This window comes from Notolepis coatsorum (genome assembly GCF_963971535.1).
Source record: "Notolepis coatsorum genome assembly, chromosome: 11".
Lineage (NCBI taxonomy): Eukaryota > Metazoa > Chordata > Actinopteri > Aulopiformes > Paralepididae > Notolepis > Notolepis coatsorum.
This window is the reverse complement of record NC_140175.1, coordinates 11,529,333-11,673,511: the sequence shown is the minus strand read 5'-3', so window position 1 is coordinate 11,673,511 and position 144,179 is coordinate 11,529,333. Positions and strand designations below refer to the sequence as shown.

The window sequence follows — 144,179 nt, the reverse complement described above, 5'->3', positions numbered from 1 at the left end:
AGGAGTGAGATAGCAGCGGGGTTTGAATCCATTTTTGTTTGGCCTACTATTAATAAGAACGTAGCCTGGATTAATCTAATATTTTTTAATCAACAGCGGTACCTGAATTTGACTCACTCTGCAATTGAGGGGGTGGCCGAGCAACTCAGTGCGGTTTCTCTAATGACGTGGCAAAATCGTATGGCATTGGACATGCTGCTGGCTGAAAGGGGAGGGGTCTGCGTGATGATAGGGGTCACCTGCTGCACCTGGATTCCTTCAAACACAAGTCCGAATGGTTCTGTGCACAGGGCTTTGGAGGGGCTACGCTCGCTCAAACAGGAACTGGCTGAGAGTTCGGGTGTTAGTGATCCTTTTTCAGGATATTTTGAGAATCTATTCGGTAAATGGAAGAGGCTGGCTGCCACAATAACCACTGCGGTTTTGGTCGTTGTGATTTTATTTGTGTTTGTTGGCTGTTGTGTGATACCTTGTTTCAAGGGCCTTATCAGACGAGTGATAGACAGGTCAGTGGCAAATACCATGGTTAGAGCTCAAATTTCTCTTTCCCCTTCTGCTCGTTGTGACACAGAAGGGGGGGAGATTTCGGATTCATCTGAGGATGAAGACAGTGTGTGATGTCTATTTTCTTTTATGTGACAGCTTTAGGCAAGGCACTCTGCAAGATTTGAGGTTGAGCCACACACACTGCCAGACACACTGCCAGACACATAGCAGACACATTCTGGTACATTATTTCTTAAATATTTGGCATGTTGAATCGTTTGATGCTGGAATTAGTGTGTGATGTATTTTCTCTTTTTGTTTTCCGAGGGAGAGATGGGGCGTGTCCTGCTGTTCCATTCCCACCGGTGATTGGCTTACGCGGGGAGCAGACCGGGCCGGCTGTGGACGCTTTCCCAGCCCATGACTGTTGGACCACGAACAATAGGATGGTGGGTGGGGGGGTGATAGGTCGCGTCCGTGGGTAGAGACAGGCTTTTCTAAAAGCCCTCTCGGGAGCATGATTTTTTGGCACGGCGGGACACCTGTATAACAGGGATCTTTTGCTGCCCATTGAAGTTCCAGTGCATAAGAACCCCCCACTGCGACAAGAAGACGAGGGGTAGCTAGTATAGTGTTGTTCGTGGTTGTCAAGCTCTGGTTTGTCTACCTCTGAGATGTCCCATCGCCGCGGGGTTTTTTTTTTGGAATGGTGTGGACGTGCCCTGTTTCATCTCCGGATTCTGCACTGTCAAGAGGCAAGTTGTGGTTAATATTACGCATTAGAGGCTGTGTTGTCCTTAGAGTTCCAAGAAAGTTTTTGTGTCTGTCAGTTTTGTTGTTTTTTAATTCCTTTTCTTATTATTATTATTCTTATTTTTATTATTATTATTATTATTCTTATTTTTATTATTCTTATTATTATTATTCTTATTTTTATTATTATTATTATTATTCTTATTTTTATTATTATTATTATTATTCTTATTTTTATTATTATTATTATTATTCTTATTTTAGTATTATTATGGCTATTGTTGTTGTTATTATGATATGTTCTGGGGTTTTCGGTGGATGGTTATTTTTCTGCAAAATACTTTTCCTGGGATTTTGTGTTTCTTTCCAGCTTGAGAGGAGAGATGTTTCCATCTGGACCTGTGTTGTGTTGTGACCAGCGCCGGGATGCTGTGCTGGGTTCACGACTTGGACATTCCATCACCTCACTGGGATGGAGATCCTGTGTTCACCGTCCCTCAGCCTGATGCTGTGCTGGGTTCACGACTTGGACATTCCATCACCTCACTGGGATGGAGATCCTGTGTTCACCGTCCCTCAGCCTGACCGCCTTTATATGTAGGCCGCTGTCTCCCTCTAGGGGCTGGTGGTAGTAGTTGTTTGAGTGGGATAATTATTTCTGTTTTGTTTTATATGGTGATAATAATGTTGATTACATCATCAAAAGGAGGGAACTGTCGTGGAAATATATTATCATACCATTGTGGTATTGTATGAGAGGGCGCTGTCATCAGATATCAACGTAGGATGTGCGTTTCTCTTTAAGAGAAGCACACATTAGCCAGTCAAAACAATTTGGTTATGATCTATGTTGATCCTTGCTATAAGGCCATAAGTGACATTGTTATGGGATCCGCTCTGTTTTCCTTGTAAAGCAGCCATAATAGTCATTTCAGCCAATCCTCAGAGTGATGTTCCAGTTCCTTCCACGTCATATGTATATATTAATTTTGTATTAACGGTCTTGGGGAACGAGAGATCGTTCTCACTTGGTGATCGGACATTTGTTTACATGGTCTGATCTTCAACTGTGCATTCCTTATCAATTGATCTATGTGAGGAATTAAATCTATTTTCTATTTCCTTATTTCAGCTTTTGGACTCAGAACAAGTTATTGCTCATTATTATATTATTAATCTCCCACAACAAGAGAGAAAACCTCCTCAATATTTCCAGAGTAAATCTTATCCACAAAGGGAAAGAAAACCTCCTCAATATTTGAAGGATTATGAGTGTAAAGTCGAATCTGATGACCAAGAAGAACTAACCCTTGATTACTGTTATAGAGTTATTTGTGATGTGCCCCAAACATTGGAGGAGGCTATGTCATCACCAAATTCTCAATTATGGACTAAAGCTATGGAAGAGGAAATGGATTCACTGAGGGAAAATTACACATTTACCCTGACCACACTGCCAGTAGGTAAACATGCAGTGGGGGGCAGATGGGTTTACACAGTGAAAGAGAACCCAGTTGAAACATGTAAAGCCAGGTATGTAGCAAAAGGCTATAGTCAAGTGTCTGGTATTGATTATAAGGAAACCTTTTCTCCAACCGCAAATATGACCTCTATATGTAGTCTAATGCAAATTGCAGTAGAACATAATTTGGAGTTGCATCAAATGGATGTTAAAACGGCATATTTACATGCTCCTATAGACTGTGAGTTGTTTATGGAGCAACCTGAAGGATTTGAGGTTAAGTCAGAGAAGGGGGAGAAACTGGTCTGTAAACTTAACAAATCACTGTATGGTCTGAAACAATCAGGACGGAATTGGAATAAAATGCTCCATGATTATCTAAGTGAAAATGGTTTTATCCAAAACCCGGCTGACCATTGTGTTTACAATAAACTAACATCTAAAGGTGAAAGGATTATTTTGATAATCTGGGTTGACGATCTTATCATTGCAGGAAGCAACAGTCAAACAATCCAAAATGTAAAAGACATTTTGGGAGCCAAATTTAAGATGAAAGATCTTGGCAAACTTAAGAACTTTCTAGGCATTGATTTCACACAGACAGATGGTGAAATAAAGATGAACCAGAAAAGGTACATCATGAAAATATTGCAAAGGTTTGACATGTCTGACTGCAAGGCAAGATCGACTCCATGTGAGTATAAACAACAATTTGACAATGAAGGTGAATCTGTTGATCAAAAGAGGTATCGTGAAGTGGTAGGCAGCTTGATTTATGTAATGACATGTACTAGACCTGATCTAAGTTTTATTGTCAGTAAGTTGTCTCAACACTTATCCGAACCAAAAGAACAGCATATGGTAACAGCAAAACATGTGTTGAGATACTTGAAGGGAACTGTAGACCAGGAGTTGTGTTACAAGAGAAGTGATTCAAAACTAAAACTTGTTGCATATTGTGATGCTGATTGGGCAGCAGATCAAAATGACAGACGGAGCACAACTGGGTACTGTTTTAGTCTATGTCAGACAGGACCTGTTATTTCCTGGAAATCTAAGAAACAGCCTACAGTTGCTTTATCCACATGTGAAGCAGAATATATGGCTTTGGCAGCTGCTACACAGGAACGTTTTTATCTTGTGCAGTTATTAAAAGGAATGGATAGTGAAAATGATTATGCACCAGTGACAATCTTTGAGGATAACCAAGGGGCAATTGCACTTTCAAAGAATCCTGTGTGTCGCCAAAGGTGTAAACATGTTGACATTAAATATCATTTTGTTCGATCTGCAGTAAATGATGGAAACATTATTATTGAATACTGTCCAACAACAGAAATGGTAGCTGATATGTTAACCAAACCTGCAACAAAGGTCATGCTTGAAAAGTTTGTGTATTTTATTTTTGGTGTTGAAGGTTAAAAATGAAAGAAAAGAAAATGTAAATGTATGTCAAAGGTTTTATCAGAATAAGATCAAGTGGGGGTGTTGAACAGTCGTGAACGATGCATCTCTTTAATGCTCTTATGCTGACGTCATACTTGTCAGCTTGACAATTACGCAGCTGGTTCCAATAAAGGGATCATTGCCGGCTCACTTGTGAGATTCGGTCAGTGGTGTGTGAAACTGCAATGAAGTGTGTGGCGTCTTTTATTCCTCCGTAGTAGCCCAAGGCTGTCTAGACCTTTGCTGAAAATGGCTGCTGCGCCAACAACAAGCATTATTAACGTGGCTATGATTCAAGTGGTTTGTAAAAAAAAACATCTTTAAAAAAAAATATATATATATATAAGTATGCAGTATCATAACTACATATTTGATGTTTATAGCAAACCAACCCGTTTGTAAATCCGTCAATATTTCAGCGAGTTATGAGTATTTTTGTCTGTGCAGCTCACTCACTCTCACTCAAGGCTAACTGGAGCAAGATGGCGGCGGTTCAGTGACGCTGGTGACTCCGCCTTAAGCTATCTAGTGTTCTATAGATATCTATGCATAATTCACCCACGGACCTATTGTTAGGAACATTCTAGAACATTAGTTCCGCCCGAACATTCTGGAATGTTTGTGATGATGTCATAGTAGACCATTCTAGAACATTGAACATTCTTATTTGGGCAGTCATTCTAGCTTTCCAGTAACCCTGTATCGTGTAGGTGTACTCAATAAATACTATTCACTCTGCCTCGAGCCACCGTCTCCGACTCCCATCTCTCGGCACTACAAGCATGTGTTATTGGATTGATTGATTGATTGATTGATTGATTGATTGATTGATTGATTGAACATTGTATTAATGTCTGCCTTGTTTCGAACTGTTATCGAACTCAGAGTCATATAATAGATAGACCACCGCAACACTTCCGGGATTCTGAAATCGGGGAGGAGATAGCGGGGGGGGGGGGGGGGGGGGGGGGGGGAGCATATGAATGAATGTGGATGAGAGCCGTGATGTAAGTGGTTGGTGCTGGAGACATGATCGAATAGACTTGTATGCGCCTGAATCTCCTGAACACGGCGCGACCCATTCCTAATCGATCAGAACTAAATCGGCAGAGATGATAGATCAAGTCCCTTTTCCAGCACCTACTCCCCATACACATGCGCAGATTGTCAACGGAGTCTGGACGACGCGAGATGAAGCACGAATGAATGTGGACTGTTCCATCAGAGGGGGGGGGAGCATATCTATGTTCCCCGGGTCCTATGTTCCCCGATTGATTGATTGAACATTTTAGACCGCCAGCCCTGATTCCAAACTCTAACCTTAACCAACTTCGAAAGAGGGCCTAAGCTTAACCAGTTCGAAACAAGGCGGACATTAATAATTAATAAAATAATAAAAATTTATAAAATCAATCAATCAGGGAACATATAGGACCCGGGGAACATAGGTATGATCCCAGAGGGGGGAGCTTCGGTGGGGTGGTAGTGTGAGTGGCTACAGACCACTGCACTTAAATATAAACATTAGTCTACCTGGAGACTTAATGAGGTAATTGTAGATGTCGCCATAAGCCGCGTCTGGCCATTTAGTGGGATCATTGTTTCATTATCGTGTTCGGCTGAAAGGACACTGGCCACCGAAGCTCCCCCCTCTGATGGAACAGTCCACATTCATTCGTGCGTCATCTTGCGTCGTCCAGACTCCGTAGACAATCTGCGCATGTGTATGGGGAGTAGGTGCTGGAAAAGGGACTTGACATCGGCCGATTTAGTTCTGATCGATTAGGAATGGGTCGCGCCATGTCTCCAGCACCCCCACAGCCGTAGCTGCAACCACTTACATTACGGCTCTCATCCACATTCATTCATTTCCTCCCCCCCCCCCTCCCCGCTATCTCCTCACGAGCTCAATGTAACGCGGAAGTGCAGTGGTCTATGGCTCTGGTTATGCTTAGGTCTTTCCGCCAATCAGCGCGCTCTCTGTGGCTGCCACAGGCTTGCCCCTTGAGAGGATTCTCCGGCGCTGCAGCCGGACCCACTCCGTGTGGGTGGGAGTTGCTTCCTGGTTACAGTTGTTCAGGGGAGGAGTCGCTTTAAAGAGACAGTGTCTAGTTTACTGTGATTCATAGATGTTTTCTTTTTTACATAGTTCAGGACTTTCTCTCGTCATCAACTACCTCTAATTTGTTTACATTGTCAAGGAAAACCCACTAAAACTCATAAGCACAAAGAGAAAATGGTAAACATACAGTACTCAATAAAACACTTTCTTTCTCTCTCAAACACACACTCTCAACATCAGGAACAGTGTATTGCACTACTAAAGCTACCTAGCATGTCCTATATGCTCTGTTGTGAAGGATCAGATTAAACCGAATATGTATATTTATTTATATATATATATTTAATTGTATTTGTATATCGTTTGATATCCCCTGTATATTCCTTGTACAATATGCATTGAATATCCCCGTTTCTACTAAACAGCCCATAATAGTTTCATTCTACCATTGGACGAGAACCTGGCGCCAGGTTGCCATACCCCTAGGTCCAAGTTCAATCGTGCCGCCTAACATGTCGAGGCAACCCCCGGTTCCGCGCAGTAATATGCCGGGCGAAATACGAATGGTACTATTTGTTCATAGCGCATATATATATGGCGCTCGTAAAGTAGAACTTTCTTTTAGTCCAGTTCTTTACCCTCCAACAGAGTGACAGACGCAAAAGCCTCCCCACGACGCACGTGCGGTGTAGTAAGGCCTACTTGGCCCAGAATAGGCATTGAGATATCGTGTAGATTAATAGTTGAATGGTCATAGTTTGGCACCATACCGTCGAGTTGGACGTATTCTATTAAGCTAATAATAGTCTATTTATGTATGGTGCATCGTTCGGTTAGAGTTCTACAGTTATCAGTACCCCCCATCGTTCCTGACGTTATCTGGACGCTTAACCAGGCTGGTCAGACCCCTAGTGGTGATTGCATCCGAGGAGCTCCGGGCCAAGAGCGACTGGACCTGTATATTGGATTACTCTACCCAGACGACGGCGAGCCTTCCACGGCTTGGATTATGCTTTGTGTGCTTTGATTATTCCATGGATAAAGGCCAACACTGCCGAGTGTTGGAATTACCCCCCGGAGAGGACTCCAGGTGAGGCGGCGCTCTACACGTGAGGTCGCACCACGTCTCTCCGTTGTGGACCGGCAGATACCGTTCCACAGAGGGTCCAGCTGTATTCGTCTGCGGCCCGAGGTTCTGTGGGCACCGTGTCCAAGACTTTGGATTCTCCCAAGACACCGTCGGCCAGATGGGATACCGCCAGCGGCTTCTCTAACCCCCCCCTCCTACTGTCTTACAACCAGCGGGACCCCCCCCCCCCCTTAGTGTATCCAGCTATAATCATTTAAGTACCATCGCTATCGTTTCCTAAATATTCCAGGTTGTATACTTACTCCCTGCGCAACCAAAGATTGGACATTCAATGTTGATTTACCTACGAATACTCATTTGCCATAAAAGTGCATATTCCATATTTCAAATCATAAATGTAATTAAGTGATCGTTGTATACACCCTTTGCTGTATTAAACTTTCGATTTGGTACATTTGTGTTGGTTCGTTTCATCAGGTGGGAAAGTGTTCATCATACTTATATCTTGTACTGGGTGGCCAGAAGCTAAAGTACATGAGGTAGTGGTATTAAATATCATATCTAACAATACAGTCAGGGAATTGTACCCCTCAGTTACAATTGGTCCTTCGAGCCGGAGGGTAACTAGTGTAATATTAATATAGTGTTATTAATATCGAAATGGCCTATGATGAACACTCCACGAAACGATCCTCCTAACCTAGAACGCCCGCGGCGCAGACGACAGACACCTCAGTACTTAGAGGCTTACACTGTCAGTCAACTACCTAGCCTTCGACAAACGGTAAACGTGGTAAAAGTAGAAAGTAAAATTATGTCTGACCTTAACGACCAGGTTTCCCCGACCACAGAGGCCCTAGTAGGTCCTAATGTAACTGACCAAGCCCACGGTGGGGACCAGGAGGGAATTGACATGCCTTTACCCCCCGCCACTACTAAAGAAGTAGTCCCCGACAAGCCCCGGGAGGAAGACAACCCTACAGAGAGAGAACTCTGCACGGAGGAAGAGGAGGAGAGCGCAGAGGAACTAGAGCTCCAGGACTCCCCAACGAGTACCCCCAGGAGCGGCTCACGCAGGAGCGGCTCACCTCCACTACCGCCTTCCCCCAACGAAGCGGAGAGGACACTACAACAGGCGTTCCTCGTCAGCCTGACAGCCTCCGCCGAGCGCGATCGGCTCCAAGCACAGATGCTTGGCGAGCGCGAACACCTCCAAGCGCAGCAACGGAGCGAAGAACAGCGCACATGTCTGGAGATGAGACGCTTCCAGATGGAAGAGAATATGGCAAGAGACCGGACCGACGCCCAGCGCGCCGCTGCCGGTGCCCAAAGAGACGCAGAGCGCGACAGACTACAAGCGCAACTAATAGAGCATCTGATCAAAAGGACAACTCCCTCTCCCTCCGCCAGGGGCTCAAGGAACTCGTCGAGACAACAGTCAAGAGCAGCGTCACCGCAACGAGCAAGCGACCCTGAACTTGACCAACAGACCGAGTCTAGACCCCCCGCAGATCCCCTTCCCATACCGGTCCAAGCGAGACCCAGCTACAAGGAAGGAGCGGCCTACACTGCGGAGAAGCTAAATAAACGATTACAGGATCTGGAAGATTTGATAGAAGAAGAAGAGGGAGAAGAGGAGAACCAAGCCCGACGACAGCACAGTACTCCACCGGACCAGGAGGTCCCATACAGTCCAGGCTATACCCCCGCGGCGCTGCGCTACAGACCCCCGACTCTATTCACGGGTGAGCACGACGCACGACCAGCCCCGAGGAACAGTACCTGGACCAGCGGGCCATGGTACCCTGCCAGTACCAGCCCACAGCGAGGCGCAAGAGGGGACTCGCCCAGGAGGTCTCTCCCCCAACGCTCGCCGATGTATCAGCCATCCACGGCGTCATACAACGCCACGCCGTCATTCCCAGACTTCGCCTATGAGAGTCGAGCACAGTACACGGAGCTCCGGATGTGCTTAGAGACAATGATGGTGGATGTCGCTGATGAACGCCACAAGTATGCAATATTATTGAAGCACCTGAAAGTACCGCGAGCGCACAATATAGCGCTAGCCTATGCTACCTCCTCGACCCCATACACAGCGGCCCTTGCAGCGCTGGATCAAAGATATGGACGTATATGGGATTACGTAATCCAGGAGATAAGGCATATTGACCGCCTACCCCCAGCCACAGACAATCGCTCACTAGACGACCTGTCAATCAAAGTGTAGTCCCTGGTGGGGATGCTGGGAGCTCAACGGGAGAAGGGCATGCATGAGCTGTACGCCAACTCTAACGTTGAGAGGATTTTGGAGAAGCTGCCACCCGCAAGACAGGAGCGCTTTCGGCGGCAGAGGGACTACCGAGATCCCGACGGCCCCGAGCCATCCCTCCTTGATCTGGCCGACTTCCTGGCGAGAGAGGTCAGCAGCTTACGACTGGACACCTTCGGGCGGAGCACGCCAAGCTCCAGAGAGGGACCCAGGAGAATAAGTGATGGAAGAAGATCGGTGACTGTCATGCACCAATCAGAGTCAGTACCGAGCAGTAAGAGTCACAGCACCCCCTCGAGAAAGGAGAAGTGGAAGATAGCGTGTCCCTACTGTGAGAAAGAACACTGGCTGTCACAATGTGACTCATTCACAAAGATGAATGCAGAAGAAGTGAGCCAATGGATAAAGTCCAACCGGCGCTGTTATCGATGTGCGCGGCCCCACATGGCAGCCGAATGCCGCCTAAAGAAAAGGTGCAGCCGGTGCGATGGAGCCCATCTAGATATACTACACGATAGTAACGGAAGACGGCCTATACCTGCACCACGGAGCGGCACCAAGGCAAGTGTCATGTACATTGACCCCGCCAGCAGCAACGGAGCTCAAGTGCTCTTAAAGGTAGTCCGTGTGACATTGAGCTACCAGGATAAAGTCATGGACACTTACGCCGTCCTTGATGACGGGTCAGAGAAGACCCTTCTGCTCGCCTCCGCTGCGACTCAGCTGGGACTGCGGGGGAGCAAGAACGAAATGACGATTCGGACAATAAGAAGAGATTTAAAGACGATAAAGGGCGAGAATGTCTCCTTCACTATCGCAGCCAACGGGCAGCCAGAGCGACGGTACAAGATCACAAATGCTTTCACCAGCCAAGAAATAGGACTATCGCAGTACACCTACCCTGTCACCAAGTTGATGGATAAATATGTGCACCTGCGTCAATTACCTATCCCGCTCATAGACGGCGCTACCCCGACCCTGTTGATAGGCTCCGACCATGCAGAACTCATAGTCCCGATTGACCGGGTCCATACAGGCCCCCGAGGCTGTCCTGCAGCAGTCGAGACCCGCCTAGGATGGACATTACAAGGCCCCCTCGCTAAATCTCTCAACCGAACAGCAGCCACTAGCTGCTTCCACTCCAGAACGACAGAAGAAGACACCACTCTCCTGCAGCATGTCGAGAGGCTATGGACCCTAGAGACAATGCCCTTTAAGAACGAAAAGAAAGACATTCGCTCTAAAGAAGACATTTACGCCATCAACCTACTCGAGCAGGGGACAAAGAGAGTCACAGTCGGTGGAGTGATGAGATACGCAACTCCACTCCTGAGGCGAGAGGGAACGCCCACCTTTCACGCAAAGAAAGACGCCACGGAGCGCTATCTACTGAACACAGAGCGGCGCCTAGCAAAAGACCCCGTTCAAGAGAGTGTGTACCGAGCTGAGATTGAGAAGCTAATCACAGCGGGACACGTAACAAAGATTGACATTAAAGAGGCCGATCAGACGACCGAATCATGGTACGTGCCGCATCACAAGGTCCATCACAATGGCAAGGATCGCATTGTGTTTAACTGCAGCTACCAGATCGGATCCCAAAATCTGAATAAAGAGCTCTTGCCCGGCCCCACACTCGGCCCCTCCCTACTAGGCGTGCTACTGCGCTTCCGCCAGGACAAGGTGGCTATAAGCGGGGATATCAAAGGGATGTTCTTGCAGGTGAGACTAGTAGAGGAGGACAAGCCTCTGCTACGGTTCCTATGGAGAGAGAAGATCGGAGATGAGAACCCATCCATCTACCAGTGGGAAGTACTCCCCTTCGGAACCACATGCAGCCCGTGCTGTCCTACCTTTGCACTACAGAAACACGTCACAGAGGACCCAGCAGCAGATGAAGAGGTCCAACACAGTGTGAAGAACAGTTTCTACGTGGACAACTGTCTACAAAGCGTCTCGACTCAAGAAGAAGCCGAGGCTCTCCTAATCAAGTTACGCGCCTCCCTAATCAAAGGAGGCTTTGATCTCAGGCAGTGGGCCAGCAGTGACCTGCACGTATTGCGCAGCCTCTCCTCCGCAGACAAGGCTGCCAGCAGCGAGACCTGGATGGCGACAATCCCAGGAGAAGCCCAAGAAATGACACTAGGATTAGTCTGGCGCTTCAAAACAGACTCGCTCCACTATAGACACAAACCCTTGGCTCCAGAGCAAGGAAGGTCGGCGGCGATACCGACCACCAGACGGAGTGTGTACAGAACACTCGCCAGACAATATGACCCGTTGGGATGTATTCTACCTTACACCACCAGGGCAAAGATGATTGTACGAGCACTATGGGACAAGGACCAGGGCTGGGACGACCCAATACCCGCACACCTTGCCTCAACATGGAGAGAGTGGGAGACGGAACTCCGCTCACTCCCAGGTGTCAATATACGCCGCAGCTACTTCCCATCCACAGTGAGGCCAGAGACATGCGAGATTGAGCTACACGTCTTCAGCGACGCCTCCGAAGTAGCCTACGGATCGGTTGCCTATTTGCGTGCCCAAGAGATGGGAGGAGAGATACACACTGCTTTCATACTGGCCCGCTCAAGAATAGCCCCACGTAAGCAACAATCTATCCCACGTCTAGAGCTCTGCGCAGCCCTCGCAGGAGCGCATCTAGCCACGTTAATCCAACGTGAACTCACCATTCCGGTGCATAGAACAATCTTGTGGTCAGATTCCATGACAGTACTCACATGGATTAAGTCTGATTCATGCAGATACAAAGTCTTCGTGGGAGTCAGAGTCACCGAGATTCAAGAATTAACAGAAGAAGCAAGCTGGAGGTATGTGGATACCAAACACAACCCAGCTGACGTCATCACCCGGGGAATGTCCCTGGATGACCTAACCCGTCGCAACATCTACAGTGACGGACCAGCATTCCTCCAGCTCCCGGAAGGAGATTGGCCTACGCCCACCCCGAGGGAAGCAAGTAACGAGGAGGCTGAGAACAAGAAGCCTATGTTCTGTGAACTGAGCACTGTCGCCTCCACAGACCCCAACATAGACGACTGCATTACCCTAGAGAGTGCGCAACAAAGAACATTCCTGCGGCACCACCCAGAGATTCAGTCCACCACTGACATGTCAGCAGCTGACTACGAAGAAGCAGAACTTCTTCTACTACAACGAGCACAGAGAGACTCGTTCCCCGATGAGCTAGACTGTCTACAGGGAGGAAACCCCGTCCCATCAGACAGCAGACTGATTCACCTGGCACCAGAGAGTGACGCACATAATCTCATCAGAGTGGGTGGTCGCCTGCGGAGAGCCCCCGATCTACCAGATGACATTAAGCACCCGATCGTCTTGAACAGCCGACACAAGGTCACAGAGCTGATCATAAAGAAATACGACGAGGATGTACACCACGCAGGAGCAGAGAGAGTCTTCGCGGAGATCAGACGTCGTTATTGGATATTGCAAGGGAGAGAAGCAGTACGGCGCTTCCAGCGAACCTGTCTAGACTGCCGTAAGTGGCGCGCGCAGCCCAGCATACCACGGATGGCTGACCTACCCCCCGGTCGCCTCCGAATCGGCGACAAGCCATTCCACTCCACAGGCATGGACTGTTTTGGCCCGTTGTATATAAAGAGAGGAAGAGGCACCGAGAAGCGGTGGGGTATTGTATTCAAATGCATGACCACCAGAGCGATACATATCGAGCTCCTTCCGACCATGAGCACAGACTCATTCCTTATGGCCTTCCGGAGATTCACATCACGGAAAGGAAAACCGTCTACATTGTTGTCTGATCACGGGACCAACTTCAAAGGCGGAGAAAGAGAGCTGAGAGAGAGCTTCCAAGCTATGGGCCCAGAACTTAAGACCCACGTCGCTCCAGCCCAGATTGACTTCCAGTTTAATTCCCCGAACGCACCCCACTTCGGTGGAACCTGGGAACGAGAAGTACGTTCTATAAAGACAGCCCTGTATGCCGTACTCGGAGCCCAGACTGTGGCAGAGGAAGTCCTAATGACAGTCCTCACGGAGATCGAGGGAGTATTGAACTCAAAGCCCCTCGGTTACGTCTCCAGCGATGTAGCAGATGTCGACCCAGTCACCCCCAACACACTCCTAATGGGGCGGCTGGACCCCGCGCTACCCCAGACAATGTACAGGCCCGAAGAAGCGAACGGCCGAAGAATGTGGAGGTACAGCCAAGTACTAGCTGACAAGTTTTGGAGCAGCTTCCTACTTCACTACCTACCGTCTCTACAGACCCGCCAGAAGTGGGTAAAAGAGAGAGACAATTTGACAGAAGGAACAGTCGTCATGATTATTGACCAGTCACTCCCCAGAGCTATGTGGCCGGCTGGCCGCGTAAGCAAAGTGATCACCGGTGCCGATGGCAAGGTCCGAGCAGCTGAAGTACTCGTCCAAGGGCGCACCTACACACGTCCCGTGGCGAGGCTCATAGAACTGCCCCGACTCCCAGATACTATCGATGATGACCATGACCCTATGACTTTGTGAGTTGACTGACCCTTACAGCGGACCTTGAGTGGAAGACAGTGCGGTTAATCTGTCTCTGCTTAGCTAATTAGGTGGGACTAATTAGGGGGCGGCTGTTGTGAAGGATCAGATTAAACCGAATATGTATATTTATTTATATATATTTAATTGTATTTGTATATCGTTTGATATCCCCTGTATATTCCTTGTACAATATGCATTGAATATCCCCGTTTCTACTAAACAGCCCATAATAGTTTCATTCTACCATTGGACGAGAACCTGGCGCCAGGTTGCCATACCCCTAGGTCCAAGTTCAATCGTGCCGCCTAACATGTCGAGGCAACCCCCGGTTCCGCGCAGTAATATGCCGGGCGAAATACGAATGGTACTATTTGTTCATAGCGCATATATATATGGCGCTCGTAAAGTAGAACTTTCTTTTAGTCCAGTTCTTTACCCTCCAACAGAGTGACAGACGCAAAAGCCTCCCCACGACGCACGTGCGGTGTAGTAAGGCCTACTTGGCCCAGAATAGGCATTGAGATATCGTGTAGATTAATAGTTGAATGGTCATAGTTTGGCACCATACCGTCGAGTTGGACGTATTCTATTAAGCTAATAATAGTCTATTTATGTATGGTGCATCGTTCGGTTAGAGTTCTACAGTTATCAGTACCCCCCATCATTCCTGACGTTATCTGGACGCTTAACCAGGCTGGTCAGACCCCTAGTGGTGATTGCATCCGAGGAGCTCCGGGCCAAGAGCGACTGGACCTGTATATTGGATTACTCTACCCAGACGACGGCGAGCCTTCCACGGCTTGGATTATGCTTTGTGTGCTTTGATTATTCCATGGATAAAGGCCAACACTGCCGAGTGTTGGAATTACCCCCCGGAGAGGACTCCAGGTGAGGCGGCGCTCTACACGTGAGGTCGCACCACGTCTCTCCGTTGTGGACCGGCAGATACCGTTCCACAGAGGGTCCAGCTGTATTCGTCTGCGGCCCGAGGTTCTGTGGGCACCGTGTCCAAGACTTTGGATTCTCCCAAGACACCGTCGGCCAGATGGGATACCGCCAGCGGCTTCTCTAACCCCCCCCTCCTACTGTCTTACAACCAGCGGGACCCCCCCCCCCCCCTTAGTGTATCCAGCTATAATCATTTAAGTACCATCGCTATCGTTTCCTAAATATTCCAGGTTGTATACTTACTCCCTGCGCAACCAGAGATTGGACATTCAATGTTGATTTACCTACGAATACTCATTTGCCATAAAAGTGCATATTCCATATTTCAAATCATAAATGTAATTAAGTGATCGTTGTATACACCCTTTGCTGTATTAAACTTTCGATTTGGTACATTTGTGTTGGTTCGTTTCATCAGGTGGGAAAGTGTTCATCATACTTATATCTTGTACTGGGTGGCCAGAAGCTAAAGTACATGAGGTAGTGGTATTAAATATCATATCTAACAATACAGTCAGGGAATTGTACCCCTCAGTTACATGCTCTGTAAATACTATGTACAGATACCGAGATGGCACGTGTACCTGTTTATTGCACTGTTGTTTTTTACTGGATTCTATTAATATGTTGTACCACTGTATTTTATTGGATTCTATTATATGTTGTACCACTGTATTGCACATCGTCGCGGGCAAGACCAGCCGCATTTCATTGTATACCTGTATGCCGTGACAATTAAAACTCTTGACTTGACTTGACTCTCTCTCATTCTCTCTCACTCACTCTTTCTCCGCTCTTGTTGTGTTCAAAGTTCTATATTGAGGTTCAGTCGTCGGTGAAACGGCATGTTTCAAGCTAATATCCACACGGGTCCTTCTGGGTTTAGACGCCCATGTTTATTTAGTAAGAAGAATAAAAGAACAAAAAGACTAAATGCACAATATTCAATGAATGGCCATTCTTCCTGAGCCAGCAGCTCCTATCTAGGTCTGTCTCCCTCAAAGTCTGCCACCAGAAGAACAACTCTCTCTCTCTCTCCTCCAGCTTCCTATAACACAGGTGGGTCTGTTCTGAACAACATTGTACTACATGTACTACATCTGGTGGTATGTCATAAATGTATAGATGTAGCAGTACTGTCTATCTGTATGTCATGTATGTCATATTTTGTCCTGATGAATTGAAAATGGGGGACCCTGATGTAAACAAGACAAACGTCTTTCTCTGGTCTGCAACCCCTTAACAATTGTGTGTATTGAGCCGTACTGTATTGTACCCATTCTGCAATCTGTTAATAAAGTTTTCAATCAATCAATCAATCAATCACATGCCCTACATACGGGTCAGTGGCTCAGGAGGTAGAGGAGGTGCGTTATTTTTTTTCATAGCCGCAGTTTGCAGAGACGCTCTCTGATTGGCCACTGACGTTTCTGGTCATGTGACATGTGCGCCCAATCGCGTGACGAGCTGTGTCTTTGCCCATTTCCGCCTCGAACAGCCTGCAAACTACCTAACGCCTAGAAGTTGGTTAAGGTTAGAGTTTGGAATCAGGGCTGGTGTTCTATTGCCCTGCTCTAAGACAAACTCTAACCTTAACCAACTTCGAAAGAGTGCCTAAGCTTAACCGGTGAAACAAACAGGCGTCACACGATTGGGCGCACATGTCACATGACCATAAACGTCAGTGGCCAATCAGAGAGCGTCTCCGCAAACTGCGGTTACGAAAAAAAATAACGCAGAGGAGGTAGAGCAGCCGTCAGCAGAAGGCCCATGTTCAGGGGTGTAAAGTACTTGAGTAATTGTACTCTGTTACAATACTTTGTACTGTTTTGGGGGATTTGTACTTTACTCGAGTATTATTAGGTTTGTATACTTTTACTCAATTACATTTCAGAGAAAGAAAACATACTACCTAGCTGGAAGGAGCATCTTTTTTTTATTTATTTTTTTAAACTTTTTTTAGAGATGTAAGAGACACCTAGAATGTCTTTGGACTTTGGATCTTTACCAGGGATGTCCTGATCTTTCTGTATTTACATTTGGCTACTTGCTGTATAGTACCGATATATGAGTGAGTACTTTTAATAATATCATTACAGTTTCAAACAATGACTTTGAAAACATGTTTTATTTTCACCACATGTTCCTCATTTTCTGAATCTCTGTCACAAATTAAATATACAACATTACACTGTTGCTGACATTTTAAGTAAAAAATTATTGAGCCTGCGTAGCCCAAGACTGGGTGCTACCAGTGGTGGTGAAGGAGGCAATTTCCACCCTAGATTGTGGGGAGCGCTTTGAGTCTGAGAAAAGCGCTATATAAAATGTAATGAATTATTATGATCTTTTCACCAGCCTCTCAGGATCGCTCTCTGAGGCCGGCCACGTGGAGCGCGTTGCGTAGCTACAGGTGCAGCAGGGCCTACATCGACCTGCAGCCGGAGTTCATCTCCAAGCCCCCCTCGGCCATCTATCCCGGGAGGCCCGTGAGCTGGTTCAGCCTGGATTCCCCCGAGGAGGGCCGGCCACGTGCCCAGAAGTGCCATCCATACACCCAGAAGTGCCATCCACACCCAGAAGTGCCATCCAGACACCCAGGAGTGCATTATGCTGTGGTTAATATTGTGATATTATTCAGGGTACTCCAGTATTCTGCCTTTAATATTGTGATATTATTCAGGGTACTCCAGTATTCTGCCTTTAATATTGTGATATTATTCAGGATAATCCAGTATGCTGTGGTTAATATTGTGAATTGTGATATTATTCAGGATACACCATTCTGTTTTTAGTATTGTGATATTATTCATGCTGTGATGTGAATGCCGTCCATGTTAGTTTACCTTCAATGGAGAAGTGCATTAAATAATTTTAATGCGAGAAAAAAAAGGGTCCTCTGTTCTTTCATTTCAGCATTGTCTATCGCAGAACACATTCCATTGTGGGCAGGGTGTCTGCTTGGTTTCATTGCAGCCTTGTCTAAACACCAGCTGATGATTTCACTAATTGGCTCACCTCTTCATCTATCTCACCTGGTGCAATGTGTAGTTAAAATGAAAACTTGGCCCACGATGGAATGAGTTTGAGACCCCTGGTCTATCCCTTTCAAAAAAAATCTACTTTTACTTTTTAGTACTTAAGTACATTTAAAAGTAGGACTTTTTTACTTTTACTCAAGTGTGTTTTTAGCCAGATACTTTGACTTTTACTTGAGTCAGATTTTGAGACGGTACCCATACTTTCACTGAAGTATAATTTCTGGGTACTTTTACACCCCTGAGCACAGAGTGACAGTACAACTCTGCCATAATCTTCCTGGACTTTTACTCAACATTTTATAATTTTACACTTATTACTGTATATTTCTGGCTGTATATACATATCTTAGAATGTATATCCCCGACTGTATTTTTATTCTTATGTGATTTTAGATTTTTTTTACTAACTAAATGGTTACTGTAGTGATCTGTGGAGCTCAATTTCCCTCGGGATCAATAAAGTACTTCTGTTCTATTCTAATCATCACTGAGTGTTTTGTCAGAAACATGGGTCTCCCAGTCCCTCCACTCTGCAGTAAACAGATATATTTTCTGCTATCCCGTTCCCACTTCATCCAATCAGGAGAAATCAGATAACATTTATACGACCTTTAAGTTGTATTCTATCCTGAAAAACACTATAGTATTTAGTCAAATAATTTCAGTAGCTGGTGCAATACTGAATCCACCACTAGGGGAGCTAGAGTTACCCCCTCCCCCAATTTGGTCAATATTATTCCAAGACTCCAGATGAAGCTGTCTATAGAGATGGACCATTCTTGGACCATTCTCAATGTGGTAGGATAATGGCCACCAGGGGGAGGTAGTGCCATAGAAGATACTTCATACTGAGGAGGAACAATTATTTTTTAATTTATTCGTACATGGAATTGTTACAGTCCAACAGTGTCTTCAATACATATACATAGTTCATAATATCAAATATATTATATAGATTTCAACTGAATTTCTCATGTGGTACATGTATGTAAAACAGTGAGTAAAGTCAATTCTTCTGCGTTGTATTAGCAAATATCCACACGGGTCCTTCTGGGTTTAGACGTCAACGTTTATTTAGTAAGAATAAAAGAACAAAAGACAAAATGCACAATATTCAATGAATGCATTTACGACTGACCCATGCCCCACACATCCTGGCTATGGGTTCAACCGAAGGCCTTGAAAATAGAGTGTCCCGTATGAAGTGTCCCGGCTGCCCAGAGATAAGAGGTGAGGGAGAAGGTTATACAGGCTGAATCAACCTCCCACATGGAGGTCCGGCCACCACATTGTTACCAACCCCCCCTGGAACAGAGAGAGAAGAGACAGACCCAAATCCTACAGTAATTGACCAACGGTGATCAAATAAAAATAAAATGGTTGAATATTGTGGTCCAACCTACCCTGAGTATGTAAATAAAGATTCTGACTTCCCCACATGCAAAAGGGACAGAGGTATTGAAGATGGGAATCAAATATGTGAATATGTAAATATCCAAACAAATAAACTTTACCCCGGTAGGCTAGAAACTAGAAACAAAGCAAAACATAGTGCATGTGTGCGTGTGTGTGTGTGTGTGTGTGTCTCAGAACGATAGAGTGACTGTCAGTGAATGTAACTCCTAATTACCTCCTATTTCACAACTCAGCATCTTCAAGATCAATTTAAATCCAAAACCTGGGTAGAGGAGCTGTGAATATCACTGATCTCTACTTCAGCTCACAAAACTCAGCATCCCCAGTGTGTATGTGAGACCAAAGTCCAGGATAGAGAGGCTGAGTGAATGTGGTGTTGAATCTGTGCAGGAGGGTCATTGTGTCAGAGACGCTGTAGAAGGACAGAGTACCTGCCCTGTGATCCAGGTACACTCCTATTCTGGAGGACCGGGGGCCCGGTACTGTTATGCTCTTGTTATTGTGTCTGAAGATGTCATTGTAATCAAGGTGTCCGCATTCTAAAGCCCAGGATTTGGAATTGCATCCAAATTCACAGGTCTCCCAGGTGTCTGTTCTACTAAATTCAAATACACCCCTCTCCTCAGTGCCTGTTCTACTAATGTCTTCGTAGGAGGCTGCTACAGAAACCCATCCGCTCCACTCCACCTCCCAGTAACAGCGTCCAGTCAGACCTTCTCTACCCAGAACCTGAGACCCTTGAACAAATCTTTCTGGGTGATCAGACAAAGACAGAAGTGTGTGTGTTGTGTTTGGGGCCAGTGTGATCCGAGAGTAATATTGTAAGAAGTCAGCTTTGGTCTTGGGCTCTGGTGGCAGTAAAAAATTAACTGCATTCACTGTTGTTGAGATTCTGGGCCACTGCACTTTCAGAACGTCCTCTAGTTTGTCTCTCAGCTTAGACACGACCTCAGTCACATCTGCAAAGTACAGGAGAGGAAAGACAGTGATGCTGGGTAAGTCTGTAGACTCACTGGGACGGGAGAGGGAGGGGTAACTCTGTAGAAAGTGGATGTGGTCCTCTGTGTGTGAGAGCTGCTCCAGCTCAGTGGCTCTCCTCCTCAGGTCCGCTATCTCCTGCTCCAGTCTCTTCTGCAGTTCTTCAGCCTGAGTCACGGTGGTCCTCTGTCGGGCTCTGATGACCTTCTTCAGCTCAGAGCGCCTCGTCTGCAAGGAGCGTATCAGCTCAATAAAGACTCTCCCACTGTCCTCCACTGCTTTATCAGCAGAGCGATTGAGAGAATCAACAGCCTGTTGGGCCTCTTTGAGTTGCTCCTCTCTCACCCGGACTCTCTGGTGGATTTTCTGCTGACTCATGCCAAGCTCTTTCTGTCTCTCCGTCCTTTCTGCTGCAGCTGAGACTGTATCATGGCCTTTGTGTTCATCCATGGAACACAAATAACAGATGCACTGCTGATCAGTACGACAGAAAATCTTCATAGCTTCGTCATGATGAGAGCAGGTGTTCTCCTGAAGCCGTGTGGAGGCTTTGACCAGCTTGTGTTTCTTTAACGGAGCTACAGTATGATGAGGCTGGAGGTGAGTTTCACAGAAAGAGGTCAGACATACCAGGCAGGACTTGAGGGCTTTCTGCTTTCTCCCAGTGCAGAAATCACAGGCCACATCTCCAGGTCCAGCATAACAACAGTGATCAGGAGGAGCAGCTTGGAGTCCTGTCTTCATTAGTTGTTCCATCACATCAGCCAATATATTGCTTTTCTTCAGAAGAGGCCTCGGAGTAAAGGTCTCCCTGCACTGGGGACATGTGTAGATCCCCTTCTGATCATCGTGATCCCAGCAGTCTTTAATACAGCCCATACAGTAGCTGTGTCCACAGGGAATAGTTACCGGGTCCTTCAGTAGATCCAGACAGAGAGAACAGCAGAACTGGTCCCGGTCCAGATCAACTCCTTGCTGCGCCATTTTATTCTACAAAGACAACGCGACACTCGTTTGGTTTTCTCTGGAAGACTAAACTCTGATCGTGTGGGCAATAGGGTCCAGCTGCAGCGCCGGAGAATCCTCTCACTGGGCAAGCCTGTGGCAGCCACGAACCTAGTACGAACCTACTTTCTATAGAAGCAGCTCGGATGTGCGCTGTTTTAAGTGAGCGTGTAGCGATTGTAATGGTACGGAACTGTTAGGAACATTCTAGAACATTAGTTCCGCCCAAACATTCTGGAACGTTTGTGATGATGTCATAGTAGTACATTCTAGATAGCTTAGGATGACTCCAAAGGCCCAGCACTGGGGGGGGGGGCCCAGATTTTTTTTTTTAGTAGACAATGCATCACTCAGGTGTATTTATTGATGCTCTCATTGATACTATGTTTGTTTCTGAAGTGTGTTGATTGATTGATTGATTGATTGATTGATTGATTGATTGATTGATTGAAAAGTTTATTAACAGATTGCAGAATGGGTACAGTACAGTACAGCTCAATACATACAATTGTTAAGGGGATGCAGACCAGAGAAAGACTTTCGTCTTGTTTACATCAGGGTCCCCCATTTTCAATTCATCATAACATATATGACATACAGATAGTGTATCTTGTAGACCAGGCCCATTGCAAGTTGCTGTACTCTGTCGTCTACTCTAAGCCATCCTAGGTTGTCAAAGTGGGCCGGGGTGAGGTGGGTTCTAGGAGTCAGGTCAAGCAGTAGTCTGACTAGCTTGTTTTGAGATGTTTGTAATTTGTTTTTTAGTGCCTTTGAGGTGCTTTGGTACCATGAGGTGCAAGCATAGTCGTAGTACCCTTGAATGAGTGCTCCTGCCAGAGTCTTCAGGGTATTCTTGTTTACCAGAGAGGAGATCCGGTACAAGAATCGAGTTCGTTGGTTGACTTTTTTTTATTACATTGGATGCCATTTTGTCACAGGAAAGATTAGCCTCTAGGATGGAACCTAGGTAGGTAATTTCATCTTTCCTTGTGACAATACTTGTCACCCACTGTAACCGAGGAGCCGTCGGTCTTGCTGAGTTTGTTATTTGAACCGAAGAGTATGGACTCTGTTTTGCCCATGTGTAATGATAGTTTGTTGTCGGCGAGCCATATGCAGATTTTGCCTAGTTCCGAGCTGAGGGCTTTTTCAACCTGTAACTTGTTCTTGTCAGAGACCAGCAGGGCTGAGTCGTCCGCAAACAGGAACAAGTTGCAGTCACAAGCTGACGACATGTCATTTGCATAAATTAGGAATAGTAGCGGTCCTAGTATGCTTCCTTGTGGAACACCACAGCTCACTGTGAGGGGGGGGGGGGATAGGGTACCGTTTACCTCCACCATCTGTTCTCTCCCCTCCAGGTAGGATTGTATCCAGCTCACTGATAAACTATCAAAACCTATTGCTTTTAGCTTGTGTGTGTGTGTGTGTGTGTGTGTGTGTGTGTGTGTGTGTGTGTGTGTGTGTGTGTGTGTGTGTGTGTGTGTGTGTGTGTGTGTGTGTGTGTGTGTGTGTGTGTGCAGGGGTGTAGCTCCAGATTCTGGGCCCCATGAAAGAATGTATTTGTAGGCCCCCAGTGAAAGCGAGCGCGCGTAAGCGCACAAGCGGAATTTTTTTTGGCAATTTTTTTATTGATGAAAACGCATAATATGGTTTTTACCTATACATTCGGATCAGCAGTTCAGCACCTGCACTGTTGGTGGGTGAGCCTAGTAAAGGATGTCGCATTGCGTTCATCTTCAATGAATGGACCAATGCAATAGTCTACCAAAGCCCCCCCTCTCTCTCTATATATCTCACACACACACACACACACACACACACACACACACACACACACACACACACACACACACACACACTTCAGAAACAAACATAGTATCAATGAGAGCATCAATAATATACCTGAGTGATGTCTAGTAAAAAAAAAAAAAAAAAAAAAAAATTGGGCCCCCCCCCCCAGTGCTGGGCCCTTGGAATCATCCTAAGCTACCCCTCCCCAGCTACGCCCCTGTGTGTGTGTGTGTGTGTGTGTGTGTGTGTGTGTGTGTGTGTGTGTGTGTGTGTGTGTGTGTGTGTGTGTGTGTGTGTGTGTGAGATATATAGAGAGAGGGGGGGGGGCTTTGGTAGACTATTGCATTGGTCCATTCATTGAAGATGAACGCAATGCGACATCCTTTACTAGGCTCACCCACCAACAGTGCAGGTGCTGAACTGCTGATCCGAATGTATAGGTAAAAACCATATTATGCGTTTTCATCAATAAATAAATGGCCACAATTTTATTTTGCTCGCGCGCTTACGTGCGCTCGCATTCACTGGGGGCCTACAGTCCAGATACATTCTTTCATGGGGCCCACAATCTACAGCTACGCCCCTGCGTGTAGGTGTACTCAATAAATACTATTCACTCTGCCTCGAGGCTCGAGCCACCGTCTCCGACTCCCATCTCTCGGCACTACAAGCGTGTGTTATTGGATTGATTGATTGAGTGATTGATTGATTGATTGATTGATTGATTGATTGATTGATTGAAAATTGTATTAATGTCCGCCTTGTTTCGAACTGTTATCGAACTTAAGAGTCATATAATAGATAGACCACCGCAACACTTCCGGGGATTCTTAAATCGGGGAGGAGATAGCGGGGGAGCATATGAATGAATGTGGATGGGAGCCGTGATGTAAGTGGTTGCAGCTACGGCTGTGGGGGTGCTAATAGACTTGTATGCGCTTGAATCTCCTGAACCTAGTACGAACCTACTTTCTATAGAAGCAGCTCGGAAGTTTGCCCCTTGAGAGGATTCGCCGGCGCTGCAGCTGGACCCTACTCCGTGTGGGTGGGAGTTGCTTGATTGATTGATTGATTGATTGATTGATTGGTTGATTGGTTGATTGGTTGATTGATTGATTGATTGATTGATTGATTGATTGATTGATTGAAAAGTTTATTAACAGATTGCAGAATGGGTACAGTACAGTACAGCTCACTACATACAATTGTTAAGAGGATGCACACCTGAGAAAGACTTTCGTCTTGTTTCCATCAGGGTCCCCCATTTTCAATTCATCATATGACACACACGACATACAGATATGGTTCCTGGTTACAGTTGTTCAGGGGAGGAGTCGCTTTAAAGAGACAGTGTCTAGTTTACTGTGATTCATAGATGTTTTCTTTTTTACATAGTTCAGGACTTTCTCTTGTTTACATTGTCAAGGAAAACCCACTAAAACTCATAAGCACAAAGAGAAAATGGTAAACATACAGTACTCAATAAAACACTTTCTTTCTCTCTCTCTCTCTCTCAAACACACTCTCTCTCTCTCATTCTCTCTTCTTTCTCTCACACTCACTCTTTCTCCGCTCTTGTTGTGTTCAAAGTTCTATATTGAGGTTCAGTCGGTGAAATGGCATGTTTCAAGCAAATATCCACACGGGTCCTTCTGGGTTTAGACGGACGTCCATGTTTATTTAGTAAGAAGAATAAAAGAACAAAAAGACTAAATGCACAATATTCAATGGATGGCCATTCTTCCTGAGCCAGCAGCTCCTATCTAGGGTCTGTCTCCCTCAAAGTCTGCCACCAGAAGAACAACTCTCTCTCTCTCTCTCTCTCTCTCTCTCTCTCTCTCTCTCTCTCTCTCTCCTCCAGCTTCCTATAACACAGGTGGGTCTGTTCTGAACAACATTGTACTCCATGCCCTACATACGGGTGACAGTGGCTCAGGAGGTAGAGGAGAGCAGCCGTAAACAGAGGCCCATGTTCAGGGGTGTAAAGTACTTGAGTAATTGTACTCCGTTACAATACTTAAGTACTGTTTTGGGGGATTTGTACTTTATTCGAGTATTATTAGGTTTGTATACTTGTACTTTTACTCAATTACATTTCATAGAAAGAAAACATACTACCTAGCAGCCATGCGGCCCCAGGCCAATATTAAAAAATATATATATTTTTTTTGCATTAGACTAAGAGGTTGGCAGTCGACTATGGCTCCTTTTCGATCGATTAGTCGACTATTCGACTAATAGGGGTCAGCCCTAGTGTGGACATATTCAACACTGTTGAAAGTGCCGTGCAGCAATATGGGGGGTTTGATAAACTGTCCGCTGTTGTTACCGATGGAGCACCGGCAATGAAAGGAAAACACACAGGATTCACCGGGCTTCTAAGGCAGGTCCTAGCTGGAAGGAGCATCTTTTTTTTTATTTTTACTTTTTTTTTTTAGAGATGTAAGAGACACATAGAATGTCTTTTGGACTTTGGATCTTTACCAGGGATGTCCTGATCTTTCTGTATTTACATTTGGCTACTTGCTGAGACCCTGTGCAGCACATCAGCCCCACCCTCATCCACCTCCACTGGCTTCCAGTCAAGGTCCGCATCACCTTCAAACTCCTGCTCCTCACCTACAAGTCCCTCCATGCCCTCGCCCCCCCCCGATACCTGTCTGATCTCCTCCAGCAGCACACTCCATCCCGGAACCTACGATCCTCTGATCTAGGTCTCCTCTCCATCCCTCGCACCAGGTTACGGACTTTTGGGGACAGAGCCTTCAGCGTGGCGTCCCCTATCCTCTGGAACTCTCTCCCCCCCCCCGAAATCTGCAACGCCCCAACCCTGGACACCTTCAAATCCGCTCTAAAAACACACCTCTTCACCAAGGCTTTCCCCATCAGTTAGTTTAGATTAGGTCCATTATCCCTTACCTTCCCTCATCCCCCACCCCCCCCCCCCCCCCCCTATTTTCCTTGCCCTATTTTTTGTCCTGATTGTGAAGCGACCTTGGGTTCTATGAAAGGCGCTATATAAATTTGATCTATTATTATTATTATTATTATTATTGCTGTATAGTACCGATATGAGTGAGTACTTTTAATAATGTCATTACAGTTTCAAACAATGACTTTGAAACATGTTTTATTTTCACCACATGTTCCTCATTTTCTGATTCTCTGTCACAAATTAAATATACAACATTACACTGTTGCTGACATTTTAAGTAAAAAATAATTGAGCCTGCGTAGCCCAAGGCTGGGTGCTACCAGTGGTGGTGAAGGAGGCAATTTCCACCCTAGATTGTGGGGAGCGCTTTGAGTCTGAGAAAAGCGCTATATAAAATGTAATGAATTATTATGATCTTTTCACCAGCCTCTCAGGATCGCTCTCTGAGGCCGGCCACGTGGAGCGAGGTGCGTAGCTACAGGCGCAGCAGGGCCTACATCGACCTGCAGCCGGAGTTCATCTCCAAGCCCCCCTCGGCCATCTATCCCGGGAGGCCCGTGAGCTGGTTCAGCCTGGATTCCCCCGAGGAGGGCCGGCCACGTGCCCAGAAGTGCCATCCAGACACCCAGGAGTGCCATCCATACACCCAGAAGTGCCATCCAGACACCCAGGAGTGCATTATGCTGTGGTTAATATTGTGATATTATTCAGGGCACTCCAGTATTCTGCCTTTAATATTGTGATATTATTCAGGATAATCCAGTATGCGGTGGTTAATATTGTGAATTGTGATATTATTCAGGATACACCATTCTGCTTTTAGTATTGTGATATTATTCATGCTGTGATGTGAATGCCGTCCATGTTAGTTTACCTTCAACGGAGAAGTGCATTAAATAATTTTAATGCGAAAAAAAAGTGTCCTCTGTTCTTTCATTTCAGCATTGTCTATCGCAGAACACATTCCATTGTGGGCAGAGTGTCTGCTGGGTTTCATTGCAGCCTTGCCTAAACACCAGCTGATGATTTCACTAATTGGCTCACCTCTTCAACTAACTCACCTGGTGCAATGTGTAGTTAAAATGAAAACTTGGCCCACGGTGGAATGAGTTTGAGACCCCTGGTCTATCCCTTTCAAAAAAAATCTACTTTTACTTTTGAGTACTTGAGTAAAAGTAAAAAAAAGTCCTACTTTTAAATGTACTTAAGTACTCAAAAGTAAAAGTAGGACTTTTTTTACTTTTACTCAAGTGTGTTTTTAGCCAGATACTTTTACTTAAGTCAGATTTTGAGACGGTACCCATACTTTCATATATATATATATATACATAATATATATATAATTTGTGGGTACTTTCTAGAGATGGACCATTCTTGGACCATTCTCAATGTGGTAGGATAATGGCCACCAGGGGGAGGTAGTGCCATAGAAGATAGTTCATACTGAGGCAGAGCAATTCTTTTTTAATTTATTCGTACATGGAATTGTTACAGTCCAACAGTGTCTTCAATACATATATATATAGTTCATAATATCAAATATATTTGATAGATTTCGACTGAATTTCTCATGTGGTACATGTATGTAAAACAGTGAGTAAAGTCAATTCTTCTGCGTTGTGTTAGCAAATATCCACACGACACGGGTCCTTCTGGGTTTAGACGTCAACGTTTATTTAGTAAGAATAAAAGAACAAAAGTCAAAATGCACAATATTCAATTAATGCATTTACGACTGACCCATGCCCCACACATCCTGGCTATGGGTTCAACCGAAGGCCTGGAAGATAGAAGAGTGTCCCGTATGAAGTGTCCCGGCTGCCCAGAGATAAGAGGTGAGGGAGAAGGTTATACAAGCTGAATCAACCTCCACATGGAGGTCCGGCCACCACATTGTTACCAACCCCCCCCCCCCCCCCCCAGAGAGAGGAGGGACAGACCCAAATCCCACAGTAATTGACCAACGGTGATCAAATAAAAATAAAATGGTTGCATATTGTGGTCCAACCTACCCTGAGTATGTAAATAAAGATTTTGACTTCCCCGCATGCAAAAGGGGCAGAGGTATTGAAGATATGTGAATATGTAAATATCCAACCAAACAAACTTTACCCCGGTAGGCTAGAAAGTAGAAACTAGAAACAAAGCTAAACATAGTGTGTGTGTGTGTGTGTGTGTGTGTGTGTGTGTGTGTGTGTGTGTGTGTGTGTGTGTGTGTGTGTGTGTGTGTGTCCCTCAGAACGATAGAGTGACTGTCAGTGAATGTAACTCCTAATTACCTCCTATTTCACAACTCAGCATCTTCAAGATCAATTTAAATCCAAACCCTGGGTAGAGGAGCTGTGAATATCACTGATCTCTACTTCAGCTCACAGAACTCAGCCTTCCCAATGCATGATGGAAACCAAAGTACAGGATAGAGAGGCTGAGTGAATGTGGTGTTGACTCTGTGCAGGAGGGTCATTGTGTCAGAGACGCTGTAGAAGGACAGAGTACCTGCCCTGTGATCCAGGTACACTCCTATTCTGTAGGACCGGGGGCCCGGTACTGTTATGCTCTTGTTATTGTGTCTGAAGCTGTAATCATCACTTATGTATCTGCATTCTAAAGCCCAGGATTTGTAATTGAATTTTGTCCGATCTATACGAATGTCTTCGTAGGAGGCTGCTACATAAACCCAATGGCTCCACTCCACCTCCCAGTAACAGCGTCCAGTCAGACCTTCTCTACCCAGAACCTGTGTTGTGTAATGTAATGTGTTTGGGTCCAGTGTGATCCGAGAGTAATATTGTAAGAAGTCAGCTTTGGTCTTGGGCTCTGGTGGCAGTAAAAAATTAACTGCATTCACTGTTGAGATTCTGGGCCACTGCTCTTTCAGAACGTCCTCTAGTTTGTCTCTCAGCTCAGACACGACCTCAGTCACATCTGCAAAGTACAGGAGAGGAAGGACAGTGATGCTCATGCTGGGTAAGTCTGTAGACTCACTGGGACGGGAGAGGGAGGGGTAACTCTGTAGAAAGTGGATGTGGTCCTCTGTGTGTGAGAGCTGCTCCAGCTCAGTGGCTCTCCTCCTCAGGTCCGCTATCTCCTGCTCCAGTCTCTTCTGCAGTTCTTCAGCCTGAGAAACTGTGGTCCTCTGTCGGGCTCTGATGACCTTCTTCAGCTCAGAGCGCCTCGTCTGCAAGGAGCGTATCAGCTCAATAAAGACTCTCCCACTGTCCTCCACTGCTTTATCAGCAGAGCGATTGAGAGAATCAACAGTCTGTTGGGCCTCTTTGAGTTGCTTCTCTCTCTCCCGGACTCTCTGGTGGATTTTCTGCTGACTCGTGCCAAGCTCTTTCTGTCTCTCCGTCCTTTCTGCTGCAGCTGAGACCGTATCATGGCCTTTGTGTTCATCCATGGAACACAAATAACAGATGCACTGCTGATCAGTACGACAGAAAATCTTCATAGCTTCGTCATGACGAGAGCAGGTGTTCTCCTGAAGCCGTGTGGAGGCTTTGACCAGCTTGTGTTTCTTTAACGGTGCTACAGTATGATGAGGCTGGAGGTGAGTTTCACAGAAAGAGGTCAGACATACCAGGCAGGACTTGAGGGCTTTCTGCTTTCTCCCAGTGCAGAAATCACAGGCCACATCTCCAGGTCCAGCATAACAGTGATCAGGAGGAGCAGCTTGGAGTCCTGTCTTCATTAGTTGTTCCATCACGTCAGCCAATATATTGCTTTTCTTCAGAACAGGCCTGGGAGTAAAGGTCTCCCTGCACTGGGGACATGTGTAGATCCCCCTCTGATCATCGTGATCCCAGCAGTCTTTAATACAGCCCATACAGTAGCTGTGTCCACAGGGAATAGTTACCGGATCCTTCAGTAGATCCAGACAGAGAGAACAGCAAAACTGGTCCCGGTCCAGATCAACTCCTTGCTGCGCCATTTTATTCTACAAAGACAACGCGACACTCGTTTGGTTTTCTCAGGAAGACTAAACTCTGATCGTGTGGGCAATAGGGTCCAGCTGCAGCGCCGGAGAATCCTCTCACTGGGCAAGCCTGTGGCAGCCACGAACCGCTGTTTTAAGTGAGCGTGTAGTGATTGTGTAATGGTACATAATTCCATAGATATATATAGAACACTAGATAGCTTGCCTGCGCTGCCGGCCAATGGAGAGCGACGTCACTGAACCGCCGCCATCTTGCTCCAGTTAGCCTTGAGTGAGAGTGAGTGAGCTGCACAGACAAAAATACTCATAACTCGCTGAAATATTGACGGATTTACAAACGGTTTGGTTTATTACAAGCATTATTAACGTGGCTATGATTCAAGTGGTTTGTAAAAAAAAACATCTTTAAAAAAAAATATATATATATAAGTATGCAGTATCATAACTACATATTTGATGTTTATAGCAAACCAACCCGTTTGTAAATCCGTCAATATTTCAGCGAGTTATGAGTATTTTTGTCTGTGCAGCTCACTCACTCTCACTCAAGGCTAACTGGAGCAAGATGGCGGCGGTTCAGTGACGCTGGTGACTCCGCCTTAAGCTATCTAGTGTTCTATAGATATCTATGCATAATTCACCCACGGACCTATTGTTAGGAACATTCTAGAACATTAGTTCCGCCCGAACATTCTGGAATGTTTGTGATGATGTCATAGTAGTCCATTCTAGAACATTGAACATTCTTATTTGGGCAGTCATTCTAGCTTTCCAGTAACCCTGTATCGTGTAGGTGTACTCAATAAATACTATTCACTCTGCCTCGAGCCACCGTCTCCGACTCCCATCTCTCGGCACTACAAGCATGTGTTATTGGATTGATTGATTGATTGATTGATTGATTGATTGATTGATTGATTGAAAATTGTATTAATGTCTGCCTTGTTTCGAACTGTTATCGAACTCAGAGTCATATAATAGATAGACCACCGCAACACTTCCGGGATTCTGAAATCGGGGAGGAGATAGCGGGGGGGGGGGAGCATATGAATGAATGTGGATGAGAGCCGTGATGTAAGTGGTTGGTGCTGGAGACATGATCGAATAGACTTGTATGCGCCTGAATCTCCTGAACACGGCGCGACCCATTCCTAATCGATCAGAACTAAATCGGCAGAGATGATAGATCAAGTCCCTTTTCCAGCACCTACTCCCCATACACATGCGCAGATTGTCAACGGAGTCTGGACGACGCGAGATGAAGCACGAATGAATGTGGACTGTTCCATCAGAGGGGGGGGGGAGCATGTCTATGTTCCCCGGGTCCTATGTTCCCCGATTGATTGATTGAACATTTTAGACCACCAGCCCTGATTCCAAACTCTAACCTTAACCAACTTCGAAAGAGGGCCTAAGCTTAACCAGTTCGAAACAAGGCGGACATTACCCTCTGAGCAATTTTACGTTGAATAGACGTTTAAAAGACGTCTAAATGGCCCATAGACGTCTAGGCTAAAGTCGGTCTAGAATGGGGTGAAAAGTGAAAGTTTGGTAGACGTCTATTCCAGACGTGTTTCAACGTCTAAGCTTAGACGTGTTTTGAACGCCTATGTTTAGACGTTGTTTCAACGTCATGACATAGACGTCTAAAATCAGTCTAGAATGGGGTGAAAAGTGAAAGTTTGGTAGACGTCTATTCCAGACGTGTTTTTAACGTCTAAGCTTAGACGTTTTTTGAACGTCTATGTTTAGACGTTGTTTCAACGTCATGACATAGACGTCTAAAATCAGTCTAGAATGGGGTGAAAAGTGAAAGTTTGGTAGACGTCTATTCCAGACGTGTTTTTAACGTCTAAGCTTAGACGTGTTTTGAACGTCTATGTTTAGACGTTGTTTCAACGTCATGACAGACGTCTAAAATCAGTCTAGAATGGGGTGAAAAGTGAAAGTTTGGTAGACGTCTATTCCAGACGTGTTGTTAACGTCTAAGCTTAGACGTTTTTTGAACGTCTATGTTTAGACGTTGTTTCAACGTCATGACAGACGTCTAAAATCAGTCTAGAATGGGGTGAAAAGTGAAAGTTTGGTAGACGTCTATTCCAGACGTGTTTTTAACGTCTAAGCTTAGACGTTTTTTGAACGTCTATGTTTAGACGTTGTTTCAACGTCATGACATAGACGTCTAAAATCAGTCTAGAATGGGGTGAAAAGTGAAAGTTTGGTAGACGTCTATTCCAGACGTGTTTTTAACGTCTAAGCTTAGACGTGTTTTGAACGTCTATGTTTAGACGTTGTTTCAACGTCATGACATAGACGTCTAAAATCAGTCTAGAATGGGGTGAAAAGTGAAAGTTTGGTAGACGTCTATTCCAGACGTGTTTTGAACGTCTAAGCTTAGACGTTTTTTGAACGTCTATGTTTAGACGTTGTTTCAACGTCATGACATAGACGTCTAAAATCAGTCTAGAATGGGGTGAAAAGTGAAAGTTTGGTAGACGTCTATTCCAGACGTGTTTTGAACGTCTAAGCTTAGACGTTGTTTCAACGTCATGACATAGACGTCTAAAATCAGTCTAGAATGGGGTGAAAAGTGAAAGTTTGGTAGACGTCTATTCTAGACGTGTTTTGAACGTCTAAGCTTAGACGTGTTTTGAACGTCTAAGCTTAGACGTTGTTTCAACGTCATGACATAGACGTCTAAAATCAGTCTAAAGTGGGGTGAAAAGTGAAAGTTTGGTAGACGTCTAAGCTTAGACGTGTTTTGAACGTCTAAGCTTAGACGTTTTTTGAACGTCTATGTTTAGACGTTGTTTCAACGTCATGACATAGACGTCTAAAATCAGTCTAGAATGGGGTGAAAAGTGAAAGTTTGGTAGACGTCTATTCCAGACGTGTTTTTAAACGTCTAAGCTTTTGGAGGAGAGTTTGGTAGACGTCTAAGCTTAGACAAGATTCTCCTGGGCTAAATGAGAGATATGGATAGACACACACACACACACACACACACTAGGGTGACCAGGTGTCCCCCTTTTGGTTGTACTGTCCCACCATTTGAGACCGCGTCCCACATATTGAGAGGATGTCCCTCTTTTTGAAGCAAAAAAAAATAATCGAACACAAGACATTCCTGTCAAGTGATAAAGTTTGAATATTTAAAACAGATGTTAGGTGGTAACAAGCCGGTTGCCAGTGCCAAGATGAATGTGGAGAGATATAATTCTGTATTTAATTTGTATTTATTTAGATTTAACCTTTATCTATTCTGTGAAGACGAGTTATTATAATAAAAAAAATTACATTATCTATCTGTCCCACTTTGTCCCACCAAAATCTTACTGTTGTCCTGCTTTTGGACTTTTTGTATCTGGTCACCCTACACACACACACACACACACACACACACACACACACACACACACACACACACACACTCACACACGGTCAGAAGGACGGACAGACATGTTATTTAATCAGGCAGGAATGTGATCAGTCAGGTTTCCCAGCACTATCAGCGCCACCTGCTGATCAAATGGCAAACAGCAGGTTAGGCTGGTGATGAACACAGCAGACCACCAATCTTCGAAAATATCGTGCTCAGATATTTGTAGGCGCATTTGCAGGACGTCTGTGGTGCATATTCTTCATATTTGGAGATGTTAATACATTGAAATAATATACTTAGTGCATAGTTTAAAATACGTCTAAGCTTAGACAAGATTATCCTGGGCTAAATGCGAGCGATGGATATAGACGTCACATAAAATCTTAGAAAATATTGTGCTCATATATTTGTAGGTGCGTTTGCAGGATGTCTCTGTCCATATTGATAATATTTTCATATGTGAATGCATTGAAATAATATACTTGGTGCATAGTTTAAAATACGTTTACAAAAAAACACGATTTGGCTGGGTTACACGAGAGCTATGCAAAGACGCTTGGTTGAAAAGACGTGTTTTGCTCACTGGGTAATAATTAATAAAATAATAAAAATTTATAAAATCAATCAATCAGGGAACATATAGGACCCGGGGAACATAGGTATGATCCCAGAGGGGGGAGCTTCGGTGGGGTGGTAGTGTGAGTGGCTACAGACCACTGCACTTAAATATAAACATTAGTCTACCTGGAGACTTAATGAGGTAATTGTAGATGTCGCCATAAGACGCGTCTGGCCATTTAGTGGGATCATTGTTTCATTATCGTGTTCGGCTGAAAGGACACTGGCCACCGAAGCTCCCCCCTCTGATGGAACAGTCCACATTCATTCGTGCGTCATCTTGCGTCGTCCAGACTCCGTTGACAATCTGCGCATGTGTATGGGGAGTAGGTGCTGGAAAAGGGACTTGACATCGGCCGATTTAGTTCTGATCGATTAGGAATGGGTCGCGCCATGTCTCCAGCACCCCCACAGCCGTAGCTGCAACCACTTACATTACGGCTCTCATCCACATTCATTCATTTCCTCCCCCCCCCCCTCCCCGCTATCTCCTCACGAGCTCAATGTAACGCGGAAGTGCAGTGGTCTATGGCTCTGGTTATGCTTAGGTCTTTCCGCCAATCAGCGCGCTCTCTGTGGCTGCCACAGGCTTGCCCCTTGAGAGGATTCTCCGGCGCTGCAGCTGGACCCACTCCGTGTGGGTGGGAGTTGCTTCCTGGTTACAGTTGTTCAGGGGAGGAGTCGCTTTAAAGAGACAGTGTCTAGTTTACTGTGATTCATAGATGTTTTCTTTTTTACATAGTTCAGGACTTTCTCTCGTCATCAACTACCTCTAATTTGTTTACATTGTCAAGGAAAACCCACTAAAACTCATAAGCACAAAGAGAAAATGGTAAACATACAGTACTCAATAAAACACTTTCTTTCTCTCTCAAACACACACTCTCAATATCAGGAACAGTGTATTGCACTACTAAAGCTACCTAGCATGTCCTATATGCTCTGTAAATACTATGTACAGATACCGAGATGGCACGTGTACCTGTTTATTGCACTGTTGTTTTTTACTGGATTCTATTAATATGTTGTACCACTGTATTTTATTGGATTCTATTATATGTTGTACCACTGTATTGCACATCGTCGCGGGCAAGACCAGCCGCATTTCATTGTATACCTGTATGCCGTGACAATTAAAACTCTTGACTTGACTTGACTCTCTCTCATTCTCTCTCACTCACTCTTTCTCCGCTCTTGTTGTGTTCAAAGTTCTATATTGAGGTTCAGTCGTCGGTGAAACGGCATGTTTCAAGCTAATATCCACACGGGTCCTTCTGGGTTTAGACGCCCATGTTTATTTAGTAAGAAGAATAAAAGAACAAAAAGACTAAATGCACAATATTCAATGAATGGCCATTCTTCCTGAGCCAGCAGCTCCTATCTAGGGTCTGTCTCCCTCAAAGTCTGCCACCAGAAGAACAACTCTCTCTCTCTCTCCTCCAGCTTCCTATAACACAGGTGGGTCTGTTCTGAACAACATTGTACTACATGTACTACATCTGGTGGTATGTCATAAATGTATAGATGTAGCAGTACTGTCTATCTGTATGTCATGTATGTCATATTTTGTCCTGATGAATTGAAAATGGGGGACCCTGATGTAAACAAGACAAACGTCTTTCTCTGGTCTGCAACCCCTTAACAATTGTGTGTATTGAGCCGTACTGTATTGTACCCATTCTGCAATCTGTTAATAAAGTTTTCAATCAATCAATCAATCAATCACATGCCCTACATACGGGTCAGTGGCTCAGGAGGTAGAGGAGGTGCGTTATTTTTTTTCATAGCCGCAGTTTGCAGAGACGCTCTCTGATTGGCCACTGACGTTTCTGGTCATGTGACATGTGCGCCCAATCGCGTGACGAGCTGTGTCTTTGCCCATTTCCGCCTCGAACAGCCTGCAAACTACCTAACGCCTAGAAGTTGGTTAAGGTTAGAGTTTGGAATCAGGGCTGGTGTTCTATTGCCCTGCTCTAAGACAAACTCTAACCTTAACCAACTTCGAAAGAGTGCCTAAGCTTAACCGGTGAAACAAACAGGCGTCACACGATTGGGCGCACATGTCACATGACCATAAACGTCAGTGGCCAATCAGAGAGCGTCTCCGCAAACTGCGGTTACGAAAAAAAATAACGCAGAGGAGGTAGAGCAGCCGTCAGCAGAAGGCCCATGTTCAGGGGTGTAAAGTACTTGAGTAATTGTACTCTGTTACAATACTTTGTACTGTTTTGGGGGATTTGTACTTTACTCGAGTATTATTAGGTTTGTATACTTTTACTCAATTACATTTCAGAGAAAGAAAACATACTACCTAGCTGGAAGGAGCATCTTTTTTTTATTTATTTTTTTAAACTTTTTTTAGAGATGTAAGAGACACCTAGAATGTCTTTGGACTTTGGATCTTTACCAGGGATGTCCTGATCTTTCTGTATTTACATTTGGCTACTTGCTGTATAGTACCGATATATGAGTGAGTACTTTTAATAATATCATTACAGTTTCAAACAATGACTTTGAAAACATGTTTTATTTTCACCACATGTTCCTCATTTTCTGAATCTCTGTCACAAATTAAATATACAACATTACACTGTTGCTGACATTTTAAGTAAAAAATTATTGAGCCTGCGTAGCCCAAGACTGGGTGCTACCAGTGGTGGTGAAGGAGGCAATTTCCACCCTAGATTGTGGGGAGCGCTTTGAGTCTGAGAAAAGCGCTATATAAAATGTAATGAATTATTATGATCTTTTCACCAGCCTCTCAGGATCGCTCTCTGAGGCCGGCCACGTGGAGCGCGTTGCGTAGCTACAGGTGCAGCAGGGCCTACATCGACCTGCAGCCGGAGTTCATCTCCAAGCCCCCCTCGGCCATCTATCCCGGGAGGCCCGTGAGCTGGTTCAGCCTGGATTCCCCCGAGGAGGGCCGGCCACGTGCCCAGAAGTGCCATCCATACACCCAGAAGTGCCATCCACACCCAGAAGTGCCATCCAGACACCCAGGAGTGCATTATGCTGTGGTTAATATTGTGATATTATTCAGGGTACTCCAGTATTCTGCCTTTAATATTGTGATATTATTCAGGGTACTCCAGTATTCTGCCTTTAATATTGTGATATTATTCAGGATAATCCAGTATGCTGTGGTTAATATTGTGAATTGTGATATTATTCAGGATACACCATTCTGTTTTTAGTATTGTGATATTATTCATGCTGTGATGTGAATGCCGTCCATGTTAGTTTACCTTCAATGGAGAAGTGCATTAAATAATTTTAATGCGAGAAAAAAAAGGGTCCTCTGTTCTTTCATTTCAGCATTGTCTATCGCAGAACACATTCCATTGTGGGCAGGGTGTCTGCTTGGTTTCATTGCAGCCTTGTCTAAACACCAGCTGATGATTTCACTAATTGGCTCACCTCTTCATCTATCTCACCTGGTGCAATGTGTAGTTAAAATGAAAACTTGGCCCACGATGGAATGAGTTTGAGACCCCTGGTCTATCCCTTTCAAAAAAAATCTACTTTTACTTTTTAGTACTTAAGTACATTTAAAAGTAGGACTTTTTTACTTTTACTCAAGTGTGTTTTTAGCCAGATACTTTGACTTTTACTTGAGTCAGATTTTGAGACGGTACCCATACTTTCACTGAAGTATAATTTCTGGGTACTTTTACACCCCTGAGCACAGAGTGACAGTACAACTCTGCCATAATCTTCCTGGACTTTTACTCAACATTTTATAATTTTACACTTATTACTGTATATTTCTGGCTGTATATACATATCTTAGAATGTATATCCCCGACTGTATTTTTATTCTTATGTGATTTTAGATTTTTTTTACTAACTAAATGGTTACTGTAGTGATCTGTGGAGCTCAATTTCCCTCGGGATCAATAAAGTACTTCTGTTCTATTCTAATCATCACTGAGTGTTTTGTCAGAAACATGGGTCTCCCAGTCCCTCCACTCTGCAGTAAACAGATATATTTTCTGCTATCCCGTTCCCACTTCATCCAATCAGGAGAAATCAGATAACATTTATACGACCTTTAAGTTGTATTCTATCCTGAAAAACACTATAGTATTTAGTCAAATAATTTCAGTAGCTGGTGCAATACTGAATCCACCACTAGGGGAGCTAGAGTTACCCCCTCCCCCAATTTGGTCAATATTATTCCAAGACTCCAGATGAAGCTGTCTATAGAGATGGACCATTCTTGGACCATTCTCAATGTGGTAGGATAATGGCCACCAGGGGGAGGTAGTGCCATAGAAGATACTTCATACTGAGGAGGAACAATTATTTTTTAATTTATTCGTACATGGAATTGTTACAGTCCAACAGTGTCTTCAATACATATACATAGTTCATAATATTATTTCAACTGAATTTCTCATGTGGTACATGTATGTAAAACAGTGAGTAAAGTCAATTCTTCTGCGTTGTATTAGCAAATATCCACACGGGTCCTTCTGGGTTTAGACGTCAACGTTTATTTAGTAAGAATAAAAGAACAAAAGACAAAATGCACAATATTCAATGAATGCATTTACGACTGACCCATGCCCCACACATCCTGGCTATGGGTTCAACCGAAGGCCTTGAAAATAGAGTGTCCCGTATGAAGTGTCCCGGCTGCCCAGAGATAAGAGGTGAGGGAGAAGGTTATACAGGCTGAATCAACCTCCCACATGGAGGTCCGGCCACCACATTGTTACCAACCCCCCCTGGAACAGAGAGAGAAGAGACAGACCCAAATCCTACAGTAATTGACCAACGGTGATCAAATAAAAATAAAATGGTTGAATATTGTGGTCCAACCTACCCTGAGTATGTAAATAAAGATTCTGACTTCCCCACATGCAAAAGGGACAGAGGTATTGAAGATGGGAATCAAATATGTGAATATGTAAATATCCAAACAAATAAACTTTACCCCGGTAGGCTAGAAACTAGAAACAAAGCAAAACATAGTGCATGTGTGCGTGTGTGTGTGTGTGTGTGTGTCTCAGAACGATAGAGTGACTGTCAGTGAATGTAACTCCTAATTACCTCCTATTTCACAACTCAGCATCTTCAAGATCAATTTAAATCCAAAACCTGGGTAGAGGAGCTGTGAATATCACTGATCTCTACTTCAGCTCACAAAACTCAGCATCCCCAGTGTGTATGTGAGACCAAAGTCCAGGATAGAGAGGCTGAGTGAATGTGGTGTTGAATCTGTGCAGGAGGGTCATTGTGTCAGAGACGCTGTAGAAGGACAGAGTACCTGCCCTGTGATCCAGGTACACTCCTATTCTGGAGGACCGGGGGCCCGGTACTGTTATGCTCTTGTTATTGTGTCTGAAGATGTCATTGTAATCAAGGTGTCCGCATTCTAAAGCCCAGGATTTGGAATTGCATCCAAATTCACAGGTCTCCCAGGTGTCTGTTCTACTAAATTCAAATACACCCCTCTCCTCAGTGCCTGTTCTACTAATGTCTTCGTAGGAGGCTGCTACAGAAACCCATCCGCTCCACTCCACCTCCCAGTAACAGCGTCCAGTCAGACCTTCTCTACCCAGAACCTGAGACCCTTGAACAAATCTTTCTGGGTGATCAGACAAAGACAGAAGTGTGTGTGTTGTGTTTGGGGCCAGTGTGATCCGAGAGTAATATTGTAAGAAGTCAGCTTTGGTCTTGGGCTCTGGTGGCAGTAAAAAATTAACTGCATTCACTGTTGTTGAGATTCTGGGCCACTGCACTTTCAGAACGTCCTCTAGTTTGTCTCTCAGCTTAGACACGACCTCAGTCACATCTGCAAAGTACAGGAGAGGAAAGACAGTGATGCTGGGTAAGTCTGTAGACTCACTGGGACGGGAGAGGGAGGGGTAACTCTGTAGAAAGTGGATGTGGTCCTCTGTGTGTGAGAGCTGCTCCAGCTCAGTGGCTCTCCTCCTCAGGTCCGCTATCTCCTGCTCCAGTCTCTTCTGCAGTTCTTCAGCCTGAGTCACGGTGGTCCTCTGTCGGGCTCTGATGACCTTCTTCAGCTCAGAGCGCCTCGTCTGCAAGGAGCGTATCAGCTCAATAAAGACTCTCCCACTGTCCTCCACTGCTTTATCAGCAGAGCGATTGAGAGAATCAACAGCCTGTTGGGCCTCTTTGAGTTGCTCCTCTCTCACCCGGACTCTCTGGTGGATTTTCTGCTGACTCATGCCAAGCTCTTTCTGTCTCTCCGTCCTTTCTGCTGCAGCTGAGACTGTATCATGGCCTTTGTGTTCATCCATGGAACACAAATAACAGATGCACTGCTGATCAGTACGACAGAAAATCTTCATAGCTTCGTCATGATGAGAGCAGGTGTTCTCCTGAAGCCGTGTGGAGGCTTTGACCAGCTTGTGTTTCTTTAACGGAGCTACAGTATGATGAGGCTGGAGGTGAGTTTCACAGAAAGAGGTCAGACATACCAGGCAGGACTTGAGGGCTTTCTGCTTTCTCCCAGTGCAGAAATCACAGGCCACATCTCCAGGTCCAGCATAACAACAGTGATCAGGAGGAGCAGCTTGGAGTCCTGTCTTCATTAGTTGTTCCATCACATCAGCCAATATATTGCTTTTCTTCAGAAGAGGCCTCGGAGTAAAGGTCTCCCTGCACTGGGGACATGTGTAGATCCCCTTCTGATCATCGTGATCCCAGCAGTCTTTAATACAGCCCATACAGTAGCTGTGTCCACAGGGAATAGTTACCGGGTCCTTCAGTAGATCCAGACAGAGAGAACAGCAGAACTGGTCCCGGTCCAGATCAACTCCTTGCTGCGCCATTTTATTCTACAAAGACAACGCGACACTCGTTTGGTTTTCTCTGGAAGACTAAACTCTGATCGTGTGGGCAATAGGGTCCAGCTGCAGCGCCGGAGAATCCTCTCACTGGGCAAGCCTGTGGCAGCCACGAACCTAGTACGAACCTACTTTCTATAGAAGCAGCTCGGATGTGCGCTGTTTTAAGTGAGCGTGTAGCGATTGTAATGGTACGGAACTGTTAGGAACATTCTAGAACATTAGTTCCGCCCAAACATTCTGGAACGTTTGTGATGATGTCATAGTAGTACATTCTAGATAGCTTAGGATGACTCCAAAGGCCCAGCACTGGGGGGGGGGGCCCAGATTTTTTTTTTTAGTAGACAATGCATCACTCAGGTGTATTTATTGATGCTCTCATTGATACTATGTTTGTTTCTGAAGTGTGTTGATTGATTGATTGATTGATTGATTGATTGATTGATTGATTGATTGAAAAGTTTATTAACAGATTGCAGAATGGGTACAGTACAGTACAGCTCAATACATACAATTGTTAAGGGGATGCAGACCAGAGAAAGACTTTCGTCTTGTTTACATCAGGGTCCCCCATTTTCAATTCATCATAACATATATGACATACAGATAGTGTATCTTGTAGACCAGGCCCATTGCAAGTTGCTGTACTCTGTCGTCTACTCTAAGCCATCCTAGGTTGTCAAAGTGGGCCGGGGTGAGGTGGGTTCTAGGAGTCAGGTCAAGCAGTAGTCTGACTAGCTTGTTTTGAGATGTTTGTAATTTGTTTTTTAGTGCCTTTGAGGTGCTTTGGTACCATGAGGTGCAAGCATAGTCGTAGTACCCTTGAATGAGTGCTCCTGCCAGAGTCTTCAGGGTATTCTTGTTTACCAGAGAGGAGATCCGGTACAAGAATCGAGTTCGTTGGTTGACTTTTTTTTATTACATTGGATGCCATTTTGTCACAGGAAAGATTAGCCTCTAGGATGGAACCTAGGTAGGTAATTTCATCTTTCCTTGTGACAATACTTGTCACCCACTGTAACCGAGGAGCCGTCGGTCTTGCTGAGTTTGTTATTTGAACCGAAGAGTATGGACTCTGTTTTGCCCATGTGTAATGATAGTTTGTTGTCGGCGAGCCATATGCAGATTTTGCCTAGTTCCGAGCTGAGGGCTTTTTCAACCTGTAACTTGTTCTTGTCAGAGACCAGCAGGGCTGAGTCGTCCGCAAACAGGAACAAGTTGCAGTCACAAGCTGACGACATGTCATTTGCATAAATTAGGAATAGTAGCGGTCCTAGTATGCTTCCTTGTGGAACACCACAGCTCACTGTGAGGGGGGGGGGGATAGGGTACCGTTTACCTCCACCATCTGTTCTCTCCCCTCCAGGTAGGATTGTATCCAGCTCACTGATAAACTATCAAAACCTATTGCTTTTAGCTTGTGTGTGTGTGTGTGTGTGTGTGTGTGTGTGTGTGTGTGTGTGTGTGTGTGTGTGTGTGTGTGTGTGTGTGTGTGTGTGTGTGTGTGTGTGTGTGTGTGTGTGCAGGGGTGTAGCTCCAGATTCTGGGCCCCATGAAAGAATGTATTTGTAGGCCCCCAGTGAAAGCGAGCGCGCGTAAGCGCACAAGCGGAATTTTTTTTGGCCATTTTTTTATTGATGAAAACGCATAATATGGTTTTTACCTATACATTCGGATCAGCAGTTCAGCACCTGCACTGTTGGTGGGTGAGCCTAGTAAAGGATGTCGCATTGCGTTCATCTTCAATGAATGGACCAATGCAATAGTCTACCAAAGCCCCCCCTCTCTCTCTATATATCTCACACACACACACACACACACACACACACACACACACACACACACACACACACACACACACACACACACACACACACTTCAGAAACAAACATAGTATCAATGAGAGCATCAATAATACACCTGAGTGATGTCTAGTAAAAAAAAAAAAAAAAAAAAAAAATTGGGCCCCCCCCCCAGTGCTGGGCCCTTGGAATCATCCTAAGCTACCCCTCCCCAGCTACGCCCCTGTGTGTGTGTGTGTGTGTGTGTGTGTGTGTGTGTGTGTGTGTGTGTGTGTGTGTGTGTGTGTGTGTGTGTGTGTGTGTGTGAGATATATAGAGAGAGGGGGGGGGCTTTGGTAGACTATTGCATTGGTCCATTCATTGAAGATGAACGCAATGCGACATCCTTTACTAGGCTCACCCACCAACAGTGCAGGTGCTGAACTGCTGATCCGAATGTATAGGTAAAAACCATATTATGCGTTTTCATCAATAAATAAATGGCCACAATTTTATTTTGCTCGCGCGCTTACGTGCGCTCGCATTCACTGGGGGCCTACAGTCCAGATACATTCTTTCATGGGGCCCACAATCTACAGCTACGCCCCTGCGTGTAGGTGTACTCAATAAATACTATTCACTCTGCCTCGAGCCACCGTCTCCGACTCCCATCTCTCGGCACTACAAGCGTGTGTTATTGGATTGATTGATTGATTGATTGATTGATTGATTGATTGATTGATTGATTGATTGATTGATTGAAAATTGTATTAATGTCCGCCTTGTTTCGAACTGTTATCGAACTTAAGAGTCATATAATAGATAGACCACCGCAACACTTCCGGGGATTCTTAAATCGGGGAGGAGATAGCGGGGGAGCATATGAATGAATGTGGATGGGAGCCGTGATGTAAGTGGTTGCAGCTACGGCTGTGGGGGTGCTAATAGACTTGTATGCGCTTGAATCTCCTGAACCTAGTACGAACCTACTTTCTATAGAAGCAGCTCGGAAGTTTGCCCCTTGAGAGGATTCGCCGGCGCTGCAGCTGGACCCTACTCCGTGTGGGTGGGAGTTGCTTGATTGATTGATTGATTGATTGATTGATTGGTTGATTGGTTGATTGATTGATTGATTGATTGATTGATTGATTGATTGATTGAAAAGTTTATTAACAGATTGCAGAATGGGTACAGTACAGTACAGCTCACTACATACAATTGTTAAGAGGATGCAGACCTGAGAAAGACTTTCGTCTTGTTTCCATCAGGGTCCCCCATTTTCAATTCATCATATGACACACACGACATACAGATATGGTTCCTGGTTACAGTTGTTCAGGGGAGGAGTCGCTTTAAAGAGACAGTGTCTAGTTTACTGTGATTCATAGATGTTTTCTTTTTTACATAGTTCAGGACTTTCTCTTGTTTACATTGTCAAGGAAAACCCACTAAAACTCATAAGCACAAAGAGAAAATGGTAAACATACAGTACTAAATAAAACACTTTCTTTCTTTCTCTCTCTCAAACACACTCTCTCTCTCTCTCATTCTCTCTTCTTTCTCTCACACTCACTCTTTCTCCGCTCTTGTTGTGTTCAAAGTTCTATATTGAGGTTCAGTCGGTGAAACGGCATGTTTCAAGCAAATATCCACACGGGTCCTTCTGGGTTTAGACGGACGTCCATGTTTATTTAGTAAGAAGAATAAAAGAACAAAAAGACTAAATGCACAATATTCAATGAATGGCCATTCTTCCTGAGCCAGCAGCTCCTATCTAGGGTCTGTCTCCCTCAAAGTCTGCCACCAGAAGAACAACTCTCTCTCTCTCTCTCTCTCTCTCTCTCTCTCTCTCTCTCCTCCAGCTTCCTATAACACAGGTGGGTCTGTTCTGAACAACATTGTACTCCATGCCCTACATACGGGTGACAGTGGCTCAGGAGGTAGAGGAGAGCAGCCGTAAACAGAGGCCCATGTTCAGGGGTGTAAAGTACTTGAGTAATTGTACTCCGTTACAATACTTAAGTACTGTTTTGGGGGATTTGTACTTTATTCGAGTATTATTAGGTTTGTATACTTGTACTTTTACTCAATTACATTTCAGAGAAAGAAAACATACTACCTAGCAGCCATGCGGCCCCAGGCCAATATTAAAAAATATATATTTTTTTTTTGCATTAGACTAAGAGGTTGGCAGTCGACTATGGCTCCTTTTCGATCGATTAGTCGACTATTCGACTAATAGGGGTCAGCCCTAGTGTGGACATATTCAACACTGTTGAAAGTGCCGTGCAGCAATATGGGGGGTTTGATAAACTGTCCGCTGTTGTTACCGATGGAGCACCCGCAATGAAAGGAAAACACACAGGATTCACCGGGCTTCTAAGGCAGGTCCTAGCTGGAAGGAGCATCTTTTTTTTTATTTTTACCTTTTTTTTTTTAGAGATGTAAGAGACACCTAGAATGTCTTTTGGACTTTGGATCTTTACCAGGGATGTCCTGATCTTTCTGTATTTACATTTGGCTACTTGCTGAGACCCTGTGCAGCACATCAGCCCCACCCTCATCCACCTCCACTGGCTTCCAGTCAAGGTCCGCATCACCTTCAAACTCCTGCTCCTCACCTACAAGTCCCTCCATGCCCTCGCCCCCCGATACCTGTCTGATCTCCTCCAGCAGCACACTCCATCCCGGAACCTACGATCCTCTGATCTAGGTCTCCTCTCCATCCCTCGCACCAGGTTACGGACTTTTGGGGACAGAGCCTTCAGCGTGGCGTCCCCTATCCTCTGGAACTCTCCCCCCCCCCCCGAAATCTGCAACGCCCCAACCCTGGACACCTTCAAATCCGCTCTAAAAACACACCTCTTCACCAAGGCGTTTCCCCATCAGTTAGTTTAGATTAGATTAGGTCCATTATCCCTTACCTTCCCTCATCCCCCCTTTCCCCCCCCCCCCCTATTTTCCTTGCCCTATTTTTTGTCCTGATTGTGAAGCGACCTTGGGTTCTATGAAAGGCGCTATATAAATTTGATCTATTATTATTATTATTATTATTATTGCTGTATAGTACCGATATGAGTGAGTACTTTTAATAATGTCATTACAGTTTCAAACAATGACTTTGAAACATGTTTTATTTTCACCACATGTTCCTCATTTTCTGATTCTCTGTCACAAATTAAATATACAACATTACACTGTTGCTGACATTTTAAGTAAAAAATAATTGAGCCTGCGTAGCCCAAGGCTGGGTGCTACCAGTGGTGGTGAAGGAGGCCATTTCCACCCTAGATTGTGGGGAGCGCTTTGAGTCTGAGAAAAGCGCTATATAAAATGTAATGAATTATTATGATCTTTTCACCAGCCTCTTAGGATCGCTCTCTGAGGCCGGCCACGTGGAGCGCGTTGCGTAGCTACAGGCGCAGCAGGGCCTACATCGACCTGCAGCCGGAGTTCATCTCCAAGCCCCCCTCGGCCATCTATCCCGGGAGACCTGTGAGCCGGTCCAGCCTGGATTCCCCCGAGGAGGGCCGGCCACGTGCCCAGAAGTGCCATCCAGACACCCAGGAGTGCCATCCATACACCCAGAAGTGCCATCCAGACACCCAGGAGTGCATTATGCTGTGGTTAATATTGTGATATTATTCAGGGCACTCCAGTATTCTGCCTTTAATATTGTGATATTATTCAGGATAATCCAGTATGCGGTGGTTAATATTGTGAATTGTGATATTATTCAGGATACACCATTCTGCTTTTAGTATTGTGATATTATTCATGGTGTGATGTGAATGCCGTCCATGTTAGTTTACCTTCAACGGAGAAGTGCATTAAATAATTTTAATGCGGAAAAAAAAGTGTCCTCTGTTCTTTCATTTCAGCATTGTCTATCGCAGAACACATTCCATTGTGGGCAGAGTGTCTGCTGGGTTTCATTGCAGCCTTGCCTAAACACCAGCTGATGATTTCACTAATTGGCTCACCTCTTCAACTAACTCACCTGGTGCAATGTGTAGTTAAAATGAAAACTTGGCCCACGGTGGAATGAGTTTGAGACCCCTGGTCTATCCCTTTCAAAAAAAATCTACTTTTACTTTTGAGTACTTGAGTAAAAGTAAAAAAAGTCCTACTTTTAAATGTACTTAAGTACTCAAAAGTAAAAGTAGGACTTTTTTTACTTTTACTCAAGTGTGTTTTTAGCCAGATACTTTTACTTAAGTCAGATTTTGAGACGGTACCCATACTTTCATATATATATATATATATATATATATATATATATATATATATATATATATATATATATATACATAATATATATATAATTTGTGGGTACTTTCTAGAGATGGACCATTCTTGGACCATTCTCAATGTGGTAGGATAATGGCCACCAGGGGGAGGTAGTGCCATAGAAGATAGTTCATACTGAGGCAGAGCAATTCTTTTTTAATTTATTCGTACATGGAATTGTTACAGTCCAACAGTGTCTTCAATACATATATATATAGTTCATAATATCAAATATATTTGATAGATTTCGACTGAATTTCTCATGTGGTACATGTATGTAAAACAGTGAGTAAAGTCAATTCTTCTGCGTTGTGTTAGCAAATATCCACACGACACGGGTCCTTCTGGGTTTAGACGTCAACGTTTATTTAGTAAGAATAAAAGAACAAAAGACAAAATGCACAATATTCAATGAATGCATTTACGACTGACCCATGCCCCACACATCCTGGCTATGGGTTCAACCGAAGGCCTGGAAGATAGAAGAGTGTCCCGTATGAAGTGTCCCGGCTGCCCAGAGATAAGAGGTGAGGGAGAAGGTTATACAAGCTGAATCAACCTCCCCCATGGAGGTCCGGCCACCACATTATTACCAACGCCCCCCTGGAACAGAGAGGGGAGGGACAGACCCAAATCCCACAGTAATTGACCAACGGTGATCAAATAAAAATAAAATGGTTGCATATTGTGGTCCAACCTACCCTGAGTATGTAAATAAAGATTCTGACTTCCCCACATGCAAAAGGGACAGAGGTATTGAAGATATGTGAATATGTAAATATCCAACCAAACAAACTTTACCCCGGTAGGCTAGAAAGTAGAAACTAGAAACAAAGCTAAACAGTGTGTGTGTGTGTGTGTGTGTGTGTGTGCGTGTGCGTGTGCGTGTGTGTGTGTCCCTCAGAACGATAGAGTGACTGTCAGTGAATGTAACTCCTAATTACCTCCTATTTCACAACTCAGCATCTTCAAGATCAATTTAAATCCAAAACCTGGGTAGAGGAGCTGTGAATATCACTGATCTCTACTTCAGCTCACAGAACTCAGCATCCGATTCCCCAGTGCATGGTGGAAACCAAACGTCCTCTAGTTTGTCTCTCAGCTCAGACACGACCTCAGTCACATCTGCAAAGTACAGGAGAGGAAAGACAGTGATGCTGGGTAAGTCTGTAGACTCACTGGGACTGGAGAGGGAGGGGTAACTCTGTAGAAAGTGGATGTGGTCCTCTGTGTGTGAGAGCTGCTCCAGCTCAGTGGCTCTCCTCCTCAGGTCCGCTATCTCCTGCTCCAGTCTCTTCTGCAGTTCTTCAGCCTGAGAAACTGTGGTCCTCTGTCGGGCTCTGATGACCTTCTTCAGCTCAGAGCGCCTCGTCTGCAAGGAGCGTATCAGCTCAATAAAGACTCTCCCACTGTCCTCCACTGCTTTATCAGCAGAGCGATTGAGAGAATCAACAGTCTGTTGGGCCTCTTTGAGTTGCTTCTCTCTCTCCCGGACTCTCTGGTGGATTTTCTGCTGACTCGTGCCAAGCTCTTTCTGTCTCTCCGTCCTTTCTGCTGCAGCTGAGACCGTATCATGGCCTTTGTGTTCATCCATGGAACACAAATAACAGATGCACTGCTGATCAGTACGACAGAAAATTTTCATAGCTTCGTCATGACGAGAGCAGGTGTTCTCCTGAAGCCGTGTGGAGGCTTTGACCAGCTTGTGTTTCTTTAACGGAGCTACAGTATGATGAGGCTGGAGGTGAGTTTCACAGAAAGAGGTCAGACATACCAGGCAGGACTTGAGGGCTTTCTGCTTTCTCCCAGTGCAGAAATCACAGGCCACATCTCCAGGTCCAGCATAACAACAGTGATCAGGAGGAGCAGCTTGGAGTCCTGTCTTCATTAGTTGTTCCATCACGTCAGCCAATATATTGCTTTTCTTCAGAACAGGCCTGGGAGTAAAGGTCTCCCTGCACTGGGGACATGTGTAGATCCCCCTCTGATCATCGTGATCCCAGCAGTCTTTAATACAGCCCATACAGTAGCTGTGTCCACAGGGAATAGTTACCGGATCCTTCAGTAGATCCAGACAGAGAGAACAGCAAAACTGGTCCCGGTCCAGATCAACTCCTTGCTGCGCCATTTTATTCTACAAAGACAACGCGACACTCGTTTCGTTTTCTCGGGAAGACAAAACTCTGATCGTGTGGGCAATAGGGTCCAGCTGCAGCGCCGGAGAATCCTCTCACTGGGCAAAGCCTGTGGCAGCCACGAACCTATAGTACGAACCTACTTTCTATAGAAGCAGCTCGGAGCGCGGTGCGCTGTTTTAAGTGAGCGTGTAGCGATTGTAATGGTACGGAACTATTGTTAGGAACATTCTAGAACATTAGTTCCGCCCAAACATTATGGAACGTTTGTGATGATGTTGTCGTATATTTCTAAATGAAAACATGAATAAATGCAAGTGAAATGTACCAGGTAATGATTAGAAAGACAAAATGCTGATTTGAGAGAAGGGCCATTTTAGATATCCCCATGTGAGTTATTTCTGAGACCCTAGGCTTGAGGCAGGTTGACTCCCCAGAAACAGATGGCTGACCTTAAGACAATAAAACTGACCCCTACCCTAAGTAAGGACTTTCAAGTTACGACATGGCAGAGTGGTCAGGGGACAAAGTGAATCGGACTGTAAAAAGAGCCTCTCAGATAGATGAGTCAGCAGCACTCAAGTGAGGCCAAGTGTTCAAAATGCATCAAGGTTTAGCAAATCAGAAAACTAGAAGGTAAAACTATACAGTATTGGTCAAATGTTCATCAGGAAAATAAAGTAAAAAGTGGACCCAACTGAAGACAAGACAGTGAGTCACTGTCTAGACAATAAAGAATTATCTTAGTATTCTAAAATGCAATTACAGAATGGTAAAGAGTTTGTAGATGGAAATAGCTCATGTTTTATTATCTATGCATCAAGAGCCAGTCTGTCTCCCCATAGACTATGAAAACTGTTGTCACAAGAAGCATGAAGAGATGACACGCATTAAACTAATCAATGATTAAACAGCCCGGCAAGGTTATATGGTGAAACGGTTGTGTCAGCGAAACATGTGGTCACAGGACACCAGCAGACAGGTTTCTGCTGGAATGTGACCAAAATAAGGAAAGCGTATGGACGTGAATAGGCAGGCAGGGACGCTCTCTCTCCCCCCCTCTCTCTCTCTCTCTCTCTCTCTCTCTCTCTCTCTCTCTCTCTATCTCTCTCTCTCTCTCTGATAAAAAGGGCTGATGGCGACGGACAGACACACACCCGGTGACGGGAGGAGGAGACCAGAAGGAAACCTGGAGACTGGAGACAGACACACCAGAAATGACCTGGAGAGACACACAGAACTCGAGAGCAGAGCCTTGACACAGCGAGAGGGAGACACAGACGATGACAGAGATCGCATCGCAGCTGGAGCGCTGAAAACCTCCACCGACAGAGGGAGACTCGCCACTCAGGCTACTGAAAAGCCGATGACACAGAGAGCCAATTGAGACCAGATGGCCGAGCCGAGGCTCATAGCAGACTCCACCGAGAGTAGATGAAAACCAAGCGCTCCCAAACCTCCCAGGATCCGAAAGCAAGGTTGTCTTGACAACCAGACCAGCGAACCACTAAGAGAGGACTCGGTGTTGTCATGGGAAACCCGAGAGACAACAACACCACCACCGGAGAAACGGCTCTGATCGGCCCTAGCTGATCAGATCATGGACAAAACTGCCACATCAAAGAGACAATTAGATTGAACCAAAGAGACGATGTATTTGTTGATTCCTAAAGCTGTGGTTTTATTAATAAACACCGCCGCCCGTTGTATTTTGACCACGTTGTCCGTCTCCCCTTACTTGAACCGAACATCTGAAAATACCTAAACCAATGCAGAGGAAAAGGGTAATAGAAAACTATACGATCACAGATAGAGATGAATGAAGCTAAGAAAGACACTTCAATGTCATAGTAGTACATTCTAGATTCGAACATTCTTATTTGGGCAGTCATTCTAGCTTTTCAGTAACGTACTGTATCGTGTAGGCAGGGGCGTAGCTGGGGGGGGGGGGTAGTTTAGGATGATTCCAAAGGCCCAGCACTGGGGGGGGGGGCCCAGATTTTTTTTTTAGTAGACATCACTCAGGTGTATTTATTGATGCTCTCATTGATACTATGTTTGTTTCTGAAGTGTGTTGATTGATTGATTGAAAAGTTTATTAACAGATTGCAGAATGGGTACAGTACAGTACAGCTCAATACATACAATTGTTAAGGGGATGCAGACCAGAGAAAGACTTTCGTCTTGTTTACATCAGGGTCCCCCATTTTCAATTCATCATAACATATATGACATACATGACATACAGATAGACAGTACTGCTACATCTTACATTTATGACATATCAGATTTGCAAATACAGTACTGTTTGTGATACAAAAAGTGTCCAGAAAAAGAGTGTATATACATTTGACGTAGAAACTGTACATTGGAGGAGGTTGGGTGGGTGGGGTGGGGTTGGTGGGTGGGGGCTGTACATTGGAGGGGGGGGGGGGTTGGGGTGGGGGGGGGGGGACACTGTACACTGTACATTGGAATACTGACAAAGCCATACTTGGTAATTTACTGTACAACTGGGTTAAGACATTTGTAGGGGCCAGTTTCGAATTGCAGTCTCACGTAGGTGTTCTTTGAGAGTGTTTTTGAAAGTGGGTAGTGATTCAAATTCCTTTACAGCTTTGGGTAGGGCGTTCCACATTGATGTGGCATAATTGCGAAACGTGTTTAGTCCCTTGTTTGAGCCGAATCTGGGTTTAACATGATTTGTGGAGCTCCCTCTGGTGTTGTGATCGTGGTATTCACTGACCTTTGGGAAGTATTTTGACATGTACATGGGTACCTTGGTCGCGTAGTGTATCTTGTAGACCAGGCCCATTGCAAGTTGCTGTACTCTGTCGTCTACTCTAAGCCATCCTAGGTTGTCAAAGTGGGCCGGGGTGAGGTGGGTTCTAGGAGTCAGGTCAAGCAGTAGTCTGACTAGCTTGTTTTGAGATGTTTGTAATTTGTTTTTTAGTGCCTTTGAGGTGCTTTGGTACCATGAGGTGCAAGCATAGTCGTAGTACCCTTGAATGAGTGCTCCTGCCAGAGTCTTCAGGGTATTCTTGTTTACCAGAGAGGAGATCCGGTACAAGAATCGAGTTCGTTGGTTGACTTTTTTTATTACATTGGATGCCATTTTGTCACAGGAAAGATTAGCCTCTAGGATGGAACCTAGGTAGGTAATTTCATCTTTCCTTGTGACAATACTTGTCACTCACTGTAACCGAGGAGCCGTCGGTCTTGCTGAGTTTGTTATTTGAACCGAAGAGTATGGACTCTGTTTTGCCCATGTGTAATGATAGTTTGTTGTCGGCGAGCCATATGCAGATTTTGCCTAGTTCCGAGCTGAGGGCTTTTTCAACCTGTAACTTGTTCTTGTCAGAGACCAGCAGGGCTGAGTCGTCCGCAAACAGGAACAAGTTGCAGTCACAAGCTGACGACATGTCATTTGCATAAATTAGGAATAGTAGCGGTCCTAGTATGCTTCCTTGTGGAACACCACAGCTCAGGTACCGTTTACCTCCACCATCTGTTCTCTCCCCTCCAGGTAGGATTGTATCCAGCTCACTGATAAACTATCAAAACCTATTGCTTTTAGCTTGTGTGTGTGTGTGTGTGTGTGTGTGTGTGTGTGTGTGTGTGTGTGTGTGTGTGTGTGTGTGTGTGTGTGTGTGTGTGTGTGTGTGTGTGTGTGTGTGTGTGTGTGTGTGTGTGTGTGTGTGTGTGTGTGTGTGTGTGTGTGTGTGTGTGAGATATAGAGAGAGGGGGGGGGCTTTGGTAGACTATTGCATTGGTCCATTCATTGAAGATGAACGCAATGCGACACCCACCAACAGTGCAGGTGCTGAACTGCTGATCTGAATGTATAGGTAAAAACCATATTATGCGTTTTCATCAATAAATAAATGACCACAATTTTATTTTGCTCGCGCGCTTACGTGCGCTCGCATTCACTGGGGGCCTACAGTCCAGATACATTCTTTCATGGGGCCCACAATCTACAGCTACGCCCAGGCCCGGACTGGCCATCGGGAGCACCGGGAGTTTTCCCGGTGGCCTGGCCTGCACAGATAAAAAAAAAAATTATATAAAAAAAAATATATATATATATATATATATTATAATTTTTTTTTTTTTTTTGGCAGGCCATTGTTTCTAGTTGTGGCGGCGGCTCTGCGCGATAGTTTTTAGATAACCAGGTGGATGGGGAACAACCAGGATTTCACTGTCTGCGACAGAGTTGGAGAACTATCTGACTCTCTCCCTCAAGCGGACACACACACACAATGGAGCCGTGCTGCCGCTTGTGATTGGTGGAGGCGGGACCAGGCGATACAACTGATTGACAGTGGAGGCGGCGAATGGAATGGCAGATGGCACAACTCCCAAAAGGAGTTGTTAAATCTGACATTACAAAAAACAATATGTGGTGGTTATGATTGGGGCTGAAGTTGAATAAACAATTTATGAAAGAGAGAGTCAAAATAATTCCAAGATAATTAAAAGATTACACACCTTTGCCACATTGGCTACAAACATAATCACTGCAAAGTTATCAAAAAAATAAGAATCTGATCAGACACAAGGGTTAAGTTGTTGTTCCCTTTCTAATTTCCTCAAAAACATCTAGTCTAGTTAATGTGATCAATATTATTTGACAATTGATGCTTTTTGTTGGAAATTTCAGTCAGTGAGCTCATACTTTGAGCTAATTTTATAGTTAAAATGATTGAGACAACGCAATGCTCACCACACGCGATACATGTGTCACTATTCTGGCAGTGGCTACTGTTATTATAGTATTGTAATGAAAGGTCTGTTATTTAATGTTTGTAAAGGGCTATTTTAACTGTTGATGGGTAGTGCATCAGTAAAGTGAATATGGTATTGTGCTCTTGCCTTGTTTGAATAGGTGGAGAGAGTGGTTAACTGTATTATAATAGTAAATAGAAAAATATGTTGTGCTTTTGCTTTTTGCTTTTTGAAGGTGGAGAGAGTACCATTGCTAGTGCCACAACAGTTTTATTTGAGGTTCATAACAGTACATTGTACTAAGCAATTGTTGGCTCATTAGTTTGTGATTCACATCCACTAAAATTCACCAGAATGCAGGAAATTAAGTCTTTGTAACTAAAATGTTCCGGGTGGGGGACCCCCAGACCCCCGCTTAAAAAGTGGCCTGATTGGGGCTATATTTCGCGCTATATCTCCCGGTATGAATTATTTCCCCAGTCCGGCCCCCCTGCGTGTATAGGTGTACTCAATAAATACTATTCACTCTGCCTCGAGCCACCGTCTCCGACTCCCATCTCTCGGCACTACAAGCGTGTGTTATTGGATTGATTGATTGATTGATTGATTGATTGATTGATTGATTGAAAATTGTATTAATGTCTGTCTTGTTTCGAACTGTTATCGAACTTAGAGTCATATAATAGATAGACCACCGCAACACTTCCGGGGATTCTTAAATCGGGGAGGAGATAGCGGGGGGAGCATATGAATGAATGTGGATGGGAGCCGTGATGTAAGTGGTTGCAGCTACTGCTGTGGGGGTGCTGGAGACATGATCGAATAGACTTGTATGCGCCTGAATCTCCTGAACCTAGTACGAACCTACTTTCTATAGAAGCAGCTCGGAGGTTTGCCCCTTGAGAGGATTCTCCGGCGCTGCAGCTGGACCCTACTCCGTGTGGGTGGGAGTTGCTTGATTGATTGATTGATTGATTGATTGAAAAGTTTATTAACAGATTGCAGAATGGGTACAGTACAGTACAGCTCAATACATACAATTGTTAAGAGGATGCAGACCTGAGAAAGACTTTCGTCTTGCTTCCATCAGGGTCCCCCATTTTCAATTCATCATATGACACACACATACAGATATGGTTCCTGGTTACAGTTGTTCAGGGGAGGAGTCGCTTTAAAGAGACAGTGTCTAGTTTACTGTGATTCATAGATGTTTTCTTTTTTACATAGTTCAGGACTTTCTCTTGTTTACATTGTCAAGGAAAACCCACTAAAACTCATAAGCACAAAGAGAAAATGGTAAACATACAGTACTAAATAAAACACTTTCTTTCTTTCTCTCTCTCTCAAACACACTCTCTCTCTCTCATTCTCTCTTCTTTCTCTCACACTCACTCTTTCTCCGCTCTTGTTGTGTTCAAAGTTCTATATTGAGGTTCAGTCGGTGAAACGGCATGTTTCAAGCAAATATCCACACGGGTCCTTCTGGGTTTAGACGGACGTCCATGTTTATTTAGTAAGAAGAATAAAAGAACAAAAAGACTAAATGCACAATATTCAATGAATGGCCATTCTTCCTGAGCCAGCAGCTCCTATCTAGGGTCTGTCTCCCTCAAAGTCTGCCACCAGAAGAACAACTCTCTCTCTCTCTCTCTCTCTCTCTCTCTCTCTCTCTCTCTCTCTCTCCTCCAGCTTCCTATAACACAGATGGGTCTGTTCTGAACAACATTGTACTCCATGCCCTACATACGGGTGACAGTGGCTCAGGAGGTAGAGGAGAGCAGCCGTAAACAGAGGCCCATGTTCAGGAGTGTAAAGTACTTGAGTAATTGTACTCCGTTACAATACTTAAGTACTGTTTTGGGGGATTTGTACTTTATTCGAGTATTATTAGGTTTGTATACTTGTACTTTTACTCAATTACATTTCAGAGAAAGAAACATACTACCTAGCAGCCATGCGGCCCCAGGCCAATATTAAAAAATATATATATTTTTTTTGCATTAGACTAAGAGGTTGGCAGTCGACTATGGCTCCTTTTCGATCGATTAGTCGACTATTCGACTAATAGGGGTCAGCCCTAGTGTGGACATATTCAACACTGTTGAAAGTGCCGTGCAGCAATATGGGGGGTTTGATAAACTGTCCGCTGTTGTTACCGATGGAGCACCGGCAATGAAAGGAAAACACACAGGATTCACCGGGCTTCTAAGGCAGGTCCTAGCTGGAAGGAGCATCTTTTTTTTTATTTTTACTTTTTTTTTTTAGAGATGTAAGAGACACCTAGAATGTCTTTTGGACTTTGGATCTTTACCAGGGATGTCCTGATCTTTCTGTATTTACATTTGGCTACTTGCTGAGACCCTGTGCAGCACATCACCCCCCCCCTCATCCACCTCCACTGGCTTCCAGTCAAGGTCCGCATCACCTTCAAACTCCTGCTCCTCACCTACAAGTCCCTCCATGCCCTCGCCCCCCCCGATACCTGTCTGATCTCCTCCAGCAGCACACTCCATCCCGGAACCTACGATCCTCTGATCTAGGTCTCCTCTCCATCCCTCGCACCAGGTTACGGACTTTTGGGGACAGAGCCTTCAGCGTGGCGTCCCCTATCCTCTGGAACTCTCTCCCCCCCCCGAAATCTGCAACGCCCCAACCCTGGACACCTTCAAATCCGCTCTAAAAACACACCTCTTCACCAAGGCGTTTCCCCATCAGTTAGTTTAGATTAGATTAGGTCCATTATCCCTTACCTTCCCTCATCCCCCCTTCCCCCCCCCCCCCCTATTTTCCTTGCCCTATTTTTTGTCCTGATTGTGAAGCGACCTTGGGTTCTATGAAAGGCGCTATATAAATTTGATCTATTATTATTATTATTATTATTATTATTATTATTGCTGTATAGTACCGATATGAGTGAGTACTTTTAATAATGTCATTACAGTTTCAAACAATGACTTTGAAACATGTTTTATTTTCACCACATGTTCCTCATTTTCTGATTCTCTGTCACAAATTAAATATACAACATTACACTGTTGCTGACATTTTAAGTAAAAAATAATTGAGCCTGCGTAGCCCAAGGCTGGGTGCTACCAGTGGTGGTGAAGGAGGCAATTTCCACCCTACATTGTGGGGAGCGCTTTGAGTCTGAGAAAAGCGCTATATAAAATGTAATGAATTATTATGATCTTTTCACCAGCCTCTCAGGATCGCTCTCTGAGGCCGGCCACGTGGAGCGAGGTGCGTAGCTACAGGCGCAGCAGGGCCTACATCGACCTGCAGCCGGAGTTCATCTCCAAGCCCCCCTCGGCCATCTATCCCGGGAGGCCTGTGAGCTGGTTCAGCCTGGATTCCCCCGAGGAGGGCCGGCCACATGCCCAGAAGTGCCATCCAGACACCCAGAAGTGCCATCCAGACAGACACCCAGAAGTGCCATCCAGACAGACACCCAGAAGTGCCATCCATACACCCAGGAGTGCCATCCAGACACCCAGAAGTGCCATCCAGACACCCAGAAGTGCCATCCAGACACCCAGAAGTGCATTATGCTGTGGTTAATAGTGATATTATTCAGGGTACTCCAGTATTCTGTCTTTAATATTGTGATATTATTCAGGATAATCCAGTATGCTGTGGTTAATATTGTGAATTGTGATATTATTCAGGATACACCATTCTGTTTTTAATATTGTGATATTATTCATGCTGTGATGTGAATGCCGTCCATGTTAGTTTACCTTCAATGGAGAAGTGCATTCAATCATTTTAATGCAAAAAAAAGTGTCCTCTGTTCTTTCATTTCAGCATTGTATCGCAGAACACATTCCATTGTGGGCAGAGTGTCTGCTGGGTTTCATTCCAGCCTTGCCTAAACACCAGCTGATGATTTCACTAATTGGCTCACCTCTTCAACTAACTCACCTGGTGCAATGTATAGTTAAAATGAAAACTTGGCCCACGATGGAATGAGTTTGAGACCCCTGGTCTATCCCTTTCAAAAAAAAATTTCTTTGACTTTTTAGTACTTAAGTACATTTAAAAGTAGGACTTTTTGACTTTTACTCAAGTGTGTTTTTAGCCAGATACTTTTACTTAAGTCAGATTTTGAGACGGTACCCATACTTAATATATATATATATATATATATATATATATATATATATATATATATATGTAGCCGGTGTGATCTTGTCTGCGTTGTGTTTTAGTCGATTCGACCCCTGTTAAGGGATCGCCCTGAGTGGGAGTTGAACCCCGGACGCCCGCGTCGCGGGCGGCATCACAGACCACTAAGCAAGAAGTGAATTCACTTCTTGCTTCCGGGTCTGGATGCCTCTGGGGAGTGAGTTTACTTGCAGTACCGCTTACCATCCACAGCCACGTCACTACTTGTACCCATGACTGTGGATATACTGCGGTACCTCCGTTACACTCACCCCCCTAAACTCACTCCACCCAGGGCATCCGGGTCACGGCACCACATGTAGCCGGTGTGATCTTGTCTGCGTTGTGTTTTAGTCGATTCGACCCCTGTTAAGGGATCGCCCTGAGTGGGAGTTGAACCCCGGACGCCCGCGTCGCGGGCGGCATCACAGACCACTAAGCGCTTCCGGGTCTGGATGCCTCTGGGGAGTGAGTTTACTTGCAGTACCGCTTACCATCCACAGCCACGTCACTACTTGTACCCGTGACTGTGGATATACTGCGGTACCTCCGTTACATATATATATATATATATATATATTATATATACATAATATATATATAATTTGTGGGTACTTTCTAGAGATGGACCATTCTTGGACCATTCTCAATGTGGTAGGATAATGGCCACCAGGGGAGGTAGTGCCATAGAAGATAGTTCATACTGAGGCAGAGCAATTATTTTTTAATTTATTCGTACATGGAATTGTTACAGTCCAACAGTGTCTTCAATACATATATATATAGTTCATAATATCAAATATATTTTATAGATTGACTGAATTTCTCATGTGGTACATGTATGTAAAACAGTGAGTAAAGTCAATTCTTCTGCGTTGTGTTAGCAAATATCCACACGACACGGGTCCTTCTGGGTTTAGACGTCAACGTTTATTTAGTAAGAATAAAAGAACAAAAGACAAAATGCACAATATTCAATGAATGCATTTACGACTGACCCATGCCCCACACATCCTGGCTATGGGTTCAACCGAAGGCCTGGAAGATAGAAGAGTGTCCCGTATGAAGTGTCCCGGCTGCCCAGAGATAAGAGGTGAGGGAGAAGGTTATACAAGCTGAATCAACCTCCACATGGAGGTCCGGCCACCACATTGTTACCAACCCCCCCCCCCCCCCCCCCAGAGAGAGGAGGGACAGACCCAAATCCCACAGTAATTGACCAACGGTGATCAAATAAAAATAAAATGGTTGCATATTGTGGTCCAACCTACCCTGAGTATGTAAATAAAGATTTTGACTTCCCCGCATGCAAAAGGGGCAGAGGTATTGAAGATATGTGAATATGTAAATATCCAACCAAACAAACTTTACCCCGGTAGGTTAGAAAGTAGAAACTAGAAACAAAGCTAAACATAGTGTGTGTGTGTGTGTGTGTGTGTGTGTGTGTGTGTGTGTGTGTGTGTCCCTCAGAACGATAGAGTGACTGTCAGTGAATGTAACTCCTAATTACCTCCTATTTCACAACTCAGCATCTTCAAGATCAATTTAAATCCAAACCCTGGGTAGAGGAGCTGTGAATATCACTGATCTCTACTTCAGCTCACAGAACTCAGCCTTCCCAATGCATGATGGAAACCAAAGTACAGGATAGAGAGGCTGAGTGAATGTGGTGTTGACTCTGTGCAGGAGGGTCATTGTGTCAGAGACGCTGTAGAAGGACAGAGTACCTGCCCTGTGATCCAGGTACACTCCTATTCTGTAGGACCGGGGGCCCGGTACTGTTATGCTCTTGTTATTGTGTCTGAAGCTGTAATCATCACTTATGTATCTGCATTCTAAAGCCCAGGATTTGTAATTGAATTTTGTCCGATCTATACGAATGTCTTCGTAGGAGGCTGCTACATAAACCCAATGGCTCCACTCCACCTCCCAGTAACAGCGTCCAGTCAGACCTTCTCTACCCAGAACCTGTGTTGTGTAATGTAATGTGTTTGGGTCCAGTGTGATCCGAGAGTAATATTGTAAGAAGTCAGCTTTGGTCTTGGGCTCTGGTGGCAGTAAAAAATTAACTGCATTCACTGTTGAGATTCTGGGCCACTGCTCTTTCAGAACGTCCTCTAGTTTGTCTCTCAGCTCAGACACGACCTCAGTCACATCTGCAAAGTACAGGAGAGGAAGGACAGTGATGCTCATGCTGGGTAAGTCTGCAGACTCACTGGGACGGGAGAGGGAGGGGTAACTCTGTAGAAAGTGGATGTGGTCCTCTGTGTGTGAGAGCTGCTCCAGCTCAGTGGCTCTCCTCCTCAGGTCCGCTATCTCCTGCTCCAGTCTCTTCTGCAGTTCTTCAGCCTGAGAAACTGTGGTCCTCTGTCGGGCTCTGATGACCTTCTTCAGCTCAGAGCGCCTCGTCTGCAAGGAGCGTATCAGCTCAATAAAGACTCTCCCACTGTCCTCCACTGCTTTATCAGCAGAGCGATTGAGAGAATCAACAGTCTGTTGGGCCTCTTTGAGTTGCTTCTCTCTCTCCCGGACTCTCTGGTGGATTTTCTGCTGACTCGTGCCAAGCTCTTTCTGTCTCTCCGTCCTTTCTGCTGCAGCTGAGACCGTATCATGGCCTTTGTGTTCATCCATGGAACACAAATAACAGATGCACTGCTGATCAGTACGACAGAAAATCTTCATAGCTTCGTCATGACGAGAGCAGGTGTTCTCCTGAAGCCGTGTGGAGGCTTTGACCAGCTTGTGTTTCTTTAACGGTGCTACAGTATGATGAGGCTGGAGGTGAGTTTCACAGAAAGAGGTCAGACATACCAGGCAGGACTTGAGGGCTTTCTGCTTTCTCCCAGTGCAGAAATCACAGGCCACATCTCCAGGTCCAGCATAACAGTGATCAGGAGGAGCAGCTTGGAGTCCTGTCTTCATTAGTTGTTCCATCACGTCAGCCAATATATTGCTTTTCTTCAGAACAGGCCTGGGAGTAAAGGTCTCCCTGCACTGGGGACATGTGTAGATCCCCCTCTGATCATCGTGATCCCAGCAGTCTTTAATACAGCCCATACAGTAGCTGTGTCCACAGGGAATAGTTACCGGATCCTTCAGTAGATCCAGACAGAGAGAACAGCAAAACTGGTCCCGGTCCAGATCAACTCCTTGCTGCGCCATTTTATTCTACAAAGACAACGCGACACTCGTTTGGTTTTCTCAGGAAGACTAAACTCTGATCGTGTGGGCAATAGGGTCCAGCTGCAGCGCCGGAGAATCCTCTCACTGGGCAAGCCTGTGGCAGCCACGAACCGCTGTTTTAAGTGAGCGTGTAGTGATTGTGTAATGGTACATAATTCCATAGATATATATAGAACACTAGATAGCTTGCCTGCGCTGCCGGCCAATGGAGAGCGACGTCACTGAACCGCCGCCATCTTGCTCCAGTTAGCCTTGAGTGAGAGTGAGTGAGCTGCACAGACAAAAATACTCATAACTCGCTGAAATATTGACGGATTTACAAACGGTTTGGTTTATTACAAGCATTATTAACGTGGCTATGATTCAAGTGGTTTGTAAAAAAAAAACATCTTTAAAAAAAAAAAAAAATTATAAGTATGCAGTATCATAACTACATATTTGATGTTTATAGCAAACCAACCCGTTTGTAAATCCGTCAATATTTCAGCGAGTTATGAGTATTTTTGTCTGTGCAGCTCACTCACTCTCACTCAAGGCTAACTGGAGCAAGATGGCGGCGGTTCAGTGACGCTGGTGACTCCGCCTTAAGCTATCTAGTGTTCTATAGATATCTATGCATAATTCACCCACGGACCTATTGTTAGGAACATTCTAGAACATTAGTTCCGCCCGAACATTCTGGAATGTTTGTGATGATGTCATAGTAGACCATTCTAGAACATTGAACATTCTTATTTGGGCAGTCATTCTAGCTTTCCAGTAACCCTGTATCGTGTAGGTGTACTCAATAAATACTATTCACTCTGCCTCGAGCCACCGTCTCCGACTCCCATCTCTCGGCACTACAAGCATGTGTTATTGGATTGATTGATTGATTGATTGATTGATTGATTGATTGATTGATTGAAAATTGTATTAATGTCTGCCTTGTTTCGAACTGTTATCGAACTCAGAGTCATATAATAGATAGACCACCGCAACACTTCCGGGATTCTGAAATCGGGGAGGAGATAGCGGGGGGGGGGGGAGCATATGAATGAATGTGGATGAGAGCCGTGATGTAAGTGGTTGGTGCTGGAGACATGATCGAATAGACTTGTATGCGCCTGAATCTCCTGAACACGGCGCGACCCATTCCTAATCGATCAGAACTAAATCGGCAGAGATGATAGATCAAGTCCCTTTTCCAGCACCTACTCCCCATACACATGCGTAGATTGTCAACGGAGTCTGGACGACGCGAGATGAAGCACGAATGAATGTGGACTGTTCCATCAGAGGGGGGGGGGGAGCATGTCTATGTTCCCCGGGTCCTATGTTCCCCGATTGATTGATTGAACATTTTAGACCACCAGCCCTGATTCCAAACTCTAACCTTAACCAACTTCGAAAGAGGGCCTAAGCTTAACCAGTTCGAAACAAGGCGGACATTACCCTCTGAGCAATTTTACGTTGAATAGACGTTTAAAAGACGTCTAAATGGCCCATAGACGTCTAGGCTAAAGTCGGTCTAGAATGGGGTGAAAAGTGAAAGTTTGGTAGACGTCTATTCCAGACGTGTTTTCAACGTCTAAGCTTAGACGTGTTTTGAACGTCTATGTTTAGACGTTGTTTCAACGTCATGACATAGACGTCTAAAATCAGTCTAGAATGGGGTGAAAAGTGAAAGTTTGGTAGACGTCTATTCCAGACGTGTTTTTAACGTCTAAGCTTAGACGTGTTTTGAACGTCTATGTTTAGACGTTGTTTCAACGTCATGACAGACGTCTAAAATCAGTCTAGAATGGGGTGAAAAGTGAAAGTTTGGTAGACGTCTATTCCAGACGTGTTGTTAACGTCTAAGCTTAGACGTTTTTTGAACGTCTATGTTTAGACGTTGTTTCAACGTCATGACAAACGTCTAAAATCAGTCTAGAATGGGGTGAAAAGTGAAAGTTTGGTAGACGTCTATTCCAGACGTGTTTTTAACGTCTAAGCTTAGACGTTTTTTGAACGTCTATGTTTAGACGTTGTTTCAACGTCATGACATAGACGTCTAAAATCAGTCTAGAATGGGGTGAAAAGTGAAAGTTTGGTAGACGTCTATTCCAGACGTGTTTTTAACGTCTAAGCTTAGACGTGTTTTGAACGTCTATGTTTAGACGTTGTTTCAACGTCATGACATAGACGTCTAAAATCAGTCTAGAATGGGGTGAAAAGTGAAAGTTTGGTAGACGTCTATTCCAGACGTGTTTTGAACGTCTAAGCTTAGACGTTTTTTGAACGTCTATGTTTAGACGTTGTTTCAACGTCATGACATAGACGTCTAAAATCAGTCTAGAATGGGGTGAAAAGTGAAAGTTTGGTAGACGTCTATTCCAGACGTGTTTTGAACGTCTAAGCTTAGACGTTGTTTCAACGTCATGACATAGACGTCTAAAATCAGTCTAGAATGGGGTGAAAAGTGAAAGTTTGGTAGACGTCTATTCTAGACGTGTTTTGAACGTCTAAGCTTAGACGTGTTTTGAACGTCTAAGCTTAGACGTTGTTTCAACGTCATGACATAGACGTCTAAAATCAGTCTAAAGTGGGGTGAAAAGTGAAAGTTTGGTAGACGTCTAAGCTTAGACGTGTTTTGAACGTCTAAGCTTAGACGTTTTTTGAACGTCTATGTTTAGACGTTGTTTCAACGTCATGACATAGACGTCTAAAATCAGTCTAGAATGGGGTGAAAAGTGAAAGTTTGGTAGACGTCTATTCCAGACGTGTTTTTAAACGTCTAAGCTTTTGGAGGAGTTTGGTAGACGTCTAAGCTTAGACAAGATTCTCCTGGGCTAAATGAGAGATATGGATAGACACACACACACACACACACACACACTAGGGTGACCAGGTGTCCCCCTTTTGGTTGTACTGTCCCACCATTTGAGACCGCGTCCCACATATTGAGAGGATGTCCCTCTTTTTGAAGCAAAAAAAAAATATCGAACACAAGACATTCCTGTCAAGTGATAAAGTTTGAATATTTAAAACAGATGTTAGGTGGTAACAAGCCGGCTGCCAGTGCCAAGATGAATGTGGAGAGATATAATTCTGTATTTAATTTGTATTTATTTAGATTTAACCTTTATCTATTCTGTGAAGACGAGTTATTATAATAAAAAAAATTACATTATCTATCTGTCCCACTTTGTCCCACCAAAATCTTACTGTTGTCCTGCTTTTGGACTTTTTGTATCTGGTCACCCTACACACACACACACACACACACACACACACACACACACACACTCACACACACGGTCAGAAGGACGGACAGACATGTTATTTAATCAGGCAGGAATGTGATCAGTCAGGTTTCCCAGCACTATCAGCGCCACCTGCTGATCAAATGGCAAACAGCAGGTTAGGCTGGTGATGAACACAGCAGACCACCAATCTTCGAAAATATCGTGCTCAGATATTTGTAGGCGCATTTGCAGGACGTCTGTGGTGCATATTCTTCATATTTGGAGATGTTAATACATTGAAATAATATACTTAGTGCATAGTTTAAAATACGTCTAAGCTTAGACAAGATTATCCTGGGCTAAATGCGAGCGATGGATATAGACGTCACATAAAATCTTCGAAAATATTGTGCTCATATATTTGTAGGTGCGTTTGCAGGATGTCTCTGTCCATATTGATAATATTTTCATATGTGAATGCATTGAAATAATATACTTGGTGCATAGTTTAAAATACGTTTACAAAAAAACGATTTGGCTGGGTTACACGAGAGCTATGCAAAGACGCTTGGTTGAAAAGACGTGTTTTGCTCACTGGGTAATAATTAATAAAATAATAAAAATTTATAAAATCAATCAATCAGGGAACATATAGGACCCGGGGAACATAGGTATGATCCCAGAGGGGGGAGCTTCGGTGGGGTGGTAGTGTGAGTGGCTACAGACCACTGCACTTAAATATAAACATTAGTCTACCTGGAGACTTAATGAGGTAATTGTAGATGTCGCCATAAGACGCGTCTGGCCATTTAGTGGGATCATTGTTTCATTATCGTGTTCGGCTGAAAGGACACTGGCCACCGAAGCTCCCCCCAGTCCACATTCATTCGTGCGTCATCTTGCGTCGTCCAGACTCCGTTGACAGACTCCGTTGACAATCTGCGCATGTGTATGGGGAGTAGGTGCTGGAAAAGGGACTTGACATCGGCCGATTTAGTTCTGATCGATTAGGAATGGGTCGCGCCATGTCTCCAGCACCCCCACAGCCGTAGCTGCAACCACTTACATTACGGCTCTCATCCACATTCATTCATTTCCTCCCCCCCCCCTCCCCGCTATCTCCTCACGAGCTCAATGTAACGCGGAAGTGCAGTGGTCTATGGCTCTGGTTATGCTTAGGTCTTTCCGCCAATCAGCGCGCTCTCTGTGGCTGCCACAGGCTTGCCCCTTGAGAGGATTCTCCGGCGCTGCAGCTGGACCCACTCCGTGTGGGTGGGAGTTGCTTCCTGGTTACAGTTGTTCAGGGGAGGAGTCGCTTTAAAGAGACAGTGTCTAGTTTACTGTGATTCATAGATGTTTTCTTTTTTACATAGTTCAGGACTTTCTCTCGTCATCAACTACCTCTAATTTGTTTACATTGTCAAGGAAAACCCACTAAAACTCATAAGCACAAAGAGAAAATGGTAAACATACAGTACTCAATAAAACACTTTCTTTCTCTCTCAAACACACACTCTCAACATCAGGAACAGTGTATTGCACTACTAAAGCTACCTAGCATGTCCTATATGCTCTGTAAATACTATGTACAGATACCGAGATGGCACGTGTACCTGTTTATTGCACTGTTGTTTTTTACTGGATTCTATTAATATGTTGTACCACTGTATTTTATTGGATTCTATTATATGTTGTACCACTGTATTGCACATCGTCGCGGGCAAGACCAGCCGCATTTCATTGTATACCTGTATGCCGTGACAATTAAAACTCTTGACTTGACTTGACTCTCTCTCATTCTCTCTCACTCACTCTTTCTCCGCTCTTGTTGTGTTCAAAGTTCTATATTGAGGTTCAGTCGTCGGTGAAACGGCATGTTTCAAGCTAATATCCACACGGGTCCTTCTGGGTTTAGACGCCCATGTTTATTTAGTAAGAAGAATAAAAGAACAAAAAGACTAAATGCACAATATTCAATGAATGGCCATTCTTCCTGAGCCAGCAGCTCCTATCTAGGGTCTGTCTCCCTCAAAGTCTGCCACCAGAAGAACAACTCTCTCTCTCTCTCTCTCTCTCTCTCTCTCTCTCTCTCTCTCTCTCTCTCTCTCTCTCTCTCTCTCTCTCTCCTCCAGCTTCCTATAACACAGATGGGTCTGTTCTGAACAACATTGTACTCCATGCCCTACATACGGGTGACAGTGGCTCAGGAGGTAGAGGAGAGCAGCCGTAAACAGAGGCCCATGTTCAGGGGTGTAAAGTACTTGAGTAATTGTACTCCGTTACAATACTTAAGTACTGTTTTGGGGGATTTGTACTTTATTCGAGTATTATTAGGTTTGTATACTTGTACTTTTACTCAATTACATTTCATAGAAAGAAAACATACTACCTAGCAGCCATGCGGCCCCAGGCCAATATTAAAAAATATATATTTTTTTTTTGCATTAGACTAAGAGGTTGGCAGTCGACTATGGCTCCTTTTCGATCGATTAGTCGACTATTCGACTAATAGGGGTCAGCCCTAGTGTGGACATATTCAACACTGTTGAAAGTGCCGTGCAGCAATATGGGGGGTTTGATAAACTGTCCGCTGTTGTTACCGATGGAGCACCGGCAATGAAAGGAAAACACACAGGATTCACCGGGCTTCTAAGGCAGGTCCTAGCTGGAAGGAGCATCTTTTTTTTTATTTTTCATTTTTTTTTAGAGATGTAAGAGACACCTAGAATGTCTTTTGGACTTTGGATCTTTACCAGGGATGTCCTGATCTTTCTGTATTTACATTTGGCTACTTGCTGAGACCCTGTGCAGCACATCACCCCCACCCTCATCCACCTCCACTGGCTTCCAGTCAAGGTCCGCATCACCTTCAAACTCCTGCTCCTCACCTACAAGTCCCTCCATGCCCTCGCCCCCCGATACCTGTCTGATCTCCTCCAGCAGCACACTCCATCCCGGAACCTACGATCCTCTGATCTAGGTCTCCTCTCCATCCCTCGCACCAGGTTACGGACTTTTGGGGACAGAGCCTTCAGCGTGGCGTCCCCTATCCTCTGGAACTCTCTCCCCCCCGAAATCTGCAACGCCCCAACCCTGGACACCTTCAAATCCGCTCTAAAAACACACCTCTTCACCAAGGCGTTTCCCCATCAGTTAGTTTAGATTAGATTAGGTCCATTATCCCTTACCTTCCCTCATCCCCCCTTCCCCCCCCCCCCCCCCCCCTATTTTCCTTGCCCTATTTTTTGTCCTGATTGTGAAGCGACCTTGGGTTCTATGAAAGGCGCTATATAAATTTGATCTATTATTATTATTATTATTGCTGTATAGTACCGATATGAGTGAGTACTTTTAATAATATCATTACAGTTTCAAACAATGACTTTGAAAACATGTTTTATTTTCACCACATGTTCCTCATTTTCTGATTCTCTGTCACAAATTAAATATACAACATTACTGTTGCTGACATTTTAAGTACAAAATAATTGAGCCTGCGTAGCCCAAGGCTGGGTGCTACCAGTGGTGGTGAAGGAGGCAATTTCCACCCTACATTGTGGGCGTAGCGCTTTGAGTCTGAGAAAAGCGCTATATAAAATGTAATCAATTATTATTATCTTTTCAGAACTCAGCTATAGGGCGACAATAATGTGGTCAAGAGGCATGGTTTCTATCTTGAGCCTGAACTGGCCTGACTTGTCTTTATTCACATGGTAAGCAGCAGTAACACAAGTCTTCTCTCTCTGAGAGACATTGGGGGAGAGAACGAAATGGGTGTGTATACCTTTGCTTTTATAGTTGCCATAAGGTAGAGTACCTGGATGGCTCCGCCTAGAGTACCCTCCAGTGGGAACAGATATATATGCAACTAGGAAATCACAGGTGGAGACAATTATATATGCAGGTAAACAGTTACTAGTGTAAACAGCCATATGTACAGTTAGACAGTTACTAACAATCCTACACAGAGCCTCTGATCTCAACAAACAGCCTCTCAGGATCGCTCTCTGAGGCCGGCCACGTGGAGCGCGTTGCGTAGCTACAGGTGCAGCAGGGCCTACATCGACCTGCAGCCGGAGTTCATCTCCAAGCCCCCCTCGGCCATCTATCCCGGGAGCAGGCATGCGTTGGTCATGGGACGGGGTTGCACTCCGTGCAGCCTCAAGATTTGAGCAGAAGCACGTGCACGCACACAGGAATGCGCTGCCCTCACCAACTCGCTATAAGTACCCACCTGGGCTACTTTGCATATCAATAGCGCCGGTCGTCAGGTGTGTTAAATACGTTCTCAGATACATTCACACCTAACTTGTGAATGATATGTGTTACATACCATTCGTAGAGGCAATTAGGCACTGTCTTTAGTCTGTGCTCAAGCGAGGGGACATTTATGCGCATCCGTCATTAGCATGCGTGCAATCACAGTTGATATCAGGAACGCACCGCTGCCCGGGAGGCCCGTGAGCTGGTTCAGCCTGGATTCCCCAGAGGGGGGGCCGGCCACGTGCCCAGAAGTGCCATCCATACACCCAGGAGTGCCATCCAGACACCCAGAAGTGCCATCCAGACACCCAGAAGTGCCACGTACACACACCCAGAAGTGCCATCCAGACACCCAGAAGTGCCATCCAGACACCCAGAAGTGCCACATACACACACCCAGAAGTGCCATCCAGACACCCAGAAGTGCCACGTACACACACCCAGAAGTGCCACCCAGACACCCAGACGTGCCATCCAGACACCCAGAAGTGCCACCCAGACACCCAGACGTGCCATCCAGACCCCCGTGATCGCCACTCACACGCCCAGAAGTGCCATCCAGACACCCAGAAGTGCCATCCAGACACCCGTGATCGCCACTCACACGCCCAGAAGTGCCACCACCAGCTCAGGTAGGTCTCAGGTTTCATTATTCCTCCAGACCAGACTAGCCTGACTGTAGTCATCCTTTCCTTGATACAAAAATGAAGGTACCCTTCTTTTTTCACAATATTTTACTGTGACTGTATTGACAAATCTTCAGGGGTGTAAAACGTACCCAGAAATTATACTTAAGTGAAAGTATGGGGTACCGTCTCAATATCGCACTCAAGTAAAAGTCAGAGTATCTGGCTAAAAACACACTTGAGTAAAAGTTAAAAAGTGTCTACTTTTAAATGTACTAAAAAGTAGAATTTTTTTTCTGACCTTCTATTCTTCTGATAGCAGGTGTTTAATCAAAGATCCCCGCTTTCCAGTCTGCCACAAGGACCAATCAGCATGGGTATGGGCGGGTTCATTTTCCACTGATGGGGATTTGATTGGCTGTTTTTAAATAAAGCGCGGCCGCAGGATTAATAACGTTAACGTTAGTTCGGCCAGAGAAACAAATATACAAATTAAAATGGTTGGACCTGTGAGATTTGTACTTTGTACTTTGTAGGTCTGCATTTCAAATGTAAGGAGTAAAAAGTATGTTTTTTTTCTCTGAAATGTAATTGAGTAAAAGTACAAGTATACAAACCTAATAGTACTTGAGTAAAGTACAAATCCCCAAAAACAGTACTTAAGTATTGTAACTAAGTACAATTACTCAAGTACTTTACACCCCTGCGCCTGAGGCAAAAGTATTGGATACCTAAGGTCAACTCTGCAGTCAGGGCAGTGATTGCAAAGTGTGTCCACTGTAGGAGGTCGAGTGGTGTCAGAGGTACACAATACATGGCAGACTTACCCCAGGACAGGCTGCTACCTGACCAACCACCTTTCACAAATGTGGGCGTAGACTACTTCGGCCCATTTGAAATTAAAAGAGGGAGAACAATGTTGAAACGGTATGGCGTGATCTTCACATGCCTGAATATCTGAGCAGTGCACTTGGAGGTTGCTCATACACTTAATACTCATGCATTAATGCAATAAGAAGATTTGTAGCCAGACGAGGCACAGTCAAGACCATGAGATCTGATAATGGAACGAATCTTATCAGGGCGGAATGAGCGCTATGAGAGTCTATTCAAGATCTGGACAATCTCAAGATTCACGCTCCTCCTCCTCCTGCTCCTCCTCCTAATCCTCCTCCTCCTCCCCCACCTCCTCCTCCTCCTCATTCCCCTCCTCCTCCTCCTCCTCCAGGGGTCACTTCACGGCGCCACGGGGAGCGGCATACTGGCTCATGTTAGGCAGGCCATGCATTATGCAGCAGCTTAGGCCTCTGCGCGGGATCTCCATGTCCTCTGCGACAGTCCAACTGTCACTGCTCTGGTCGTAGCGCTCCATGTTGGAGATGGTGTTCAAGCCATTGAAGCCTCCGACCACGAAGAGCAGGTCGTCCAAGACCCCGATGCCAAAGTAGCTGCGGGGGGTGAGCATGGTGGGCAGGGCGCGCCAGGAGTCAGTCAAGGGGCTGTAGGCCTCCGCGCTATCCAGGCGGTTTTCACTGTCCCACCCTCCCACCTGAGGACAGAACACATGGGAGGAATGTTTTAGTGTGTGTCTCAGGTAGACAGGCAGGGCATCACAGCAGCATTGCAAGTCAAATGATACATATCTATATAAAAAATACCTAGTATAAAGCATTTGTCTCCATGTGCACCTACCGCATAGACTTGTCCTCCGTACGCAGCGACTCCCACTCCGCTACGCCTGCTGCTCATGGGGGCGATCAGAGTCCACTGGTTGGTGTCTGGGCTGTAGCACTCAGCTGTGAGCAGACACTCCATCCCGTTGAAGCCACCACAGATGTAAACCTGTAATAAGAAAGAATATTCTAATTTAGTTTATATATTCCATTTGATTTCATTCTACTTTAATTGTCTGTTAATCTTGATGCACCAAAGGACCCAGACAAATTCCTTGTATGTGCAAGCTTACTTGGCAATAAAGACATTTATGATTTCTGATTCTGAATGATACCAATCGCTTAGTTTTTAATGTAAGCGTTCCTTGGGTTCATCTACCACCCTGTGTTCCTCAGTTCCACTCACCTTGCCGTGGAGGGCTGCGGCGCCGGCGTCGCTCCTGCGCTCCAGCATGGGTGAGATCAGTGTCCACTGATTGGTTTCAGGCTCGTAGCACTCGGCGGAGTTCAGGTCCCTGTGTCCGTCGAACCCTCCCATGGCGTAGATACAGCCATCCAACGCGACCACGCTGACGTGACCGCGGCGTGAGTGCATGGGAGCTGCTTGCAGCCAGCTGCCAGTGACAGGGTTGAACCTGCGCACACTGCTGAGAACCTCCTCTACACTGAAGCCGCCGACGCAGTAGACCAGACCGTGGAGAGAAGCGGTGTCGTGGTAGGCCCGGGGACTCTCCGCCTCAACACTCACGTTCATCCATCCACCGGCTCGGATATCGTAAGCCTCCATGCCATTGCTCTCGCTGCTGCCACTATAGCCTCCGATGGCCAATAGGACCTCCTGGGGCAGGCGTGGGCGGGTCAGGGTTTTTGGGGCCTGTCGGAGCCGTCGGAGCCAGCGGCGCCAGCGGAGCCAGGTGGAGCCAGGGGGTTTAGGGACGCTGAGGATGAGGGCCCTGCAGTCGTGGCTGTCCCTCACCACAGGGTTCTTCTGGACGTTGTTCCTGAAGTAGTCAGGCCTCATCAAGCCCATGCGAACCTGGGAAAAGACAAGCAGACAGCGGGTACAACTCAGACAGCGGTTGTAGACGGTTTCACTGGAATTCTGTTGCTAGGGAATGGTTTGGACCGAAATGTTTGAGAACCACTGTACTAGGGAACCTAGTGTTGTTTTAATGCAATGCACAGTAATACAATTAGTTACCTTGGGCAGCAGCAAAGGGATGTTTGTTTTACGCTCCTCACGGGAGTGGTCGATCCAACGGAGGACGGCCTCGAACACTGTCTCCTCTCTCTTCACGTTCAGGTCATCCCTCTCGATGATGTCCACCAGTTGCTGCAGGGACAGCTCCACAAACTCCTGTGAGACGCGCAGCATCTCCTCAAAGTGGCACACGATGAAGAGATGGGCCTTGCGCCTCAGGTCAGGGCAGCAGTAGATGTCCGCCAACCTCCAGATGCCGACACAGTTTTCCAGAGACAGCTGGCCCTCTAGGAAGTCAGAGCACGCTCCTACTATGCCAGTGACGAGAAGCTGGTCTGCAGCCACCAGAAGCTCTTCCACGTTCTCTGCTGTCACCGGCACAAAGCGTGTGTAGGCGTACTCTATGATGAGCTGCATCATAGCCGCGGACACCCCAGGGATAGTGTCGACTGGTTTCTCTGAGTCGCTCCAGCAAGTGAAGAGGGTTCTGTGGGAGGCAGAGTATAGAGATATCTGATGAGTAAACAGTAAGCAACATTCTGTCCTGTGTAGTAATATATTTTCACTGTAGAAGTATAGGGTCTTAGCACAGTAGAAGTATAATATATTTTCACAGTAGAAGTACAGTATAGTATCTTTATACAGTAGAAGTACAGTATAGTGTCATTTTACAGTAGAAGTACAGTATAATATCTTTTTACAGTAGACGTACAGTATAGTATCTTTTTACAGTAAAGGTACAGTATAGTATCTTTTTACAGTAGAAGTACAGTATAGTATCTTTTTACAGTAGACGTACAGTATAGTATCTTTTTACTAACCAAGTTAACCTGAACCAAGCTAACCTGAACCAAGCTAAACATACCTGAAATAGGCGCTGCAGCCACACAGGATTGCCTTATGGGCGTTAAACTCAGTGCTGTTGACTTTAATAACCACATCACAGAACCTTCCCTCCAGACGCAGGTCATTAAGGATTGTACAGGACATTGCTTCCTTTTCCATTTGGGGATTTTTAAATTGTATCTACAGTATATATTCAAGCTTACAGACAAGTAGCCGGAAACAAGTGAGATCTGAGCTCTTCTGAGAGAATTGTTGACCAGATACACAAATGTTCTAGAATGTTTGATTATGACATCATACTGTGACATCACAACGGAACATCATACTGTGACATCATACTGTGACATCATACTGTGACGTCACAACGGAACATATTTGAGTTCCATTTTGAATAATATAAATAATATGTATTGTAGGCGCCGTAATGGAGGTCTCTTTATTATGATTCAGTATTCTATTTGTGTTGTATTATTAGTTGTACTGTCACTTTAGGTGGTGGGCGTGCTCACGGGGGTGTGGCGCTAATGGGGGTGTTTTATGGAATTTCATTCACCTTTTCACGGCTGACAGGTCTCGGTGTTTGACAGTTCACAGAGGTTGACAGTTCACGGAGAGAGGGGGTGAGAGCTAGGAGAGCATATTTTCTTTTGACCGCAATAACGCAAAGTGCAAATCGTATTTTGTTTGTCTCATGATGAAGTGAAAGAATAAATGCCTCAAAAGTATTTCCTGGACATGGAACGGAGTTATTTCACGTTGCGCGTCAATTGTTTGAACTCCTCCGCTCAGCCCCTCGGCACTACCTGTCTATGACAGTCTACTGCCGCAACATGTATGATAATATAATGTAATGTTATATATTATAATTTAATGTAATATAATAATAAAGTATAATATATTTAGCTCCATTTGAATAATATAGACATTATGTCTAAAAACATGACATTCTTTAGAAGTCTTAAAATATATATAAAAATAAATGTAAAATAATAACGTTATTTATAACACCATTCATACAGATTGCAGCTCAAATTGCTTTACACAAAAAACGAAACAAAAGGATAAAAAAAAAAAAAAATTACAATCACTCCATAACTAAGAATGGAAATTATAAGACATGAAAATTATAAAAACGGTAATAAAACAACTAGATAAGATGGTAAAAATAGCTAAATAAGACAAACAGTAAGACAATAACATAGGACAATAAAATAATTACAAATAAAATAATAATAAAGACCAACATTAGATAGTAAACAATAAGAAAAAATGAATAACACTAAAATAAGACATTCAAAAAGAACAAATAAAATTATTTAAAAAAAATACATAAAACAATGATAACAATGATAATAAAATATTTAAGTAAAAATAAGAGAAATAAAGAAAAATAAGACAATAAAATAAAGATAATAATTCATTTAAAAGCTATTTTAAAAAGGTACGTTTTGAGCAGTTTATTTAAAGTGCCAACCGAGTGTGCTGTCCTCATGACCTGCAGGAGAGAGTTCCACAGTTTTGGGGCGTAGCAGTGAAAGCACTGATCACAGCATCATGTCACGGCACCACTTGTAACTCTGCTGTGGACACTGAGCACCCGGCTCTATAGCAGACACAGGGAGAAACAGAGGGAGGCTGCTGATGCCAGTGGGTGGTGCCGGTGTAGCTCCAGATTCTGGGCCCCATGAAAGAATGTTTTTGTAGGCCCCCAGTGAATGCGAGCGCGCGTTAGCGCGCGAGCGGAATTTCTTTTGGCCATTTTTTTATTGATGAAAACGCATAATATGGTTTTTACCTATACATTCGGATCAGCAGTTCAGCACCTGCACTGTTGGTGGGTGAGCCTAGTAAAGGATGTCGCATTGCGTTCATCTTCAATGAATGGACCAATGCAATAGTCTACCAAAGCCCCCCCTCTCTCTCTATATATCTCACACACACACACACACACACACACACACACACACACACACACACACACACACACACACACACACACACACACACACTTCAGAAACAAACATAGTATCAATGAGAGCATCAATAATACACCTGAGTGATGTCTAGTAAAAAATCAATAATACACCTGAGTGATGTCTAGTAAAAAAAAAAAAAAAAAAAAAAAAAATGTTGGGCCCCCCCCCCAGTGCTGGGCCCTTGGAATCATCCTAAGCTACCCCCCCCCCCCAGCTACGCCCCTGGGTGGTGGTGATGGTGATGATGACGAAAAAGAAGAAACCATGAAAATCACTTTCTTCTTCTTCGTTGTAATCATCATCATCATCATCATCATCATCATCATCATCATCATCATCATCATCATCATCATCATCATATTATTATTATTATTAGGCTATTGTTATTGTTGTTTTTGTTGGACAAAAGTACTATTAAATAGTAAATAGGTCACAGTAAACTTCTGTCTTTTCTATTAAACAATACCATAATAGTGCAAATAGTTATTTATTCAATCAGTGCATGAAGCCGTTCCATCTTCATGTGTTTATTTGTAGCACACATTGCTTTTGCTTTTGTTTACCTTTCGGTCATATCTGGATGTCTACTAGTGTACGTCATTTCAATTATGTATTTAATCTGTGTCTGACCCAGACCTCTTGGTCACTTTCTGGTCAGACGCGTGTGTGTCTCTCTATAAACTGATCTCTGTGGAAACACTGATATTAAACTATGTTCTATGTTTTTTTTATATATATACAACTGACTATACAGTTCACTGTCATGGCTCATTTAAAATATTCCACAACAGTAATTATAGGGCTGTATCCCAGGGAGGGCAGGGGGTTCTGGTGAGGGTGCCAGTCTAGAATTTAACAGTCTATTGTCATGCCATTTCATCCTGGGGGCCATGGTTTGTTCATCTTTATTGTTTGTAACATATAATATAACTGATATGGCATACATACAGACCCTCATCTACACCTTTGATGTTTACCTGTTTACCTTTCTCATATTCATATATTCAGTTAATTATATAGTTTTTGCCCTCATTTTTTATATTCAGATCTAATTGTATTGCTTAAATGTATGTCATTCTACTATTAACCTGCCCATACATATACCCCCCCCCATCCTGCTATTGACAAATGTCCCCAGGGGGATCAATAAAGGAATATCTTATCTTAAATTGAGGTTAGCGGTTAGTAGTTGAGGTTAGACATGAGTTATTCAGTAAGGTTAAAGGTCACTCAGGATTATGTCTGGGTCCTGTCTAAAGTTTTTGCCAATGGCGCAATACTTTATCCATTATGCCTACATCATACATGCCTAACCCCTGGAGAGAGGCCAATCGTTCTGCCGTAATGTAATCACATGGGAGCTTCGACATGCAGTTTCGGCTCCTTTTCCTCACAAAAAGCCAAAGTCCCAGACGATACGTTCATTAGACAATTGGTAGAACAAACAACAACCACTCAAATTGTAGCCAACCCCTGTGCACAGACGATGGCGTTGGTCGGTTGATGATTTGTTGGAGAAATGCCTGTCAAAATGGCGTCTGCATTTTTTCATTCAAACTGCTATTCCCTTTCAATAAGAGCCAATAACGAGGTTTTTGCATTCAAATATTGCGCCAAATCTCGACTACTGCAGTGCTGTGTGAAATCGGATCATTCTTTCCATTTGGGACTTGTGAGTTTTTAACCAAAAGGCAAAGGGTGCGCCGTCACTTATTGGGAAACCAATGCACCGAAGGGTCTTGTGGTGGATTTTTGACGTCTCTAGGGATGGTTAAATGAAATACAGAGACAAGAGATTGGCCTTAAATCAGAGTGCAAACCACCAGGTTCTCCACGGACATCCAGCAGCCTAAAACAGTGTCACACTGCGAATTAGATATTCTGAAATAATAAAACAGGAGCAGAAAGAGACAGCCGGAATACTCACGTTAAATGAATACAATACAGGTTTATTGGAAAAGAAAATAATACAGTACGCCCATACGGACGGACTTTCAGTCTGTCAGAGTGCATATTCACAGGTCTGTCAGAGTGAAAGTGACAAAAAGCAAAGTGTCATGTGTTTTAACACAGTGGAATAGAGACGCCTTGCTCGTCTCTGATTGGGTTGGCTTTATATGGTCATTTAGGGAGTCAAATGGAATGGGCTTTTGAGGAGGGCTCGCTGCGGCCTTGGATGCAAGCGTTATCTGGCCTGCTCTGAATATAATGAATGGATATAGTGTTTTAACAGTTTTTGAGAGAAGGATAACATGACTTCACGATCAACCCTGTTGTGGGGATTAAGAATGTGAAATTACCCTTCACATTTAAACAGAAATCCTGACCTCACAAATAGAGGAGGGGGGGGAGGAGGAGGAGGAGGGAAGGAGGAGGAGGAGGAGGAGGAGGAGGAGGAGGAGGAGGAGGAGGAGGAGGAGGAGGGAAGGTGGAGGAGGAGGGGATGTGAAATTACCCTTCACATTCCCCACTTTGTGCCATTTTTGGCACATCCTGGTAATTTCAACCATCAATATCACTAAACCACAGTCTCAAGACACCATACAGAACATCAAATCAATCAACATTAATACATCATAATGTCATACTTGGCTAAGTAGGACGATAATTCCAAGCAGGTAATTGCAAAATGTTGCATCCTTAGGTACAATAAAAAAAATAAAAATAAACATAATAAGGTAGAACAATAACTCTTGAGAAAGAAAGAAGAGGGGGAAAAAAGTTCAGGTGCAAATTGAAAAGGGGAGGAGTCCCAGGCCGGGGACAGATTGGTCGCTGGTGCCTTATAAAGCGCTTCTCAGTGACCCGAAGCGCCAACAGCAGTTAATAGGAAACAAAGAACAAAGAAAATAAAATGGCAGTCTTAATATAAGTAGTATTTTCAAACTCTGAATATGTACCCATATCTAAATCAGAAATTTGACTTTTTAATATGCACACTGGCTTCCCTTGTTGTCGTCCTCAGTAGCAGTCAGGTGTCTTCCCACTCCTTCACACACAGAACGATATATATCTGTTGCAAGGAGGCTGGATGCCGTTGAGTACAGTAGCAGTCAGGTGTCTTCCCACTCCTTCACACACAGAACGATATATATCTGTTGCAAGGAGGCTGGATGCCGTTGAGTAGAGTAGCAGTCATCTCCCCATAGTTGAATACAGCAGCATACCAGGTGCAGGGAGTAGGGAGGTAGGATATTCGTAGCGGGCGTTGTTTGTACAGGCCGGGGCCGTCGTTGGCGTGGTGGGGTAGGTCCTACTTATGCAAAAGGGCTTGTATTGCCGACTGGGGTGCGTGGTAGGGGTTCCTGTGGATCCCAGCAGCGGTGCGTTCTTATCTTCGTGGCAGGGCGGGGCTATCGCACAGGGAGCTTAGCTGGAGTTCCTGTCCCAGTTGCCCTCCCAGGGCCTCCACTGATCCCTGGGCCCCGCTTCCGTAGCACCGGCCCTGCTGTGGTGTTGCCATATCATGCGAGATGTTGAGCAGGCGGTTCCTGTTGGACTTGGGACTGAACCTGATTAGGTTGTCGTCGTCCTCCGCGGGTTCATATGGGTATGGTGGCTGGTGTGCCGGTGGAGATGGGGCCCCTAGGTGGTGTGGTTGCCCAGGGACAGCGTGGCCCTGCAGTGGGAAGTACGGCCCTGGTGCATATTCGTTATCTTCTTTCTCCTGCGCTGAGAGAAACGCACCATCCTCCCCCTCACATTCCATAGATCTGAGTTCCACAGCATTGATTAATACTGCATCTTGGATGTCATGCGTCGCGTTAATGAGATTGCGCCGGCCAAAGGAAAAAAAAAAATAAAAATAAAAAAAAAATAAAAAAAATTCAAACATGGTCAGTGTGTTACATGTCTGGATATACAACAGGGAGGTAGGGACTCCCTCATAGTTGTACTGGCTGGAAACAAAGAGAAAAAAAACTGTTTACAGTTAGCTGTCGCCCAAGTTGAAACATGTGGAAATAGTGACCACCAGGGGTTACAAGTTGTAACATGCAATCAAATATCAAAAGGAATGACAAATCCAACTTTAGGACGCTGGTATTACAAACGCTGTGATGGCGGAAAGACAAGTGCCTCAATAAGCTGTATAAGACAGTGTCTATGGAATTTAGAACATTTGAATAGCACTTATATTCAAAAGTGCTTGGAATAGAGGCCAAAAAATAAATAAAAAAATGCCTAACTGCTGTGCAGTGGCAGAGCAGGTATAACATTGGAAAAGCATGATAGAGATAAACACAGATAGTGACCAAAGCCTTGAACTTATCGCATTGTCACATACATAATCAATAACACAGATAGTGACCAAAGTAACCAGGGTTGACTTCTCGCAGTGTCACATACATAATCAATAACACAGATAGTGACCAAAGCCTAACCAGGGTTGACTTCTCGCATTGTCACATACATAATCAATAACACAGATAGTGACCAAAGCCTAACCAGGGTTGACTTCTCGCAGTGTCACATACATAATCAATAACACAGATAGTGACCAAAGCCTAACCAGGGTTGACTTCTCGCGGTGTCACATACATAATCAATAACACAGATAGTGACCAAAGCCTAACCAGGGTTGACTTCTCGCATTGTCACATACATAATCAATAACACAGATAGTGACCAAAGCCTAACCAGGGTTGACTTCTCGCAGTGTCACATACATAATCAATAATACAGATAGTGACCAAAGCCTAACCAGGGTTGACTTCTCGCAGTGTCACATACATAATCAATAACACAGATAGTGACCAAAGCCTAACCAGGGTTGACTTCTCGCATTGTCACATACATAATCAATAACACAGATAGTGACCAAAGCCTAACCAGGGTTGACTTCTCGCAGTGTCACATACATAATCAATAATACAGATAGTGACCAAAGCCTAACCAGGGTTGACTTCTCGCAGTGTCACATACATAATCAATAACACAGATAGTTACATTCAGACGGCCCCCCCCCACTCCTGCTTACCTAACTCGCCGCGACGCTGCATGTAATGCCCGTGGAATGCCGTCCCGACCAGCCAATGCAGACAGACAATTCCTCACTGTCCCAGACGTGGCTGTGTTGTAGAGCGATGAAGAGCCCGTCTGCACCGGCAGGATCGGTTGGCATCCCCGCTTCAGACACCAAGAATGTGGTGGATTTTTGACGTCTCTAGGGATGGTTAAATGAAATACAGAGACAAGAGATTGGCCTTAAATCAGAGTGCAAACCACCAGGTTCTCCACGGACATCCAGCAGCCTAAAACAGTGTCACACTGCGAATTAGATATTCTGAAATAATAAAACAGGAGCAGAAAGAGACAGCCGGAATACTCACGTTAAATGAATACAATACAGGTTTATTGGAAAAGAAAATAATACAGTACGCCCATACGGACAGTCTGTCAGAGTGCATATTCACAGGTCTGTCAGAGTGAAAGTGACAAAAAGCAAAGTGTCATGTGTTTTAACACAGTGGAATAGAGACGCCTTGCTCGTCTCTGATTGGGTTGGCTTTATATGGTCATTTAGGGAGTCAAATGGAATGGGCTTTTGAGGAGGGCTCGCTGCGGCCTTGGATGCAAGCGTTATCTGGCCTGCTCTGAATATAATGAATGGATATAGTGTTTTAACAGTTTTTGAGAGAAGGATAACATGACTTCACGATCAACCCTGTTGTGGGGATTAAGAATGTGAAATTACCCTTCACATTTAAACAGAAATCCTGACCTCACAAATAGAGGAGGTTGGGGAGGAGGAGGAGGAGGGAAGGAGGAGGAGGAGGAGGAGGAGGAGGAGGAGGAGGAGGAGGAGGGAAGGTGGAGGAGGAGGGGATGTGAAATTACCCTTCACAGTCTCTTCCGCCTAAAACCCTAACCGTAACCCTAACCTAACTCTAAGCATAACCCACTTCGAAAGTTCAATTCAAGTTCAATTCAATATGAATTGAAAAGGGACCCTGATGTAAACAAGACAAAAGTCTTTCTCTGGTCTGCATCCCCTTAACAATTGTGTGAATTGAGCCGTACTATATTGTACCCATTCTGTAATCTGTTAAATAAAGTTTTCATTCATTCATTCAAAGAGGGCCAAAGCATAACCACTTTGAAGCAGAGATTATGTACAAGGCGGAAGAGACCCTTCGGCGTTAAACCAATCAGAGAGGGTCTTCGCTGTACGCGGCTAGCCAATCAGAGAGCGTCTTCGCAAACAAAGTCTACGGGGAAAAAATCACGCCACTGTCTCTTTAAACATTTCGCACACAGTACAGTACTTCCGCGTTGATAAGCCCCGCCCACTTAACTCCAGCGTTGTTCAATAATAACCAGCTCCACTGTCTCCAGTCACTCTGTATCTCCTCCACTGTCGACATGACAGCAGCGACACCGATGATGAAGGTCGCTACGCTGTTGCTCCTCACAACACTTGTTATTATCTGCCATGGCTTCCAATACAATAATGATCTTCTCTGGGACCAGGAGGAGGACGACGAGCCGCTCGACGCCACGGCGGATGGATCTAAACACGGGTCGCTGTGGCCGCTGCCGCAGAAGGTGCTCATCTCCGCCACGGACTCATTCAAACTCAGTAGTGCCACTTTCCAAATAGTCGACGCCAGGGAGTCGTCTGCAGGCTCCAGCTGCAGCCTTCTGCAAAACGCGTATAGAAGGTAATTGTTGTTGGTATTGATTGATCACGAATAGTTTCTCTTCATACTGTATGTTCTTCACGAGGACCTAATATAGGTAATGTAATTTCCTTGACAGGAGAATGTCGCCCCCTGTAGGTTGTGTTGATAACGGTTTCTCTGCAGGTACCTGTGTATCATACCTGTATCACTGAATGTACATATTAATAAACTCCAACTCTGTGCATACATGATTAGTACTATTACTCAGTAGTACTGATTTATATATTGTATATACCCAGTTAATCACCTGTCCATTGTATATTACTATCCCAAAATGCCATATATATAAATATACTGTATATTCACCTGTCTGTACATACCTGTATTGTATATAATCCTTTTTACATATCTGTACATAGTGATACTATATCTATATGCATGTCCCTTACCTACTCTTACTAGTTACACTGCTGGCCAGTATGACTTACTACCATACTGTCTTTATACCTGTATCACTGTAATGTTCACACTACAACTCTGTACATACATCTGATTAGCACTATTACTCCGTCAGTAGTACTCATTTATATATTTTATACACATTGTATATTACTATCGCAATTTACTGTTACATTTGCACTCTGGTTGGATGCCAAGCCTATTTTCGTTGTACTGTAATTGTACTGTACATGATGGTGTAATGGAAATGTTATCTATGTCCAATCCATCTGTGTTAAATCTCTGTACACAGAATTAATTTAATATAGGTCAACTAGTATAACAGGCTCATGTCATGGCTCATTTTTGAAATATTCCATAACAATGGCAAACATTGTCGCCCCGTGTTAGGCTGTGTAGGTTGTGTTGTTGTTGTTGTTGTTGTTGATAAACCGGTTTCCCCGTTGCAGGTATTACCAGTACACGTTCGGCAGTGCGAGGACGCAGCAGGCCCACAACAACAACAACAACAACAAAAGGAGAGGAGCGGGAGGCCCCCCCGAGCTTTCAGGATTACAGGTGATGATCACGTCGTCGGACTCTGAATGTGACGGCTACCCCAGCGTGACATCTGACGAGTCATGTGAGTATAGCAGCCCCACTTCCTCATTGATACACTAATCCCGGTTTGTCTCTGTGTGGGAGAGGGATAAGTAGCTGTTGTCGTTGGGGGGGGGGGGGGGGGGGGGGGGCCCACTGTAGGCAGATAGATCTGTCTGGTTGCCAAATTTCCCTCGTGATGAAAGTATTTCTATTCTGTTATCCTATGTGCTATGTCACACTCGTGTGTGTGTGTGTGTAGAAAAACATTCTACAGTGGAACACAGCCAGGTCTAATGGCTCCTATGTCTGCAGCGTTGGAGCCGGATAATAAAAGTCTGCTTTTTCGAGTCCCATACGGCTCTGCCTGCCAGTAGAATTGGACGTTACAAGGACAAAGCCAGGGTTAATAATAAGGTTAATCTAACGGAAAAGTGGTCAAACCACCTGAGCCTTAAATACTGTCCCGGTTTTACACTGCCCCTTACCAGGCCCTGTGAAGACTACAGACTACAGAATAGAAATAGAAATACTTTACTCACCCCGAGGGAAATTTGGCAAATGTAAAATGTAATGTACAAAACAGATTTTAGGGGTGGTCCAAGGAAGAAAGATTAATAAAGGCTTTAAAATGCTTTTATGATTATATGTATGTAACGGAGGTACCGCAGTATATCCACAGTCACGATGGTACAAGTAGTTCAGTGGCTGTGGATGGTAAGCGGTACTGCAAGTAAATTCACTCCCCAGAGGCATCCAGACCCGGAAGCAAGAAGTGAATTCACTTCTTGCTTAGTGGTCTGTGATGCCGCCCGCGACGCGGGTGTCCGGGGTTCAACTCCCACTCAGGGCGATCCCTTAACAGGGGTCGAATCGACTAAAACACAACGCAGACAAGATCACACCGGTCACATGTATATAATCTATGTTAGGATCTATGGGTAACAGTACTGTATATTTGCATATCGTATATGTCACAAATGTAACAGTACTATATACCTGTATGTCATGTATGTCCCTATGTCATGATGTCGTCATGTATGTTGTGTGTATGTCATAAATGTCACTATGAATTGAAAATGGGGGACCCTGATGTGAACAAGATGAAAGTCTTTCTCTGGTCTGCATCCCCTTAACAATTGTGTGTATTGAGCCGTAACTGTATTGTACCCATTCTGCAATCTGTTAAATAAAGTTTTCATTCATTCATTCATTCATTCATTCATTCATTCATTCATTCATTCATTCATTCATGTTCCTCTTCAGTTCAGGATGAATACAACTGTTTGGGGAGGTTCCTTGAGACTTGTGGAAACATCATATTCTAATCCCTGATGATGTCACACCGCCGGTTATACACTTATTTAATTTGTCTGTCTCTACAGACGAGCTCTCGGTGGACCAGCCCTACGCGGTTCTGAAGGCGCCGAAGGTCTGGGGAGCTCTGAGAGGTGGGTGGAACTGTTCAGCGGTTATTGAACACAGTAAGCGCTGGCTACACATAGACCAACACGTGACCAGTGATTATTACAGTGGTATCATGACCTAAGATAAGATACGATTATATGCCTTTATTGATCCCAGCCTCGGGGTAATTCCGGCATCATAGCAGCATGGGGGAGGGGGGAGGTACAGGTATGGGCAGGGTAGTAGAAGAAAGACATAAGTATAGGCAATAAAATTACAAATTAAGAAGTGAAAAAAAAAATCACATCACATTGTAATTTGTACTCTCATTCTACAGTGACCATATATATATTTATTTAAAATATATAATTACACATGCATAAAGCAAACCATACAATGTATTATAAAGTAATTTATATCTATCATAGTATGGTTATATATATATTAAGGCTGTCAAAGTTAACGCGATATTAACGCGTTAACTCCCGATTCTATTAATGCCACTAATTTTTTTAACTCAAGATTAACAAACAAAAAAAAAAAAAATTTTTTTTTTTTTACTAGACTTCACTCAGGTGTATTACTGATGCTCTCATTGATACTATGTTTGTTTCTGAAGTGTGTGTGTGTGTGTGTGTGTGTGTGTGTGTGTGTGTGTGTGTGTGTGTGTGTGTGTGTGTGTGTGTGAGATATAGAGAGAGGGGGGGTGAGAGAGATGAGGAAGGGGCAAGAGAGCTGGGAGAGAGTGTGAGAGAGAGAGAGGGGGGGTGTGTGATTAATCAGCCCTTGTGTGTGTGAATGTAACAAGTTCCTAACGTTTTCTTTCCCCTATTATTTCATGCACACTTTATTCATTGTTTTAAATTATTATTTTCTTTTAAGTTATTTTGTGCATCACTCTGTTTTGAATTTGATGCAAATTTGCAATGCATGAGGGTCATCCTTTTGTGTTAAATGGCTGCATAAAGCAAGCATTTGTTGACTCGCATGTTGATAAGAGTATTACAACTTGGAACTTGAAAAAGATCCGTTTAAGGTAAAAAAAAAAATGTGATTAATTTGCGATTAATCGCGAGTTAACTATGGACAATCATGCGATTAATCGAGTTAAATATTTTAATCGTTTGACAGCACTAATATATATATATAAATATATATATATATATATATAAAAGAGATTTACAAATCCTGTTTTGTTCCTCTTCGATTCACTCTGTGTCTTGCTCCATTTTCATTAGGTCTTGAGACGTTCAGCCAGTTGGTTTACGAGGATCAATATGGAGCTGTAAGTTTGCCGTATCTGCTCTTCCTTAATCACACTGAGGAAGAGGAAGTTATTCTTCTTCCTCTGTGTGCATATGTATCTCGGTGTCGTCTTCATATTATTCACGAGAACTACTTTCCACCAAATGTGAGCCTGCTTTTGACTCCCGGTGGATCACTCTGTTTTGTGTCCCGTCAGAAAAGCATCAACTCCAGTCACGTCAGTGACTTCCCGAGGTTCTCGCATAGAGGCATCTTATTGGACAGCTCTCGTCACTTCCTGCCCGTCAAAGTCATCTTGGCCAATCTGGTACGTGGGTTTTAGGCTCCTCCTCGTTCCGAATCACAATCGGAAAGGGGTCTTTATTGCAGTAAGTTTGCACATACAAGGAATTTGTTTTGGTCGTTTGGCGCATCGACATTAACAGACGATTCAAGTAGAATAAAATCAAATGGAATATATAAACTAAATTTGAGTAAAAAATACTATATAATATAGGACAGGGCTGTACAGTTGTGCAGGGTGTAGTAGAATATACACACTCAATTAGAATAAGAATACAGTGGAATAGAATATGTAGCAGGGCTGTGCAATTGTGCAGTATTGTGGAAAAAGTATGAACAGTGTCATGTTCAGATGCTCACAGTTTTGAGTATATATATATAGTCCAGGAAGGGTGTGTTAATGTAACAATGATTATATTATCAATATGGAGCTGTGAAATTAAACATTATTTAAAATTGAAAAAAAAAAATATATTTATATATATAAAACAAATACTACGGTAACCTTCTTACTGTCCTCTACGGTCATGCACTCCTCTCAATATACTAACATACACCCAACACTGTAGCACTCAAGTTTGAACACTTTAATGATCATTGTTACTCAGCTGATAGAGCCGTGCCCCTTCCTGCCGACTTGTCGTACACAAAACTTGTAAGTCGTTTTGGATAAAAACGCCAGCTAAATGACAATGTCAAATGTAAATGTGTTATATAAGGAGCTGATTTCTCTTAGAACATTTAAAAAAAACCTTGTGAGTAACTTGGAATCAGCCTCATGTCGTTCTTGCTCCTGCTTTATATGAAAGGCCCATTATTTAACTCTATTGCTCTGACCAGATTGTATCTTGTCTATCTGTTATTCATTTGGTATTGTTTTATTGTGTAATTTTGCATTGTCTGTTTTAACTGTTGAAATTCAATGTTTTAAGCTGCTGTCTTGGCCCTTGGATTGTGTTTTGCGTTGAGATCAAAATGTTGTTAAATTTGCTAGGGCTGACCCCTATTAGTCGATTAGTCGACTAATCGGTCGAAAGGAGTCGTAGTCGACTGGCCAACCTCTTAGTCATATATTAAAAAAAAAAAAAAAAAAAAAAAAAAAAAAAGGCCTAGAAGCGTGGCTAACGCTAATGGCACGCATACCAGAGGCTAACTGCCTACGAAAACAGGCACAGAGGCACTGAAAGAGGATTTCACCCATCTAATGAACACACTAGACTAGACAAATATCAAGATGTATCCATCAGTGGACCAATTACATGCTTTTGCAGAGGACAAGAAGCCTTCCGTCGACTCCTTCAGACATTAAGCACCCCACAGCCCAAATGGAATGACAAATTTTGGCCAATCATAGTCGACCATCCAAATCCTTAGTCGGGGACAGCCCTCCTTCCGCTATATCTATTGGGCAATCCAATGCTATGGCCTTTGCCTCACTTATTGCCAGACGCCTCATCCTACTCAACTGGAAGGCAGCCACTCCCCCTTCACATTTGCACTGGATGAGGGATGTTATGTCTCTCATACACATAGAGAAAATCAGATTCACAACACAAGGCCACACAGATACTTTCCACAAAACATGGCAGCCCTTCCTACTTAATTTCAAAACCCATATGACCTAAGTCCCTTCTCCTTCCAAACCTCAGACCCCATGACCCCCTCCTTCCCCCACCTACCTTTCTGACACCGCTAGACCACGTATGGCTGGGAGATGGCATTGTGGTGGTCTTACTACCGCTGAGGGTGTTAAATTTACTTTCTAAACTCTGCTGCCCGCATGCTCACCTCCACCCGTCGTTCTGATCACATCACCCCTGTCCTCCACGACCTCCACTGGCTTCCAATCAAATACAGGATACATTTTAAAATACTACTCATCACATTTAAAGCCCTCAACAACCTTGCCCCTCCCTACCTGTCCGACCTCCTCCACCGTCACACGCCCACCCGTCGCCTTAGGTCTGCAGATGCCAACCTCCTAACACCTCCCACGACCAGGCTCCGGACCTGGGGCGACAGGGCCTTTGCTGCTGCTGCCCCCTCCCTCTGGAATGCCCTCCCCAGCCATATCCGTGATGCAAACACCCTGACATCTTTTAAATCAGCCCTCAAAACTCACCTTTTCAATCTTGCTTTTGACCTCTAATTCTGTCTGTGTTATTTTATTTTTGTCATGTATTATTTTTATTCTGTTTTTGTTCTGTTTTTTTGTTTTGCCATAGTTTTGTCTCTCCTACCCATGTAAAGCGTCTTTGAGCACCTGGAAAAGCGCTATATAAAATAGATGTATTATTATTATTATTATTATAACTATCTGGAAAACATGCTACCAGAATGGAGAGTATTACTTATATTATATTATTATTATTACTGTTTTTCTTTTTTATTGTTTTTTTTCTTCTAATTATAAATTTTTTTCTTATTATTTCTTAAAATTTTACTTAATCCCTTTTTGCGTAGTTTTTTTTCTGTCACGTCTGTATTTATGTTTAATAATTATTTTTGGCCCACTTTTTCTCCTCTTTTCTGTGATTTTTCTCCCATCCCAATTTCCTCTCGTGCCAATTCTCCCTCCCCTGATCGTTGCTCGCATGTGCCCCCCACTGGCCGGTCGTAAGGAGGATAGAAGCCCATCACATGTCCCCTCCGATACATGTGGAGGCAGCCAGTCACTTCTTTTCACCTGCCAGCGCGGACTCTCATTGGCGAGGTGCAACGTGTGGGAGGCTCACACTGCCCCCGCCATTTTCCTGTCTTTGCTGTGAAAATTGCCCTGACCGACCTGTAGGAGTCGCTGTTTTACAACGACCAGATTACCACCCCCATCGACTCTCCTCCCGCTGACTCTGCCAATTGAGTCAGTATGACGGCCGGCCCAAGCCGGAGGCAACGCTGACAGCCGGATTCGAGACCGGTGTCTCTTGCGTTGGTGACAAGCACAATGTCCGCTGCGCCACCCAGCCGCACCTATTTATGTTTAATTATAATTTTTTTAAATTTATGTCTTATGTGTATGTTTGTTGTCGCTCTCCTTGGGTGGGATGGGGTGGGGTTAGGGGATATGAATGGGCAATGAAATGGAAGATGTATAATTGGAATGTACACATTTGCATAAATTCTTCTAATAAAAAAAGATTAACCATAAATGTCCTTACATTTTCTCGCCTGCTTCTCCCGCACACAGGAAGCCATGGCGATGAACAAGTTCAACGTGTTCCACTGGCACATCGTGGACGACCCCTCGTTCCCCTACCTGAGCCGCACCTTCCCACAGCTGAGCCAGCAGGTCAGCGCGCCGGTCTTACCAGGAGCCTTAAAGTAACATGGGAACATTTTGGGAAATTAGCTTACAGTCTTCTCCAGAGCGAGACGAGAAGATAGACACCAGTTTCCTCTCTGTGCGTTCAGTAGAAAGCTGTCTGGCTGCACGTTAGCCTAGCTTAGCACAATGACTGGAAGCGGACAGTGCCGGTTAGCCTAGGCGTTGTCCAACTAACACCTCTTTCCCGAAGGCTAACCGGCACTGTCCGCTTCCATTCACCTTTTTTAACTAGCTTTTAAATAAATTATTATCTTTATTTTATTGTCTTGTTTTTCGTTATTTCTATCATTTTAACTTAAAGCCCAACCTCCACGTTAAACCCTACTGATCAATTATGGGTAGTTTACATCATTGGTATATAATTTCATTATTTATTTTTTTCCATTTGACACCGGAAATGCCACTCTGAAAGAGTTAAAAAGGTCCATGCACGAATAACATGCACGCGCAAATCAAAAAAGCTTATCAAACGCCGACGTCACAACAGGACAACAGGTGCATATTAATGAGCCGAATCTAAAAGCTTATCAGACGCTAGCACCTAGCACGGCCGTGACGTCACTTCAGGAAACGTATGCCTTATGTCCGTCCGGGTCATAGTACTAGATCAATGGTGGCTCACTCGGTGCATCACAGTTAGCCTATATCTCCGCTGTCCCTGCTACACGCAGTCGGGACCACTACACTCACTGACGTTAGCCTATAGCCCGCCGTCCCTGCGGGTGGTTCTCTCCTCTTTGTGTGCCCCCGTCCCCGCGGAGGAGCTTGTGGACTCGACGACGGCGGCGGCCGCGGGGCGCCGGAGCCCGCAGCGCTAGTTAGCTCATAGCTATCGTGTAACACTAGCCTTTACGGGCTCGGGCGCCCTGCGGCTGCCGCCGCCGTCGCGTCCATGGGCCCCCCGGCAGGGCACCCGTGGGGACGGGTCGGGGTGTACAGAGAGGAGAGAACCATTTTGGGTCGGCCGTTCATGCCGGCCAGCGAGCCGGATGTCGGGATATGTTGTTAGCACAATAGCTACCAAGCTAAGCTATGTTATCTACTAACGTTATAAACACTATGTGTACAACGACACAATGATTTACATTATTACAAATATGGTAACGTGGTTGTGGCTTTTACAAATAGTGGTTAGCTTTAGAGATGGATGGATGGCTATAATCACGGAGCAATAGTGAGGTGAAACGGATACATTTTCATTCGGCTAGTAGCAAGCATATATCTATGGTAGCAAGGCTCTCTGCCTGCCACTAGCTGTGTGACTCTCAGCGCCCCCTGGTGAGCCCCTGGTGCCCTGCACCTGTTGTGACGATCATTTCGATTACACACGCACGTTATGAACCATTGATTAAAATATGCACGTGCGTGGTGATTGTGTTGGGCAGACAAAATGTTTGATAAAAACGCTAAAACTGGGTCAATTTCAATACTTTTTTCCCCCTTCTTCATGAAAGCCACTGTTGGCCTAGTCCACATTGTTTATTGAACAAAAATACAACGTGGAGTTTGACCTTTAAATATTTTATTATCGTTTTTTTATTTGTTATTGTTTACTGTAATTTTGTTATTATTTATTTATTTGTATTGTCCTTTTTGTTTTTCGTTCTTTTGCATAAAGCACTTCTGTAGCTGTAATCTGTATTCCGGTGCTATAATATAAAAAGTTATTATTATAATTATTTTTTAAACGCCCGTGCATTGTAATGGAAACGTTTGTCCACAGGGGGCGTACCACCCGTACACACACGTGTACACGCCCGCCGACGTGAAGATGGTCATCGAGTTCGGACGCCTGAGGGGCATCCGGGTGGTCCCGGAGTTCGACACGCCAGGCCACACCCAGTCCTGGGGCAAAGGTGGGTTTGTGGGCACAGCCAGTCCTGGGGCAAAGGTGGGTTTGTGGGCACAGCCAGTCCTGGGGCAAAGGTGGGTTTGTGGGCACAGCCAGTCCTGGGGCAAAGGTGGGTTTGTGGGCACACCCAGTCCTGGGGCAAAGGTGGGTTTGTGGGCACACCCAGTCCTGGGGCAAAGGTGGGTTTGTGGGCACAGCCAGTCCTGGGGCAAAGGTGGGTTTGTGGGCACAGCCAGTCCTGGGGCAAAGGTGGGTTTGTGGGCACAGCCAGTCCTGGGGCAAAGGTGGGTTTGTGGGCATCATTCCTCGAGAGGAGAGTCGTGAAGTCCTGTGTTTTTGTTGTATTTCACCTAATTTCACCTAATCGGTCAGAGAAAGAGAGAGAGAATAGAGAGAGAGAGAAAGGAAAGAGGGAATAGAGAGAGAGAGAGAGAAAGGAAAGAGGGAATAGAGATAAAATAATAGAGATTTTTCAAATGGTAACATGGTAATATATATTTATATTTACTGTGTATATATATATACATACAGTATGTATATCCATATATACCTGCATACAATCCCTCTATATACCTACTTATACACGTGTATATAACTCTGTATGACAGCATGTACAATAATGCTGTATATACCGTCTATATATATATTATATATATAAATTTTTTCCGTATATATATATATCCACATCTGTCTGTGTACATAGCTGCATATAATCCTCTTTACATATCTGTAGATATACTATATCTGTACATATCCCTTACCTACTCTTACTTACTTAGTATGACTTACTACCATAGTGTCTTTATCCTATACATATATATATATATATATATCTATACATACATATATATTAATACTACAACTCTGTACATTCATCTGATTAGCACTATACTCGGTAGTACTAATTTATATATTTTACACTCAGTTTAATCACCTCTACATTGTATGTTACTTACTGTTGCACTTTACTGTTACATTTGCACTCTGGTCGGATGCCAAACTTGTACTGTACTTGTGCTGCATAATGACGATACATTTAAATCTAATCTAATCATCCTTAAAAAAAAGAATCCAGACCCGTTATCCGCAAACGGGAGCGAAAGCTTCGGTACGAAGGCAAAGTCGCTGAATTGAAAAAAGGTTTTCGCTCATGCTTTTATTTCTTTATTTCTTTAATGATTTATTTAAGCCAACGTCTCGACACGTATTTTTTTTTTTTTTTTCATTTAACCTTTATTTATCCAGGCAAGCAATTAACACTTTAATCGCCATGGGTTAAATTCATAATTTACCATCCCTCGCCAGCTCTATTTGTCTATGGAGAAGTTCCCCTTCTTTGCAGGGCTATAACTTTTTAAATTCTATTGCTACATTGCCATTATTAGGGCCCATTCAAAGTCCTATATGTATTGTTCAGGGTGTAGCAACGTTAAACTTTTTCATTCACATATTCATACTAAAATATGGTCTAAAGTATAAGTATGTTTTTATCGTTTTCTGCAGCTTTCTTCAGAACGTGATTTATAGCCCTAAATGCATTATATTGATGATCAAATACAGTTTGGTAGGAATCTGTGCGAGATAAAAAGTTTCAACTGGACGTACTTCTAGAATGATCTACGTATGATCTGATGATGACCGGATGGGCGGGGGATCGTTTATAATTCCGTGGGCAGCGTTAGATGATTCATCCAGAGTGGGTCATATGTTCATCAGATCAGTTAGTATAGAATACGTTAGAAAATAACGCTGAATCTTACCGTGGCTTCCTCGCGCCGCTGGCAGATGAGCGTGGAACAGATTTTTTTCTATTATGGGATGTAGAAATGCCCGATCCATTTCCAGGTTGTATAATAGTATATACGTCCAAATAACGTTGTTTATTGAGTTAGGGCGAGCGATCTATTATCCAGTGTTTCAAGATGGAGTCGCGGGAGCTATAGCGAGTGGCCGGACCACATTTGGATGAGTACTACCGGTTCAAAGGTTAATATCCGGTTGGCGATCTGCCGATCGGCCACCAGATGGCGCTCTTGAACCGCTAGAGAGTTGAGAGGAGATCAGCAGTGTGTCTCAGGGCTCCGGAAAGGAAATATGATTTCGATGACAGATTTTTGAAATATTGACATCAAAGACGAGTTACGGCGTCTTCGGCAGAATGAGCATGGCTCGGAATGACGTGAAAACTCGTTCCCGGCGATCATAGTGTTAAGAACAAATTCTTATATACTAAAGCAGCCTGTCCAAAAAGCAACAGCCTTTTGTGGGAAGGGGGGGTGGGAGGCTGCAACAAAAACAAGGTTATGTACATGCATACAAGTAAATAAAATACAAAATGACAGTAGCAATATATATAGTATAGTGTGTACAATATGTATAGTATATGTATAGTATATATACTAGGGCTGACCCCTATTAGTCGACTAATCGGTCGAAAGGAGCCGTAGTCGACTAGCCAACCTCTTAGTCGAATATAATTTTTTATTAAATTTTTTTACATCATTCTTTCCAAAAGAAAAGAGGCCTAGAAGCGTGGCTAGCGCTAATGGCACGCATACCAGAGGCTAACTGCCTACGAAAACAGGCACAGAGGCACTGAAAGAGGATTTCACCCATCTAATGAACACACTAGACTAGACAAATATCAAGATGTATCCATCAGTGGACCAATTGCATGCTTTTGCAGAGGACAAGAAGCCTTCAGTCGACTCCTTCAGACATTAAGCACCCCCACAGCCCAAATGGAATGAAAAAAAAGAAAGAATAGTTTTTTTATATTATACTTTTTTTTTTTTTTTTTTTTACCAATAGTCGACTAACGGCAAATTTTGGCCAATCATAGTCGACCATCCAAATCCTTAGTCGGGGACAGCCCTAATATATACTATACAATATATATATGTATAGTCAACAGGAAGTCCCCTCTTTCTTAAATAACCTCCAGCGCCTCTCCTCCTCAGGCCAGAAGGACCTGCTCACGCCCTGCTACTCTGGGGGCAGCCCCTCCGGCTCCTTCGGGCCGGTCAACCCCATCCTGAACACCACCTACGACTTCATGAGCCTGTTCTTCAAGGAGATCAGCACCGTGTTCCCCGACGCCTACGTCCATCTGGGGGGAGACGAGGTCGACTTCAGCTGCTGGTGAGAGGCATTCAAGTTTTGTTTTTTTTCCCCGTCACATATTATAAGGAACTATGTACATTATAGTGAAATGCTTGGTCCTGTATGGGCCTCCTGAGAATGTGCTTCATACAGTAAAGAGAGAAAAAAAAAGGAAAAGAATAAAAACCAAACACCAAACAAAATATACAAAACTGAAGTGCAAAAATTAGGTAGAGAGGTAGTGCAAATATTTTAGTAATAAATAGATAAAAATATGGTGTCGTGTTAGAAACTCAGTGTCTAAAGTGAATGTTAAAGGTGAGTGTGGCTTGGCGGATTTGGCGACCGTAACCCTTTCACTGCCACACTACAGAAGGTTAACCCTTTACTATCACACTAGGTAGTGTGATAGTAAAGGGTTAACCTTCTGTAGTGTGGCAGTGGAAGGGAAAATTATTCTGAAAAATTATTCGGGTTAAGCATTTCCGACATACTGTAGCTAAACGACAGCCGCGATGCAAACTTTTACAAACCCAACTAAAAGCACAACGATCTTAAAAAGTTCAAGGACAAAGGGACACGTCCAAATATACCAGACAAGCAATATACAGTTATGACATTTGCGGCATATCTTCCACTTACTCATGACAACAAGCGGAACAGGAATAGAAGCACAGAGAACAGAGAGTAGCACACCCATCAGGCATGTGCACACATAGAGGCTGAGGGGTGCTTGAGCACCTGCCTTTTTGAGCCTCATCAAAAAAGTGCCCTTTTTGAATTTTTTTTTTTTTTTTTTTTTACCGTTACGCATATAGACTGCCCTTCCAACTGAAAAATTTCAGGATAGAATAAAAATATTAGGTAAAGAGCGAGAGATGCCCCATATTCCATTGCAGTTTGCACGGCCTCCTCAGCGTGCCTCTCCGCGGACCTATATATTTTATGCATAGCGTGGGTGGTGATGATGATAGAAACCGCTGTGGCGCATACAGTTGAATGCTGGTATTACACTCATTGAGGGACACGAAGAAGTCAAGTCCGATGGGATTTGGGAATCTCAAATACAAATCGGGATTGGAATAAAAAATGCATTTATATTAAACAATACAGAATATACAGCACTTCTTGGGGTCTGTAGGGTAAGCACTTATTCCCTCCCCCCTGAACATTTATGGAGATGTATGGGCCTTTTAAGTCATAAAACAGTGATAAAAGTGTCTTTCAAGGATAAGTGAGCTCCTGCACTGATTATTATAGTTCAATATTCAATATTTGATCACCAAAACCCCCCAAAAAGCATAAAAAGGGGGCCCCCCACCCGAAAAGGGCCCTTAAAAATCGTGCTTGCGCGCGCTCTGTTAATATATACACACAAGTGTAGTGCCCTTTTCAGCCTTTGAGCACCTGCCCCTCTAAAGTCCTGTGCACGTCCCTGACACCCATGCATTAAGACAGACAAGCGAGAGGCATAAAGCCTGTGTAAATGTAAAGCCTGTGTAATGTAAATGTAAATAAGGCAATATTGCAGTGAGAGGGGCACCATGACAGACAGGGGGGGGGGGGGGGGGGGAATCAGTAAGAATGTTCATAAGAGAGAGCATACGTTGATAACTCAATTTAGAAATAAGATGCTGTAACTGCAGTTAGCTTCTGCAGGGCAGTATAGCTGCCAGTGTTACGTGATGTGAGATAGGAGAGCAAACCAAGAATGAACTCATAATAATTAAATGTCAGCCAATGGATGTTGCCTCCGCGTAGACAAAGGGGGCCACTTAGCCCTGGTGTTCAAGGTGCAGTGAGCTTTACAGCCAGTCACACAGGTATTACCAGTATATGGTCGAAATGGCAGCACATTTGACTGCCTGTAGAGATGACGGTAGCGGTGTTATGCCAGTGTGTATGGCAGCCATTGAGCCTGCGTGGCCCAAGGTTGGGTGCTACCAGTGGTGGTGAAGGAGGCAATTTCCACCCTACATTGTGGGGAGCGCTTTGAGTGTCTAGAAAAGCGCTATATAAATGTAATGAATTATTATTATTATATATAATTAATTAATATATATAATTGTATATGAATTCCTCTTGTTTCTTTGTTTACAGCTTGTGTTATATTACGTTTTATTGTATTTTCTTTTTCTTGTGGCCATCTTGGTCTATATGTCATTTGTCAAGTAATTTGTCAAGTATACTATTATATACTTATTGTTCATGTGTCTTGTAAGCCCATAATGGGCTGGGCATACACCTGTAGGTAAGACACGAAAATAAAAAACATTATTATTATTATTATTATTATTATTATTATTATTATTATTATATGGTAGAAGTGACAACATCAGAAACGTGACCTGCCACACCCCCACTCCCCCTGCAGGAGATCCAACCCAGATATCACGAAGTTCATGGATCAGCAAGGCTTCGGGCGCGACTACAGCAAGCTGGAATCCTTCTACATCCAGAGGTGTGAGAGATTCATCGTTCAGACGAAACCTATGCAGACGTGTAAAGAACTCGAGGAGCTCTCGCTCCCCCACGCTTCGAATTCCATGCCGTGTTTTAGCAAAAATGTACGATTGACGTTTTTTTTTTCTCCTTTCTTCTGGTTCGATAAGACTCCTCGATATCGTCAGCACGACCCAGAAGGGATATATGATCTGGCAGGAGGTGTTCGACAACGGAGTTAAGGTAACTGAGAAGAGGCGGTTCCCCGGACTGAGCCCTACTGAGTCCATGCCAGGCTATTTAGAAGTGGACAGGGTTTATGTTTATTAAAGGATCCCCATTAGAGACACATGAAACAGCCTCTAGTCTTCCTGGGGTCCTGGACAAAACAAATACAATACAAATGTACAACCAAAAATACGAATAAAAAATAAAAACAAAACACAAATTAAAAATTAATACAATTAGGGGCGCTCCAGTAGCACACCATGTACCGTGCTGCGTCGCCGATCGGCCGACCCGAGTTGGATTCCCGGACCCGCCGTTATTTGCCGAATGTCTTCCCCTGCTCTCTCTCCCGTTTCACCCTCACTGTATCTGTCGGTCATGTCTGACCAGGAAAAGCGATAAACGCTAAAAAATAAATCTTAAAAAAAAAAAAAAATAATAATACAAATATACAAATTCACATTATAAAATCTAACATTCCAGTCAAACAAAAAAAAGATAAAATACACAGATAACAGTTACATACTTGACAAAACACAAATAAAAAATGAATACAAATACCGGTATACAAATTCACATTATAAAATCTAACATTCCAGTCAAACAAAAAAAAGATAAAATACACATAACAGTTACATACTTGACATGTTTGCAAGATATCTCTTAATATTTGTTTTGAAAGTAATTTTATTATGTATTGTGGATGAGATGTTTTTCGGCAGAGCATTCCAGAGTGCTATTGACATAATATATACCAGTGAGTTTGAGAAAATTTGATTTTGGTGCCGTTTTTGTTCTGATGTTACCAGCAGTGGCCCCTCTAGTGTTGTAACCATGTTCAGAAGTCATTTCTAACTGCTGAGCCAAGCTAGATGGCTTACCAGTGCTAATAATGTTCCGCAGTAGCATTAGAAGACTCATCGATACTTTATTTTCAACCATCAGCCATGTCAGATGTTCATGCATAAAACCAATACTTGTCCTGTATGAACAGCCTAGTGCCAGGCGAGCCGCTTTATTCTGAGCAACCTGGGTTTGCACAAGGTCTTTGAAGTGCTTAAAGTGCTTGGTTTTTGAAAAAAGTGAAGGCCTGGAATTCCTTGAAAACAAGGTGCTTAAAAAGTAATTGAAATTCAAATCAACCATTCGCATTGAACGGTTTTGTTCATCCATGATAAAAAATTTCAGAATCAAGAAACAGAATAAAAAAAATTTAAAGTGTAATTAATTGTCGGAAATTGGTTTTAAACCATAAATATTGGATCAGATCTTTTTTTCTTCTGTAAAAAAAACAGCATTTCAAAGTTAATTGTATCCTTTTAAATGCCCTTTTAAAATAGTACTTGAAAGTCCTTGAATTTCATTTTGCAATGTCTGTGGGAACCCTGAGTGGAAGCCCCCCCCCCCCCCCCCCCCCCAGAGGCATTTCTAGTACTATTAGAATGTCCTGCATGCCTAATTTCAACTCATAGATCGTCTATTGATCTATATGTTTTAAAATTTCATATCATGAGATGAGTACAGGGTATCTGCAGGGTATTAAAACGTCTTAAGACGTCTTAAATCCATAATTCTCAATTTAAGGCCTTAAAAGGTATGATATATCTAATATTAATATATATATATATATATATATATATTAGATACACATCTAATATATTCAAGTTGTCTTTTTGCGGGGCTTGTATGGAACACGCAATAATTTAAGTCGGCGCGCGAGTGCAGTCGCCAGTTCAGTGTTGCTAGTATGATTGTGAAATTGGTCCTATATTAAAAAAGATAGGTCTTAAAAAGTCTTAAATTGAACTTGTTGATACCTGCATATACCCTGTTGTAGTACTATTAGAATGTCCTGCATGCCTAACAACATCAATTTATAGATATTCTATTGATCTATAAGTTGTTCAATTTCATATCATGAGAAAACCTTTCTTCTCTTACGAAGGCGCTTTCTTCTTCTTCTCTTACGAAGGCGTTTCTTCTTCTCTTACGAAGGCGTTTCTTCTTCTCTTACGAAGGCGTTTTCTTCTTCTTCTCTTACGAAGGCGTTTTCTTCTTCTCTTACGAAGGCGTTTTCTTCTTCTTCTCTTACGAAGGCGTTTTCTTCTTCTTCTCTTACGAAGGCGTTTTCTTCTTCTCTTACGAAGGCGTTTTCTTCTTCTTCTCTTACGAAGGCATTTTCTTCTTCTCTTACGAAGGCGTTTTCTTCTTCTTCTCTTACGAAGGCGTTTTCTTCTTCTCTTACGAAGGCGTTTTCTTCTTCTTCTCTTACGAAGGCGGTTTCTTCTTCTCTTACGAAGGCGTTTTCTTCTTCTTTTACGAAGGCGTTTTCTTCTTCTCTTACGAAGGCGTTTTCTTCTTCTCTTACGAAGGCGTTTTCTTCTTCTTCTCTTACGAAGGCGTTTTCTTCTTCTCTTACGAAGACGTTTTCTTCTTCTCTTACGAAGGCGTTTTCTTCTTCTCTTACGAAGACATTTTCTTCTTCTCTTACGAAGGCGTTTTCTTCTTCTCTTACGAAGGCGTTTTCTTCTCTTACGAAGGCGTTTTCTTCTTCTCTTACGAAGGCGTTTTCTTCTTCTCTTACGAAGGCGTTTTCTTCTTCTTCTCTTATGAAGGCGTTTTCTTCTTCTCTTACGAAGGCGTTTTCTTCTTCTCTTACGAAGGCGGTTTCTTCTTCTTCTCTTACGAAGGCGTTTTCTTCTTCTTCTCATACGAAGGCGTTTTCTTCTTCTTATCTTACGAAGGCGTTTTCTTCTTCTTCTCTTACGAAGGCGTTTTCTTCTTCTCTTACGAAGGCGTTTTCTTCTTCTTCTCATACGAAGGCGTTTTCTTCTTCTTCTCATACGAAGGCGTTTTCTTCTTCTTATCTTACGATGGCGTTTTCTTCTTCTTCTCTTACGAAGGCGTTTTCTTCTTCTTCTCTTACGAAGGCGTTTTCTTCTTCTTCTCTTACGAAGGCGTTTTCTTCTTCTCTTACGAAGGCGGTTTCTTCTTCTTCTCTTACGAAGACGTTTTCTTCTCTTACGAAGGCGTTTTCTTCTTCTTCTCTTACGAAGGCGTTTTCTTCTTCTTCTCTTACGAAGGCGTTTTCTTCTTCTTCTCTTACGAAGGCGTTTTCTTCTTCTCTTACGAAGGCGTTTTCTTCTTCTCTTACGAAGTCGTTTTCTTCTTCTCTTACGAAGGTGTTTTCTTCTTCTTCTCTTACGAAGGCGTTTTCTTCTTCTTCTCTTACGAAGGCGTTTTCTTCTTCTTCTCTTACAAAGGCGTTTTCGTCTTCTCTTACGAAGGCGTTTTCTTCTTCCTCCTTTTCGCTTTGCATTCTGTGCTGCTAACCGTAAACAACCGTCTTGTACAGACGGTTAAGGTGAGCGTGTTTAAGCAGTCGGTCGTGCTGTGTGTGTGCGTGTGACCCGTTGCAGCTGAAGCCAGATACTGTAGTGCACGTGTGGAAGGGCAACCATCTGGAAGACGAGCTACACAGGGTGACCGCGGCCGGGTTCACCACCATCCTCTCGGCGCCGTGGTACCTCGACTACATTAGCTACGGACAGGACTGGCAGAAGTACTACAAGGTGGAGCCGCTGAGCTTCAAGGGTCAGTGTGTTTCTGTGACGGCTTTCTGGTGGAGGTGACATCGTTGTAAATGTTCTGGCCACGTTGCTATTTGCTAAAACTCAGGGTTGGAGAAGAGTTGGTGGGGGAGAGACTCGAGGTGCAACAGGTTTATGCTTGATAACCACACAGCTGTTGTTGTTGTAGCCATGATCTGGCTTCTTGGACCAGTCGTGTCGTCGGCACTCTTTTACATGGTGTTGATGAGAGAATCAGTGGTTGTTGTTGGATTTGGTTAGTTTGGGAGTGATGGTGGTGGTTTTGTTGTTGTTGTTGTTGTTGTTGTTGTTGTTATTGTTGCTGTTGTGCTCATGCTCATTCAGGTATTGGTTCCCGTGACGTCGGTAAACGGTGAGATTGTTGACATGCGGGTCCTTCAGGCTGTGAATGACGTCACTTCGCAAAAATTGCAAAAAATAACGTTTCCCCCGTGAGATGAATGCTGGTCTGAGATGAATGTTGGTCTGAGATGAATGCTGGTCTGAGATGAATGCTGGAGTGAGATGAATGCTGGAGTGAGATGAGTGAAACTGTTTGTCTCTGGTGTCGATGAGCCATGAGGTGATGTGTACGTTATGTTTTTAAGGGTTCCATTCTGGTTTTGGTTTAAGGAACACACCAGCTTTTTGGGAAATTAGCTCATTTGCCATCTACCCTGGAGTTAGACAAGCAGATGCATACCCTTTTCTTCTCTGTGCATGCATTAGGCTTAGGGAACAGCCGCACCATTAGCCTAGCTTAGCGTCATTCACTGGAAGTAGGTGTGCCAGTGTAGCCTAGTTCCCAACAGTCACGAAATACACTCCAAAACTTTCCTGTAAACATGTGGTGACCTGCGTATTTACCACGTGGAGAAATTAAAAATTAAATAAAATAAAAATAATAGACGTTTTTGTTTTCTAAGCAGATATATACTCGGAACAATCTTTTGCCGAACCACTGCTGCCTGGGCGTAGTGATTTCATCACCTCAAAAGCTCTGTTTTTCAAAAAGCAACAGGGTTTTTGAGGTGCGGCTGTTCCCTAAGACTAATGCATGCACAGAGAAGAAAATTGTATGCATCATCTGCTTGTCTAACTCTAGGGTAGATGGCAAATAAGCAAATTGTCCAAAAAAGTTGGTGTGTGTGTTCCTTTAAGTTATTGGTTTCTGTAGTAGGTTGTACTGTCTCTCTGATACGATGGGTCTAGTTTGTTCTGGAGGTACAGTATGTTTCTAATTTGCACGTTAACTAAAATGGAATCCTTGGATCCGTCGTTGCTGCCGCCATATTCATATGCCTGTGTGTTTGTAGTGCTATCAGAATGTCCTGCATGCCTAACTTCCATCTTATAGATCTTCTATTGATCACAATCAAAATCACAATCACAATAATTTGTATTTGATATTGAAATCACGATTATTTGTGATTATCAAAATCACGACAATCTTTTATATGGAAAATCACGATTATTAAATACGATTCCTCGTTGATTTGAGAACATCGTATGACGACGACGTTGGATTTGTTTAACCTTTCTTCTCCACCAAAGGCTGCCTTTCTGTCGTCTTCTACGAGTCACCAAAGACGTTTCGGAATAACTGGAGAAACGAAGGAAGGGTTGCGCTGTGTTTACAACACGAGACAAAATGAGAGCAATGCGGCACGATAATCGTTTTTAGCTCGATTATCTTGTTGTCATGACCGTGGGAACACAAAATTGTCATTTGAAGCTCGATGAACGGCCCACAGCCCTACTGCTGCTGACCGTGAACAACAATCCCTGTCGTGTTCCAAGGTTTGACCACCGTATTCTGAATTAAGAATCGAATACGGCCCAGGAATGTTCAGTCAGTATCTGCGAACATGAGCTCCTCTCTCTCCCTGAAGCCAAATGTCAAAGAAGTACTGTAAGACCCTGTGATGTCATCAAGTATAAAGTCTAGACCGTAGTAGACGATGAATGGGAGTCTGATTTTGTGGACCAGCAGAATGTTGAGTTTCTAACACTTAAATGATCTTCTCTAGTGGTATTCTAGGTTCTGAAACCTAAAAAGCATCCGTATACACTAGGGATGGGTACCAAATCCAGTACTTTTAAGGGTATCGACCGGATCACGTCGGTACTACCAAGTACTAGGGCTGACCCCTATTAGTCGACTAATCGGTCGAAAGGAGCCATAGTCGACTGCCAACCTCTTAGTCGAATACAAAAAAAAAATATTATAATAATATATATATATATATTTTTTATCATTCTTTCCAAAAGAAAAGAGGCCTAGAAGCGTGGCTAACGCTAATGGCACGCATACCAGAGGCTAACTGCCTATGAAAACAGGCACAGAGGCACTGAAAGAGGATTTCACCCATTAGAACACACTAGACTAGACAAATATCAAGATGTATCCATCAGTGGACCAATTGCATGCTTTTGCAGAGGACAAGAAGCCTTCAGTCGACTCCTTCAGACATTAAGCACCCCCCACAGCCCAAATGGAATGATAAAAACAAATATATATATATATATATATTATACTTTTTTTTTTAGTCGACTAACGGCAAATTTTGGCCAATCATAGTCGACTATCCAAATCCTTAGTCGGGGACGGCCCTACCAAGTACCAATTCACTGTGCCAAATTTCGGCACTGTAAAAAAGAAGAAAAAAACAAAACAAAAAAATCCCGACGACGTCAATGTTTCGTTTACCGCTAAATGAAACCTATGATGTGTGCCTCACGTCAACGTTCACAATACACGCACAATACACGCTTACCTAGGATTTGACTTGATTCAACAACAAAGCAGTCGGGGGCAATGGCAAGTCGAAAACGTTCGCAAGTGTGGTTACACTTTACAAAGCTAGATGCAATATTATATATTAACAAATTGTTCTAAATAAATAATAATGATAATAAATAATTTTGTAGTTTGGACAAATATTTTTACAACCGAGGTAGGTAGATACACATTTCTTTGACTAAAAGTACCGAAAAAAGGTACCGTTGGGTACCGGTATCGATTTCCAAATGTGAACGGTACCCAACCCTAGTATACACAGAACATTCACCCGGGTGCTCTCAATGTCACCTTTACACAACATTCACCCGGGTGCTCTCGGCGTCACCTTTACAGAACATTCACCCGGGTGCTCTCGGCGTCACCTTTACACAACATTCACCCGGGTGCTCTCGGTGTCACCTTTACACAACATTCACCCGGGTGCTCTCGGCGTCACCTTTACACAACATTCACCCGGGTGCTCTCGGCGTCACCTTTACACAGAATATTCACCCGGGTGCTCTCGGTGTCACCTTTACACAACATTCACCCGGGTGCTCTCGGCGTCACCTTTACACAACATTCACCCGGGTGCTCTCAATGTCACCTTTACACAACATTCACCCGGGTGCTCTCGGCGTCACCTTTACACAGAACATTCACCCGGGTGCTCTCGGTGTCACCTTTACACAACATTCACCCGGGTGCTCTCGGCGTCACCTTTACACAACATTCACCCGGGTGCTCTCGGCGTCACCTTTACACAACATTCACCCGGGTGCTCTCAGCGTCACCTTTACAGAACATTCACCCGGGTGCTCTCGGTGTCACCTTTACACAACATTCACCCGGGTGCTCTCGGTGTCACCTTTACACAACATTCACCCGGGTGCTCTCGGCGTCACCTTTACAGAACATTCACCCGGGTGCTCTCGGCGTCACCTTTACACAACATTCACCCGGGTGCTCTCGGCGTCACCTTTACACAACATTCACCCGGGTGCTCTCGGCGTCACCTTTACACAACATTCACCCGGGTGCTCTCGGCGTCACCTTTACACAACATTCACCCGGGTGCTCTCGGCGTCACCTTTACACAACATTCACCCGGGTGCTCTCGGCGTCACCTTTACACAACATTCACCCGGGTGCTCTCGGCGTCACCTTTACACAACATTCACCCGGGTGCTCTCGGCGTCACCTTTACCATCTCACCCAATTCATCGCCTACGGAGCAGCTCCAGACTTAATTAAATTAAAATGTATTTGTAAGGCCCGACAACACACGTTAATGTCCCCATGAGCTCGGACACGTCTTCTTTAAACAAGTCGAGAAGAAACATCATAATAAATCAAGAACAAAACAAAAGAATTTAATAAAATGTAAAATAAATAAATGCAACACTCCCAGACACATACCCCATGCGAAGGTAAGGAAAAACTCACAAAAAACCTAGCAATAGGAAAAAAGCGAGACAGGCAATGTGGAGGAGAGAAACCTTAGAAGGGCCGTTCAAGGGGGGGGGGGGGGGGATCTCCCTTCTTAAATGTCGGTGATGGTAGTGTTGCTATAAAACAGGCGAAACAGTTGGTAAGCATGTACATATACGTGTAATGAAACACAAATGTGTACATGCAATAAGCAACTGGGGTACATAAGAGCACTTTGAAAGATTGAAAATAGAATAGAGCTGATTGATTGATTGAAAACTTTATTAACAGTACGGCTCAATACAAACAACTGCTAAGAGGATGAAGACCAGAAAAATACTTTAGTCTTGTTTACATCCGGGTCCTCCATTTTCAATCCATCAAGACATTTATGACATACAAGACATACAAATACACGGTACTGTGTAAGAAAGAGAGAACAAAAAAAATAGAAGTCCAAAGGGGAAGAAACTGTACATTAGAGGGGGGTGGGGGGATGGGATTTTGACATTTACCGGGGCCAGTTTCTAATCGCAGCCACCCGTAGGTGCTCTTTGAGAGCGCTTTTGAAGGAGGGTAGGGATTCACATTTCTTTACGGCTGTGGGTAGGGCGTTCCACATCATTGCGGCATAATTAGCTAAACGTGTTTTCTGATAACGGATCTGATGATAACGGATCCGGATGTTAAGCGGTCAGGACCTGCCTTGTGTGTGAGACCCCCGGATGTTAAGCGGTCAGGACCTGCCTTGTGTGTGTGACCCCCGTTTGCAGCTGAAGCCGGACACCGTAGTGAACGTGTGGATGGGCAACCATCTGGGAGAGGAGCTGCACAACGTGACGGCGGCCGGGTTCACCACCATCCTCTCGGCGCCGTGGTACCTCGACTACATTAGCTACGGACAGGACTGGCAGAAGTACTACAAGGTGGAGCCGCTGAGCTTCAAGGGTCAGTGTTTTCGCGACGGATTTAAATCGGTGTACAAGCAGAAGTGACGTTTTAAATGTCTTTGCCACGTACCCGTTTGGTGAAACTCAGGGGAGTATGGTTTGAGTTGTGGGGGAGGAGGGGGGGGGGGGGTGACTTTGGTTCAACAGGTTTATGCTTGATAACCGCACAGCTGTTAGGCCCAGTTGTGTCAGCACACTTTTACATGGTGTTGACGAGAGAATCAATGGCTGTTGGATTTGGTTAGTTTGTGAGTGTTCTTGTTCTTGTTGGTGGTTGTTGTTGTAGCTGTTGGTTGTTGTTGTTGTGTTGGGTTGTTGTTGTTGTTGTTGTTGTCACTGTCGTGCTCATTCAGGTATCGGTTCATGATGTTTTTCCCGCCGCAAATTCAGTAAACGGTGAGATTGTTGGAGGACGTAGGACACTCTATTCAATAAACACTGGGAACTATTCAAACACTAATCGAACACTCCCCAGCCCCCCCATGTTAACACTTTGATCGCCATGGGTTAAATTCATAATTTACCATCCCTAGCCAGCTCTATTTGTCTATGGAGAAGTTCCCCTTCTTTGCAGGGCTATAACTTTTTAAATTCTATTGCTAAATTGCCATTATTATGGCCCATGCAATGTCCTATATCCATTGTTCAGGGTGTAGCAACGTTAAACTTTTTCATTCACATATTCATACTAAAATATGGTCTAAAGTATAAGTATGTTTTTATTGTTTTCTGCAATTTTTCTCCAGAACTTGATTTATAGCTCCAAATGCATTATATTGATGATGAAATACAGTTTGATAGCAATCGGCGCGAGATAAAAAATTTCAACTGGACGTGGTTCTAGAAGTTACTACGTATCATCTGATATTGACCGGATGGGCGAGGGGGCGTTTATAATTCCGTGGGCAATGTTATACCATTCGTCTAGTGTGGGTCATATGGTCATCAGAGCAGTTTATATGGAATACGTTAGAAAATAACGCTGGATCTTACCGTATGTTCCTCGCGCCGTTGGACGATCGGCGTGGAGTAGACAGTTTTCGATTATGGCTGGTCGCTCATACTAACACAATTGGCAGTGTTAGGGGTGGGAAAGCTGGTGGGTGGGTCCTGGGCGTTGTAAACAGAAAAAACTCCTACAGTTCGGTCGGGGCGCCTGTTACACTGTTACACTCTCCCAGTGAGAATCTGCGCGGCCAGGCTGGCTGCCGGCTGGCTGCACATGTGTCAGAGGAAAGCATGTGATAGTCTCCGGCCTCCCGGACCAACAGTAGGGGGGGGTGCGCAACAACCAGGAAGGGAGTTGGGAATTGGCATAACGACTAACAGTGGGATGGGAGAAAAATCGGAAAAAAGGAGGGGGAAAAAGATAATAATAAAAAAAAATACATAGAACATCTATTCGAAAAATCGATGCCCATCCCCCGATTAGAACGCTGGTATTTTATTGTGTCCTTGGTTTGGAGGTGTTTCTAGTGTTTCTAGGTAGCATGTTAGCTAAAAAGTAGGGATGTTCGATATTGGCTTTTTTACCGATATACCGATATTGTCCAACTCTTAATTTCCGATACCGATATATGCAGCCCCCCCCCCCCCCCCCCCCCCCCAAAAATGGAATAATTTCAGGTAATTAACATTACATATATCTTGTCGTGGAATTAACACAACATTATGCATACTTTTGACAATAAATAAAATAAGAATTTGTCTTACTTGCTTGCCTGGGTAAATAAAGGTTAAATAAATGTATATGAATTTTTTTTAAACAGATACCGATAATTTCCGATATTACATTTTAATTAGGGATGTCCCGATCACATTTTTTTGCTCCCGATCCGATCCCGATCATGTGATTTTGAGTATCTACCGATACCGATCTTTCCCGATCCGATAATTTTTTTTTAATATATATATATATATATATATATATATATATATATATAAAGCTGGGCCGTTAACGGCGTTAACGTGCTGCGTTAACGCTATACTAGTATCGCGCGATAATATAATTAACGCATTAATCTAAAATTTTTTTTTTTTTTTTTTTTTTTTTTATACATTTTTTTTTTTTACCTTTATTTACCCAGGGTAGGTTCGCTGAGCACAGATGCTCTTTTTCAGGAACGCCCTGCTTCACATTCACACAGTTCCATTCACACCTGGGAGCTGCCCAGTACAACCACAGTTGACACCATTGGCCACTGAGCAACTCCACTGGAGCAGTTGATTCAAGCCATGTCACATAGTTCAAGTTTGAAATGATTCTTTCTGTTTTGCTCCTGAGAGTGTGCTAGATACTGTACTGTACTGGTAATATTATTTATTTGTGTTAACTTCTGAATAAAACAACTTATTAAACACAAGTACATCTTATTGAACATTATTTTGATATTTCATTACCAATTATCATAGCAAAACAGCTTTTTCAAACAGTCTGTAATGCATTTTGGAAACAGGAGATGGTGTAATGGGCCACCTGGCCTGAGAAACATAAGGAGGAAAGAAAAAGTAAGGACTTACTTCTGGTCATTATTTTGGTAGAACACACATATTTTGAATGCCTTCGGCAGGTTTTTTTTTTTTTTTTTGAGACATTTTAATCTAGATTAATCTAGATTAAATCCAGGATTGCAGATAGATTAATCTAGATTAAAAAAATTAATCTATGCCCACCTCTAATATATATATATATTAATCCCAATTTCTCACATTACATTCACCCTGAATGTTGACGTTATCCAGGTGAAAAGTTAACTTCATTCAAGCGAGGCATTGCAATTCTTGACATAAATCATTTGATGTATAATTAAATCAAAGGAAATGCGTTTGGGTCTGAGAGTGTGGCTGGTCTGCCGTTCTGCAGCTGGATACTATTGGTTTGTTTTGGCAAAATTCTTCTGCTCTGTGTGACAATAAATAAATGAATGATGATATGCAATTTAAAACCAAAACTAAGGCCTCAGTATGAGTTTAAGACGTGAACATGGTCATGTTTGGTGAATATTTTTTGGATCCCGATCTTCGGAAAATCGGATCGGGACATCCCTAATTTTAATGCCAATATCAATATATGCTCAATAGACAGTGAATGGGGAAAGATGTTATAGAGACGACACTGAGAGACACCCAGGGGAACATGTTCTGTTTCAGAACCCAGACCACTACTGTAGAGTACAGCTTGTTTGGGTATAATATGAAAAAAGAAAACAAACACTGTGGCTCTTTATACCTGATGACATTACAAGTTTGAATCTTTCTGGTTTCTGGGCTCGAGAGAGAGAGAGAGAGAGTTCCGGTAGTTCATGTTCCGAAATGACGCTTGAACATTCCAAGGAAAATAACTTGTCCCGAGCCGAGGGTACATTCATGACTAGCAACACTTGTGACTTGCAAAATGTTGACGCGCAGGTCCTGCAGGCTGCTATTATTCTCCACACCTACCTCGTCGTCAAAATCCCCATCTCTGTGTTAGGTCTCCATTAGGGCTGCACCGAATGCTTCGAAGCTTCGATCATAATGTTGACATTCGAATTATTTTAATTTTTTTTTAAATCCTCTTTTTCTCCGCCTGATTTTCTATGTTTTTTTCCTCCCATCCCAATTTTAGTCGTTGTGCCAATTCCCCCCCTCCCCTACCTGGTTGTTGTGCGCATGTTCCCCCTACTGGTCGGTACAAGGGAACCCTGAAGTCCACCACATGCTTCCTCCGACACATGCGGCGACAGCCAGTGACTCTTTTTTCACCTGGCAGCGAGGACTCTCATTGGTGAAGCGTAACGCGTGGGAGGTCACGCTGCCTTCACCACTTCCTGCCTTTCGCTGAGCAGGCGCCCAGACCTGACCTGTAGGCGTCGCTGTCCACAACGCCAGATTACCACCCACGACTTCCCTCCCGCTAACTCAGCCAAACGAGTTAGTATGACGACCGGCCCAAGCCGCAGGCAATGCTGACTCCGGGAGTCGAGACCGCAGCCTCTTGCATTGGTGACGAGCGCAATCTCCGCCCATTGACATTCGAATTCTAAATCAACATTAACATTTTTTATTTGTAATACAATCTTTTTATTAAATCTTTTGGGGTTTTTCTTCACAGTTGCATACAGATTAGGCTACACTAATATTATAGTATTATACTACTGTATAAGACGTCACCATCACTTTCGTACCAACCGTGCCCTTATTGGATTATTTATGTTGACGAAACTGATTAAAGAAAGTTGATAAAAAAAATTACTAATTTAATCAGATTAATCACTTTATTCAAATTGAGGATTTAGTTTGAGGATATACATTTTTTTTGATTAAGTCATAAAATAGGACGACAGACATTCGAAGCTTCTGTACAGCCCTAGTCAAGTTTTCAAGTTTCTTTAATAGTTGTCATACAGAAGTACAGAATACTTTCATACAAAATGCTTCTTACTGTTACGCTCCAGAGACTGTGCTAGACAAGATAGTATCAAATAACATAGTCTCCACTGACATTAAGGTTAAGATAAGGGTTCGGTTTACCTTTACCTTCATTTTTAGGTGAGAATTATGGCGAGTTCCAGCCTAATGGTTCGTTCTCACCCAAAGAAGTCTTAGCAGCGTGGCTGCGTTCAATTCAAATCTCCACTGTAGGGGAGCGTACGCAGTACGTCAAGGCCGCATACTCTCCTCTCTACATCGGAAATTCATTTAATTTCAAACCTTTTATTTAAACTCGAAAGGCAACTGAGGTTTCCCTCATTTAAAGTCACATCGTGTACATGGTACATACAGAAATGAGCAAGAAAAAAGCATATGAAATCACACAGAATATAAAATTATGCGTGTGTTCAGTAGAAAGCTATCTGGCTGCACGTTAGCCTACAATGAATGGAAGCGGACATGACCGGTTAGCCTAGGCATTGTCCAACTAACACCTCTCCCGAAGGCTAACCGGCACTGTCCGCTTCCATTCATTGTGCAAAGCTAGGCTAACGTGCAGCCAGATAGCTTTCTACTGAACGCACACAGAGAGGAAACTGGTATCTTCTTGTCTCTCTCTCTGGAGACGACGGTAAGCTAATTTCCCGTAAGCTAATGTTGGCGTGTTCCTTTAACTAAAGGAACCGTGTACTTCTTCCACCACTGCCCAACGGGAAGCGTCTCTCGTCTTAATTCCACGACCCCTTCACGTCCTGAACGTACCCCCCGCGGCTCGCGCTTCCTCGGGGAACAAGGCATCGGTGGTTTGACGGTTTTACCCTGTGTGTTCTTCTCCCCCCCCCTGCGATCGTTATCGTTACTTCCGTTGTAACTGTCCTCCAACGGTCCAACACAAACAGCTGAAGCCGGACACACTTATCCACGTGTGGAAGGGGAACCGGCAGCAGTACCAGGACGAGATGGCCAGGGTCACGGCGTCGGGCTACCAGACCCTGCTGTCCACACCCTGGTACCTGAACCGTATCTCCTACGGCCAGGACTGGCAGGGGATTTACAAGGCCGACCCCCAGGACTTTGAGGGTGTGTGTCCCTGCATGTTTTTAAAATGTTTGCACAATCATGTATCATCATTATTTTCTGGACTGGTGGTTATAGACGTTAGAGCTCTAGCAGAGCAAACACACGAGCTTCCAATAACGGCGACTGTACTGTTCCCATGATGTGCAAGAGTTCGTTTGGACAGTCTGCCTTCTCTGTTAACATTTACATTTACATTTAGTCATTTAGCTGACGCTTTTATCCAAATCGACTTACATGTTCTGTATGACAAGCCATCAGGAAGGAAGGGCACAACTCTATCAGCTGAGCAACAATGTTCATCAAAGTGTTGAGTGCTACAGTGTAGGTTAGTATATTATGACAAGTGCATGACAGTAAGGTTAGTTCGTTTTTTTTTTTTTTTTTTTTTTTTTTTTTTTTTTTTTTAACGTGGGCAAACTTATGGAACTCTCTGCCTACTGGCTTAAAACTGGAGTCCAATGTCAACGTCTTCAGCAGAGGACTCAAGGTACGGCTGAAATCAAAGCAGCAGTGCTCACATAATGTAGACGCGGACTGGTTTTGTTGTTTTGATCATGGACTCTTGTTCTGGTATCATTTGTTCTGATTTGTGATTTGAATTCTGTATTTTACTGTTAATTTGATTCTATCTTTTAGAAAAGCCTCAATGGACTAGTGTTGAAAAGAAACTAGCACTCGTGCTATAAACGCACAAAACGGCACATCTGGTCTGTCCACTGTGGCTGGTCCAATGTAGCTGTGGTGTCCATTTTAAATAAACGTTTTTATTCATTCATTCATGACCGTCTCTAGTTCCCATCACGAGAAATGCTCTTTCGCTGCGTCGGCGCAACTGCTAGTGTCCCTGAGATAAGCCGGTGTTGTTGTTTTTATGTCAGGTTTTATTGCCTCATTTTGATTTGGCTCCGTGTTAGAATTGAGTAATTTAGCTGGAACGCTTTTATACAAACTTTACAGCTTGTGAGCAACGAGTCAGCAGGAAGGGAAGGGTTCAACTCTGGCAGCTAAGGGTCAGTGAGTCAGCAGGAAGGGAAGGGTTCAACTCTGGCAGCTAAGGGTCAGTGAGTCAGCAGGAAGGGAAGGGTTCAACTCTGGCAGCTAAGGGTCAACGAGTCAGCAGGAAGGGAAGGGTTCAACTCTGGCAGCTAAGGGTCAACGAGTCAGCAGGAAGGGAAGGGTTCAACTCTGGCAGCTAAGGGTCAACGAGTCAGCAGGAAGGGAAGGGTTCAACTCTGGCAGCTAAGGGTCAACGAGTCAGCAGGAAGGGAAGGGTTCAACTCTGGCAGCTAAGGGTCAACGAGTCAGCAGGAAGGGAAGGGTTCAACTCTGGCAGCTAAGGGTCAGTGAGTCAGCAGGAAGGGTTCAACTCTGGCAGCTAAGGGTCAGTGAGTCAGCAGGAAGGGTTCAACTCTGGCAGCTAAGGGTCAGTGGCTTTTCATCATAGTGTTGAACTTGAGTGCTACTCTCTCAGTGCATAGTATAGACATATTAGCATGATGGGTAGTAGTATAAGAATAATAGCATAGTATTCGGTAGGGCTGGGCGATATGGCCTAAATATGATATCACGATATTTTCTGACCTTTCGGCGATACACGATACACATCACGATGTTTTTCTTTTTTACCCCAAACAATTCATTATGAGGCTTACCAAGACAGTATTTGAGTTTGCAAGCTAACATTAAAGACAAAATAAAATACCCATGCATTTAGCATTTTTATATTAGATTTAGATTATTAGATTATATATTGCATATGAGATATTATATGATTTAGATATGAAATATGATGAATTGAAAATGGGGGACCCTGATGTAAACAAGACTAAAGTCTTTCTCTGGTCTGCATCCCCTTAACAATTGTATGTATTGAGCTGTACTGTACCCATTCTGCAATATGTTAAAGTTTTAAATCAATCAATCAATAAATAGCATTTTAGCATTTTTATGAAACTACTGTATATATGTATGTCTCTAAATGTTTTGATGAATTGAAAATGCCTTATGTAAAAAAGCCGAAAGTCTTTTTCTGGTCTTCATCCTCCTGTACTGTATTGTACCCATTCTGCAACCTTTTAATACAGTTTTCATTCATTCATTCTGACGGAAACATAATCATTTTGATTGACAGTCGAGTCTGCCAATGACGTCACACCGCTTGCACCCGCCCTGCTGTTCTTAGCACCAATCGGCAAGCGTTATTATTTTTTGACTTCCGGAATGTCCCGTGTGCTGAACATCAACAAAGCTACTAACGTTAGCTCCCCGCGGCCGTCGAGTAGGAGACCAGTGCTTCACAGGATGACTAAATGAGGCATAATGATTTTACTACAACGAATGTTATAATAAAAGCCTTTCCATACATCTGTCTGATTGAAAACTTTATTAACAGACCGCGGAATGGGCATATCTCAGCACAGGCTGAGATATGAACGAGTAACGTGTGGACAGATTGACGCGACACAATCCTCTTGGGCAAAACATCACGATATCCACGATACGTTGAAAAAGTGTATCGTTAATGAACTGTACCCGATATTTATATAATATCGTCATATCGCCCAGCCCTAGTATTCGGGTACATAATAGTAAAAAGGTTAGAGGGTTAGGAGCTTTCTTTTATTATTATTATTTATTTTCCTTCAGATATTATTTGAAGAGGTGTTTTTAGTCAACGGCGGAAAATTGGCCCGGTTTCATCTGTCCTGACTGCCTGAATGCCTTCTACAACAGAACTGCATTTCCGCGTCTCTGATTGGCCAGGTCATTTCTGGTCATGTGACATGTACGCCCCAATCGTGGGACCGCAAGTTTCTACCCTGGTTAAGCTTAGGCGCTCGTTCTAAGTTGGTTAAGGTTAGAGTTTGTCTTTAGAGCGTGGCGATAGAACGCCAGGTAGTTTTCAGGCTGTTAGACCCGGAAATAGGCGCAGAACTTGCTGTCCCACGATTGGCACAACATGTCTCATGACCTGGCCAATCAGAGCGCAAAACTCGAACACGGAAATGCAGATCCATCGTCGAAGGCATACACGCGTCCTGACTGTGTGGTGTTGAGTTCGTTCCACCATTGTGAAGGCAGCGGGAATAGCTTCCTTTGTTTTGAAGACACACCCCAGGATAGGAGTGGGTCTGAGGCACCCAGATAAGATTCTTGCTCTTGCTCTCAAAAAGATGTTTGCGCTTAGTTGTCGGTTACTATCCTTACTGTCTTTCAGTGTGGATGTTTGGGAGAGTTGCCTCCCTTTTTTTTTTATCTAGTTTCATTGTTATTTTATCAGTCTGACTAAAGGCTGATATTATTGATTTGTGTGTGAAAGGCACAGGCAACAAACTGGATCGTCGAGATGGATTGTCCTTTCGTTTTGAATGGATTCTACCTCATTCTCTTCTAGAATGTGGCCGGATTTGTCTTTATGGTTACAGAACAAGCACTTTTGCATATTCAAATGGTACCATTATTTTCTAGACGCTAGTACAAATGAAGATGGTACTTATTGTGGGGGTGAATGCTGATGGTCTCGTCTGTTCTCCCGTTTCCACCCCTGGTTCATTCTCACTGTATTTCAATACGGGTGTTTTTTTTTCTTTTATTGTGTTTTTATATTTCCGTTATCTCTCTGCCCCCAGATTGATCAGCTGCTTATTGGGTCATGTGACACAGATCTGTGGGCTTGTTTTTTTTAATTTTTTTTATTGTGCTTTATGGTTTTCTTTTCTGTTATCTCTCTGCCCCACACTGATCAGCTGTTGTTTATTGACTCACGTGACACAGATCTGTGGGGCTCGGTACACACGTACATTTAGTCATTTAGCTGACTGCTTTTATCCAAAGAGACTTACAGATTATGAACAACACGTCAGCAGGCAGGGGTACATCTCTGGCAGCTAAGGGTCATTGTTCGTTAAATAGTGTCGAACTTGAGTGTTACACTCGGAGTGCATAGTAGTAATAATAATGCAGGACCTGTCGCAGAGGTCTTTAATTGGCATGCAATTATCCTCAATGTTAGCGGTTAGCACACACGGTTAGCACACACACACACACCGGAACACACACACGCATGCATTGTTTTTGTAGGATCGCCGATGCGATACTCCTCTGCGCTTAACCCATCCCGTCGTCCTCCCCCCCCCCCCCCCAAGGGCAGCCGGGAGCAGACGAGGGCTGTGGCGTCCGGGGGACCATCAAAGTGCTCCTGCCCGTCTTCGTCACGGACGCGACAGCGTTAGCGATCTGTTGTTTTGCATGTTTTTCCATTGGGTTTCTCTTATCGGGGGGGGGGAGGAGGAGAGAGACTTATCTATGCCAGGACACGGTGGGCTGGTCATGTGTTTTTATTTGGGCATGTCTGTGCGAATATATAAGCAAGCCTGTTGAACGAAAGAGAGAGAGAAACATTATTTAGATCACACAGGGGGGGGGGGGGGGGGGGGGAGTGGTCACTAGATGGTTCTACTGCATTTTAGTGTTGACCCTGTTAATCTCTCACCTACTTTAAGTCTCCGAACCCTAATTGAGCCCCGTGCGACACGCAGGCTCCGAGGAGCAGAAGAAGCTGGTGGTGGGAGGAGAGGCCTGTCTGTGGGGGGAGTACGTGGACGCCACCAACCTGACGCCCAGACTCTGGTGAGACGACGCACACAGTTCAATTTATTATTAAATGGTTCAGTTCATTTTTATTCCATAAATCGCCAAGGTTTTACCAGCTGCTATTGCAGCATTGTCTAATTGTCCAAAAAGGGCTGAAGGGAGAAGCACTAGGCTTGTCGGGCCCTACCCCCCGTTTTTTTATTTTTTTTTCATTTACAATCATGCATACACACATGCATACCCTATACACATACAGTATATACCTGCACATGTCTACATACATACACACCTACCCATATGCATACATGTATGACTACATGATGTTTATAGCATTGCTCTGTGCCTCTGTATATATATATTAGTGCTGTCAATAGATACAAAAAAATTATCTAATTAATCTCACAATTTTCTGTAATTAATCTAGATAGAAAATAGCATTTTTCTACTTAAGACCGAAGCTTGTTGTAACAGATATTTACTTGAGTAAAATCATGGAATTAATGTAAAATCAACACAAAGAAAGTATATTTAGATTCAAAGACTATTTTAATAGCTTTCTTTGAATACAGTTTCTCTCCTGTGAAATACCAAATGTTCAACAAAACCCTCGACATTGACTCGGCTTTAAAGACCTCTTTCTTATATTTTTCACTCCATAGATGAATCTAGATTAATTTGTTTGAATGCTTTAAATAATTTTTATTAATCTCCAAAGTTAAAGCATTAATTTTGACAGCCCTAATATATATATATATATATATATATATACACACACATATCCATGGCAAAGATGGTAAATGGCTATATTTATATGGCAGCTTTTATCCAAAGCACTTTACAACTTGCCTCACATTTGACCCATTCACCCACCCACCCACCCAGCCACCCACCCACACAAGCCACCCACCCACCCACCCACTCACTCACTCACTCACTCACTCACTCACTCACTCACTCACTCACTCACTCACTCACTCACTGACTGACTGAAGGTCTAGTGTTTATCGACACACAAACAAGTTCACTCCAATGATATGATAAATCAATGATATGATAAATCAATGATATGATAAATCAATGAAATGGTAAATCAATGAAATGGTAAATGGTGCATCTATAGCAGCTTTTATCCAAAGCGCTTTACAATTTTTTTCCTCACATTTGACCCGTTCACTCACACACTCACACACCGACGGCGGAGGCGACCATGCAAGGTGCCACTGTCACCCCCATTACAGAGCGAGCATATCGGAAGGGAAACGCTTTGAGTGTAGCCTCTCAACATAACATGGCAGGGCGGCTAGGTGGTGTAGTGGTCTAAGGCACTCGCCACCAGTGTGGAGACGCTAGGATTCGCGTGTTCGAATCCAGCTCTCCACATTGTTTTTCAGTTTGGCTGGTCGTCCGCAGTAATACACATTGGCCGTATTACGGGGAGGGAAAAACTGAAGGGTGGGGATCGAACGTTGTGAACAAGCGACTCCTACAAGTCGGTTGGTGCGCCTGCGCAGTAGAATCAGGAAGTGTCGGGGGCAGCGTGAGCCTCCCACGCGTTACTCCTCGACACTAAGAGATCGAGCTGCGCAGGTGAAAAGATGCGACTGCTGTTACCTCAAGTACCGGAGGGGACTTGTGCTATGTATGACTTAGTCCACATTGCAGCCGGCTTGTGGGAGGCAAGAAACAGCGTTCGTGACAGGGGAGGGTTGAATTGGATGATACGAAATTGGGATGGGAGAAAAATATAGAAAAATGGGAGAAAAAGTGGATCAAAAAAAAACATGGCAGATGGACTGCATTTACTGTACACGGGTGACAGTGGCTCAGGAGGTAGAGTGGTCATCTGGTAATCGGGCGGTTCCCTGGTTCGATTCCCGCTCCTCCCGGGCAGCGTGTCGAAGTGTCCTTGAGCGAGACACTTAACCCCCTAATTGCTCCTGATGAGCAGGTTGGCACCTCGCATGGTCGCCTCTGCCATCGGTGGGTGAAATGTGAGGAACAAATTGTAAAGCGCTTTGGATAAAAGCTGCTATATAAATACACCATTTACTGTATAACGAACAGATCGAACAGAGAAACCTTCCGATTACCAATCTTTACCTCCTGAGCTGCTGTCGACCCCCAACATGTCAGTAACAACATGTTAATGATTTACTATATAAGCGAATTCTGCACTGTGCAGGCATAAGCCTTTTTATGTTCCAAGTATAAAAGAAAAGGTGCATTTTATATGGCAGCTTTCATCCAAAGCGCTTTACAATTTCTTCCTCACATTTGACCCATTCACACACCGACGGCGGAGGCGACCACGCAAGGTGCCGACCTGCTCATCCGGAGCAATTAGGGGTTAAGTGTCTTGCTCAAGGACACTTCGACACGCTTCCAACTATCAGACGACTGCTCTACCTCCTGAGCCACTGTCGCCCCCCCCCCCATAGTATAAAAGTTAAACAGGCATCATCTGTGTTTATATTGTGGCTCTACATCATCAGCATCACATGTCTTAATGACTCCTCCCCCATGTCTTAATGACTCCTCCCCATGTCTTAATGACTCCTCCCCCATGTATTAATGACTCCTCCCCATGTCTTAATGACTCCTCCCCCATGTCTTAATGACTCCTCCCCATGTCTTAATGACTCCTCCCCCATGACTTAATGACTCCTCCCCCATGTCTTAATGACTCCTCCCCATGTCTTAATGACTCCTCCCCATGACTTAATGACTCCTCCCCCATGTCTTAATGACTCCTCCCCATGTCTTAATGACTCCTCCCCCATGACTTAATGACTCCTCCCCATGTCTTAATGACTCCTCCCCCATGACTTAATGACTCCTCCCCCCAGGCCCCGGGCCAGCGCTGTAGCAGAGAGGCTGTGGAGCGCCGCCAACGTGACGGACCTGAACGACGCCTACAGCCGGCTGTCCAGACATCGCTGCCGCATGGTGGAGTAAGTAACCCCCCCTAGTGAAAGGGTTAACCTTCTGTAGTGTGGTAGTGAAAGGGTTCACCTTCTGTAAGGAAAGGGTTAACCATCTGTAGTTGGTAGTGAAAGGGTTAACCGTCTAGTGTGGTAGTGAAAGGTTAACCTTCTGTAGTGTGGTAGTGAAAAGTTAACCTTCTGTAGTGTGGTAGTGAAAGTGTTAACCGTCTGCAGTGTGGTAGTGAAAGGGTTAACCTTCTGTAGTGTGGTAGTGAAAGGGTTAACCGTCTGTAGTGTGGTAGTGAAAGGGTTAACCTTATGTAGTGTGGTAGTGAAAGGGTTAACTGTATGTAGTGTAACAGTCTGGAGCGTAACAGTAAGAAGCATTTTGTATGAAAGTATTCTGTACTTCTGTATGACAACTATTAAAGAACTTGAACTTGAACTTGTAGTGAAATGGTTAACCTTCTGTAGTGAGGTTGTGAAAGGGTTAACCCTTTGTCGTGTGGCAGTGAAAGAGTTAACCTTCTGTATTGTCGCAGTGAAACGGTTAACCCTTTAGTAGTGAAAGGGTTAAAAAAAACATCTTACATTTAACTTGTTGAAACCCTGCATGAAAAACATGGCCAATTGACCCATCTCAAACCCCGCCCTCTTTTCTTGATCATTCAATCGCAAACGGTTGCTTTCCTCTGACGAACCTAAGCAACTGTTGAGATTGGAGGATCAAGAAAAGAGGGCGGGCTCTGAGGTAAATTCTACATCGTTACTCGCCAGATTGTCTTTATCATTGCTGGCCAGTATGACTTACTACCATAGTGTCTTCTTTATACCTGTATGCATCACTGTACATATTAATACTACAACTCTGTACATGCATCTCATTAGCACTATTACTCAGTAGTACTAATGTGGTATATATTTTATACCCAGTTTATTACTATTGCACTTCACTGTTACATTTACACTCATTTCCGTACTGTACTGTATTGAGCTGTATAATACTACAATTTAACCTAATCTTTATGCTGTAAAGGGGGTTGCAGAATAGATCTCTCTGAATGTCCGGTAACCGGCGATTAAGAAAACATCATCTGGTTGATTTCTCAGGTTCATACTCACCTTGCTTTTTCTTTGTGTCTCACACAGGCGTGGGATCCCAGCCGAGCCTCTGTTCACAAGCTACTGTCCTCACGAGTACAAAGGCATCTAAACGCACCTACTCTAATAACTACCGGTAAATAAATAAAGCAATAACTACTTTATGAACCTGGACCAGAGAAACGGCTGCTGACAGACGAACAGGGAAGACATGCACAATCGAGACTACACTTTACTGATGCTTGATTTTTTTTACCGATAATTCGATGCCGAGATTTATTATCGTGATGTTTTTGATTCACTGAGACGAATTATTCTCTTAAAGGGGAACTATTTCACTATTTCTTTCACTATTTGGGCACTTTTACACAATTCCTGTGAGTCTATGGAACACCTCTGTAATTTTATTTTTTTTATTCATTGTTTTGTATTTCTAATCAAGTCCTCAAAAAACAGCATTTTTCTACCTCAAGATCTCGAGCCGTTTTGAGCCTGAGCTCCAGCCACTGTGTGCAGCTCATCATGTATCTCAACATTATCATGCAGCGGTGTCTCTCTGACATCACAAATCATCACATTTTCAGATGACTCAGTTCAGTGAGGGTGAATATTGTGAGAGGAGAATTGGAAGAATGTGCCGATATGAGAATTAGAGACATAGATCATATTAATATAAGTCCACATAGCTGGGAAACAATGCTAAACACTCAAAAAGGCCATTTATAAGATAGTTCCCCTTTAACCGTTCTGTTGAATTATCTCTTTTAGATCAAATGCCAGAAAATGATTGTGTGTGTTGAAAGATATCATCTATTTTTTTTTTATATGAATGTTTTTATCCTTAAATAAAAATTTTGAAACAACCGACATACGTGGTAAATGGTGTATTTATATAGCAGCTTTTATCCAAAGCGCTTTACAATTCTCATTCCTCAACATTCACTCACACATTCACACACCGACGGCGGAGGCAACCATGCAAGGTGCCAACCTGCACATCGGGAGCAATTAGGGGTTAAGTGTCTCGCTCAAGGACACTTCGACACGTTGCCCGGGAGGAGCAGGAATCGAATCAGGAACCTCCGGATTACCAGACGACTGCTCTACCTCCCGAGCCACTGTCGCCCCACCGTGTCGACCGTGTCATATCCACAGAAATCTGGTGGAACCATCTAGAATTACTAATCTATGAAGGTCTATATTGTGCCCCAGTCCACGTCACGACTCGCTTAAATTGCATGTCCATAATATTTCACGAGTCCTATTTTAACATGTTGTAGATTAGCGATGTTTCGATCAGTCAGCCCCTAATCGATATCGGCAGATATTCACTCTAAATAGCAGACGATTGGCCTTTTACATTTACATTCAGTCATTTAGCGGACTCTTATCCAAAGCGATTTACAAAGTGTGAACGAGTCCGCAGGAAGGGTACAACTCTGGCAGCTAAGGGTCGGTGGCATTGTTAGTCAAATAAGTGTTGAACTTGAGTGTTACACTCTGAGTGCATAGTAGTATATAGACCTATTAGCATGATAGGTAGTAGTAGGTATAGTAGCATAGTACTAAAAAGACAGTAAGAAGGTTTGTTTTCTTTTTCATATATATTGTTTGAGGAAGTGTGTTTTTACGATGGAAAGTTGTGTGGGTTTCATCTGTCCTTACTGTGGTGGGAAGTTCATTCTATACCATTGTGAAGTGCGGAGGGAGAATAGACCGCTTCGCTTTGATGGTCACCCTCCTCCAACCCCCCAGGAGCTCGGATAGGAGTGGGTCTGAGACGGCCAGAAGATGCAGAGCGTAGGGGTCTTGAGGGTGTGTAGTTAAGAGGTCAGCAGGAAGGGTACAACTCTTTCAGCGGAGTAACAATGTTCATCAAACAGTGTTGAGTGCATAGTAGTTAGTATAGTAGGTAGTAGGCCTGTCCCCGACTAAGGATTTGTATAGTCGACTTTGATTGGCCAAAATGTGCAGATAGATTATTTTTTTATCATTCCATTTGGGCTGTAAACACATACTATACTGTACTTCTACTGTAAAAAGATACTATACTGTACTTCTACTGTAAAAAGATACTATACTGCACTTCAACTGTAAACAGATACTATACTGTACTTATACTGTAAACAGATACTATACTGTACTTCTACTGTAAAAATATACTATACTTCTACTGTGCTAAGACCCTATACTTCTACAGTGAAAATATATTACTACTAGGGCTGTCCCCGACTAAGGATTTGGATAGTCGACTATGATTGGCCAAAATTTGCCATTAGTCGACTATTAGTCGACTATATATATATATATAAAAAAAAAAAAGTATAATATATATATATTTTTGTATTATTCCATTTGGGCTGTGGGGGCTGCTTAATGTCTGAAGGAGTCGACTGAAGGCTTCTTGTCCTCTGCGAAAGCATGCAATTGGTCCACTGATGGATACATCTTGATATTCGTCTATGGTCTGTTCATTAGACGGGTGAAATCCTCTTTCAGTGCCTCTGTGCCCGTTTTCTTAGGCAGTTAGCCTCGCTGGTATGCGTGCCATTAGCGTTAGCCGCGCTTCTAGGCCCCTTTTGCTTTTGGAAAGAATTATCCAAAAATATATTTAAATTTGTTTCCATTCGACCAAGAGGTCGGCAGTCGACTACGGCTCCTTTTCGATCGATTCGTCGAGGTCAGCCCTAGGATGTAGTAATATAGACGAGGAAGATTAATTAGTGGAAGAGTGCATGATAGTAGAAGACAGTAAGAAGGTTATTTAGTGGAAGAGAGCATGATAGTAGAAGACGGTAAGAAGGTTATTTAGTGGAAGAGTGCAGGATAGTAGAAGACAGTAAGAAGGTTATTTAGTGGAAGAGTGCATGATAGTAGAAGACGGTACGAAGGTTATTTAGTGGAAGAGTGCAGGATAGTAGAAGACGGTACGAAGGTTATTTAGTGGAAGAGTGCAGGATAGTAGAAGACAGTAAGAAGGTTATTTAGTGGAAGAGTGCAGGATAGTAGAAGACAGTAAGAAGGTTATTTAGTGGAAGAGAGCAGGATAGTAGAAGACAGTAAGAAGGTTATTTAGTGGAAGAGAGCAGGATAGTAGAAGACGGTACAAAGGTTATTTAGTGGAAGAGTGCAGGATAGTAGAAGACAGTAAGAAGGTTATTTAGTGGAAGAGAGCAGGATAGTAGAAGACAGTAAGAAGGTTATTTAGTGGAAGAGAGCAGGATAGTAGAAGACAGTAAGAAGGTTATTTAGTGGAAGAGAGCATGATAGTAGAAGACTGTAAGAAGGTTATTTAGTGGAAGAGAGCAGGATAGTAGAAGACGGTACAAAGGTTATTTAGTGGAAGAGTGCAGGATAGTAGAAGACAGTAAGAAGGTTATTTAGTGGAAGAGTGCAGGATAGTAGAAGACAGTAAGAAGGTTATTTAGTGGAAGAGAGCATGATAGTAGAAGACAGTAAGAAGGTTATTTAGTGGAAGAGAGCAGGATAGTAGAAGACAGTAAGAAGGTTATTTAGTGGAAGAGTGCAGGATAGTAGAAGACAGTAAGAAGGTTATTTAGTGGAAGAGTGCAGGATAGTAGAAGACAGTAAGAAGGTTATTTAGTGGAAGAGTGCAGGATAGTAGAAGACGGTAAGAAGGTTATTTAGTGGAAGAGTGCAGGATAGTAGAAGACGGTATATGAAGGTTAGGCCTGCTGGTTGTCTGCCTGGTCTGATACTTTAATCCAAATTTCTGAGGCAGAAAAGCTGAGCCGTCTGTCGGGCTTAAGCCGTGTGTTGTGTCTGGCTGCTTGTGTGGTGTTAGGGCCCAGTGCTGTAGTACTCAAGTGGTATTAGGGACCAGTGCTGTAGTACTCAAGTGGTATTAGGGACCAGTGCTGTAGTACTCAAGTGGTATTAGGGACCAGTGCTGTAGTAATCAAGTGGTATTAGGGACCAGTGCTGTAGTACTCAAGTGGTATTAGGGACCAGTGCTGTAGTACTCAAGTGGTATTAGGGACCAGTGCTGTAGTACTCAAGTGGTATTAGGGACCAGTGCTGTAGTACTCAAGTCAACAGTGTTTATTATTAAGAGTCAGATAGTCCTAACAGTGTTTATTATTAAGAGTCAGATAGTCCTAACAGTGTTTATTATTAAGAGACAGATAGTCCTAACAGTGTTTATTATTAAGAGTCAGATAGTCCTAACAGTGTTTATTATTAAGAGCCAGATAGTCCTAACAGTGTTTATTATTAAGAGTCAGATAGTCCTAACAGTGTTTATTATTAAGAGTCAGATAGCAATAACAGTGTTTATAATTAAGAGTCAGATAGTCCTAACAGTGTTTATTATTAAGAGTCAGATAGTCAGTGTTTATTATTAAGAGACAGATAGTCCTAACTGTAACTGAGGGGTACAATTCCCTGACTGTATTGTTAGATATGATACTTACTACCACTACCTCTTGTACTTTAGACTCTGGCCACCCAGTACTAGGTATAAATAATTATGATAAACACTCCCACCTGATGAAACGGATCCAACACAAATGTACCAAGTCGAAAGTCTGCGTTTAATAATAATACATAGCAAAAGGTATGTACAACGATCACTTAATTACATTTATGATTTGAAATAGTATGCACTTTTATGGCAAATGAGTATTCGTAGGTAGATCAATATCGAATGTCTAATCTCTGATTGCGCAGGAAGCAAATATACAACCTGGAATATTTAGGGAACAATAGCAATGATACTTGAATGATTATATAGCTGGATACACTAGGGGAAGGTTCCGACTGCTTGTAGGACAGCTGGAGGGGGGGGGTAGAGTCTGGCTGTATCCCGTCTGGCCGAGGGTATCCTGGGAGAGCCCACAGTCGTGCGACCCGGTGCCCAGCGATCCTCGATCCACAGATGAAAGCAGTTGGACTCTCTGTGGCCGGCGTCCTCCGGTCCACGATGGAGAGACGTGAGGCGACCTCGTCGTGTAGAGCGTCTTCTCACCTGTCGTCCTCTCCGGGGGGGGTATTTCCAACACACCGCAGTGTTGGCCTTTATCCATAGAATAATCAAAGTACTCAAAGCATAATCCAAGCCGGGGAAGGCTAGCCGTCATCGGTAGAATAATCCAATATACAGGTCCACTCGCTCTTTGGCCTGGAGCTCCTCGGGTGCAGCTTCACGTGGGGTCAACCACCCTGGATAAGCGTCCAGCTGATGCCCGAAACGATGGGGGTGCTGATCACTATAGAACTCTTACCGCACGAGGCACTACATATGAATAGACTATTATTAGCTTAATAGAATACGTCCAACTCGACGATATAGTGCCAAATATGACTATTCAAATATTAATATACACGATGTCTCAATGCCGATACTGGGCCGAATTGGCCTTACTGCCCACACGTGGTTCGCGGGGAGGCTTTTGCGTCTGTCACTCTGTTGGAGGGTAAGGAACTGGACTAAAAGAAAGCTCTACTTTAATAGCGCAGTATATATACGCACTATGAACAAATAGTACCATTAGTGGTGCGGTAGACATATTCCTACGCGGAACTAGGACTTGTCCATACATGTTGAGCGGTACGATTGAACCTGGTCTGAGGGGTATGGCGACCTGGCACCAAGGTCTCGTCCAATGGTAGAATGGAGACTATTATGGGATGTTCAGTAGACTAGAAGGGATATTCAATGCATATTGTACAAGGAATATACAAGGAATATCAGGGGATATACAAATACAATTAAATATATATATATAAATAAATATATATATTCGGTTTAATCTGATCCTTCAGAACAGCCGCCCCCTAATTGGTCCCAACCCAATTAGTTAAGCAGAGACAGATTAACCGCACTGTCCACCACTCAAGGGTTCGCTGTAAGGGTCAGTCAACTCACAAAGTCATAGGGTCATGGTCATCATCGATTGTGTCTGGGAGTCGGGGCAGTTCTATGAGCCTCGCCACAGGACGGGTGTAAATGCGCCCCTGGACGAGTACTTCAGCTGCTCGGACCTTGCCATCGGCACCGGTGATCACTTTGCTTACGCGGCCAGCCGGCCACATAGCTCTGGGTAGTGACTGGTCAATAATCATGACGACTGTTCCTTCCGTCAAATTGTCTCTCTCTTTTACCCACTTCTGGCGGGTCTGTAGAGACGGTAGGTAGTGCAGTAGGAAACTGCTCCAAAACTTGTCGGCTAATACTTGGCTGTACCTCCACATTCGTCGGCCGTTCGCTTCTTCAGGCCGGTACATTGTCTGGGGTAACGCGGGATCTAGCCGCCCCATCAGGAGGGTGTTGGGGGTGACTGGGTCGACATCTGCTACATCACTGGAGACGTAACCGAGGGGCTTTGAGTTCAATACTCCCTCAATCTCCGTGAGGACTGTCATTAGGACTTCTTCCGCCACAGTCTGGGCCCCAAGTACTGCGTACAGGGCTGTCTTTATAGAACGTACTTCTCGTTCCCAAGTTCCACCGAAGTGGGGTGCGTTTGGGGGGTTGAATTGGAAGTCAATCTGGGCTGGAGCGAGGTGGGTCTTAAGTTCTGGGCCCATAGCTTGGAAGCTCTCCCTCAGCTCTCTTTCTCCGCCTTTGAAGTTTGTCCCGTGATCGGACAATAATGTAGACGGTTTTCCTTTCCGTGATGTGAATCTTCGGAAGGCCATAAGGAATGAGTCTGCGCTCATGGTCGGAAGGAGCTCGATATGTATCGCTCTGGTGGTCATGCATTTGAATACAATACCCCACCGCTTCTCGGTGCCTCTTCCTTTCTTTATGTGCAGCGGGCCAAAACAGTCCATGCCTGTTGAGTGGAATGGCTTGTCGCCGAGTCGGAGGCGACATGGAGGTAGGTCAGCCATCCGTGGTATGCTGGGCTGCGCGCGCCACTTTCGGCAGTCTAGACAGGTTCGCTGGAAGCGTCGCACCGCCTCTCTTCCTTGAAGTATCCAGTAACGACGTCTGATTTCCGCGAAGACTCTCTCTGCTCCTGCGTGGTGTACATCCTCGTCGTATTTCTTTATAATCAGCTCTGTGACCTTGTGTCGGCTGTTCAATACGATCGGGTACTTAACGTCATCCGGTAAATTGGGGGCTCTCCGCAGGCGACCACCCACTCTGATGAGGGTATGTGTGTCACTCTCGGGGGCCAGATGAATCAATCTGCTGTCTGATGGGACGGGCTTTCCTCCCTGTAGACAGTCTAGTTCATCGGGGAACGAGTCTCTCTGGGCTCGTTGCAGTAGAAGCAGTTCTGCTTCCTCGTAGTCAGCTGCTGACATATCAGCGGGGGACTTAATCTCTGGGTGGTGCCGCAGGAATGTCCGTTGCTGCGCACTCTCTATGGTAATGCAATCGTCTATGTTGGGGTCTGCGGAGACAACAGTGCTCAATCCACAGAACATGGGTTTCTTATTCTCAGCCTCCTCGTCACTTGCTTCCCTCGGGGTGGGCGTGGGCCAATCTCCTTCCGGGAGCTTGAGGAATGCTGGTCCGTCACTGTAGATGTTATGACGGGTTAAGTCATCTAGGGACATTCCCCGGGTGATGACGTCAGCTGGGTTGTGTTTTGTATCAACATAGCGCCAGTTTGCTTCTCCGGTTAACTCTCCGGTTAACTCTTGAATCTCAGTGACTCTGACTCCCACGAAGACTTTGTATTTGCATGAATCCGATTTGATCCAGGCGAGTACTGTCGTGGAATCTGACCACAGGATTGTTCTATGCACCGGAATGGTGAGCTCACGTTGGATGAGCGTGGCTAGATGCGCTCCTGCGAGGGCTGCGCAGAGCTCTAGACGTGGGATAGACTGTTGCTTGCGTGGGGCTATTCTCGAGCGGGCGAGGATGAATGCTGTGTAGATCTCTCCCCCCTCTTCTTGGGCCCGCAAGTAGGCTACTGATCCGTAGGCGACCTCGGAGGCGTCACTGAAGACGTGTAGATCCATTTTACATGTCTCTGGCCTCACCGTGGGTGGGAAGTAGCTTCGGCGTATATTAACGCCTGGGAGTGAGTGGAGTTCCATCTCCCACTCTCTCCAGGTGGATGCAAGGTGTGCGGGAATGGGGTCGTCCCAGCCCTGGTCCTTGTCCCACAATGCTCGTACAATCATCTTTGCCCTGGTGGTGTACGGTAGTATACATCCTAACGGGTCATATTGTCGGGCGAGTGTTCTGTACACACTCCGTCTGGTGGTCGGTATTGCCGTCGACCTTCCCTGCTCCGTGGTCAGGGGTTTGTGTCTATAGTGGAGCGAATCTGTTTTGAAGCGCCACACTAGTCCTAGTGTCATCTCTTGGGCTTCTCCTGGGATTGTGGCCATCCAGGTCTCGCTGCTCGCTGCCTTGTCCTCGGAGGAGAGGCTGCGCAGTACGTGCGGATCGCTGCTGGCCCACTGCCTGAGATCAAAGCCGCCTTTGATCAGAGAGGCGCGGAGTTTAAGTAGGAGAGCCTCGGCTTCTTCCTGGGTCGAAACGCTTTGTAGACAGTTATCTACGTAGAAGCTGTTCTTCACACTGTGTCGGACCTCTTCGTCCGCTGCTGGGTCCTCTGCGACATGTCTCTGTAGTGCAAATGTAGCACAGCATGGGCTGCATGTAGTTCCGAAAGGGAGGACTTCCCATTGGTAGATGGCTGGGTGCTCATCTCCTGGCCTCTCTCTCCATAGGAACCGCAACAGGGGCTTGTCCTCCTCTACTAATCTCACCTGCAGGAACATCCCTTTGATATCCCCGCTGATAGCCACCTTGTCCTGGCGGAAGCGGAGTAGTACGCCTAGTAGGGAGGGGCCGAGTGTAGGACCGGGCAATAGCTCTTTATTCAGATTTTGGGATCCGATCTGGTAGCTGCAGTTAAACACGATGCGGTCTTTGCCGTTGTGATGAACCTTGTGGTGGGGCACGTACCACGATTCAGTCGTCTGGTCGGCCTCTTTAATGTCAATCTTTGTGACGTGTCCCGCTGTGATGAGCTTCTCAATCTCAGCGCGGTATACACTTTCTTGGGCGGGGTCCTTGGCTAAGCGCCGCTCTGTGTTTAGTAGGTACCGCTCTGTGGCGTCTTTCTTTGCGTGAAAGGTAGGCATCCCTTCCCGCCGCAGGAGTGGCGTGGCGTATCTCAACACGCCGCTGACTGGGACTCTCTTTGTTCCCGTCTCGAGGAGGTTAATGGCGTAGATGTCGTCTTTAGAGCGAATGTCTTTCTTTTCGTTCTTAAAGGGCATTTGTTCTAAGGTCCATAGCCTCTCTACATGCTGCAGGAGTGCGGTGTCTCCCTCTGTGACTCGGGAGTGGAGACAGCTAGTGGCTGTGGTTCGGTTGAGAGATTTGGCGAGTGGGCCTTGGAGAGTCCATCCTAGGCGGGTCTCGACTGCTGCAGGACAGCCTCTGGGTCCGGTATGAACCCGGTCTATCGGGACAATGAGGTCTGCATGGTCGGAGCCTATCAACAGTGTCGGGGTAGCACCGTCTATGAGTGGGATCGGTAGCTTGCGTAGATGTACATATTTCTCCATCAGCTTGGTTACGGGGTATGTGTACCGCGACAGTCCTATTTCTTGGCTGGTGAAAGCGTCTGTAATCCTGTACCGTCGCTCGGGCTGGCCGCTTGCTGCGATAGAGAATGAGACATTCTCGCCCTTTATCGTTTTCAAATCTCTTATTGTCCGAATTGTCATTTGGTTTTCGCTCCCCCGCAGCCCTAGCTGGGCCGCAGCGGACGCGAGCAGAAGGGTCTTCTCTGACCCGTCATCAAGGACGGCGTAAGTGTCCATGACTTTATTCTGGTAGCTCAATGTCACACGGACTACCTTTAAGAGCACTCTGGCTCCGCTGCTGCTGGCGGGGTCGATGTACATGACGCTTGCTTTGCTGCTTGATGGTGCGGGTGGAGGCCGCCGTCTGTTACTGTCGTGGAGTATGTCCAGATGGGCTCCATCGCACCGACTGCACCTTTTCTTTAAGCGGCATTCGGCTGCCATGTGTGATCGCGCACAGCGAAAACAGCGTCTGTTGGACTTTATCCATTGACTCGCTTCCTCCGCATTCATCTTGGGGAATGAGTCACATTGTGACAGCCAGTGTTCTTTCTCACAGTAGGGGCACACTATCTTCCACTTCTCCTTTCTTGAGGGGGTACTGTGGCTCCTACTGCTTGGCACTGACTCCGATTGGTGCATGACAGTCACCGATCTTCTTCCATCATTTAGTCTCCTGGTTCCTTCTCTGGAGCCAGGGGTGCTCCGTCCGAATGTATCTAGCCGTAAGCTGCTGACTTCTCTCGCCAGGAAGTCGGCTAGATCGAGGAGGTTCGGTTCGGGGCCATTAGGGTCTCGGTGGTCTCTCTGCCGCCTAAAGCGCTCCTGTCGGGCGGGCGGTAGCTTCTCCAAGATCCTCTCTACATTTGAGTTGGCGTATAGTTCATGCCTACCTTTTTCCCTCTGCGCTCCCAGCATCCCTACCAGGGACTGCACTCTGATGGACAGGTCGTCCAGTGCTCGATTGTCTGTTGCTGGGGGTAGGCGGTCGATGTGCCTGATCTCCTGGATCACGTAATCCCATATACGTCCATATCTCTGGTCCAACGCTACCAGCGCTGCGGTGTATGGGGTCGTGGAAGTGGCGTAGGCGAGCGCTATGTTGTGCGCGCGGGGTACCTTTAAATGCTTCAGTAGTATCGCGTATTTATGGCGTTCATCAATGACATCCACCAACATTGTCTCCAGACACATGCGGAGCTCCGTATACTGGGCCCGGTTCTCCTGGGTGAAGTCTGGTACCATAGGTGTGCCAATGTATGACGCGGATTGTTGATACATCGGCGAGCGTTGGGGGAGAGGCCTCCTAGGCGAGTCTCCTCCTGCTCCTTGGCGTGGGCTGGTACCGGCTGTGTACCATGGCCCGCTGGTCCAGGTGCTGTTCCTCGGTGCGGGTCGTGCATCGTGCTCACCCGTGAATAGCGTCGGGGGTCTGTAGCGCAGCTCCGCGGGGGTATAGCCTGGGCTGTACTGGACCTCCTGGTCCGGTAGAGTACTGTGCTGTCGTCGGGCGTGGTTCTCCTCCTCTTCCTCTTCGTCTTCCGTTAGGTCATCCAGGGCTTGTAGTCTCTGATTTAGCCTCTCCGCAGTGTATGCTGCTCCTTCCCGGTGGCTGGGTCTCGCTTGGACCGGTTGGGGAAGGGGGTCTGCGGGGGGTATAAACCTCGTCTGTTGGTCAAGTTCAGGGTCGCTTACTCGGCTAGGGGATGCCGCCCTGGAGTGATGTCTAGACGAATTCCTGGAGCCTCTGGTGGAGGGAGGGGGTGTTGTCCTTCTGATCAGCTGTTCTATTAGTTGCGCTTGTGCTCTGTCGCGCTCGGCTTCGCGCTTGGTGAGATCCGATTCTCTCTGGGCACCGGTGGCGGCGCGCTGGGCGTCGGCCCGGTCTCTTGCCATATTCTCTTCCATCTGAATGCGTCTTATTTCCAGGCGTATGTGCTCTTCTTCGCTCCGTTGCTGTATCTGCAATCGATCGCGTTCACCCTGGAGTCTATCGCGTTCAGTAGAGGCTTTCAGGCTGACTAGGAATGCCTGCTGTAGTGTCCTCTCTGCCTCGCTGGGAGAAGACTGTTGTATAGGGGAGCCGTCCCTTGGGGTACTCCGTGCGGAGTCTTGGAGCTCTATCTCCACGGTGCTCTCCTCATCTTCTTCCGTGCCGAGTTCTCTCTCGATAGTGTTGTCTTCCTCCCGGGACTCGTCGGGGACTACTTCTTCGGTATTGGCGGGGTGTAAAGTCATGTCTGGTTCCCCCTGGTCCCCACCGTGAGCTGGGTCAGTTACGTTAGAACCCATAGGGGCCTCTATGGTCGGGGTAGCCTGGTCGTTAGAGTTAGACATAATTTTACTTTCTAGTTTTACCGCGTTTACTGTTGGTAGAAGACTAGGTTGTTGACTGACAGCGTAAGCCTCTAGGTACTGAGGGAGCTGTCGTTTGCGCCGCGGGCGTTGTTGGTTAGGAGGATCGTTTCGTGGAGTGTTCATCATAGGCCATTTTAATATTAATAACACTATATTAATATTACACTGATTACCCTCCGGCTCGAAGGACCAATTGTAACTGAGGGGTACAATTCCCTGACTGTATTGTTAGATATGATACTTACTACCACTACCTCTTGTACTTTAGACTCTGGCCACCCAGTACTAGGTATAAATAATTATGATAAACACTCCCACCTGATGAAACGGATCCAACACAAATGTACCAAGTCGAAAGTCTGCGTTTAATAATAATACATAGCAAAAGGTATGTACAACGATCACTTAATTACATTTATGATTTGAAATAGTATGCACTTTTATGGCAAATGAGTATTCGTAGGTAGATCAATATCGAATGTCCAATCTCTGATTGCGCAGGAAGCAAATATACAACCTGGAATATTTAGGGAACAATAGCAATGATACTTGAATGATTATATAGCTGGATACACTAGGGGAAGGTTCCGACTGCTTGTAGGACAGCTGGAGGGGGGGGGGTAGAGTCTGGCTGTATCCCGTCTGGCCGAGGGTATCCTGGGAGAGCCCACAGTCGTGCGACCCGGTGCCCAGCGATCCTCGATCCACAGATGAAAGCAGTTGGACTCTCTGTGGCCGGCGTCCTCCGGTCCACGATGGAGAGACGTGAGGCGACCTCGTCGTGTAGAGCGTCTTCTCACCTGTCGTCCTCTCCGGGGGGGGTATTTCCAACACACCGCAGTGTTGGCCTTTATCCATAGAATAATCAAAGTACTCAAAGCATAATCCAAGCCGGGGAAGGCTAGCCGTCGTCGGTAGAATAATCCAATATACAGGTCCACTCGCTCTTTGGCCTGGAGCTCCTCGGGTGCAGCTTCACGTGGGGTCAACCACCCTGGATAAGCGTCCAGCTGATGCCCGAAACGATGGGGGTGCTGATCACTATAGAACTCTTACCGCACGAGGCACTACATATGAATAGACTATTATTAGCTTAATAGAATACGTCCAACTCGACGATATAGTGCCAAATATGACTATTCAAATATTAATATACACAATGTCTCAATGCCGATACTGGGCCGAATTGGCCTTACTGCCCACACGTGGTTCGCGGGGAGGCTTTTGCGTCTGTCACTCTGTTGGAGGGTAAGGAACTGGACTAAAAGAAAGCTCTACTTTAATAGCGCAGTATATATACGCACTATGAACAAATAGTACCATTAGTGGTGCGGTAGACATATTCCTACGCGGAACTAGGACTTGTCCATACATGTTGAGCGGTACGATTGAACCTGGTCTGAGGGGTATGGCGACCTGGCACCAAGGTCTCGTCCAATGGTAGAATGGAAACTATTATGGGATGTTCAGTAGACTAGAAGGGATATTCAATGCATATTGTACAAGGAATATACAAGGAATATCAGGGGATATACAAATACAATTAAATATATATATATAAATAAATATATATATTCGGTTTAATCTGATCCTTCAGAACACTAACAGTGTTTATTATTAAGAGTCAGACAGTCCTAACAGTGTTTATTATTAAGAGTCAGATAGTCCTAACAGTGTTTATTATTAAGAGTCAGACAGTCCTAACAGTGTTTATTATTAAGAGTCAGATAGTCCTAACAGTGTTTATTATTAAGAGTCCGATAGTCCTAACAATGTTTATTATTAAGAGTCGGATAGTCCTAACACTGTTTATTATTAAGAGTCAGACAGTCCTAACAATGTTTATTATTAAGAGTCAGATAGTCCTAACAGTGTTTATTATTAAGAGTCAGATAGTCCTAACAGTGTGTATTATTAAGAGTCAGATAGTCCTAACAGTGTTTATTATTAAGAGTCAGATAGTCCTAACAGTGTTTATTATTAAGAGTCAGATAGTCCTTGTTCGAATCCAGCTCACAGCTCCGGGGTTGTCACCAGCTTGGCTGGCCGTTCACACTAATACAATTGGCAGTATTAGAGGGTGGGAGAAGCTGGCGGGGTGGGTCCGGGTCGTTGTAAACAGCGACTCCTACAGTTCGGTCGGGGCGCCTCCTAAGCGCGGATAGGACCTGAGTGGGATAGTGTGATCCTTCCACACGCTACGCCCTCTCAGTGAGAATCCGCGCTGCCAGGTGAAAAGAAGCGGTTGATTGGCTGGACGTGTGTCGGAGGAAGCATGTGATAGCCTCCACTCTCCCAGACCGACTGTGGGGGGTAAGTGCGCAGCGACCAGGAAGGGGATTGGGAATTGGCATAACGACTAACATTGGGATGGGAGAAAATCGGAGGAAAATGGAGGGGGAAAAAGATCAATGAAAAAAAAAAATCAGATAGTCCTAACAGTGTTTATTATTAAGAGTCAGATAGTCCTAACAGTGTTTATTATTAAGAGTCAGATAGTCCTAACAGTGTTTATTATTAAGAGTCAGATAGTCCTAACAGTGTTTATTATTAAGAGACAGATAGTCCTAACAGTGTTTATTATTAAGATTCAGATAGTCCTAACAGTGTTTATTATTAAGAGTCAGATAGTCCTAACAGTGTTTATTATTAAGAGTCAGATAGTCCTAACAGTGTGTATTATTAAGAGTCAGATAGTCCTAACAGTGTTTATTATTAAGAGACAGATAGTCCTAACAGTGTTTATTATTAAGAGACAGATAGTCCTAACAGTGTGTATTATTAAGAGTCAGATAGTCCTAACAGTGTTTATTATTAAGAGTCAGATAGTCCTAACAGTGTTTATTATTAAGAGTCAGATAGTCCTAACAGTGTTTATTATTAAGAGTCAGACAGACTTAACAGTGTTTATTAAGAGTCACGGTTGTGGTGTGTTGTGGGGGGTTATTTTATTTATTTGTTTATTTGAAATCTTTATTTCGATGTAAATAAATACAAACAAAATAAATAACTAAACAAAAGCAAAACATAACTCAAACTAAATAAATAACTAAACAAAAGCAAAACTTTACATGTTCGAAAAGGAGTAGGAAGAAGTATACACTTATTTAATCCTACCCCTTTTCCACTACTCAAATGAGTGTACTAATTTAAAACATTTCTTATCTACTTTTTCTCCCCATTTTCTATTTTTCTCCCGTCCCCAATTTCGTATTGTCCAATTCTACCCTCCCCTGTCTCGAACGTTGTTAGGTCATGCCTCCCACAAGCCGGCTGCAATGTGGACGAAGCCTTGCATCACGTGTCCCCTCCGGTACTCGAGGAGGCAGCCGTCGCACATTTTCACCTGCACAGCGCGATCTCTCAGCGGCGAGGGTCTGCGTGGGAGGGACACGTCGCCCTCGTCGCTTCCTGATTCTACTGCGCAGGCGCACCAACCGACCTGTAGGAGTCGCTGTCCACAACGTCCGATCCCCACCCACCAGCTTCCCGCCCCCCTAACACTGGCAATTGTGTTAGTATGAACGACCAGCCAAGCTGGTAGCAACGCCGAGAGCTGGGCTCGAACCCAGCATCTCCTTCGTTGGTGGCGAGCGCCTTGCCCACTGCGCCACCTAGCCGCCCTTAATTTAAAACATTTCAAAACAAATATATATATGCAAAAAAAAGAAAAAAAATGATATATGTAAAACATGAAAGAATTAAATAAAAATTTAAACACCCGTGAATATCAAGTCCCTTCCTCATCCCTGTACCTCGTGAACATAATTTCCTTATAAATCAGTTTGAATTGTCTCATATTTGGACATTGTTTTAGCACCACATTCAGACTGTTCCACAGTTTCACTCCACATATTGAGTGGGTGTGTATCTGTTAGTGGCTTGATGTGATGGAAATTAGTCAGAAGGATTACGACAAACATCTGTATCTCCAGTATGCACCCTCCCAAGTGATGATGTTTGGAGGGCGTGGAGGAGATTTATTATAGGACACGAGTGTCAGCTTCCTCATGGTTGCATTGATCCATTGGTGGACTGTTTCCAACATGGTGGACTTGATCACCTGCAGTGATGTAGACATCCTTGTCATCTGGGAACTGTCCATCTGTTAACAACTTATTTGACAGGAATGAGAAAATGTCTTGTTACACCTGGCACAACTAACTCCTCGTCAACAGAAATATCTCTACTTGACGTGTATTGTGTCTATCACAATAAAAGCTTTCCCATAGAGCTCTGCATGATGTTTGAAGTGCTGCATTCTCAGCTTATTTGCTGTCTTCTTCTGTGTTTTCTTCTCATGGAACAACAGTAAGTTATTTCGCTTGATCGGTGCTGTCAGAAGTCTGTAATTTGATTCAAGCACTCTTCCTGAAATTGTTGTACTGCTCTTGTCCCGTAGACTCGAGTTGATGGACAGATACGGCAGCAGCCACAGACTCGCACACCTTATTGTCTAATGTAACCAGGTCTTTACTGCCCTCCTCAAAGGGATTCCCATTGCTCAGCAACACCTCCATCAGATCTTTGGCATGGCGTTGACATTGGTGCTGAGATGCAGATCCTTTCTTGTGATGAGGACGTTCTTCACAATCATCGTTTGTTCTTCACAATCAACTGTTGTTTACAGTTCTCATATCTAACACTAGTTCTCCACATATTTATTGTCTCATTGTGTGAAATATCATATAAAATATGCTCCAATCATGTTTATTTTATTTTTATTCAATTACTCATTCATGAAAACCTAGGTACATGCACCAACATCACCATTCTAGGTTCAATAGAATAAAAGTTATGAAGCGTAATTCGAAATAAATACAGAAATTGCAGCCATCTTTGATTTTTGCCATACCAGAATATTCAAAACATCAATATTTGAACTCCAGTTGATTCCTCACACAGTATTAACTTAAAATAGCAATACAAAATTATATTACACAGCAATTGTGTGAACATTAAGATGTTTTTAAAGAATTCATGATTTCGAATGTGGCCATTTTGGATACATTTTTATTAAATTCAACTGGTTTCTTGACACTCAAGCCCAAATTGTTCTATAGATCCTTATCTTCAAATTAGAAGTGAAAACAAAACTTTCGCATATACATTTGAAATGACTGAGTGTCCAGGCACCCCACTATCAGAAAAGTGTGTGGTTTTCTGGTCAGCAGGAGATGTGCATCTCTGGCAGCTTATGGTCAGTGGCATTGTTTGTCAAATAGTGTTGAACTTGAGTGTTACACCCTGAGTACATAGTATAATAGACATATTAGCATGGTAGGTAGTAGTATACGGATAGTAACATAGTACATAGTAGTAAGGTACTAGTAAAAGACAGTTATTTATATATATATTATATTGTAGCTTCTGACAGCTCGTAGTAATCAAACATGTATCAATGAAACCCCACACAGGGCGTCTCCTCTCAGCCCAACCCCAAAACCAACCTCCTTAAAGTGACAGTGCCCCATCAACACATCAAAACAATACCATGGGGAATTATGTCTATAGAACCCACTACAATATAAATATTATATTTATTAAGAAGGTTATTTATTTATTTGCATTTCAGATATTGATTGAAGAGGTGTGTTTCTATATGGGTGACATGTCCCCATACACAGGGCATTCGCATGCAGTCACCAGGTCTCCACCTAATCCAATGCCTATATGGGAGATTTCCGACGACCATTCAGGTCATAGTACCAGTTAGATTAGATTACATTGAAATGTATTGTCATCATACAGCATAAGTATATTACAATGAAAATAGGTGGGGCATCCAACCCGAGTGCAAATGTAACAGTAAAGTGCAATAGTAATATTAATATAGTGATTAAGCTGGGTATAAGATATATACATTTGTTCTACTGAGTATAATGCTAATCACATGTATGTATAGAGTTGTAATATATTTAAATGTTTCAAAAATGTTCTTATGTACCCCAGTTGCTATTGCATGCACATATTTGTGTTTTATTACACGTATATGTACATACATACCAACTATTCGCCTGTTTTATTCTCCACCCATCCATAGCAACACTATTATCACCGACATCCAAGAAGGGGGATCCCCCCTTGAACGGCCCTTCTAAGGTTTCTCTCCTCCACATCGCCTGTGGTGCTTTTTTCCTATTGCTAGGTTTTTCCTTACCTTTGCTGGGGTATGTCTGGGAGTGTTGCATTTATTACTTTACATTTATTTTGGATTTCATGGTGTTTTTTTTTGTTCTTGATTTATTGGGATGTTTCTTCTTGAATAGTTTAAAGAAGACTTGTCCGGCCCATGGGGACATTAACTTGTGATTTCGGGCTTCACAAATCAATTTGATTTGATTTAATATGCATTTAGATGTCCAGTGATACAGGTATAAAGACACTATGGTCAGGCACTCTACTACTGGCCCCTGAGCAGCTAACACTGGAGCGGTTAAAACTGAGGTCCCTTGCTCAAGGGCACAGCGAGCAGGCACGTGCACACATAGAGCCCACCGGGTGCACAAGCACCTGCCCTTTTGTGCCTCATAAAAAAGTGCCCTTTTTATGCCAATTATTTTTAACGTATTTAATTTTTTACCTCCATATAGAGAGAGTGATCTGCAATCTGCTTGGATTGGGGGTGCAATTCCTAACAGGCTCAACCATATGGATAAAAGTTCCCATATTATGTGCATTACACAAACTAAAAACAGATATTACATTACATTACACAAACTAAAAACAGATATTACATTACATTACACAAACTAAAAACAGATAATACATTACATTACACAAACTAAAAACAGATATTACATTACATTACACAAACTAAAAACCGATATTGTCTGAATTACTAGAAGAAAGAAATGCACCACCTTTGGCTGATAGTAATTTATTAATTTCTTAGGATTTCTTTTGGTCTAATAAATGTTTAAGGTTCTTAGATGGATCCCCTGCTGCCTCCTCCTCCTCTTCCTCATCTTCCTCCTCTTCCTCATCTTCCTCCTCTTCCTCCTCCTCCTCTTCCTCATCTTCCTCCTCCTCCTAATCCTCCTCCTCCTACTCTTCCTCCTCCTCCTTCTCCTCCTCCTCCTAATCCTCCTCCTCCTAATCCTCCTCCTTCTCCTGCTCCTACTCTTCCTCATCTTCCTCTTCCTCCTCCTCCTCTTTCTCCTCTTCCTCCTCATCCTTCTCTTCCTCCTCCTCCTCCTCTTCCTCATCTTCCTCCTCTTGCTCCTCTTGCTCCTCCTCCTCTTGCTCCTCTTGCTCCTCCTCCTCCTCCTCCTCCACGGGGAGCAGCGTACTGGCTCATGTTAAATGGCAGGCCATGCATTACGCAGCAGCTTAGGGCACCGTGCGTGGTCTTTATGTCCTCGGCTGCAGTCCACCTGTCGCTGCTCTGGTCGTAGCGCTCCACCTTGTTAGAGATGGAGGTGAAGTCACTGTAGCCTCCGACCACGAAGAGCAGGTCGTCCAGCACCGCGATGCCAAAGCTATGGCGGGGGGTGAGCATGTCGGGCAGGGCGCTCCAGGAGTCAGTCAAGGGGCTGTAAACCTCCGCGCTACGCAGGTAGTTTCCACCGTCCCACCCTCCCACCTGAAGACAGGACACATGAGAGGAATGTTTTAGTGTGTGGCTCAGGCAGGCAGGCAGGCAGACACTGTATTAATCCACTTAGGGAAATGAGGGCATCACAGAAGCATTGCAAGTCAAATGATACATATCTATAGAAATATCTAGTATAGGGCGGCTATGTGGCGTAGTGGGCAAGGCGCTCGCCACGAAATCTGGAGACGCTGGGCTTGCCTGTTCGAGCCCAGCGCTCCACATTTGCTTTCAGTTTAGCTGGTCATCCGTACTAATACACATTGGCCGTATTAGGGGGTGGGAAACTGATGGGTGGGGATTGGGCGTTGTGGACAGCGACTCCTACAGGTCGGTTGGTGCGCCTGCGCAGTAGAATCAGGAAGTGTCGGGGGCAGCGTGAGCCTCCCACGCGTTACTCCTCGCCACAGAGATCGAGCTGCGCAGGTGAAAAGATGCGACTGCTGTTACCTCAAGTACCGGAGGGGACTTGTGCTATGTATGACTTAGTCCACATTGCAGCCGGCTTGTGGGAGGCAAGAAACAGCGTTTGTGACAGGGGAGGGTTGAATTGGATGATACGAAATTGGGATGGGAGAAAATATAGAAAATGGGAGAAAAAGTGGATAAAAAAAAAAAAAAATCTAGTATAAAGCATTTGTCTCTGTGTGCACCTACCGCATAGACTTGTCCTCCGTATGCAGCGACTCCCACTCCACTATGCCTGCTGCTCATGGGGGCGATCAGAGTCCACTGGTTAGTGTCTGGGCTGTAGCACTCAGCTATGAGCAGACCCCCCCCCCCCCAGTTGCAGCCACCACAGATGTAAACCTGTAATAAGAAAGAATATTCTAATTTAGTTTATATATTCCATTTGATTTCATTCTACTTCAATTGTCTGTTAATGTTGATGCACCAAAGGACCCAGACGCGTGAATACTTTTGGCAGCCAACATGTCCTTCCGCGTTGCTCTGATTGGCCGAGCGCGCGCATGCACATGAGCCGCGACGCGCTCCTCAGAGGCAGGAATACTAAACTCCGCTTAACGCAATTTATACAAATGGAAGTATTGATTACGCCGTAACGAATCATTAAACAAATATACCGTTAACTGGAATATGTTGTGCCTTTACACATATGTTGGATTATGTAATTGGTTTGTCATGACAAACCAATAAAAAATCACGATTTACCCGGTGGCTACAACAACACACAGTACCTACATGCATCATTGTTTACAATGAACGGTGGGGCTAATCTAAAGGACTGGACACGGATGCGTTAAACTAACCTAAAGTTAGTTGTTCACCAACAATCTACAGACACAAACAAACACAGAACCAGACTGTTATATTAAATTAATTGATTGCAGTCTAACGCGTCCGATTAGCCCCACCGTTCATTGTAAACAATGATGCATGTAGGTACTGTGTGTTGTTGTAGCCACCGGGTAAATCGCAATTTTTTATTGGTTTGTCATGACAAACCAATTACATAATCCAACATATGTGTAAAGGCACAACATATTCCAGTTAACGGTATATTTGTTTAATGATTCGTTACGGCGTAATCAATACTTCCATAAATTGCGTTAAGGGGAGCTTAGTATTCCTGCCTCTGAGGAGCGCATTGCGGCTCATGCGCATGCGCTCGCTCGGCCAATCAGAGCAACGCGGAAGGACATGTTGGCTGCCGAAAGTATTCACGCTACCCAGACACATCTTTTGTATGTGCAAGCTTACTTGGCAATAAAGACATTTATGATTTCTGATCTAACGTTCCTTGTGTTCATCTAGCACCCTGTGTCCCTCAGTTCCACCCACCTTGCCCTGGAGGGCTGCTGCCCCGGCGGCGACCCTGCGCTCCAGCATGGGTGAGATCACTGTCCACTGGTTGGTTTCAGGCTCGTAGCGCTCGGCGGTGTTCAGATCCACGTCTCCGTCCCACCCTCCCATGGCGTAGATACAGCCGTCCAACGCGACCACGCTGAGATCACAGCGGCGTGAGTGCATGGGAGCCGCCTGCAGCCAGCTGCGAGTGACGGGGTTGAACCTGCGCACACTGCTGAGATGCTCTACGCCGTTTCTGCCACCGACGCAGTAGACCAGACCGTGGAGATAAGCGGTGGCGTGGAAGGCCCGGGGACTCTCCCCCTCAACGCTCACGTCCATCCATCCACCGGCTCGGATATTGTAAGCCTCCATGCCACCCCGGCCTCCGATGGCCAATAGGACCTCCTGGGGCCGGCGTGGGCGGGTCAGGGGGTTTGGGAGCCTGTCGGAGCCAGGGGGGTTCAGGACGCTGAGGATGAGGGCCCTGCAGTCGTGGCTGTCCCTCACCACAGGGTTGTTCTGGACGTTGTTCAGCAAGTAGTCAGGCCTCATCAAGCCCATGCGAACCTGGGAAGAGACAAGCAGACAGCGGGTACAACTTAGACATCGGTTGTAGACGGTTTCTGTTGCTAGGGAACAGTTTGGACCCAAATGTTTGAAAACCACTGTACTAGGGAACCTAGTGTTGTTTTAATGTAATGCACACTAATACAATTAGTTACCTTGGGCAGCAGCAAAGGGATGTGTGTTTTACGCTCCTCACAGGAGTGGTCGATCCAACGGAGGACGGCCTTGAACACCGTCTCCTCGCTCTTCACGTTCAGGTCATCCCTCTCGATGATGTCCACCAGTTGCTGCAGGGACAGCTCCACAAACTCCTGTGAGACGTGCAACATCTCCTCAAAGTGGCACACGATGAAGAGATGGGCTTTGCGCATCAGGTCAGGGCAGCAGTAGATGTCCACGAACCTCCAGATGCCGACACAGTTTTCCAGAGACAGCTGGCCCTCTAGGAAGTCAGAGCACGCTCCTACTATGCCAGTGACGCGAAGCTGGTCTGCAGCCACCAGAAGCTCTTCCACGTTCTCTGCTGTCACCAGCACAAAGCGTGTGTAGGAGTACTCTATGATGAGCTGCATCATACCCGGGGACACCCCAGGGATAGTGTAGACTGGTTTCTCTGAGTCGCTCCAGCGAGTGAAGAGAGCTCTGTGGGACGCAGAGTATAGAGATATCTGATGAGTAAACAGTAAGCAACATTCTGTCCTGTGTAGTAATCAGAGCATGTGAGTGGAGCGGATCGGTGGATTTTGAAGTGAGCGTGGAGTGGGCTTTAAAATGGGTCAGAGCGACTCCGGAGCGAGAGCTCTCCTCCGCTCCGAGCCGCTCCCAGCCGCTCAGTGCACACGATCACACAGAAACTGATGTAATATACATGTAGTACAATGCCAAAGCAATAGGTGGCGATGTACAAACATGAAGGCCATTTTCAACCAATGAGAAGGGTGAACCGTCACTACACATCCTGCTAAGTCCAAAGTAGAATCCGCCATCTTTAAATCACCTCGGGACCTCGGGCGAATGCAACATTTATTTTCAGTGAGAAACAAACAAAGTGCAATAAAAGAAATGATACATTCACTGTGTTCTGCCTCATTTATTGATGAAACGAAACCAACATCAACACAATGTACCACCAAGAGCGGAGAGTTTAGTCTCTCAAGAAAGCGAGAGACTAAAGCTAACGCTGTTGTTGTTAGCTTACATGCTAACGTAAATGGGATCTGCCATAGCATTGCGGCTAGGATAGCTACCATAGCATAGTACAGCTAGTTGAATGGATAAACGTTATTTAACATTGCAGAATGGGTACAAGACAATACGGTTCAATGCAAACAATTGTTAAGGGGCCCAGGGGGTGCAGATTGTTGTAGTTTGGTCAAATCAAGCTAATTTACATCATGCTCCAAAAATATTCTGCTGAGCGGGCTGTGGAGCGCTTGATGCGCAAATGAAGGTGAGCGGTGAGCGAGCGGAGAGCGACTTGGGGGGGGGGGGGGGCCAACATGAGCGAATGAGAGCGGAACCAGACGTCTAGAGCGAAGAGCAGATTTCTCGGCCGCTCCGCTCACATGCTCTGGTAGTAATTAGGGCTGACCCCTATTAGTCGAATAATCGGTCGAAAGGAGCCGTAGTCGACTGCCAACCTCTTAGAAGCGTGGCTAATGCTAATGGCAAGCACACCAGAGGCCAACTGCCTAAGAAAACAGGCACAGAGGCACTGAAAGAGGATTTTACCCATCTATTGAACACACTAGACTAGACAAATATCAAGATGTATCCATCAGTGGACCAATTGCATGCTTTTGCAGAGGACAAGAAGCCTTCAGTCGACTCCTTCAGACATTAAGCACCCCCCACAGCCCAAATGGAATAATACAAAAATATATATATTATACATTTTTTTTTTTTTTTTATATATAGTCGACTAATAGTCGACTAATGGCAAATTTTGGTCAATCATAGTCGACTATCCAAATCCTTAGTCGGGGACAGCCCTAGTAGTAATATATTTTCACTGTAGAAGTATAGGGTCTTAGCACAGTAGAAGTATAGTATATTTTTACAGTAGAAGTACAGTATAGTATCTGTTTACAGTATAAGTACAGTATAGTATCTGTTTACAGTTGAAGTGCAATATAGTATCTTTTTACAGTAGAAGTACAGTATAGTATCTTTTTACAGTAGAAGTACAGTATAGTATCTTTTTACAGTAGAAGTACAGTATAGTATCGGTTTACAGTAAACATACAGTATGGTATCTGTTTACTAACCAAGTTACCCTGAACCAAGCTAACCTGAACCAAGCTAACCTGAACCAAGCAAACTTACCTGAAATAGTCACTGCAGTCACACAGGAGAGCCTTGTGGGCATTCAACTCGGTGCTGTTGACTTTAATAACCACATCACAGAACCTTCCCTCCAGAGGCAGCTCATTAAGGATTGTACAGGACATTGTTTCCTTTTCCATGTGGGGATTTTAAATTGTATCTACAGAATATATTCAAGCTTACAAACAAGTAGCCGGAAACAACAAGTGATATCTTCACTTGGTCTTCTGAGATCTGAGATCTTCTGAGAGAATTGTTCTAGAATGTTCTATTATGACATCATACTGTGACATCACAAATGTTCTAGAATGTTCGATTATGACATCATACTGTGACATCACAAATGTTCTAGAATGTTTGCTTATGACATCATACTGTGACATCACAAATGTTCTAGAATGTTTGATTATGACATCATACTCTGACATCACAAATGTTCTAGATTGTTTGATTATGACATCATACTGTGACATCACAAATGTTATAGCATGTTTGCTTATGATATCATACTGTGA

At 44.3% G+C, this 144,179-nt stretch overlaps 4 protein-coding genes across 6 annotated transcripts; 1 reads left to right on the top strand and 3 right to left on the bottom strand.

Moving 5' to 3' along the window:
* Window positions 1-19,219: 19,219 nt before the first annotated feature.
* Window positions 19,220-30,149, bottom strand: LOC311236502 (uncharacterized protein; the record flags this gene model as incomplete). Its single annotated transcript, XM_084324180.1, has 3 exons — window positions 19,220-21,474; window positions 27,959-27,998; window positions 28,582-30,149. The coding sequence occupies 3 exons, from the start codon at window positions 30,147-30,149 to the stop codon at window positions 19,801-19,803; spliced, it is 3,282 nt and encodes a 1,093-aa protein (XP_084180306.1). The 3' UTR covers window positions 19,220-19,800.
* An 8,493-nt stretch (window positions 30,150-38,642) lies between these two features.
* LOC311236501 (E3 ubiquitin/ISG15 ligase TRIM25-like) lies at window positions 38,643-49,172 on the bottom strand (the record flags this gene model as incomplete). Its single annotated transcript, XM_084324179.1, has 2 exons — window positions 38,643-40,964; window positions 48,126-49,172. 2 exons carry the CDS (start codon window positions 49,170-49,172, stop codon window positions 39,291-39,293), a joined length of 2,721 nt encoding a protein of 906 aa, XP_084180305.1. The 3' UTR covers window positions 38,643-39,290.
* Window positions 49,173-59,661: 10,489 nt separating this feature from the next.
* Window positions 59,662-61,236, bottom strand: LOC311236500 (E3 ubiquitin/ISG15 ligase TRIM25-like; the record flags this gene model as incomplete). The annotated part of the gene is made up of 2 exons (XM_084324178.1): window positions 59,662-60,132; window positions 60,229-61,236. 2 exons carry the CDS (start codon window positions 61,234-61,236, stop codon window positions 59,665-59,667), a joined length of 1,476 nt encoding a protein of 491 aa, XP_084180304.1. The 3' UTR covers window positions 59,662-59,664.
* Window positions 61,237-81,365: 20,129 nt separating this feature from the next.
* hexb (hexosaminidase B (beta polypeptide)) lies at window positions 81,366-120,349 on the top strand. 3 transcript variants are annotated; one of them, XM_084324539.1, is made up of 14 exons: window positions 81,366-81,713; window positions 82,583-82,755; window positions 84,098-84,163; window positions 85,358-85,404; window positions 85,582-85,692; window positions 88,855-88,956; window positions 90,716-90,848; window positions 93,805-93,985; window positions 96,321-96,407; window positions 96,559-96,631; window positions 110,688-110,862; window positions 115,401-115,491; window positions 118,302-118,406; window positions 119,529-120,349. In XM_084324539.1, exons 1-14 carry the CDS (start codon window positions 81,415-81,417, stop codon window positions 119,590-119,592), a joined length of 1,707 nt encoding a protein of 568 aa, XP_084180665.1. In that variant the 5' UTR covers window positions 81,366-81,414; the 3' UTR covers window positions 119,593-120,349. The 3 variants fall into 3 exon arrangements, with proteins under 3 accessions (XP_084180665.1, XP_084180663.1, XP_084180664.1); XM_084324537.1 differs by having other exon boundaries at window positions 110,682-110,862; XM_084324538.1 differs by lacking the exon at window positions 110,688-110,862 and adding an exon at window positions 105,193-105,367.
* The last annotated feature ends 23,830 nt before the right edge of the window (window positions 120,350-144,179 follow it).

What these genes read in the sequence shown, in the direction of transcription:
- hexb (XM_084324537.1), top strand. Translation starts at nt 81,415, where the DNA reads ATGACAGCAGCGACACCGATGATGAAGGTCGCTACGCTGTTGCTCCTC. An exon ending in GGTCTGGGGAGCTCTGAGAG is followed by an intron (nt 84,164 to 85,357) that starts GTGGGTGGAACT and finishes CATTTTCATTAG; the next exon opens with GTCTTGAGACGTTCAGCCAG. An exon ending in CACCCAGTCCTGGGGCAAAG is followed by an intron (nt 90,849 to 93,804) that starts GTGGGTTTGTGG and finishes TCTCCTCCTCAG; the next exon opens with GCCAGAAGGACCTGCTCACG.